Below are 144,179 nucleotides of genomic sequence, written 5' to 3' on the forward strand. Positions count from 1 at the left end.
TCTGCCGGCAGAGAACACAGGTTTTTTTGTTCAAAAATCGAATTTATCTTAGTAAATTTTCAACACATTGCCGATGGAGGGCACCGGTTGCCGGTCCACCGGCAGTGAGTACCCCCAATTTTCAGTTTTGGCTATCAGCGTAATCCCCTGCTGGTGGGCTGGTTGCCGGCCTGCCGGTAGGGACCTCCTCTTCTTCTTTTCTTTCCTTCTTTTCCTCAATATTGGGTTCCTCTGCCGATGGGCCGGCCTGCCGGCTTACCGGCAGAGGACACTCCTCCTTGCCTTGTCCTTCATTTCCTTCAATAGCTGGGGCCTCTGCCGTTGAGCCGGCTGCCGGCAGAGGATATTCTTCCTTCAATTTTTTCTTCTTTTTCTTCATGGTGGATCTCCCTACCGATGGGCCGGCTGCCGACAGGGACTTCTCCTCAGCTCAAAATTGTAAATTTCCTTCAAAAAAATTTCAGCTCGCTGCCGATGGAGGGCACTGACTGCCTGTCCACCGGCACAGGGTCACTGCTTCTCAATTTAAGCTTGTTTTCTTCCTTTTCTTAATCAACTCAAATCCCGACTTCTTCACTTATCAATTTTTCGAGTTTTCAGCTTTCAAACTGACGCCTTATGTCGGGATTTTGTGTAAGGTTAAGGGCCCCGCTTCGCAATCCAAATTTTTCCAAGAATGACATTTCCAAACCGTCTCAATTTCTAACTAAATGCATGCTATGTACAAATAGTGGTTGTTGTGGGACTCCACCAAACCATTTCTTGTTCAAGTTTGAGATTACTCATCCCCCAAGGATGGGGGGTCTTCCAAATCAATTTCACCTCGGGTCTCGATGGGTTGACACTCTTAAAAGTACTTCACTCGGTGCCCATTTACCTTGAAGCATTCACCTTTGCTATTCTTCAACTCAAATGATCCATATGGAAACACGGTCACTACTTCAAAGGGTCCCGACCACCGGGACCTCAACTTCCCGGGAAATAATTGAAACCGGGAGTTGAAGAGTAGTACCTTGTCTCCTACAACAATTTCCTTCCTTGTGATCTTCGAGTCATGCCATTGCTTGGTCCTCTTCTTATAAAGTTTAGCATTTTCATAGGCATCCATCCTCAACTCATCAAGTTTATTAAGTTGAAGGAACCACTTATTTCATGCGGCATCCAAGTCATAGTTTAGCTCCTTAAGAGCCCATCTTGCTTTATGCTCTAACTCAAGAGGTAAATGGCAAGACTTGCCATAGACCAAGCGGTAAGGAGTAGTGCCAATTGGGGTCTTGTAGGCGGTTCTTAGAGCCCATAACACGTCATTGAGCTTAGCACTCCAATCTTTCCTAGACTTGTTCACAACCCGCTCCAAAATATCCTTGATTTGTCGATTCGATACTTCCACTTGCCCGTTGGTTTTGGGGTGGTATGCAAGAGTTACTTTGTACCGGATGCCGTACTTTTTGAGTAGAGAGTAGATGGTGCGATTAATGAAATATGATCCACCATCACTTATGACGGCTCGAGGCACTCCAAAGCGGGGAAAAATGTAGTCTTTGAATAGCTTGGTCACTACTTTTGAATCATTGGTAGGGGCGGTTATTGCTTCAATCCATTTGCACATAATCCACCACAACCCATATGTATTGGTTGCCAAATGATGATGGAAATGGTCCTATGAAATCCACGCCCCATACATCGAAGAGCTCTACCTCCAAAATATTGTTCAAAGACATTTCATCTCTCCTTCCAATATTACCTCTTCTTTGGCATGAATTACAAGAGTGAACCATGGCATAGACATCTTTGAATAGGGAGGGCCAATAAAACCCACAATGAAAAACCCGAGCTTGGGTACTAGAGGTGGACAAATGCCCTCCACATGTAGTAGCATGACAAGCTTGAAGGATAGTTTGACCTTCTTCTTGAGTGACACATCTTCGATAAATCCCATCATTGCATCTTCTATATAGGGAAGGATCTTCCCATACATATATCCTAGACTCATATCTCAACTTCTTCCTAGCTTGGTTGTCAAGTTCTTCAGGGATAAAGTTAGAGCTCAAGTAGTTAGCTATATTCGCATACCAAGGGTCGGAGTGCGTGATAGCTAAGATAGAGTCATGGGGGAACCACTCATCAATGGGGATTCCATCATCATCATCATCATCATCCCCTCGGGATTCTGTAGTCAACCTTGACAAATGATTCGCAACAAGATTCTCGGATCCCGGTTTATCCTTGATTATGACATCGAACTCTTGTAACAACAAAACCCAACGAATCAACCTTGGTTTAGCATCTTTCTTGACCATGAGTTGCTTGATTGCGGTGTGATCTGTGTAGACAATGACTTTAAAACATAAGAGGTAAGGCCGGAACTTCTCGAAAGCGTACACCACCGCCAACATTTCTTTTTCCGTGGTGGTGTAGTTACATTGGGCATTGTCTAGGGTCTTTCTTATGTATGCTATCACGTGGAGCTTCTTGTCGTGTCGTTGGCCCAAGACCGCCCTTAAGGCGAAATCACTCGCATCACACATTAGTTCAAATGGGAGATCCCAATTAGGCGGTTGTACTATCGGAGCCGACACCAAGGCTTGCTTAAGCCTACAAAAACTTTCAAGACAAGCATGATCAAATACGAAGAGAGTGTCTTTAGCCAAAAGTGAGGTGAGGGGTTTAGCGATTTTCACAAAGTCTTTAATGAAACGTCGATAGAACCCCGCGTGGCCTAAGAAACTTCTCACACCCTTGATATTTGTGGGTGGGGGAAGTTTCTCAATCACCTCTACCTTTGCTTTATCCACTTGGATCCCCTCTTTAGAAATTACATGTCCTAGAACTACACCCTTTTGTACCATAAAATTGCACTTCTCCCAATTTAACTTCAAATTATATCGGATGCATGTTTGGAGAAAAGGGAGAGATTCTTTAAGCAATCCTCAAAGGAGGTACCATGGACACTAAAATCATCCATGAACACCTCCATAGACTTCTCTATGAACTCGGAAAAGATAGACATCATGGCCCGTTGAAATGTCCCGGGAGCATTGCATAAGCCAAACGACATTCTTCGATATGCGAAGACACCGTAAGGGAAAGTAAAAGTAGTTTTTGCTTGGTCATCCGGGTGAATGGGAATTTGAAAAAACCCGGAATAACCGTCAAGAAAGCAAAAATACTCATGGTTTGCAAGTCTCTCGAGCATTTGGTCAATAAATGGTAAGGGAAAGTGATCTTTGATTGAGGCGGAATTAAGCTTCCTATAGTCAATACACATTCTCCATCCCGTGACCGGTCGGGTGGAGATGAGTTCACCATCCTCATTCTCAACCACGGTAATACCGCCCTTTTTAGGGATGATTTGAACTGGGCTAACCTATTTGCTCCCGGAGATGGAGTACATAATTCCAGCCTCAAGCAACTTATCAACTTCCTTCCTTACCATCTCCTTCAATTTTTCATTTAACCTTCTCATAGATTGGGCGGAAGGTGTGTATCCATCCTCAAGTGTGATGCGGTGCATGCACACTCAGGGATCGATTCCCGTGAGGTCATCAAGGCTATACCCAATGCCTTTCTTATTTTCCTTAAGGACTTTCAAGAGTTTTTCTTTTTGGGAAGTCGTTAGGTCCGCATTGATGATCACGGGGAAAGAGTGTGCCTCATCGAGATAGGCATATTCAAGGGAAGGGGGCAAAAGTTTGAGATCTACCTTAGGAGGGCTCGGACCCTCAACTTCATCCAAGATGGGTGGTAGAGCTTCATAGTCTTCCTCCAAATGCTCCCCCGAGCACTTATCTTTAGCTTCTTCAATAACTTGGTCTAATGTATCCCTTATCCACCAAATTATTCAACTGTTTCTTCAGCTCCTCTAACTCCTTAGGACCCATACGGTACGAGGCCTTAGAGATTGGTCCCGTCTCTGGTTTCAACTCTACACTGAATTTTATCTCTCTCTTCGGTAGTAAACCCGGTATCTTATCTAGAAAAACATTTGGAAAATCCCCCACCACTGGTATCTCAGTTGCTGTCGGCTCCACCATACTAGTGTCTTTCACATGGCATAGAATCAAAGGGCACCCCTTCCTCAAGTATGACTTTAATGTCACTGCTGCAATCACTTTGACTTTGGGTTTGATAACAAGCCCACGATAAGACACACTAACTCCCTTAGGACCTCTCAAAGAAACCTTCTTTTGGTGACAGTCTATTCTAGCCTTATACTTACCCAACCAGTCCATCCCAACTATCATCTCAAAACAATCCATATAAAACTCCAACAAGTCAACTGGAAGATCAACTTGCCCAATAACCATGGACACCCCTCTATACAACTTCCCACAAGACACAGACTCACCCGACGGTATAAAAACCTCATCTTTTATAGACTCAAACTCTCTCAAACCCATAGACTTAGCATGACTCGATGATACAAATGAGTGTGATGCCCCCGAATCAAACAAAACAAAGGTAGAAACGTTGTTAACAAGAAAAGTACCGGTGATCTCGTGTGCATCATCCTCAGCATCTTGCTTGTCCATCATAAACAGCTTGCCACTATTCTTTTGTCCACCCCCTTGTACTGTGCTGGCTAATGTAGAAGGCTTGGCAGCTGACCCCTGATTGTTGTTAGCCGTCAGTTTCTGATAATAATTACCGCCATTGCGGTTGAACCCAAAGTTGTTACTCTGCCCTCCTTGATTGTTCCATGACCAAGCTTGTCGGTTGCTAGCATAACTCTGAGTCGGTCCTTGTGGAAAGCTCCTCTGAGACTGTCTCTTAAAGCCCCTCCCCACTGCACTAGTACACTCATGCCTCTTGCGACCCACACCGCCACAGTTGAAACATGTCATACCCCAGATTACGCTACCAATGTTCTTAAAAACCCGATCTGGATCGTAGAATCGTACGCTTCTACGATCCAAAAATAGATTAACGATCCAAATCGCTCATAGGATCGTTATGGGGTAGAATCGCAGTAGAATCGGTCAAAATCATCGAATCGTGTAGAATCGTACGATTCTATATTTTGCCTATGATAAATGCCTTTTCATGTAATGGGACAATAGGCCACATGTTCTTATAACTTTTTAAGGCATATTACACTCTTAGTTCCCTTTCTTTCATTAACTTATGTGGCCACTTAGTTATGTTAACTCGTTTGACTAATAAACTAAGAAAATGAAGTAAAAAAGACGTAAAAATAAGCTATATCCAACTTCCTAATTCTATTTCTTTTGTCAAATACCCATGAACCCTAACTCCCAATTTAACATTCAATAATCTGCTATCATTACTCATTACTTATGAACCCTAAATAAGCTTTGATGACTAGTGTTGAGTTAATATGTTGTTCGAGACTCTAATTGTCTCTGTCACTATTTTTTCAACAATAAGTTTTGATAACTAGTGTTGATATTAGTATGTTGTCTGAGACTATAATTGTGCCTTTCACTATTTTTTCCAACATTTTGATCCTTAGTTGTTGTAAACTAGCAATGGTGACATTAGCAGTTGAATTATCAATTCTTTTGTTCAAAAACACTATATGGGCTTTTATAGTTATATAATTAATACCCATTTATGTTATTTTATAGTTAATTTACATATTTGTGAGATCCTTTCCATCAATCATGCCTAAACTAGCGAGAATTGTAGGATCGTACGATTCTACGACCCGATCCCACGATCCGATCTCACGGGACCCGAATAATTCAAAGTAGAATCCCGATCCTGACAACATTGGCTGCTATTACCACAACCACGTCCATATGAAGAACCTCCACTAAAACCCGACCCAGAAGAATAGGCTCTTGCCTGATTGTTGTTGTTACCCCTCTTGTAACTAGATTGTAAAATGCCGTCACCCTCTGCCTTTCTCTTCTTAGAGCCCGTCTCTTTATTTTCCTTGGTCATCTTGACCAACCACTCAGCTCGTCCAATTCTCTCATAAGCCTCTTTCACTTCGGTAAGAGTCCCCGCCAGTAGCTTCTCCATGATCTGATAAGTCAACCCTTTCTCGAAATGAAGTGCTAAATTCTCCTGATTTAGCCCCATATAATGAGCATATATAGCATTTTTGTTGAACTTATTATAGTACTCGGTCACCATCATATCTCCGGTCATCTTAAAGGAATCAAACCCAGTACGGAGTTTGCTACGAACATGATCAGAAATGAATTCCTGCCTCATAGCCCTCTTGAACTCAGACCACGGGATTGTAGTCTTACCCTATCTCCTATAGATATCCAAAGCACTCTCTTTCACCTTGTCCCACCATTCCCCAGCTGAATCTCTTAGGTAGAATGCAGCTTGTTCCACCTTGAACTCTTCCGGATAGTGTACCACTCCCAAGATGTTCTCCATTTCCCGGTGACGGTTGTCGAGCAAAATCGGCGCACCTGTACCCATATAGGTAGTGGGGTTGAAGCGAGATACCGTAATGCTCATCTTGGAAAAGTCTGCCCCGGCGTCCTTATCGTTCCCCATCTTCTTGAGGGTTTCGGTAAGCACGTCCCGATGCTCAAGCATCTTGGCGATCTCGTCAACACTCATATCCTGAGCCCTAACGTACAACGCTGATCTCTTAGGCGGCATATCTTTGAGCTATAAATTGGAGATAAACGTAAGCATATAGCCTACGGCTCAAAGCAAATATGACCCGCAATGAACTTACTCAATTGAGTAACAACACACACTCGATCGAGTAGGAGTCACTAGATCGAGTAGGAGTCACTCGATCGAGTAAGCGAACTCGATCGAGTACCCTAACTCCTGATCCTGCCTAGAACTGTCACAAAACACACTCGATCGAGTCACATACGTACTCGTCGGTCGATTACCGGACACTTGATCGAGTACTCCCCGTACTCGATCGAGTAGCACAAACTAGTAGCTACTACCCAACGTATACATATACCCACTCGATTGAGCTCATCCCACTCGATCGAGTCCACCCTACTCTGTCGAGTTTCCCCCACTCAATCGAGCCATGCTGACGATGCTACACTACCCGCATGCTTTTAACCTTATAACTTTTCATAAAAACAAAAACATACTTATACATTACAACTCTTATTCGCATGTTACTAAGATAGCCATATTATAAAATCACTTTCATCATACAATATGCTTAACCATAGATCATATTATCATGCAACGATTATCCATCTTTTTCCACCAATTCATCCATCACACCACATATTCATTCAACGTATTCATATGAACAATAACAAACAATTAGCGATCCCATGACACCCCATAGCAGTGACCGGTTTAAAGTTGTAGGGCGAGTTCGCGACTTTAGAACGTCTCCCAAGCCTTTGCATTAGCTTCTAACAACTCCTAACACGGTTCATTTTAATTTGACTCTCTACATTCATTGGGTTCATTAGTTACAGGTTCCAAAATCGTCGCTCTGATACCACTTTGTAACACCCCCATACACCAAGGTGCCTTACCAAGACCACCTAATGCATGAGAATGCTACCATCTCGGTTACCCGAGGCATAATAATCAAAAGTGACCATCAATAAACATATTTCAAGTAAATAAATTTAAAGTGTGTACATCAAAACCAAAACTAAGAAATACGATACAGCTGTTCCAAACCAAAACCAGCTAAAATAAATAAAATGTTATGACACTACAACGGAAGACTGCTACTCAGACTCGTGGTGACTCCATCCCCAACTAATCCGCGCGCGTCCAAGCTATACCTGCCAAATAATTGCTCACCATCCCTGAATGGATCACCACAGTTTTCAAAACATTTAACGGGGTCAGTTACTGGCTTACTGCATAAACAATATAAGATAAAACAACAAACAGAAACACAATCACAGTCCTCCAACACCGTCACATCACCAATCATCTGATTACACACTAAAGTGTGTAGCTCTGCCAGAATATCCATCGCAACAGGTATTCTACACCGCCAGTGGGGGACCGCAGTTGTTCCCACCTAAGCCCCGCTCATCTCCATCGAGCGAATAACCCATGTTCCTTAATGTGCACATCCTCCTTGTGACGGGGACCACAAAGGGCGAATCAAGGGCGCGAAGCCACTCCCGCAAGTGACTCCACTCAGCCGAGGGTGCAACTCGCAAACCACAGACGATCAACAACAACCAATTACAAGATCCACAATACCAAAACCAATTACGATAGAATCACATGCCAATCAATCAACAACCATCTTATACAATTTACATAATAACTGAGTAAGGAAAACCCTACCTAGAATGAAATCACCGATAAACAATCACAAGCAGCGAATCAAAAGCGTTCCTCTACGAAATCACCTCCTATAATCACATAATCATACAATTACAATCTAACATCAACAATACTCCCAATAATCCCCAAATCGCCCAATTAGGGTTTAAACAAAACTACTGAATCGACATAAAAATGGTACAAGGACCTTACCCACAATACGACGATCTCAACGGTATAAAGAACTCTGAAATCCCACGACTCTAGCCCTTGGATTTGATAGAAAATGCGAGAAGAGAACTTACGTTGTTTTGTTTTCTTTTGTAAAAGGTTTAGAAAAAAGGTAAAAAGGTAAAAGAAACTGACGATTTCACTTTATATAACTTCCACGCGTTGCTATCAAACCCGGCAAAAAACACGTATAACCCGGCTTACTCGATCGAATAACTAAGGTACTCGATCGAGTACCGCCTACTCGATCGAGTTGCCCTCACTCGATCGAGTATCCATCAGCCAGAACACCGTCGAGAACGCAAAATTAACTTACTCGATAGAGTACCCATCAGCTCATAAATCCGTGGTATTACACCATGGGATTTCAATGTAATTTAATAAATTTATACAATTTAATTATACTATATAGTTTTAAGCAATAGCACTGTGTGATGGCCCTGACCAAGGGACTTTAATATAAATATTATACAGTTTTGGTTGAAATATAAATTTAGAGATTATCAAAATATGCTTATTTTCCTTAAAATATCCATGCCCCACTTATGTTATTAATTAGTATCATCATATAATTACACCAATTATTTAACATTCTGATGCGGGTATCAATGCCTTAGACGATGTCGTACTCGAATTGGGAGAGTCTAAGGGCATCAAGGATGTTTCGAATCCAAGCACCACAACTTTGACAAATAAAACGTGGTTAGGCACCAACAAGGGGCGGGAAATTTGCATGATCACGACTGAAGAACCCGAAGAACTTCCCTAGACTGAAACAAACCGCAAGGGAGGTGCAATAGACCATGGAGGCCGTGTACTAGGTTCATGGAACCACCTAGTTTTCCTACATTCTAGTTTTTATGCATTGTCTAGTTTTCTACCAAGTCTAGCCTAGTTCTTTGTAAAGTCTTACCTAATTTTTATTCCTAAGTCAAAACTAAAAACTGGGCACCTAGGAACTCACGTAAACAATAAAGACTAGACTTGGAGGCCAAGGAGAATTTGGCTATATAAGGGCCGGTTCTCTCATTTGTAAAGCATGAAGTTTTGAGAAAAAAATTCACTTGTGTGAAAAACTTGACTTGTTATTTCGTGTGGCTTACACGAGTAAGAGGTCTACCAAAGGCTAGATGAGTTTCGAACCTTGCCTCAAACAAAGGACACGATACCGAGTTTGAGGTGGATTACTTGACGCGTATCGAGTAATTCACCCATCGGTCGATCTATAGATCTAGATCGAGCAAATATCCTTTCCTTTCAGTTATTCTCGCTACAAGTACTCGGATTGATCGGGTTACACCTAATGAATTCGGATCCTTCGTTTATTTGTTAGCTCAAATTAAGACTTCCGCTTGTGATACACATCAATTGTGGTATCAGAGCTACGACTCTTGATTTCCACTAATCGAGATGGTCCGAGGGTCTTGATTTGTTATTCAAAAAAAAAAAAAAAAAGAGAAACCGTGACAAAAAAAAATTTACGATGGATTTTGATGATCCCAAATTCCTTCAAAACTTTAAAGAGGCATTACAAAACCTTTCAGAGTTTAGTCCACGTGGGCAATCACGTCAGGCTGAATGAAGTATAGAAGAATTCAAGGTGAGTGAGTTGCCTGAATTCGTGGGAGGCACGGACCCCGAAGATTACCTCGAATGGGAACGGAAGATCGAACATATGTTTGATTTCAAAGGTCTTGATGACGAGAAAAGCTGCAAGTACGCTATTCTAAAGCTTAGTTGAGGAGCCTCGTTGTGGTACGAAGGCCTGAAAGCAAGGCGTATCTGAGCTAGAAAGGAGAAAATAACCTCTTGGGAATCTCTCAAGAGAAAACTACGCAAGAGATATGTTCCAGCAACTTATAGGCTTACGACTTATCGTAAGATCGTCGATCTCAACCAAGGGAGGCTTAGTGTCTCTGAATACATCGACGAGTTTGAGAATCTCACTCTGATGTGAGAGTTGGAAGAGAGTGAAGAATTAAAGATGGCTCGATTTCTTCGTGGATTAAATCGTAACATAGCCAATTCGGTTGAATTACAATCCTACGCTGATTTCGATTCTTTGTAACTTGTGTCTAAAGGTTGAAGTTGAAAGGAAGGCTAAATTCACACAGACCTATGGTGAGAGTAGCCGAAATTGGAGGAACGATGGAGGATCAAGGGGAAGTCCGAGTAGTCGTGTTGTCGAGACTACTCCCAAGCCGGTTTCTACTCCTAATTCCACTCCCAAAATACCCATTCCTAAAGAAACAAGTCTATCCAAGGTGTTGTGCTTTAAGTGCCAAGGATTTGGTCATCTTCAGAATGCGTATCCAAATAAAAGAAACATCGTGCTAAGAGAAGCCATCGTCATTCGAGATGAGTTATTCAATGAGGAGGAACGGTTGGGTGATGTGTTCAACCTCGAAGGGAGAGAAGAGGAAGACGACGAGGATGTCGAGACTTACGCCGCTCCCAACTACGATTGTGCTTTGGTTCTTCGAGCATTACAAACTCAATCCACGCCAATTGAGGCGGAACAAAGAGACCAAATATTTTACACCAAGTGTCAAGTAAAGGACAAATAGTGTAGCCTAATCATCGACGGAGGCAATTGTACTAACGTGGCTTCAAAGAGAATGGTGGATAAGTTGGGGTTGGATACCACACCTCATCCCAAGCCCTATGCACTATATTGGCTTGATGACGGGAATAAGGTGAAGGTTACCAAGCAACTGAAAGTGGCTTTCACTATAGGAACTTATACCGATCAGGTCTTGTGTTATGTAGTGCCGATGGATGCATGTCATGTACTCTTGGGGCGTCCTTGGCAATTTGATCGCAATGTCATACACCGTGGTCAAAGTAATGAGTATGAATTGATCGACAAGGGTAAGAAGCTTGTTCTAAAACCAATGGAGCCTTGTGTTGTCCGATCTATGGGCACCACACAAGGGAAGGCCGCTAGCTTGACCATGTTTGATAGTGAACAAGAAGTTGGTGAGGTTATTAAGGAAGGTGGTTGTGTCTATTTGATGGTGGTAAAGGAGGTACCAAGTGTTGGGGTCGAAAATGCCTAACTAACCGCACTCTTGAGAGAATTCGAGGATGTTTTCCCCGAGGATTTACCACCGGGTTTGCCCCCTATTCGTGGGATCGAACATCAAATCGATCTCATTCCTGGAGCTTCATTACCAAACAAAGCGGCCTATCGATGCAACCCAATGGAGACAAAGGAGTTGCAAAGATAAATAGAGGAGCTAATGGACCGAGGTTTTGTTCGTGAAAGTCTAAGTCCATGTGCCGTCCCTACTTTCCTTGTCCTAAAGAAGGATGGGACTTGGTGGATGTGTATTGATAGTCGAGTCGTGAATAACATAACTATCAAGTCCCTATTCCAAGGCTTGACGACATGCTCGATGAGTTCCATGGTTCCGAGATCTTCTCCAAAATCGAATTGAGGAGTGGTTATCATCAAATAAGAATGCGGGAAGGATACGAATAGAAAATCGCGTTCAAGACTAAGCATGAGTTATATGAATGGACCGTCATGCCATTCGGGTTAACTAATGCTCCAAGTACTTTTATGCGGCTCATGAACGAGATACTTAAACCATTCTTGGGCAGGTTTGTGGTCGTCTATTTGGATGACATCTTGGTTTACAGTCGAAGTGAAGAGGAACATTTTAAACACCTTCGAGAGGTGTTCAACACAATCCACGGGCTGAAATTATATGTAAAAAAGGAGAAGTGTTCATTCTTAGTCGAAAGTGTCATCTTCCTCGGCTATGTGGTCTTTAAAGATGGAGTTTCGGTTGATCAAGCAAAGATTTAGGCAATCCAATCATGGCCTACTCCTAAATCCGTCACGGAAGCTCGGTCATTTCAAGGGCTTGCTTCGTTCTATCGAAGGTTTATTCGGGATTTCAGCACCATCACGAGTCCTATAACCGATTGCTTGAAAAAAGGAGCATTTGTGTGGACCAAGGCCGCTCAAAAGGCCTTTGAGACAATTATCCAAAAGCTTTGTGAGGCACCATTATTGGCACTCTTGGATTTTACACAATATTTTGAGGTAGAGTGTGATGCAAGCGGTGTTAGAATTGGAGCCGTATTACTGCAAGGAAAGCGGCCCATTGCTTATTTTTCTGAGAAGGTGAGTGGGGCTAGACTCAAGTATTGCATATACGATAAGGAGTTCTATGCCATCGTGAGAGCACTTTATCAGTGGAGCCGCTATCTTCGCCCGAATCACTTCATCTTATATTCGGACCATGAATCATTGAACTGTATTAATGGGCAGCAGAAGTTGATCCCAAGACACGACCCAGGAGACTATGGTGTTCATGCCACCTTCAACGTAGGTGACCTCTCTCCTTACATTGATGATAATGGGATTGCGGAATTAAGGACAATTCTTTTCAAAGAAGGAGGAGATGATGCGGATATCAATGCCTTAGACGATGTCGTACTCGAATTGGGAGAGTCTAAGGGCATCAAGGATGTTTCGAATCCAAGCACCAGAACTTTGACAAATAAAACGTGGTTAGGCACCAACAAGGGGCGGGAAATTTGCATGATCACGACTCAAGAACCCGAGGAACTTCCTTAGACCGAAACAAACCGCAAGGGAGGTGTAATGGACCGTGGAGGCCGTGTACTAGGTTCATGGAACCACCTAGTTTTTCTACATTCTAGTTTTTATGCATTGTCTAGTTTTCTACCAAGTCTAGCCTAGTTCTTTGTAAAGTCTTACCTAGTTTTTATTCCTAAGTCAAAGCTAAAAACTAGGCACCTAGGAAATCATGTAAACAATAAAGACTAGACTTGGAGGCCAAGGAGAATTTGGCTATATAAGGGCCGGTTCTCTCATTTGTAAAGCATGAAGTTTTGAGAAAAAAATTCACTTGTGTGAAAAACTTGACTTGTTATTTCGTGTGGCTTACACGAGTAAGAGGTTTACCAAAGGCTCGACGAGTTTCGAACCTTGCCCCAAACAAAGGATGTGATCCCGAGTTTGAGTTGGATTACTTGACGCGTATCGAGTAATTCACCCATTGGTCGATCTATAGGTCTAGATCGAGCAAATATCCTTTCCTTTAAGTTATTCTCCCTACAAGTACACGGATTGATCGGGTTGCACCTAGTGAATTCGGATCCTTTGTTTATTTGTTAGCTCAAATTAAGACTTCCGCTTGCGATATGCATCACATTCACAAATATAATATAATATAATATAAGTAGGTTATATTTTGGAAACTATTAAAAGGTAAATAAATCAAGCTAAATTTCCAAAAGTTATAATATTCTATAATTATTTCGATGTGATTTAATGCATATATGTAATATATTTATAAAAATGTAACCTCTTAAAATTGTATGGCTAAGGGCTTGCATGGAATGAGAGTAATTATTAAGGGAGTAATAGAGCTAAAATGAACTAAAAAATGGAGGAAGGGATGATGATTGGAGATAGAAATGAGAAATATAAGGTAATAGTCACTCCATTAAGGGAGTAATTATCTCCTACCTCTTCCCCCAAGTAATGCATTACCTCCATATGGAGGTAATAAACCTCTCTCACTTCCTCTTTCCACCCTCCACAACCACCACAAAGCATCAATCTCCTCTCATTTCTTCTTATTTTGGCTCCCATTATTTTCTTAATAATTACTTTCATTCCAAGCAAGGCCTAAATAGTAAAAGTAATTACGTTATAGTGAAAATAATTGTACTAATATTGGAAATAATAATATGTTAGCAATCACTCATTTAAATAGTCAACGTAACTATATTAGTAAGGGGAGTAGTGAAAATAATAGAAGTAACAACGAAAGTAGTGAAATTATCAATATTTATGCGGCAGTAGTGAAAGTAAAAATAACTACGGAGTAGTGAAAGTAATCGTAGCAATAACGAATATAATAAAAGTAACAATACTAACAACAAAAGAAAGCATATATGAACAATTAGCTAACTAATCGATTTAAGTAAAATATCAATAGCGGGAGTAGTGAATTTGTCTCATAATTTGTTTCATCATAATTTTAAGATATTCCATAGAAAAATATATTAAAGATAAATTTATAAGTTATACAACTTTAAAGTAGTTTTATTTAATTAAAAAAAAATTAATGGTAAATAGAGGTAGCCCGGGAGTAGTCGGGCACCAATACTAGTTCTCCCTAATTTCACTCACCCATTATCCTCTAATTTCATGATTTCATGTACTACATGGATATATTATTTTGATAAACATGTGTCATTATGTATTTCGTTGCTAAATTTTCTTTTTACAAATACGTATCCTGCATTACTAAATTATTTTTTCAATATTGCATAATAAATTTTACAAATAAATATACTATGTACTATTTTAAAAAAAAAAAAAGTGAAAAAAAAAACCTAATACAAACAACATACACAAACTACACCTACCACTACGAACAATGCGTTGATGACCACAATTGATTGGATTGTTGATGACAATAGGGAGAACCAATGAACAGTTGATTAAAGGGAAGTGATAGGGCGCCACCGGGTGGTACTGAAATTCGGCGCCACTCTAATTAAATAAAAAATAAATTTATTTTTTAATTTTTGCGCCAAAATAGTAAGAAAAGTAATTTCAATTGGAGTCATAAAGCTTAAACCCTAATCACTAATCAAAGAAACTTACACCACCAACAATCTGCATGTAACACCCCCTCATACCGAGGTACTTTACCAAGGACTACCCTAGCATGAAAGGCTGTTACCATCTCGGTTGCCCGAGGTTAGTATATATCAAAAGCGACAGTCCAAACACATTTATTAAAGTACGAGAGTTATAAAGATTACATTGTCTCAAAATCCAATATAAGTAATATCCAAAAACTAGCAACTACAAAATGAAAGCTAAACTTTTGACAGTGATAACTAATCCGGCGTGGTGACTCCCCCAAGCTCATCAAGTGCATCACCTGTCACAATCTGCTCACCATCCCCGAATGGATCACCACGGATTTTACAAAACACAATGGGGTCAGTTACTATATAATTAAAATAAGACAAGCGTATAAAGCAACCAGCTGATCATCCTCCATCCCCGGTCTCCCGATCTCACACAATAACTGACTACACACCGAAGTGTGTAACTCTGCCAGATTACCCATTGCAACAGGTAATTCTCGCCGCCGGTGGGGGGGGACCGCAGCCAATCCCCACCTAAATCCCGCTCATCAACGAGCGATAACCCTGTCCCTTAATGTGCACATCCTCTCCCGTGGCGGGTTTCACAGAGGGCAAACTAAGGTGTTAAGCCACTCCTGCAAGTGACTCCACCACAACCAACACAACACCATCATAACCACCACACCACCATCGCACCAACACTCCAACGATGATCAGCAGACAACAATAATACACAGTACAGTCAACAGATCTCAAATCAATTAAACAGAAACTGAGTAGGGAAACCCTACCTTTTCGCAATCTGCTACGCTGCAATCAATCATACAAATGCATAACAAATACCACATCGTCACCTACAACAATGATAATCCACAATCAACACACATATGATGACCAAACTCTAAACCTCCAAATCACAAATTAAGGCAAAACCCTAAAAGACCAGCTATTAGCAGATTACAACGAACTAGAGACTTACCAAATAAATTGAGATAAGAGACGGAAGTGTAGACTTCCGACCGATCAATTAGCCTTCAGAATGATTAGGGTGATTAGAGAGAGAAGTGAGCCTCGTTTAGTTTTGGTAAAAATGATTTAGAAACCGTAAAACATAATTTATAATAATCTCTAATTACCTTAACCAAATCACGGAATTAAACTCCTCAGACCGGATACTCGGTCGAGTATAGAGTATACTCGTCGAGTACCCTCTACTCGGTCGAGTATTCCACATACTCGGCCGAGTGTTCCTGGGCAGTAGCCAAACCAGGATACACGACACCCCTTACTCGACCGAGTAGGCCATACTCGACCGAGTAGGCCATACTCGACCGAGTACCAGCTTAGGAAAACCGTAGTATTACAATCTTCCTCCCTTAAAAAGAACTTCGTCCCCGAAGTTCCAACCCAACCTATAAATCCCCGAAGTTCCAACCCAACCTATAAAACATGGACACCTAACACTAACTCCACCAACCACGCTACTTCCACCATATGGCTCACGATATCATCTCAACTACAGCATAATCTCTTAATGTTAACTCCATATATAGTACTATCGGATACCCACAACATAAGTGTTACCAACTCTGTCTTACTTCCATAATGCTCATTAGCACCCTCAATTACCAAGACAATCCACCGGAAAAAATCAACCATCAAAGCAGAATGTTACATTCTACTACCCTTAAAACGAACTTCGTCCTCGAAGTTTACTCACACACATAAACATCATCTTACAATCCGTTAACACTATCGAAGTTTACTCACACTCCTAAACATCATACTACTACAAGCACTACCATTACCTGTAATAAAACCAACCACAACACGAATCCATCCTTTACTCTACACCAACACTCAAACTTCCAATTGTACTATAACATGTACAACCATCAAACTCTCTTTTCCCTTTCTACTCCTTTTAAGATAAATGTTACGTCCTCGTAACTCACTAATACTAGGTCCTTTACTATACCTCCCATAAACCTCATTACCACCGCATGTCAACGATCACCCACTATAACCTCAAGACCTACAACCATTCCTATATCCAGGGCTCTCTTTCTCTAACAGTTCTCGTGCCTCCAATTATTCTGTACTCACATAACATATATCATAAAATCCTCAGTATTACCATTACTCCATATCTTCCATATTACTGCAAAACGACATACTTCTATATACATATACACTCATCTCCACGATCTTAACTCATGATCCACGATTATTACACACACTCACATTAGCTTCTCAAGTTCATCATTTTATTACCACAAAACACACCCTTAACTTGACATGATGCTAGGTCCGAAAACTCCGTACTCATTGCCCCAATAAAAGGTGTTAAACCACCCGTAGTTTCAAGTTCAATACCACACATGTTCCACTCTTTCTTGCCACAACTATGTCCACTAATGCCTTATTTAACACAAGATCAAAAGTACTCCAACAATCTCTTGCAACTGTGTCCTATTAACAGAATATTACTTTACCATGACAACAACAGAACCATACCCAACTCTCTTTCATATCATACTCTATAAAAACCAATAGGACCATACCCATACCGACACTGGTAAGAAACATCGGGAAACAAAACAACGGTCTATATACCCCGATCGACACTAACATGAAATAGCAGTAAATAAACAACGATCTATGACAACACGAAAATACTCGTATCACAACACGAATTACCGTGCACAGTGCACAACAACCACATCGATAGTCATCGCAACTTTTACAATCTCATAACACCGACTCAGTACCACTTCCGACCAGAAGACTTCATTAAAACCGGTTTACTAGATCACAACGCAGCTGATGCGGTCGTTTCTACACCAAAAATAAATACCTAAAAACAACTAAGTAATAGCTAGTAGTAAGTAGGGTCGATCTCCACAGGGAGGCTATGTTGCTATCTATCTGTCTAATTCGGTGCATCGTCGGTGTCACGAAATGGGGGTTGAATTGATTTAACTAAACTAGAGATTAAAGCGAGGAAATGAATAAGAGAAATTAACAGCAAGAGAGAAGGGAGTATGCTAGGAGTCGGTCCACCGTGGCAGCTATTGGATCTTATACTATCGAGAATACTAAGGCGATTAGACTATTAATAAGAAGAGCTATGGTCGTCACCTTTCGGTCCTTAAACCGCCCTAGAGTGTAAACAGCTTAACTTTCGCCCTCACTGCAATACCCTATTGTAATTAAGCAAGCCTTCCCTTCCAATCTTTCGATCTAGGTCGGGGTTAACTAAATTTATTGGTCTCCTGCATGCATACATTCGACTGGATAACAATTAAATTGCCTAATACAATTCCTATCGCAAGGCTAATCTATTTAATACAGTTAAAGCATCGCTACCACGGCTTCCCTAATCCTAACATACTAGGGGGGATTAGCTACTCATGGAAATAAGGGAAACAAACTTAAAGGAAATAAGAATAATAAACATTAAAAGGAGAGAAAGGAAGAAAGAATTACTGAATTAAAGAGATCCGGAAAATGAACAAAAGTAACAGTAGAAAGAGTAGCAATGTATTCGAACCAGAGAGAAAAGGAGAGTATAGAGTGTCTGAGATCTCTTTACATCGACATAATGACTCCCTATTTATAAGAAAATAGGGCTTATTAAACCTAATGACAGAATTAAACCTAAAAAGCCCAGCCCGTCAGCTAAATCCACTCGATCGACTAACTAAGGCACTCGATCGAGTGGTATTCCTTAGCATTCCTCTCGATCGAGAACAATTCCTCTCGATCGAGGACTTCTTTCCCTTTAATCACTCGATCAAGAATAGGTAGCTCTCGATCGAGCAAATGGGCTCTCGATCAAATAGAGTTCTCGATCGAGCACTTCTCAGCGCGTAATTCCTGCTTCGCGCACTGAACTTCAAACGGCTGCCATTTCTTCGTTACTTGGTCAAACAGGGTGATTCCGGTGGCATTGGAAAGCTAAAAGGACAAACTTTCATCTCCAATTGGAATCACCTGAATATCTGTTGTAGAACTCGAGATATGGCTCTTACAAGCAGGAACTAGCAAATTGAAGCACTCTCTTGGCTCGCCTAACTTCCTTACTCCAATGCGCATCTCAAAATAGCTTCATTTCCGCTCTAAATTCACTCTTCCTCCAAATGCATGCTAAAAGGACGGTAAAAGGCTCGATTTCACTACCTTTGGGTTCATTCCTGCAAATAAGACAAAACAAACCAAAGTAGCATATTCGGGGCATTTCGTAGCATAAAACCACGATAAAAGCATAGAAATACGTGCATAAAATAGGCTAATAAGACTATATAAAATGCACGTATCAGCAGCATACTACACGGAATAACAGATAATAACCTTATGAATACTATCCATACTATGACTCTTGAGGCCGGAACCTCACACCATTACTTACAGATATCATACATACACATATAAGTATAACATATGACGCGGAGCACACATATAACGACTCATAACTATCACACCACACCATTACTCATGAGGTCAGGACCTCACACAAAGTTTTACACACCTCATGGACCCATAATCGAATCTAACTAGCCAATCCTGATCACGTAAGTTACCACTTGATAAAGGATACCTCTCGTTCGAACTTAACTCAGATGCCCTTCACGACATATCCTCTCACCCGCATAATTTTCAACACTCGGCGAACGTAACCATATCGTCAGTACCCAACTACTAGAAGACACCTCCTATATGCACATCTTATACTCCCTCCCGACCATACATACCAATCAGTCTCCACAAAATCATCCTCTTAGAACAACTAACTTCCCTATGTGACATCACCCTTGACCACTAGTGACAACACTACGGCACCACCATCCTTCATGTGACCACTCTCTTACTATCCTTGTTAATATAACAATTCATTTCCTCTCTTTGGTTGTCATCCCAATAACGAACACCAACTCCATCAACAAAATTTACCTCAACATTCTTTCCAATTCCATCCTTAATTATATCGTCACTTAACTCTCTATCAAAATCGTATATCGTGCAAACACTCAATCAGCTTCTTACTCCCTTAATACCTCAAAATTCACGGCTAACATGTCGTCTTGAACTTCGATATAACCATTGACTCACACCCTCTCAAGATGTTATCTTATATTTCCATGATCCCTTACTTTCGTGTCCCATAAAGTTGGTCAACGTTCTCCCAACTTACTTCCATCCAATGATACCAACTAATAATTCATCTCCTTTCTTCTTCTACCTAACTCTTTAGTAATCCGATTACCTTCTTGTTGTTCTACAACTCAAATTCCATTAATTCATATAAATATCTCCTCATTCTTCTTTATCACGGATCCCCTCTCCTCATACTACTCACTCATACTTGTCACCCTCAAATCCCCACAACTAACGGTTACCCATTAATTACTTGTATCTCCCTTTCCTATTCCTAGGAAACCCACAATTCACCGCATATCATTAATTGCCCAAAGAATTATACACTAGGTGAGCCTCTTGATAATCCAAACTCCCAAACTCAATCACTATCTACAAATCAACGTCGTGAGATAACTCCATCTAAGTTCATTATATACCCCTGTTCTCCATCCCTCTACAACAACCTTTCATTACATATATCCTTAAGTAACACAATCCTAATCGTCTCCCACCATAAATCCTTACATATCCCAATTTGTCACTATTCACATCCCTTAACTCAATCTTTCATATACACTCTTGTCTATATACACTTACTTTTATATTACTCAACACACAACTATATCACTTACCCTATCTCACAAAACATGCTCCTTGCCTCGATTAGCTCATCAATCTTCCCTTTCCTTTTTCTACTATCCCTCACAATCACATTAACACATGTCTTCCTTATCCAACACATGTCCCTCATAATCCGACATTCTCCATATCATAATATCCGGTAACTTACGTATATAAAAGAATGCGTTAAGACTCAAACATACATGTGCACATATCCCACGACTCAAAACAAATGTAATAACATAGCCACCGACTCAATATGACCGCCCAAAGAGATACTCGGTCGAGTACATGGAGTACTCGGTCGAGTACAGGATACTCGGTCGAGTAATGAGACTACTCGGCCGAGTTCACGACTCCAGAAGCTGAACAGACTTATCACAGAAAGATTACTCGGCCGAATATGAAGTACTCGGTCGAGTATGAAAGATACTCGGTCGAGTAGGGACTACTCGGTCGAGTATCGGCACAGTTCTCAGCACCGTCCAATTTTCGTAAAACAGTCATATCTCACTCGTTACTTGGTCATTTTGGGCGTGTGACCTATCGTTAGAATAAGAGGACAAGCTATCACCTCCAATTAGAATTACAGCAATATCATTTCTAGAACTTGACTTATGACAGTTTTAAGACAGCCCTACCATAATCGGTCTTCATACAAATCAAGTTTTCTAAATCAAAACAACTTGAACATGCATAAGGCAACAATAACAACTCAATACTTCTAAAAACCAGTACATAGTTGAACTTTTATCATACCCACATGAAAATTAAACACGACATTCATATATATAGACGCATGACCTTAATCACATGCTATTATCAACAACCAAACATTAACATCATCATGATCATATACGCATGTACCACTACCCTTTTGAAAGCCACATAATAAACACTTAACATGCCAACATATTCCATACTAAAATCCAAATTAGTAAATCTCGCCACGCTTTTCACATGTTTCCACACATCCCACCTTCTACCACATGATCCAACCATTCAAGTTCCACATACCACACACATACATCGGATAAATTCCCCCTGGTGACCGGTTTGAGATTGTGAGGACCATAGTGCGACTTCGAGACGTCTTCCAAGTCCTTGCGGTAGCTCCAAACAACTCTCCCCGGGTTCATTTTATTTAGACTCCCTAAATTTATTGGGTTCATTAGTTTTAGGTGCCGGAATCGTCGGCTTTGATACCACTTTGTAACACCTCCTCATACCAAGGTACCTTACCAAGGACTACTCTATCATGAAAGGCTGTTAGCATCTCGGTTGCCTGAGGTTAGTATATATCAAAAGTAACAGTCCAAACACATTTATTAAAGTACGAGAGTTATAAAGATTACATTGTCTCAAAATCCAACATAAGTAATATCCAAAAACTAGCAACTACAAAATGACAGATAAACTTTTGACAGTGATAACTAATCTGGAGTGGTGACTCCCCCATGACTGCCCCCAAGCTCATCAAGTGCATCACCTGTCACAATCTTCTCACCATTCTCGAATGGATCACCACAGATTTTACAAAACACAACGGGGTCAGTTACTGTATAATTAAAATAAGACAAGCGTATAAAGCAACCAGTTGATCATCCTCCATCCCCGGTCTCCCGATCTCACACAGTAACTGACTATACACCGAAGTGTGTAGTCATGCCAGATTACCCATCGCAACAGGTAATACTCGCCGCCAGTGGGGGGGACCGCAGCCAATCCCCACCTAAATCCCGCTCATCAACGAGCGATAACCCTGTCCCTTAATGTGCACATCCTCTCTCGTGGCAGGTTCCACGGAGGGCGAACTAGGGTGTGAAGCCACTCCCGCAAGTGACTCCACCGAACCACAATCAACACAACACCATCACAACCACCACACCACCACCGCACCAACACTCCAACGATGATCAGCAGACAACAATCATACACAGTACAATCAACAGATCTCAAATCAATTAAACAGAAACTGAGTAGGGAAACCTTACCTTTTCGCAATCTGCTATGCTGCAATCAATCATACAAATGCATAATATATACCACATCGTCACCTAGAACAACGATAATCCACAATCAACACACATATGATGACCAAACCCTAAACCCCCAAATCACAAATTAGGGCAAAATCCTAAAATACTAGCTATTAGCAGATTACAACGAACTAGAGACTTACCAAATAAATTGAGATAAGAGACGGAAGTGTAGACTTGTGACCGATCAATTAGCCTTGAGAATGATTAGGGTGATTAGAAAGAGAAGTGAGCGTCGTTTAGTTTTGGTAAAAATGATTTAGAAACCGTAAAAGCATAATTTATAATAATCTCTAATCACCTTAACCAAATCGCGGAATTAAACTCCTCAGACCGGATACTCGGTCGAGTATTCCACATACTCGGCCGAGTGTTCCTGAGCAGTAGCCAAACCAGGATACACGACACCCCTTACTCGACCGAGTAGGCCATACTCGGCTGAGTACCAGCTTAGGAAAACCGTAGTATTACACTGCAAATCTCAGATTTCAGATCAATTGATGTTTGGTATTGTGACTATAATTGTAGGGGATGAATTGTGAATTGTGGAATTATCCATAGTTTGAGTGAAGAAAATGTTTGGACTGACGCTTCCACCACTACGTCACATTAGTATGATATTGTCCGCTTTGGGCCAAGCCCGCACGGATTTGTTCTTGAGCTTCGATCCTTCCTAAAAGGCCTCATACTAATGGAGTGGTGGGTCTCTTATAAACTAAGTAAGACTCCTCTTCTTTTCCAATATCGGACTTGGGATGCTACCCCAACAATCCTCCCCTCAAACGATACTATCTGTCCATCTTGCACTTATGTTATCACCCAACAGGATCCGCCGGCCGATCATCATATTATCAGGAAGACTTTCGACACAAGGCACCAACAAATCTCCAATCGCGAGGTCACACGAGGGCGCTCATCCACATTGCGCAAAGGCAGTCCACTACCTTGGGTTCCACCACACACTGGACCCAGCCGAACCATCGGCTCTGATACCACTTGTTGAGACTGCCGCCTCCACCACTTCGTCACATTAGTATGATATTGTCTGCTTTGGGCCAAGCCCGCACATATTTTTTCTTGAGCTCCGATCCTTCCCAAAAGGCCGCATACTAATGGAGTGGTGGGTCTCTTATAAACTAAGTAAGACTCCTCTTGTTTTCCAATGTAGGACTTGGGATGCTACCCCAACAATCCTCCCCTCAAACGATACTATCTGTCCATCTTGCACCGCTGTTATCACCCAACAGGATCCGCCGGCCGATCATCGTATTATCAGGAAGACTTTCGACACAAGGCACCAACAAATCTCCAATCGCAAGGTCACACCGAGGGCGCTCATCCACATTGCGCAAATGCAGTCCACTACCTTGGGCTCCACCACACACTGGACCCAGCCGAACCATCGGCTCTGATACCACTTGTTGGGACTGCCGCCTCCCCTACTCCGTCACATTAGTATGATATTGTCCGCTTTGGGCCAAACCCGCACGGATTTGTTCATGGGCTCCTTCCCAAAAGGCTTCATACTAATTGAGTGGTGGGTCTCTTATAAACTAAGTAAGACTCCTCTTCTTTTCCAATGTGGGACTTGGAATGCTACCCCAACAGAAAATGTTGTCTACCGATGAAATGCAAGCGATGTTTGCATTGACGACGCCAAATTGTTAATTGAACAGTATCATGCATATAAAAGATATTTTTTCTAGACTCTACTTCATAGTTTGATAAGCATAAATAGCCAAATTGGTTTTGTACAAATTCTACAACCAAACTTGTTTGGCTTAATCGTCATCCTCATCAAATTGCAATGGTTTATCCAACACCATAGAGAATGATCTTGTCTTCTGGATTCTTATTTTCTTAGTTCACGAATTGAATTCATCATTTGTGATGTATAATTAGTTACGATTATGAATAATGTGTATAAGTGCATAATTACCTCAATGTCCATGAAAAGAATATACAAATTTAAATTTAAAATGGGAGGAGGAAAACTAAAATGGCTATCTATTTACCAAACCGCCCTGGGTGGTACCGAGTTTGGGTACCACCCGGTGGCACATCTCATTATTCTTGATTAAATCATGCCAAGTTTATTTACACTCAGTAGTGTCCCGATTGTATACGGTTTATGGAAGTCAGGCAAATATTATCATCGGCGATATTCCCAATGAATCTATTTAATTAGCAACAATGAATTCATGAATTAATTAACCAATTTATGTACAAATTATCATTTATAATTGAATAATTTTGTGTATTCTTGAAGGAGGTAAAGAGTTTTTGTTAATAATAGAGAGAATGTAGAGTTAATTAGGTTTTGATGTTTTTTTGGCGGCCGGTAGACAAATGGAAAGTTCGGTATAAAAAAGTACTATAATTAGTAAAAAATATACGTATATGCTAAATCCCGCACGCTTGTTTGCTAAATCCTACACATTTTACCCTAATTTTCCATATTTACCCTTTGGTTAAAAAACATAATGAAAAAGACTACTAAAGAATTAAAAAGACTCCTCTCTCTTAACCTAATCAAACAGTCAAACCGTTCATCATTCGACTATTATGGATCGTAATTCGCACATATAAAACGTAATTTCGTCGTGTTATCAATAATTTTATTAAGAACCCGTCTTTTAGTCGATTTAATTGATGTTTTTTTTTTTTTAATTTTATAAAAGGGTTTTTTAACAATTAGGGTTAGGATTAAGTTTGGTTGTTGAAGGGTGGTTGTGGGGACGTCGGGCTGAAGTAGGGTGGTTGGAGAAGGCGGCGTCGAGTGCTAGTGTATGCGTCGTTAAGAGGCGGTGGTTGTAGGTTGTAAGCGTCGGTTGTAAGTTCGCTTTGGGGAGGGGGTTGTCGAAGTTTTAGCTATATTGTACTCTAGTTTTGCAGCAACTCTTGTTTCAACAAGTGAAAACCATATGATTTAACTTTCATCAATTACATTAACCAAAATCAATGTTTAGTAAAACAAACAAGAACACTAATACAAACAACTTGATTACAAACAAGAACACTAAAGTATAAACACTCATTTTCGACATTCTCCCTAAATTTGGTGATTACATCTGCTGCAAATTTCTCGATCTTACAAATGGCGGTGCCGTCTGACTAATTTCGGTGCAAGAAACACTCTTACAAATGTGCCGTCTGACTCGATCTTACAAATAGAGCATGTTGTTGTTATACTTGCTCCACGGAGACGCAAGAGGATACGAATAATCCTGAGCAGAGTTTAAAAATCAGAAAACCCAAAAAAAAACTACGGCAACAGATTAATATAACACATAAAAAAAAAATATCATACCAGGTAAGATGGATCTTGCACAGCCATAGTGACATCTGATCCAAAAAACATCTACAGTCAAGGAAGAGAATCAGTCTGTGCGTACAGCTATACAAGTACCTATTGAAACTTGTATAGAAAATATGACAATGCATAAGCTTGTTGACCTTGCACAAAGTTAATCACCAATATGACAATGCATAAGCTTTTCTCTTACAACTTTGCACAAAACTCAAAACCTAACTGTATGAGCATAAGGCTTTGACCTCACGGTCAGATGGGAAAATGGAAATAGATTAATAGAATAATTTATGTCCTGATATGAAAAGCTTCGTTTATAATGTGTCTAGAAAACGCTTAATCAGTCGTGGATTAAGAAAATCGCGCTTGGGGATGGTCGGCTGCGAGGAGGGGGCTGTCGAATCGGGATGGACGGATGCGGGGAGGGGGCTGTCGGCGCGAGGACAGGGGTGTGAAAGGATGGTCGTCGCGTCGATGGAGGTGTGGTGGGATGGTCGACGGCGCAGGGACAGGCGGTGAGGGAGGAGGTGCCGGTGAAAATTATTTGGGGTTTTTTAATTTCTATTGTTTCTCTCTCTTGTTTCTCATTTGATGAGGGGGAGAAATGAGAGGGGTACTCTTGGAATAAGGCGGAATTAAGTGCGGGATTGAGTAAAATGATGTGCGGGATTTAGCACGTCCCAAAATATATTGCGAAAATAAACTGAGTTGTTTTATTCTAACTATTTAACACGTTTTAAGACTGAAAATCAAATTATTAATTATTAATTATAATTATAATAATAATAATAATTATTGGAGTAATTTAGACAAGGACACCATAAATAGAACACAAATATTGACGAGCGAGAAATAATAGGTACAATAATAACGGCCCATAGAGCTATTAGCAAAAGCCAGTCACGTATTTGGCAGTTAGGAAAAGAATAGGTAATCGTTCGTGTGCCAGTAAACCCTAAACCCTAATTTCTTTCTTCTTCTTCTTCTTCTTCTTCTTCATTTCTCAATTTTCCCTCTTTTTCTCCCGCCCCCAAACATGTCGTCCAAGCGAAGAGGTAACCGTTTCCTTCCTTATTTTTTGCGCTTTTTTTTGTTTCATTGTTCCTTTCGTATCTTATACTCCTAATTTGCCATCTGGTTCATTTAGCATTGACTGCTTTTATATCGACGTTAAAAACTAATGTTAATTGATAGTTGAACGAATTGCTAAAGGTTAGTTTTTTGAACAAATGATGGGGACGGAGGGAGTAGTTTGAATGTGGATTGGGACGGAAGGGGTAGTTGAATGTGAATTGATAGTTGGACGATTTGCGGAAAGAGAAGATTATTGCTTCTGATTTCAAGTTGAATGTGGAGTTGAACGATGGAGTTTTATGTGTCGCTGTTGCCATGACAGGACAACTTACAGAACGATTGTTTGGAGTAATTTATGTGCGATTTCAAGTTGAATGTTCAAAATTTGTATGCTTGGTTAACTTTTTTGGTTCATTGTTTCGATTTTTGAACAAATGATTGGGACGGTGGGAGTAGGTTGGATGTGAATTCATAGTTCGGCGAATTGCTCGAAGAAAAGATATTTGCTTTTGATTTCAAGTTGAACGTTCAAAATTTGTATGTTAGGTTTACTATTTTGGTTGATTGTGTATGATTTGTCATTTATGAAAAATAAAGTTTTAACAAGACAAATGTGGTGGGAACATTAAACATGCTAGGATTAGCAAAGAGGGTAGGTGCGATTGATATCGACATTAAAACCTAATGTTAATTGATAGGGCGTATGTTTGTTGTACCTTAAGCTTTAACAACAATAATTTTTCTGTAGGGGATGAATGCGATTCTGGGTCCGATTTGCCATCTGGTTCAGACTCAGGTTCTGATTCTGAAGGTGAGGACATTGACAAGGAATCACAGCGATTTGTATTGATGTTAAATGATACCCACTATGTTTGTTGTATCTTATGCTTTAACTACAGTAATTTCTTTTGCAGTGAATGAATTGGAATTGGGTTCTGGATCCGATGTGGCATCTGGCTCAGAGTTGGAGTCTGATTCTGATGGTGAGGACTTTTCAGTAGGAATTAGAGTGCTACCTACCAGTGTTCAGTGATATGGAGTCTGTTTAACGTATCTAATACTTTAACAACATTAATTTGTATGCAGGGAATGAATTGGGATCAGATTTGAGTTCCGATTCCGATTCTGATTCTGACATCGAGAAGGAATCAAAGGCTCTTGACAAAAAGCGAGCCAGGCAAGAAAAGGATGCTGATAAAGAGACATTGGAGCTCAATATCCAAGAATCAGATGAATTTATTTTGCCAACCAAAGAGGTACTTGAATATTTTTTTTGGATAATTTGTTTCTCTCAAGGCCCCGGAATCAGCCAGCCATGAATCCATGATCTTATGTTTTTTTTTTTTCCTCTTCTTCTCAGGAGCTTGAACAAGAGGCTCTTCAACCTCCTGATCTCTCAACCCTCCAAAGGAGGATAAAGGAAAGTATGTAACTCCTCTGGTGATTGGTGATTATTTATCTGCTACTCTTAAGGAAATACAACATTTCCCAGAGGATGCATTATGTTTCTACTCTTTTTCATTGGAGTTACATACAAGTAGCTTACTCTATGTCGTAAATTTTTAACACGTCATTGTTGTTGTTATTATCTTTAGTTGCTCGGGTGCTTTCAAATTTGAAGGCTTTGAAGAAAAAAGGGGCATCAAGGAAAGATTATGTTGATCAGCTTAAGTTGGACTTGTCCTCGTATTATGGTTACAATGAATTCCTTATTGAGCTGTTGGTGGAGGTGTGATGATGTGGTTATGCTTTAAAATGATGCTGATATCTCCACTTTTCTTCATACCAGTTATCATTAACTTGATATTGTACTATTGCAGATGTTCAAGGCTGCTGAACTACTACAACTCATCGAAGCATTTGAGAAGCCACGTCCGGTTTGTATCAGAACTAATACTTTAAAGGTTGCTTTTTTTTTTTTTTTTTACTCTTGTTCATCAAATACGAATTGCTTATTTTTTTACTCTTGTTCATTTCTGACTTATACCTTTATCTCTATATCACATTGTTATTGATAAAAATTTTCTTGAATGTAGACTCGTAGAAGGGATCTTGCCGGAGTTCTTTTGAACCGAGGTGTGAACTTGGATTCTGCACTGACATGGTCAAAGGTAAGCATTAGGTGGGCTTCATCTGCTATAGAAACCGCTGCTTCATTTTTAATTAGCATTGACCTTGCAATTCTCTTTTAGGTTGGATTAGTTGTTTACGACTCACAAGTTCCAATTGGTGCTACTCCTGAATACATGGCTGGTCACTACATGGTATTGTATTTATATGTTGCATTTGCAAGTGTTTTTGATATATTTTTTTTATTTTTATATTGCCTCATAAATTAAGGGTTTCATCTGATATGCTGCAGCTCCAGAGCGCAAGTTCTTTTTTGCCAGTAATGGCTCTGGCTCCTAAAGAGAAAGAGAACATCTTGGACATGGCGTAAGTAGTGCATATATCTACTGTTGACTTACTCTCATGTTTAGCTCTATTTGGCTCATTTCCATGAATTCCTCACAAACTTTTCAGAAGTTAATGTCATTTAAAAGAAAAATAAAGTGAGGTTACAGTAAACTTTTTATATGTGAGTCAAATTTTTTTCCTGACAAATTTATATGAGTAGATCTTTACATGTGCTTTATTATTCTGTCTTGCTTTTTTGCAGGGCTGCACCTGGTGGTAAAACCACTTATATTGCTGCTCTCATGAAGAATACAGGTAAATATTTTTTATCCCTTTCACTACTTTCTACCTCAACTATTTGTGCATGTATGTCTTGGATTTGATATCTCTTATTTTCCCTCTATCTTATGCTTATTAAAATTGTGATAGGCGACATTGTTATTCAGTCAATCAAACAAGGAGAAAAATAAGATTATTACTCCACTGGAAAAACATCCTAGCCTTAACCCCGCAATGGCTTGGGCATTTTGGGACTGGCCAACATGAATCATTCTTTGACACCATCAACTACGGGTTACATTTATAAAACTAAAAGAAAGATACTGAAAAGGGAAAAAAAGATATATGATAGATAGTCAGATCTAAAATCAAATGTTGAGTAGAAAAGAAAAAATTATGCCAAGTTAAAATGCTCATATAGAGGCCATGTTGAAAACTTAAGTTTTCACCAAGTCCGAGGCTTTGTAAACTTCTGGGACTTCCTTGCAAGCTGCACCCGTTGGCCCTTAACTCTTCTCTCAACCTACTCTACACAGGAAGCAGATTCCATTTTTAATTTTAATGCTTGGAAATGCTCAGTCTGTTTGAGCGGTTATCGTGTCACCCAGTTTAGTCTTAAAGCTGTCATCTTGAACACAGACGGTTCTGTTGTTAATAAATATAGTTGAAAGTTTCAGAAATCCAGGAAGGGGTTGTGTGCTTAGTTGTTTACTTTTCTATTGTACTACACTTTCAGTTCTTCGAATGAGGACCGGTTCTTTTATTTTTGTTTGTCTTGTCAAATTATGTTTATGAATACACACATGCTTTCGTGCCCTCCATTTTTGTGAGGCAAGAAGCATGCAAAGGGAATCTTAACGCATGTTTAATCTTTCTTCTCGTAAAAGATTTTCCTAACTGGTTTACTTGTATGTGTAGGGTTAATATTTGCAAATGAGATGAAAAAGCAAAGGCTTCCTTCTCTAACAGCTAACATTAGCCGCATGGGGGTGACAAATACAATAGTTATAAACTATGATGGCCGCGAGGTTGGGATATTACTTAATTTGTTTTAAATCATTATGCATGAAACTGTATATTTGGTTCTTAAGATGGATGAATATTGATACAATTATCTGGTTAATTGTATCTTCTAGCTTCCCAAGGTGCTGGGTATCAACTCACGTGATAGAGTTCTACTGGATGCCCCTTGCAGTGGAACAGGGGTAAGCAAACATTGTGATTGTGTTGCTAATAAGTCTGCATGTTAGATTTAAACTAATTCTTTGTGGTTGAGGGCCGAAAAATTGCATTGTTCCTATTCTCTTTGTTCCTGCGATCATACTTTTTCTGCTGTTGTATGATTCAGGTTATATCCAAAGATGAATCTGTAAAATCATCGAAAAGCCTTGAAGATTTACAGAAGATTGCCCACTTGCAGCAGGTATATCTTGGGTGGAATTTTTGAAATAATACATCTTTATCCTTATGTTTGTTCTTATTTGAGAGGTTTGTTTGGGCATGCTTGACCCCATGTATTCAGCCACATATCTGAAAAAATATTTGGGTACTTTAGTGTCTGATAAATTTGGTGACCTTGAAAACATGGAAGCAGGGCTCTTTTGTGTCACTGTATGTTAATATGTATGATGGTCACTTTTCCACAGCAACTTCTTCTTGCTGCTATTGATTTGGTGGATGCAAATTCAAAAACTGGAGGTTACATTGTGTATTCAACGTGTTCCATAACAGTCATGGAGGTTTGTCAAACTGAATACCTTTGTGCATTTCTTTTTCATTGTGCCAGCTTTTTTCACTTTTGATGTTTATTCTTGCAGAATGAAGCAGTCATTGATTATGCCTTGAAGAAGCGACATGTAAAATTAGTTCCGTGTGGAATCGAGTTTGGAGAGCAAGGGTAATGTTGAGTTCTGAGATTTAGACGCTGTGTGCATTTAGTTAGTTGACTAATGAATATCTGACTAAAGTAAATCTTCTTCACAGATTTGATAAATTTAGGCAGTACCGGTTCAATCCGTCTTTAAAACTGACAAGGCGGTTCTACCCTCATACTCACAACTTGGATGGCTTTTTTGTGGCAAAGGTAAACTTTCCTCTGCGTTTTCAGATTTTCTGGACGTTTAATTAATTGGGAAGTTCGAGTAATTTCACATAGCCAGCCACATGGGCCATGATGAGAAGACCAGACCGTCTTTATTGAAAGCGCGGAAAATTTCATTATATGCATCGTATTAGCTTTTGGTGGGGTGTAAGGAGAGGACGCTATTCATGCAAAGTAGTTTGGGTTATCTTTTTGGTAGTAGGCGTTCAGTGTGCTCAATTTTAGGTTTGTTGAAATTTGAAAACATGATTTTTGTGGTCTCATCAACATTTTTTTGGGCAGTTAAAAAAAATTAGCAATGGAAAGCGGTCTCCGAACACAGATGAACCCTCTGAAACAGTGGAGGAAGCTGTAAATCTCAATGACAAAGAAGCTGTCAATCTACAAGACGAAGTTGAGGTTGTTTTGAATGACAAAGAGAACACTGTTGGAGAGAAGAATAAAAAGCGCAAAAGAGATGGAGGGCCACAAGATGGTAACTCGATTGTTGGTGTTGATAATGCGGATACAAAGTCAAATGACCAAAAACCGCAAATAATCCCTGCAGACAAAAAGCAGTGGATAAAAAAGGCTAAATTATCCCGGGAAGAAATTTCACGAGCAAGGTGATTTTGTGTTCCTCGACATTATAACTGTGAAATTTAAGTTAACTAACTTGTTCTGATGAATGGCAATAGCGAAGTGGACTTGGAAATTTAAGTTAATTAACTTCATTGCCAAATGCCAATATATGTTTTTATTGTTTACTGACCGCCGCTTCAAATGGCTTCAGGGAAGAGAAGAGAGAAGCAATCAGGCGAATGAAGGCGGAGGGCGTGGTAAGCGAGAAGCCAGAGCGTAAGAAAAGCGATAAGACATGGAACAAAGTGAAAAGGGGAGGAAAGGCGAGGAAAGGGAAGAAGACTTGAAGAAAACGTGGTAAATGACGTTGAACACCGAAGTAATAGTTGAATTCCGTATCTTGGCACTTGAGGAGCTCCAGTTTTGTACCCTGTATTTTTGCTTGTTCTTAAATCATACCAAAATGTCTGACCTAAAACCGGTTGATTGTAAGATCAGATTACTTTGTTTGGAGAACACATGCATCATAGATAGACGTGGGAGTTTCTGCTCCAATTTTAAAGTTTATAGTATTTGGAGGAGACGTGCTCACACGCATTCTACATATATTTGCATCAGCTTCCCCAAAGAGCATCGACAGGATGGTAATTGGATTGTTCATGCCTAGCCCAAAGAGCATCGACAGGATGGTAATTGGATTGTTCATGCCTAGCTATGTCATCTTAGACCCTGTTCTTTTGGACTTAAAGTCCCTTAATTTAAGTTCACTTCAGATCCTATAAGTTCAGTTTAGTTCAGATCCTATAAGTTCAGTTCAGATCCAATTAGTTCAGTTCAGTTTAGTTCAGATAGTTAAGTTCAGTTCAGATGCTATAATTCAGTTCAGTTCAGATCCTATAAGTTCAGTTCAGATCATATAAGTTCAGATCCTATAAATTTAGTTCATAAAAGTAATATACGGAGTATTATTTTTAAAAAACCGATGCAAAAAACATTTGAAATTAATTATTCGATACATATATACATTATTATTTTTAAAACAAAATTATCACTCCTCTCATTATTTTTTATCTAATGAATCATAGTGTAATATATGAATAAACCAATATGTATAAAGCGGAAAAATGTTATTAGCTTACCTTGCGCTTTAAACTACATTTTCTTATCAATGTTCTCTCTTGGTTGCCGACTAATTTCTTGTAAAAAATTTATTTGATTTCAATAAAAAATTTCGTTTTTACATCAATAATAATAATAATAATTAAGTTAAATTAAATTAAATTAAGTTAATTTAAATTCGGATCCTATAAATTCGATTCGATTCGAGATCCTATAAGTTCGATTCGAGATCGAGATCCTTTTAAGTTGATTCGATTCGAGATCCTATAAGTTGATTCGATTCGACCCTATATGTTCGATTCGATTCGATTCGATTCCTATAAGTTCGATTCGATTCGAGATCGATCCATTTCAAATCAAAAGAACAGAGCCTTACTCCCGTAAGTTGGAATATTAATTGAACTTCATACCTGTATTTTCAGTGTCAAAAAGGGGTAAATTTTGACTCGTGAACTGATTAACCTGAACTGAAAATGGCCCATTATTTTATGTAGTAACCCGACTTAACCTGTTTGAGTTAAGTTAAAGATAAATCAATAATATTATAAATGTTGTGAAATAAAAATAAGAGGATAATAGAGAGAAAGTTAGAGAGAATATAGAGAGAGACATACATATAATATACTATAATATTTCATAACACTGTCCATTACTGAAGATTACATACATTCCTAGGAAAACCTCGTGGGAAAAACAATAGTGAAGGAAAAGAGTACACTAATTTTCAAACACGCATAACAAACTGCCTCGTTAAAACCTTTCCATGGAAAACACAACAAACTGCCTCGTTAAAACCTTTCCATGGAAAACACAGTGGGATAGAAGTATAGAACCATGGTTAAGGAAAAAGAGTACAACGTGTGTTACTCCCCTGATGATTAAATAACTTGATAAATCTTGAAATAATCCATGATTTGACATAACTCCTCGATCGTCGTTGAAGTAGTGCCCATTGTGATTAGTAAACTTGAATCTTCGATCAATAGAAATTCATGACAACTTCGATATCATATTTCTTTGAAAACTCACAGTCTAGATATAATGATTTCATAATAACTCTTGGATGTTCATTTCACGTAATACCTCCATAATTATAATGGAGTTTCTCCTCGATATATTGACATTACATTATGTCTAAAACAATTTGTCATCTCAATCAATCATGATGACATGACTAAACTATAGCGTAATAATGTGCTTTGAGTGTTTCCTCGTTAAAAACTTTGTTAGGAAAAACTCATTGGGACAAAAAACTTAGTCGAAGGGAAAAAGAGTATAACATTCATTCCTGAATTCATTGTCTTCAAGAGAATCAATCCGATCATTATTGAATAAATCATCCAATAACTTTAAGTGATTATCTTTGGTAAACATTTGTGTATGGATTGATATTTTTCATCGTAGATTTTCATTACATTATTCTAATCGTTATGGTAATGTTAAACCATAAACTAATTTCACATGGTTTAGCAAAAAGCTCATTCAAATCTAAATTCCAATATGCTCAAACTTCAAGTTGAGACAATAACTTTTCAAATAAACTCTATAGGAGTTTTGATGTTCCATTTTGGAACTAATCACGATATCTTTCAATTGTATTATAGAGGTTTATATATTTCATCACGAGTTTTCAATAACTCAATTGACCAACCATTATCAATTGATGATCATTTATAAGAGGTTCCTACAAGGAGTTATCCTCAAAAGAGTAGATCATAATATACTTCTCCTTTCCAACACTATCCATTCAAAATTATATTATGAAACATGTGCATGCATATAATATGAAACTAAGTTCTCTAAATAACATTATAACAAATATGCAATAATAATAATAATAATAATAATAATAATAATAATAATAATAATAATAATAATAATAATAATAATAATAATAATAATAATAATAATAATAATAATAATAATGTATAAATTAAAACTAAAATGCAATGATGAACTTAGGCAATTGGGAGAAATTAGCGCACCTCCTAGTAGTACAATCTATTTCTCTATATGCACATGATGATGACTCAAAATGCAAACTGTACAGTTTTCTTTTCCAATATTCATAATTTGGATTGACTTCGGGTCAATAACTAGACTTCTAATCCATGAGCTCATTTATAATCATTGATTATATGTCGAATATCAAAATGGACTTAAATTTATAAAGTCCATAAAATATCGCGCGAAAATGTATGTAGGTTCCATAAATATGTCGATATAATTTCATCATTATCTCTTGATAATATCAGTACTGTTTAATGATATCCGAATCTGAATATGTATGTGGTACCATTATATTCATTTAAGCCATCTAATATCTTTCAGATATCGTGTAACTTCAGGGACATTTCAAATATAACAATTATATGTCATATCAACTGCTTGAACTTGCTATTTCACATTCATTGGAACCGTCAATTCATCTTGACTTTTATTATAATACACTTCAAGTGTATATACTTGTATTAATCTGGTAAAATATATGGTTATATCAAATTCAAAAACCTCTACTCAATGAATTTAACGTATAACCTTCTCTGAACTTTTGGTTCAGTATGGGATCAATTTTGTTTTTACCAGCTTTAACTCACTTTTCTCCCCCTAAGGTGGTAAAAACTATAACCATTGTCTAGTCTAAATATTTATCATAACTACCTTAGATCTCAATTTCTCATATATCGATGAAAATTTATATGAGCATCTTTGTACAATAACAAAATATTTCTGGAAGAAATGTATAATGCAGTTGAATTTTTAATGTGCTGATTTACAATGCCAAATTTAAGAGATCGACGATATTATCTAAAAATCTGAATGTGATTTCTAATCATGGGAACTACTCAGAAAAATCATTATGTGACTACAAGTCACACAATATAGTGTCAATCCACACACGAATATTTAAGTTCTTTATCAAGTAGTTTTTAGATCTCCAACATCATATATACTCAATCGTATTGTAGTGTCTTGCTAATAAAATATATACACGAGAGAGTTTCAGCACTTATCTTTTCTTCAAGATAAAAAGGTTTTATCAAAACGGGTATAGTAAGAATCCGGATGACTTTAGTTTGTCACATCTGAATTATTTCATGTCAACTTTCTTAGTTTGCCAAAAAATACACGACAATCTTTAATAAGAATTGGATGTATCTCAATAATTTCACTTATCACATGCCATAATTTAGCTGACTATATTCATCATGCTAATCTTCTAGCAATACTTGTTTAATTAAATCTCAAATTAAAATTTTATTTCCAGCCAGATAAATGATGTGACATCTGACATAGGACACAATAAGTATCTCATATATATAAGCAAGACTCGTCAATATTCCAATAGGAAATATATTACTCTTTGAGTATTTTCATATGACCAACAATTATAATCGTCAACATATAAAATGATGACATACGCATAATTATCACAATGCACGTTTCAATATTGTATATAACATGATAATACATGTAAGTTGATCACAATTCAACTTACGAATCAATTATGCTCTTTAAGGATCAGAGATGATTCAACAACTTTCAAATTAGTTGTATTTTTCGACCATTTACTTCACAATATATTATATGTTGGTCACATTATCACTCATATTTCAAATGTGAAGTAATGTCCACTTTTGATGAGAAACCGGTGTTTTAAAAGAAACACATAACTCATGAATATATCCACATCCTCATACTTAAACACTGCTAGTGGTATACTTTCATACTTTTATTAGATGAGTAAAACAATGTCATATTATTCTCGGGGAATAATGGTCTATAATCAAATTTATTATGTAATGTGTCTATAATACTACATTACTTGTATGAAAGATAAAATAATTTCATCCTCAAAACATGATATCTCATTCGCTCTAGGGAATGATTTGAATCGGTTTGATATGATTCTGATTTTTTTTTTTTCAAAATTCTCGCATAATTTGCAGACATTCATGTATGAACATCGAGTTCATTCTTAATATTGATACTCAAAATAATAATCACTATATGAAATGTGAGAATTTATACACTGTAAACTTCAAGTCACAGTTTCAATATCTGCAAACATTATGAACACCAGGTCATAATTCAGTATATGTAAACACTATGAACTTTGGCCATAGTATGAATATCAAAATTTCAGCGCGTATATCATTTTTTCTTTTCTCATAACAAACTCTTGCATATACGAGTCTCATATTCTCACATGCCTTTTCATGAAATATTTTCATTTCTTTCAATGAACTAAGAGGGTGTTTGGTTGGACATATTGGAATGGAATGGAATGGATTTGATCCATTCCATTGTTTGGTTGGGGTGATTTGGAATGGAGTTAGATACCCAATGGATTCTAATTCCATCCCAACCCCTTGGAATCCCATACCCACCCTCCTCCCTTGGATTCAAACTCCATTCCCTCCTTCTATAATTTATGATGAACCAAACAAGATTAGACAAGTATGGATTTAGAACCCCATACCACCATACTATCAAACTCCATTCCATTCCATTCCAACTTGTTGAACCAAACGACCCCTAATTTTGCTCAATAAGGCCACACGATTAAGCTTAATTAAGGCTTTTTTTACTTGGCTTAATAAGACCACATCATTAGGCTCAATTAAGGCCTCAACATTAGGCTTATCATAATGTCGTATTCTCGATCTCTGCTACAGACAGATTCTTTATGAGATGTCACATTCACTTCAAGGAATGGATCAAATTTCATATCTCATTATACTGCTCAACTTCAGGTGAACAAGATTCAATTCGAAAATAAATTTGCCTTTCATAAAGACCGCTTTAAACTCAATAGCGGTTCATATGCTCATAGACGTGGACTTCTGACTACTATACAATATGAATATATTGTACTGATGAGACGATATTAAATTATTACACACCTTTCAAACTTTGAACTTCAGGGCAAAGTTATAATATAGACATATCTCTCATTTTTGTAAAATAATTTTTTTGGAACTTTAAGCCCAAAATTATATAAAATCCCTTTTCAAAAATTCTTGACCACGTAAATAAAACTTTAGATCCAATAATATGTACATCTTTTAAGATTGGTGTAACAATTATATACTCGTATAACAAGGCAGGCTATGTTTGGGTGTAGTTAAGGGGTCAAAAGGCAAATTTGGGTGTAATTAAACTCAAGAGTTTGCCAAAAAAAACCTAGAACAATTATGCGTATTAACCGTCTAATCATCATTAAATGCTACTTATAACAACAAAGACATGATAACAGCAACAATTCTGCAATCCTATTTAACAACTATCGTCTATTCATTGATTCCCCTAAATCCTAGCGAGAGGATTAGCTAAACATGATTGAAACAATGAAACTAACTGTAACGATTGCAATAACTAAATCAAGCATATTATAATGAGAGTTAAATAACAACAACATAATCTAATTAAAGAACAATGAGAGAAGAACAAGGATTAAGGGAGTAGAGATTAAGAGATGCAAGGAATAATACAAACTAGAATTAAACTCAAGAATAAAGGGGGAGAAATTACAGAGTTTAGATCCAGAGAATAGAGAGAGGGAACAATGTCGTACTAAAACTAAACTAATCTACTGAGGGATGCTCACCCTAACATAGTTTGGAAAATCGGTAGGCAAGACTCCATTAGTCTACCGGAAGAGAAGAAAGAAATTAAGGCCTTAGTCCACACAAAGCCCTATCATGGGAGTGCCCATTTTACTAGACCTATTTACCACTTGGCTCTACGAGGTGCGACACGTACCACTGTTGAACAGCGTGAGGGAGGTCAATACTCTCAAGCACGTCATTCCACCTCTAGTATTAATTCACCCTCTAGTCTAGAAATGATGGATATGATGCGAGACTTAAGCTTAAGTGTTAATCTAATTCGTGATGACCAAAGGCTTGCATTACATCCCATATATGATCATTTTGCTAGGCAAGGAGTAATCCAACCCGAGGGGCCACACCCTTCATTTTATACTTATCCTCCGGGTGGATTTCCTCCTCCTTCTTCCCCACCTAACAATGATGCAGGTACTTTTACTACATATGCTCCCGGTCCGGATTTTTGTGGTTCAGATTATGGAGTTGAGACATTACATGGAGGATATGGAGGATATGGAGGGTATGGTGGTTATGGTGGATATGGTGGTATTAGTAGCTATGGTGACGGTCTTGGTAGTGGCCAAAACATTGGTGAGTATGTCACTCCTCTTCAAGAAGATGATTCTAGTGGAAGTGGTTAACAAGGTGAAGCATCCGAAAGTGGAAGTGGTAAGATGAAGAAAGGAAGGAAGAGGTTCAACTTTTGGCCCTTTTCTAAGATGAATGATGAAGAAGTCCCCCGTATACATACTATCTTGGGGGGAGGCTAGCAAGTCTAGTAAGTTTTATTTGCTTTGCATTTTAGCTTATTTCTCGCAACCCATTAAATATGACCCCTTGTCCTTCTTGTTTTTGTGCTTTGAGACATTTTTTATGGTTTAGTTGGGTAATTTAATTGTTGGCACATTGAGGACAATGTGTGTTTCATCAAAACGCACAAGTATGGTCTTCATTTCATCTCTTTATAAGCATGCATTCATTTGTTACAACATTTTGGAGCCATTCACATGATTATATTTGCCTTTTTGACCCCTTCACAAACATTTATTCCTAGCTACAGTATAATTTGCCTACCTTGTTGAGCTAGTAGCTTTGTTTGGTTTTGTTTGGGTGCTCAATTGGGATTTGGTTTAAAGTTTGGAATATCATGTGAGCTTGGTCTTAATGCTCAAGAAAGAAATAAAAGAGAAAAAGAAAAAAAAGGGAAATGAAAAAAAAAGGAAATGAAAAAAGCATGAAAGAAAATGAAAAAAGAAGTATAATTCGAAAGGAAAAAAAGAAGAAGAGGTTGATGTGAGAAACTCTCATGCATTATTCACATATTTTGGAGAGTTTACTTATGATTTGTATTTTAATTTGGGAGAATTGGGATTGAGCATTCTTACATTTGGTTGTTGATAGTTTGACATTAGCTCCACAATCCATAAATCATTTGTTCCCTTTTCTTACCCATTACATATTACCTTCCTCCTACCCATTTGACTTCTTTATCATACCTGCATTTGATTATTTTTGCTTACTAGTTTTGATTGATTACCATATTAGAATGCGGGCACATTATTATAAGTCGAGGATAGTTGAGTGTTTATTCACAAAAAATGTCCTTTCACATACAAATGAGAGTGAGTGCACCGTGAGAGTCCATAAGTCAAAACATCATGCAAGAGCTTAAAGGTTCATTTCAAGTTTTTCATGCTACGCCGTCACGTAAATCTCATCAATGTTTTGCTTTATTCCTTTGCCCATGTTGTTTCGGGTTTTGAATCATTATGCTTAGCTTGTTTTAGGATATTGCAATTGATGGGATATGGTTTCTTGCTTGGGGACAAGCAAGAGGTTAGCTTGGGGGAGTTTGATAAGTCCATTTTATATACACTTGAACCCCATATTGTAGCTCCATTTTGTATGTCATTATGCACTAAACTTAGTGATTTTGAGCTAATATGGCTTCCTAGTTGTATTTTGCATGCTTCGCCATATTTTGTAGGTATATGAGCTTTTAGGAGCTTAATCCTACACATTTGCAAGTGAACTAGAAGCTTGGCTAACAAAGAAGTAACATGGACCAACTTGAAATGATGTTTGGACTTGCATGAACAAATGTTGTGGATTGAAAAAAGAAAATGAAAATCAGTCAAAGGAAGTCAACCCCAAATGCAAAGTCCACACAAAGCTCTTAGGATGCTCAAAATGGGATGCTTCTAAGGTGCTAAAAGGATCTTAAAACCGGAGATTAAAGGCACATTAACAACAAACTTTGAATTCCACAAGACTTTAATCATGCATTAATGGAGAAATAGCCGGATAACCAAGCCCCCGATCGGGGCTGGCAACCCCGATCAGGGTTGGCTGTTTGTGGAATGTTTACGTTTCACTTCACTCCCCTATATAAAGGGGAGGCACTTCAAGGCTTAGGGACATCTTTTCCTTACGTCTTTCATACACTATTTTAGCCTTAAGCAAAATTCTCTCATTAGCTTTCATTTGTAGTTTCAATACTGTTAAGCATTTGGTTATCAAACATTTGGTTATTTATATACTCAAGCATTTGGTTCTCAATTGTTCCTCCTTGCAAGTTCATTTCCAATTCGGCAATTCTAGTTCTAGTTTGCTTTTACGTTTCCATTATTAAGTATCATATAGTTTATCATTGGTTCTTTAGCTATTTTACATAGTTTTCATCTTAGTTTATGATTCACCATTTAGTTTATACCATTTCTATAATCATGTTTAGCATTTTATTCAACATAGTTTATAGTTTACATTTTAATATGAGTAGTTAAATTCCTTAGTCTAGGGGCTAGGGAAGCCATGCAAAATCAAATATGTAAAATGATAAATTAGGTTGATATAATATTGTCTAATTGTTTCTATCACATGTTTGCACCTCAACGTTTAATCTTTTGGTTATTGGCCGTAATCGTAGATTAAGTTTGTTAATTCATTCTATAAGTCGAGAGACACAGAATCAGATTAGACTAAGCATGTGTAATAGGACGACTTAGTCATAAACGAGAGTTTCTCTAGGACCCGGTCTATGGTTGACACTAATGTCGTAAGGTGGGTGTCTCTAAGCCTAAACAATTGACAATGTTGTTATTACCGAGTTTAACATAAACATATTTTTACCTTTGCATGTGTGACCCGACTCCCCTAGACTTCATTTTATCATATAGTTTACATCTTTATAATTTTTAAGCATCAAACCAACCAACGAACCAAACCAAAAGTAATCGACCTTGATAAGAATCTTTCAATAGCATTTCATAAACACAATTCCCGTCTCTTTGTGTTCGACCTCTATTACTACATTAATTTGTGTCTAGGGAAATTATCTTTGCATAGGTGTACGATAGCCTATCAGGTATTAATCCCCTAACACAATGGGGTATTTATACTAAGTACAAGTATTAGGGTAACTAAGGGCTTAAATAACGATTAAGTCCCTAAGAAGATGATTAGTGCTTTGCAAGTCCTAGAGAGAGCTGCCCGGATTATTGATTGAAGCAAACTCGTTCTGCCCAATGATCCGCTCGACATGAGGTTGAGACACTCGGATTTAGCCATGAGATGCCCGACATGAGCTCGGGACGCTCGGATTGAGGGATGAGACGCCCGGATCAATGCTTGGGACGCTCGGATCTTTGTTAAGCTCTTCTTCTTCTTCTTCTTCTTTGACTGCCTAAGGATCCGTGGGGATCGTGGGTAGGTCGTGGGGCTCTTTATCATTACCCATTTCTACTTCATTTATTCACTTAAGCCTTTAGAAATGATCTCCCTTTTGATGCTTGGTCATTAGATGTAATCCATTTAGCTCTACTTTGCTCCATAAGTGCAAGGCTAGCAATCCTCTTCTACCAATGACACAAAACCTCAAAGAATATGCAAAGTAGGGAACTAAAGATAAGAAATGACCCTAAATAGCACTAGAAAGCATCGGAACGAGGCTAGTTCGGGGACTAAATGTGCACAAATATGAGTCACATCAAATATCTCCAAACCAAACCTTTGCTCGTCCCGAGTAAAGAGGTGACTAAAACTATGACCCTTATTAATACTACTAGGCAATGTGAGACAATTGGGGGGTCTCACTCCGGCCCTTCAACTCACAACAAGACATCTATGAGGTAAGATGCCTTCTTGAAAGGCAAGGTGGGTCTTGCCAAAATGGCGATACATCCAAAAATTAAGCACACAACACAAGTGATAGATGCATCTACAAAAAGAATAGCCACTTTCCTCATCTAAGTGGCGGAAATCATCTAAAGAGGAAGCAATCTAAGGATACACATTCCTTTGTAGATATTATTTCTTCAATCTACTAAGTCCAAAAGGATACCAACAAATCACCTCCAAGTTGTGTCAAACTAGGGTACTTTTATCCTCAATCTCTAAATGCTTTTGTCAAGAGTAGGCTCCCTATGGTGTTAGAAACATTGTAGGATCGCAAAATTTTCCCTCTTGCCTAGACAAGAAGAAGGGTCGTCCCCTCTCCACCATGCAAAAAAGAAAAGATCATCAATGGATAAAAGGGATCAATTTGTTTGAGTTTCACAATGGTAGTTTGCTTTTGTTTTTCTTCCCCTTAATTTCTTGTGGTATTTGACTTTTTAGAACATTTCTTTTGCCACTTTTGATGTTTGACAATTTTGATACTTGGCAATTTCTTTTGCATTTTTTTTTTGAACATTTTAAAAGTAACCCCATTTTGTAGCAATGACACTTCTATTGAAACTTAGGAGTCTATTTTTGCTCCTCTTATCATTGATGCAATTTTGTGCAAGCTTTTTGATTTTAATTTTGGTACTTGAACTCAATTTGGATATTTTTGTGCCCATTCCCTTTTGTATTGGCAAAACATGATGATAGTAGTGAAAGAACGATTACATGACATCAAGGGTCACCTTGGAACAAACGGTAGCCAAGGAGTCATCACACCACAATGTACTCTTAACTAGGCCTTAGTCTATGGGTCAAAAGATACTAGTATGACACATCTTAGGGTGTCTTGAGGGTATTCTAGCAAATAAAGTCTCAAGGAGAAATATTATCTACAAAGGACTATATACACTTGCCAAGCTTCCCAACTAGACATTTTCACTAAATTTTTCCTAAAATGCAACTACATGCCATGATTCAACTAGCATATATAAAACTCTAATGAAAATGGTACTATCACTAGTATGCCTTATAATCTAAATGCAACTCCTAGAATCACATTGGTTTGTACCGCATCAAACAAAAAGAAGCCACATAGTCATTAACATTGAGAGGAAAAAGAATATTTGAAAAGATCATACCATGCGGTTTTCATATTCCTCATGCCTCGGATGTGGCGTAGTTGGTCCAATGTAATAAGAATGAACACAAACAAACAAATATATACATTTCTACACTACAAAAGGAAGAACATGTTTTTGGATTTTTAATTTTTTTTATCATTTTTAAAATTTTTGAGTTAGTAAAGTGTTAGAATTCCCCATCCCCACACTTAGAATGGACATTGTCCCCAATGGACAAAACAATAAGGAATTGTGCAAATGCAATGAAATGAATGTTGCATGATTCTACACTAAATGCAAGCTATATGTGAGATATGTACATGTTATAAATATATACAAGTGATGCAAGCTAATCTGTACTACATGATGCATGCTTTCTATTGTTCAGAGAGCTAATTTGAATTAACTCGCATTCCTTATGATTGAACTTCCCCAAACCGGACAAAACACTATTGCTAGTGCAAAAAGAGACGAAAGTTCATTCACAAGGCATGAAATGCAATGCATGAATGAATATTGTCATTTTGGATTCTTGTAGTGGGAGCAAAATGATAAACACCTCATCAATGTGACCGAGGTGAGATTTCTTTGAGTGGTGCTAGGACTCCAAACTCAAAACTACTAAGAGCCCAAAATGACTCTAAAAGTGGTGTAAGTTACATAATATACAAGTCATGAAAACATGAGATAAAAAAATAAAGCAAAAAGAGGGGTAGGAGACTCACAATGGAATAGGTTGGTACTAGCATAAGTGATTAACCCCGCATTGTAGTGCCCTCTTTCATGATTTGTCAACCATCAATTATCACTTATCGTGACATCATCATCATCATCATCATCATCATCTACCTCCATGGAACCGGAGGTTTCACCATCATCATCTTCTTCACTTGAACTTTGATCTTCTTCCTCATCATCTTGGCAAGACCCGCTACCTTCCCCGCTGTCATCATCAACTTCCTTCTCTCTCCTTGTATCCCTTTCTTCATCCTGAGAAGCCTTGGGAAATAACACTTTCATATCCACTCAATCCGGCAAAGAACTCGAAGGATCAATGAGTCCTTGCCTAGCAAGATGGTAAAGGGGTGGATATTGGGAATAATAAGCATTCACCCGGTCATTGTGAGCTTCTTTATGCATGTGTTGCATTAGTTGGGTCAAGTAGTCATTGCCCGCCGTAGCACCATTAACTTTGAACTCTTGGTAGGCAAATGGATAAGATGGTGTAACAATGGAGGAGGAGGAGGGTCCATATCTTGTTTGTTGTTGTTGTTTGATGATGGTCTCGACTTGCTCGAAAACGGGGATGAGGTAGTTGGTCTGGCGGGCGGAGATGCGACAAATCTTACTCGGTAAGACAATGGACTTGGCATTCTTGATGAGCCACTCATAGTTACGGTACAAGTTATCGTGCTTGACTCATTGGAACTTTTGAATCATGTTGGTCATGTCAAGAAGGTGGCTTCCTTTAACCGATTTATAGATGTTATCTTTGCTGAAATCCGGGTTAAAATGTCCTGCCAACCTTGTTACCAAGCCTCCATTAACAATAAAGGCCGCATCTTCCTTCCCCTTCTCAATTTATAACCATCTTTTTATCAATAGTTGAAGAACATTATAATCGCTCTTGGGTTTCCCACCAACATTCAAGAAAGATTCAAGGTAAATAAAGTCTAATTCCGTCAAGTGATTGGCTTCTTTCCTACTAATCAAAGTGTTTGCCACGAACTTGTGCCAACACCTTATACCCGGATGATGAATGTAAAAGGCATGACACTCCTTGAAAGTAGTTAACTTACGACCGGAGATAGCTAGTCAAATTGGTTAGGCATCAAAATCAAATGGTTTCATTTTGAACCGGTCATGGTATGCAAGTCCAAATATTTCACCAAATTCAACTTTGAGCATCGTTCTAGTCTTGTTCTTGAGACGGAACTCTACATAATCTCGAGTCTCAATCTTATATTCCCTCAAGGAGCTAATGAACTCCAAAGTCAAGGAGGGGCATGTCAATTCATTCATTTCAAAGAGGGTTTCTAACCCCATGGACTCAAAAAACGACTTTGTTTTTTCAAGGACACCCAATTTCCTCAAAGCATCTTGACGTATGAACTTTGTAGCAAGAATATTTTTCTTGGCAAGGGATTCCAATGCATTCCTATGCTTATCGGATAAGAAAGTTACCTCCGGATAGTTCTTCAATTGTTCCACTTCTGGGATAGGATTAATAGCTTCCTCAATAGCATTGATGGTTGAAGTAGTAGCTTGCTCCTCTTGTACTAAGACCATTGCTTTGGATGATAGAGCTTGTTGTCTTTTAGACAATGTTGGTGTTTTTGTTGCCTTGAATCCTCCCTTGCTCCTTGCCATTGATTTCCTTCTTGCATCGACACACCAAGTAAATGCTTGAATGCTTCTTTTTTCAAGTTTCAATTGCATGCCCAATCAATTTGAGGGTTTTTCGAATTTTCACCAACCCTAGAGAAATTGATTGAATTTTTTGAAGAAATTGATGTTTGAATGGTCTTATGTTGATGAAGTAGTGATTTGTTTTTGTTTTGAGCAAGTTTGGACTTGATTTGGGTGAATTTGGATGAGAGTTTGTTGTTTTTGGATGAGGGTTTGAAGGTTGAAGTGAGAGAAATAATGGTGTGTGTTTGAATGAAGTGAAATGAAATGAATAAGAGGGGTTTTGGTCCGTGTTTGGTTATATAACAGGTCAAGACGGGCAGCTCGGGGTGGATTCTGGTGGATTTTTGAGCAGTGGGAAATCAGTCTTCTGGAGAGCTTCGAAGACGGGCGTCTCAGCTACATGCTGGGAGGATTTTCAGATGGGTTGCTCAACTTGAGCTGGAGATGTGCATATTTGTACTCCAGTGTAGATTTGACTATAAAGGTCCCCTCCAATACCCACGACTTGAGCTGAGGATGGGCGTCCTGAGCTTTGGCTCGCTCGTCCTAAAGTCGGCTTGGGTAGATTCTGTCATTAGAGCAGATTCTTATTTTCCAGCCTTTTATCAGTTCCCACGATTTCAGATCTGCTCCCGGGTCTTCACCCCTTGTCAATTCTTCTTCTTTTTCTTCTTCAATTCTCCTTGGGTAGCATTACAAAGGCTTGGTTAGCCTAGGCTTGTGCTTCCCCACACTTGATCATCAAACACTACACAATTGAAGCACATTCAAATTCCTCCCTCACTTGCTCTCATGTTACACAAATCCGTCAAGCAAAGCATGTAAAATTCAATGCAAAAATGAGTAATGTACAAGTTAAATGAAATGCAAGTTAAGAGGTTAGAATATTTACAAATGGTGGTTTAGGGAGGACTCCACCAAACGCTCCTTCTTGTGAGAGGTGTCAAGGAGGCAAAGCCAAGGTGTTGTTGATGTTGCTCAACACCTTGTAGATGTAGTCAAAGGCTTCTTCATTCTCATGGTAAAGGTCTTGCATAGACCCATGCATATTGTTATCTTCATTGGGGTAGTCCGAGTCAAAGTGTTGACAAGGATCCATCAAGCCTTGGTCTAGAGTCATAGCATTTCCAATGTAAGGATTAACCAATCCTTCAAATTCATCGTCCCATAGACCATAAACTTCATTTGATTTCTCCCCTATGTAGGGTGGATCATGAGTTGACGAGAGCAACTCTCCTTCCTTGTTATCATGAACAATGAGGCCTTCATCAAAACTTGTTGTGGGTGAGCTTTTCAAGCTCTCATTCTTGATGTGAAATATTTCATGCTCTCCGAATAGAGCCGTTTCAACATCATCAATATCTTTCTTCCAATTGGGCGGTGTATCTTTGCCCTTCTGTTTGAGATTTTCATCTTTTCCTTGTTCTTTGAATGGAGATTCCATCTTCTTCTTGTCACCCTTCTGAGTATAGTGATCAACCATGAAACATGGCACAAACAAATTGGGAGCTCTCATAGTCTTATCAGGGTTGAAGGTGATTGTTTCATCACCTACTTCAAGTGTGAGCTCTCCATGTTTCATATCGATCACCGCTTCGGCGGTGTGTAGGAAAGGTCTTCCTAGAATGATTGGAATGTTAGAATCCTCCTCCATATCAACAATGACAAACTCCACCGGGATGAAGAATTTTCCAACTCTTACGGGTACATCTTCCCATATTCCTAGTGGTTTCTTTGTTGAACGATCCACCATTTGTAAGGTCATGTTGGCGCACTTGAGCTCTCCTACTCCTAGTCTTTCACATACCGAGTATGACATGACACTCACACTTTCACCTAGATCTTATAGTGCCTTGTTGATTGTCGTATCTCCAATGGTACATGGAATGGAGAAACGTCCTGGATCTTTGAGCTTTGGAGGGGAATTCTCTTGTAGAATTGCGCTACTCACCTTAGTAAAGGCAATGGTTTCCAATTTTCGGATGGACTTCTTCTTAGTAAGGATCTTCATGTACTTTTCATAGGCCGGAACATGATAGATTAGCTCCGTGAATGGTATAGAAACTTCTAGGTTCTTCACAATCTCCAAGAATTTTCCAAGTTTCTCATCAAACGTAGGCTTAGCTTGGCGACTTGGGAGTAGAAGTCTAATCACAATAGGCTCTTTCTCAATTTCCTTAGCATTCTCTTCACTTCTCTTTCGCGATGAGTCATTAGTTGTTACCTCTACCACCTTAGGATTTCTCCTTAGTGGCTCAATCACATTACTTTGCTTGTCATTATCCTCAACAATTCCTTCTTCAATTTGCATCTTTGGTCCCTAATATCTAGTGTTGCTCCTCAAGTGGATAGCATTGATGGTCTCATGTCTTGTGGGAGGATTACCTTGAGGAGATAATTATCCCTTTTGTCTTTGGGAGCTAGAAGAGGCCAGTTGAGACAATTGAGTCTCCAACATTTTGGTGTGAGCAAGGATATTGTTGATGGTAGTTTCTTTGGCTTGGCTATCCCTTTCCATTTGAATAAAGAAATCTTGTTGGCTCTTTTGTATTTGGAGAACCGCTTTTTGAACATCAAAAGCTTGGTCATTGGGTTGATTGTAGTATGGTCTTTGTGTAGGATTTCTCATTGGAGGTGGTGTGTATGTGGGTTGAGGGTTTTGGACATTTTGGCTCATGTATGAGATATTTGGTATTCTCATTATAGTAGTTGGAATAAGGGGTGCCATTCTTGTATGCTTGGAAAGCATTCACTTGTTCATTTATTCCCCTACATTCGTTTTGATCATGTCCCAAGGTTCCACAACTTTCACATACTCCATTTGGGATTGAGGATGATGCCATCATAGCATTGACATGTTGTTTGGGTGATTTGGAAGCTTCATCAAGCTTAGACATGGCCTTCTCAAACTTCAAGTTAATAGTGTCCTGTGAGCACTTAGTTGAGCACCCAATTACGTGATGGAATCTACCTCATGCTTTCCTCCTCTAGTGGCCATCTCTTCGATTTTGGCCCATGTTTGGTTGTCATCAACTTCGGTAAACCTCCCATTGGAGCCCATATTAAGCACATTTCGCGATTCTTCATATAAGCCATTCCAAAATTGTTGAACAAGGAATAACTCACTAAGTCTATGGTGTGGACAAGAGCGACAAGTATCCTTAAATATATCCCATGCTTCATATAATGATTCCTCATCCCTTTGTTTGAACCCGGTGATTTGGGCTCTCAACATGTTAATCTTCTCCGGAGGACAGAATTTCTTGTAGAAAGCAAGTGCTAAATTCTTCCATGAATCAATACCAAGGGTAGCCTTGTCTAGGCTCTTTAACCATTGCTTTACGGCACCGATCAAGGAAAAAGGAAACAACACCCATATAATTTGATCTTGGGTTACTCCGGTTAGAGAGATAGCATCACAATAGTCACAAAAAGTCTCCATATGTAGATGAGGATCTTTACTAGGCATCCCTCCAAATTGGCTTCTCTCGACTAGTTGTATGAATGCGGATTTGGCAATGAAATTACCGGTTAAGTGAGGTGGTGTTGGAGTACCATTTGGTAGGTTCTCCTCGGTAGGTACGGAATGAAATGAAAATTTAGGCATTATGGGTTGATTTTGTGGTTGGTTTTGAGTTGGGTTCTCCTCTCCTTTTCTTGCAAAATGGTTGGTAAACACAACACTATTCGATTAGATAACACTGATGTCTACAAGTTCTCCAATACCCAAACTTGTCGAAGCCCCTCTAGAGGTTCTTCTAAGATTGGTCAAAATTCTGTCAATTTCGGGATCAATAGGCAAAGGTGTACCTTGTGATCTCCTAGACATACAAAAAGCAAACAACTAGAAAATAATTAAAACTACCTTGAGGAGTTTGACTTCCTCAAGGTTAAGAAAGACATAACTAAAAACAACGAAAGACAACAATTCAATTGAACACCGTCCCTGGCAACAACGCCATTTTTGGTGCAGTTCGAAACTTTGTCGTCTAAGTCAACCAACCAAAAAAATATTTATAACTAAACAAACTACTCTTAGTAGTGCGGTAAATAAAGGTCGTATTCCAGAGGACGGGTATTGAATTAAGTTATCGGTTATAGAAAGCTATGTCTTAGGGTGTCACAAATTGTTGAGATATGAGGTATCAAGCTACACTACTATAACAATGAAATGTCAATAAATGAAAGCAAAACAAGCAAATAAAGTGGGGATTTGTAAATAATAGATTAAGACACTAGGGTGTCATGGGTTCATAGGGGATTCATGGTGGTGATCATACAAACATGTTTTCATAGTTGCAAGCAATTATTGTTGTAGAGGAACCGAGTTAGTTTATGTCTTACGGTTCATTGGAATATTTGGGTCTCAGAACCGAGTCGTCTAGACTGTACAACACCTACAAGTCGACTTACTTTCTTCCTATTCACTTCTATGCATGGTCTAACAAGAGCCGAGTTAGTTTATGTTTTACAAGTTTCGTCGAATATATAAGAGATGGGTAAAAAATGCAAGGTTTCATAGTCTAGCATTTCATCAAGTATAATATATTCATAGGTTAACACTAATAGATTAAGTATGGATCTACCCCCATGTTATAGTTCCCTAATCTCCCATTAACCCTAGCTAGGTGACTACTCACTCATGACTATGGTAAACATGCTAATGAAGGTGTCAATCATATTAACAAAGTTAAACACGTTAAATGAGTAAATAAATAAGCAAGGGTAAAAAGGATTATACCAGATTGAGGATGATCCAATTAATAAGCAAAGAATAGTAGAAGAACACGTGATGAATGATGAAGAGTTGTCAAGTCTTCAATAAACCTAAATAATCTTCAAATTATCCAAACTAAAACTAAGAACACTTGAAGGATTAAAGAGGAATTAAGATTTGATTAATATTGGATCAAGAGATTACAACTTGATAAACTTGATTAATGCTAAATTCTAACTAGGTAAACTTGGTTATTAATCCCCTAACACAATGAGGTATTTATACTAAGTACAAGTATTAGGGCAACTAAGGGCTTAAATGACGATTAAGTCCCTAAGAAGATGATTAGTGCTTTGCAAGTCCTAGAGAGAGCTGCCCGGATTATGGATTGAAGCAAACTCGTTCTGCCTAATGATCCACTCGACCTGAGGTTGAGACGCTCGGATTTAGCCATGAGACGCCCGATATGAGCTCGGGACGCTCATATTGAGGGCTAAGACGCCCGAATCAATGCTTGGGACGCTTGGATCTTTGTTCAGCTCTTCTTCTTCTTCTTCTTCTTCTTCTTCTTCTTCTTCTTCTTCTTCTTCTTCTTCTTCTTCTTCTTCTTCTTCTTCTTCTTCTTCTTCTTCTTCTTCTTCTTTGACTGCCCAAGGATCCGTGGGGATTGTGGGTAGGTCGTGGGGCTCTTCATCATTGACCATTTCTACTTTATTTATTCACATAGGCCTTTAGTAATGGTATTCCCTTTGATGCTTGGTCATTAGATGCAATCCATTTAGCTCTACTTTGCTCCATAAGTGCAAGGTTAACAATCTTCTCCTACCAAGGACACAAAGCCTCAAAGAATATGCAAAGTAGAGAACTAAAGATAATAAATAACCCTAAATAGCACTAGAAAGCATAGGAACTAGGCTAGTTCAGGGACTAAATGTGCACAAATATGAGTCACATCAATACTATCTTACTAGAAAACACTCCCTTATTTATACTCATTTACACGCCTATCATAGGATATTCCCGGCTCACTTTACATTTTATTATTTATTCCCGTCTATCAATCTAATCTCATAATTATAATAAATATAATTTATTAACTTATTTGACCTTTTCACGTTTGACTAACCATTGACCAAGCCTTAAAATACGGGGTATTACATGTGTATCAGGACATGATGCAAAGAGTGCAATCGCAGCAACCTGACAAGTCCATGACGAGTTACTCTGATCTGAACTTTGCAGGTAAATTTCATATCACTACTAATTTTCTACATGATACACTTGCATGTGAGCATGCTTAGATCATAGACTCTGATGCAAGTGATCATATGAGTGCTAATAAAGATCTGTTTGTTGAAATGAAACCTCTTTCTAAACCTATTTTAGTTGGACTGCATGATGGGACAACGAAGGTAGTTGTTTTCTCTTAATTAGTTATGTTATCCCCTAAGTTTTTCTTACATAATGTGTGGTTTATAAATGGTTTTAAGCATAACCTACTCTCTGTTGGACAACTATTAAGCACATCCAAATTACTCATTCATTTTTTGTGAATGGATTCATGATATAGGAACCCGCTTCTAATCATTCAGTTGCAGTGTGTCTTAGAGTTGGAGGTCTTTACAAGCTTAATACTCTGTTGTTGACAAGTGAAGTCTTAAATAATAGTCTTGTAGTGGATGTCTGTAACTGTAACACCCCCATACTCCAAGTGCCTTCCTAGGACCACTTAAGGCATGGAAGTGCTACCATCTCGGTTACCCGAGGCATGATAATCATAAGACAATAACGAAACAACATTTAATAGTATAACTTTAGTGAAAAGTACAAACCAAGCCAAATCCCAAAATAAGGGTACAAGTTCTCAAACCAACTGTCTAATCAACTAAATGTAAAGTTTATTAAACGACTAAGCTACAGCGAAGACTTCTATCATCCGACAAAGGCAATCCCAAAGAATCCCATGTGACTCAACTCAAACTCGCTCACCATCGCTCACCATCCCGAATGGATCACCGCAGTTTTACAAACAACAACACGGGGTCGATTAATCACACAATCTATATATATATCAACAATACGATAAATGTATATCTCACACCGTCACACACACAATCACATCGGTCCCCATCAATCTCAATCACCGATCGTCCACCGGACCACCGCCAGCTGGGGGACCGCAGCCGTACCCACCAAATCCCCGCTCCTCATAATGAGCGATAACCCTGTCCATTAATGTGCACACATCCTTCCGTGGCGGGTTCCACGAAGGGCGAAACTAGGGCGTGAAGCCACTCCCGCAAGTGACTCCACACTCCCGAGAACGCGTCTCGAGAACCGAAGACAAACAATCACAATCACAACCGTCACAATACAATTACTATATTATTCAATCAATCACAACACATCAACATCACATTATGGGACTAATACCGAGTAGGAAATCCTACCGGAAAGCACAACTATCGACGGTCTCAACAAACCGTATCAAAAAGCCTCTTCTACAAAACCTCCTCCTATCATACAAACACATAAACACTACCAAATCACAATCTACACAAAACCCCTAAATCCCCATATTAGGGTTTAAACAACTTAAAGGAAATACTATAAAAACGGTACATAGGTCTTACCCTCGACGCAAGGATCTCAACGGTATAACGAACGATTAAATCCGACCTTTCAAATTCCGGGATTTGCTAACAATGTGATTAAAGTGAAGAACGTACTTTGCTTTCTCTCTTGACAGTAATTTAGGTTTTGAAAAGTGTTTAGAATAATGACGGAAAAGATTATATACCTTAATCGCATAATTAACAAAACCACAGAAACAACTCCCCGTAAACCGGCTACTCGATCGAGTAGCTAAGGTACTCGATCGAGTGCCCCCTTACTCGATCGAGTACCCCCGTTACTCGATCGATTACCCAACAGGTCAGAAACTATTTTAAAACGCAACTCACCCTTACTCGACAGAGTAAGGCCTACTCGATACAGTACCCAAAGACTCATAAATACGGAGTATTATAGTCTTCCCTCCTTAAAAAGAACTTCGTCCCCGAAGTTCAACCCATACCTAAAAACAACCATACTAACTCGACCAAGACACAACAACATACTAAGAACTCAAGAACTCGACCAAACATAAAACATAAACTCTTAACACCCACTCCACCAACTATGTTTACTTCCACAACATGACTCACGATATCGTATCTACCACATCATAAACTCTCCTGACACTAACTCCATACACTACCAACTACCATCCTCTAACGCTGCTAGCTCCATAATATATCATCCACTACCAAATCCAAAATCAAGACACTCATAGACATCAAACGGAATGTTACATTCTACCACCCTTAAAAGGAACTTCGTCCTCGAAGTTTACTCACACTCATAACCTCATCATTCAACTGTCAACACTAGTGAAATATTCTCACACTCCTAAACATCACACTACTACAAGCACGGCCATGGCCTTTTAACAACATCAACCACAAAATATACAACTTCATTCTTTATGCTACACCAACACTCTCTTGTGAATATACTACCATATGCACAACCATCAAAATCTCTTTATCGCATCCTACTCCTCTTAAGATAAATGTTACGTCCTCGTAACTCACTAATACTATATCCTTAGTTATATCTTCTCATTATTCTCATCACCCTCACATGTCATAGATAACCACCTATACTCTAAGCACTCGCCATGCATATATCCAAGGCTCTCTTACTTAAACAATTCTCATACTTCAATTCACTCGTCACACCCCTAACCTGTACCTCAAAATCTTTAGCTTAACCCAAAACTTCAACTTTTCCACATTACCGCAATACGACATACCTCTCTATATAAACTATATAAAACTCCCATCGTCCAAAGCATAACTCACGATCCACACTTGTTACGTACACTGACACTAGCTCCTCAAGTTCTTTTCTTTCATTACCACAAAACTCATACATAACTTAACATGACACCAAATCCCAATACCATGCACTCACTATCTCAACAAAAGATTATGAACTACCTGCCGCTTTCAGATCATTACAACACATGTTCCACGAATCACTTGCCATGACTATGACTACCGATGCCTCATCTTAAAACAAGATCAAAATTACAGAATAACTTCTCACAACTATGTCCCATCAATGTAATGTCACTATACCATGACAACAACGAAAAACATATACAACTCTCTTTCATATCATACTCTACCCTCATTCCAAAACCTAATCGTAAGAAACATCAATAAACAAAACAATCGTCTATCTGTACAAATCAAAACTCACATGAAGCCGATCGTACAAAACAACAATTTATGTGTAATCGGTATGTACTTTCAAACTCAATCATAAACATCCCGCCTACTCCACCACAACCGGTGACGGCATCGCAACACCGCCACCAACAACCATAACGCAGTGCGAAAATACCCGCATCACAACACTAAATACCGTGCCCGGATCACCACCCGAGGCACCACAACCACATCGATAGTCATCACAACTTACACTATCCCATAAGCACTGACTCAACATAACTTCTCAGACAAGAAAAACTTACTCAAATCCACTTTACTAAATCACAAAGAAACATATTATATGAATTAAACAGATAATAACCTCATGAACATCATCCCCTTACCACATCACGGAATAACATATATCATGAATACATACAAGTATAACCAGTCATGCCAGATCAATCAAATGATTACTTTTTGAATATCATTCAATTAAATTACCGTGTCCAACATATATCACAGAATATTCAGATAACAACTTTATAACTATCACACCATACCACTTCCCGTGAGGTCAGAACCTCTCATAAACATTTATACACATCATAGACCCGTAGTCACATCCACCTAGTCAGTCCTGATAACGTAAGTTACCACTCGATAAAGGTTACCTGTCGCCCGAGCTTAACTCATATGCCCCTCATAACATATTCCCCCATTCGCATAACTATCACCTCATGCCAAGTACAACCATACCATTACTATTCAACTATTAGCACCCACCTCATCTGACCACATCTTATGCTTCCTTACAACCATACATATCAATTCGGCCTCTACAAAATCAACCTCATTAGAATTGCTACCTTTCTAGTATACCATCACCCTTAACCACTAGTCACAAACCATAACACTACCACTGTCCGGGCATCAAACCCCTTACACTCATCTCTAAACATCACGATTTCTTTCCTATCTGTGGTTAACATCCCAAATAACGAACATCAAATCCATCAACAACATTACCTCAACATTCTTCCCAATACTATCCTTAATTGTATATAGTCACCCGACTCACCACCAAAATCTCATATCATGCAGATATTCTACCAACTTCTTACTCCCTTAATTCCTCGAAACTCATGATTACTCATGTTGTCCTGAAACTTCTGTATAACCATTAATTTACTTACTCTTGATAGTATCATACATCTCGACGATTCCTTACTTTTATGTCACATAACTCCGGTCAACATTTTCTTAGTTTTACTCCCCTCATTCTTTTCTATTACACTTGACAAAATCAATTAACTATTCAACTCCTTATCACTTCTACCTAACTCTTTAGTGTTCCGGTTACTTTCCCATTGCTCCAAGACTCACATCTCATTATTTTATATCGATATCATCTCACTCTTTCTTACCATGGATCTTCTCTTATAATGCTATCACTCACACTTGCCATTAATCTATCCATAAAATCAACGTTTAATGTTCAACAATTGCATCTCCCTTTTTACATCTCTAGAAATCAAAATTCCTTTCATACCGCTAATTGTCCAAGGAAATTCCGCAATAGTTTCACCTCTTAATATACCAAATCTCCCAAACTCACTCACTGTCTACAAATCCACCTCGCGACATGTCTCCACAAAGTTCACTATATACTACTCTTCTCAACCCCTTTAAAACAAACTTTCACTATGTATATTCTTAACCCACACGACTCCTAACCATCTCCCTCCATAATTCTTTACACATCTCAAGTTGCCACTATCCACATCCTCACTCTCAATCCTTTCATTCTCACGTTCCTTAGACTCACATCATCCCTTGCCCATATTCACTTACTTTTACGTTACTCAATACACAATCATATCACTCATCTCATCTCATCTCAGAAAACATGCTCTATGTCTCAATTAAGCCATAACGATCTTCCTTTTCTTTTTCCACTATCTATCGCAACCACATATAACTCATGTCCTCCCACCGAATTCATACTCACCACACAAAGCCACTCACTACACCACAAGATTGGGTAACTTACGCGTCAAGACCAACATACATGTAAAACAATGCATAAAGAAGCAAAATAACACCTTTGAATTAAACATGATATGCAACAAAGTCTAAAGATAAGCATATGACCCAAAATAGGGGTCACTAGATCGAGTACGGGCCACTCGAACGAGTAAGGGACTTACTCGATCGAGTAGGTGGAGATCAGAAGCACGTAAAACAAATCACCAGGGCTACTCGATCGAGTAACTAACGTACTCGATCGAGTGCCGCCTACTCGATCGAGTACCAAGGCTACTCGATCGAGTACCTACGCATTTCTCATCACTGTCCAGTTTTCGTAAAACAGCCATAATTCACTCATTTCTTGGTCGTTTTGGGCGTGTGACCTATCGTTAGAATCGTAAAAGAACAAGCTATCACCTCCAATTGGAATAACATTAAAATCATTTATACATATCAAGTTATAAAAGTTTAAAGACAACCTCTTTATAATCGAAAAACATAACTACTTAATTTTACCTCCAAACAACTTAAACGACAACATGGTAAACAAAAACAACCCAATACTCATAAAACCAGTAGTCCCAATCACATGTTACTATTTTCGAAAGCAAAGCAACAACATTCATCATGCAAATAATTTATTTAACTTGCCAATCATGACTTACGCACATGCTTTTATTCTATCACTTTTCGTAAACAAAACATACTCATACATTACAAATCTATTTCCATGTTACTAATACAACAATATTACAAATACACTTCGTCACCTAAACATATTCATAATCACAAAATTCATATCCTCGTGCAATTGCCACTCCATCTTTTCCAATCAATTCATCCATTTCCACCACATTCTTCATACAACATATACATATGAACAATAGTAGACATGTATAAGAAATCATTATATAAAATTACATAAACAAAATTATATATAATCATATCACATATGAACTACTTCCTTTTTCCACCACATTACTCATCATTCTCATACACTTTTCTAACAATTCCAACCAACATTGTAAACCAACTATCATGCAACATGCTTTCAATCAACAACATACGAAATCACATCATCACCATCTTTTCTACACATTCCCCATTATCCACATACGTACACCCACTGATTCATATCACACATCACTATATAGATACACAATTCATAAGATAAACACATAGCGATCCCGACTCATATCCCATGGTGACCGGTTCAAAATTGTAGGGCGAGTTCGCGACTTTAGGACGTCTCCCAAGTCTTTGCATTAGCTCCTACAACTTCTACCCCGGGTTCATTTTAATTGACTCCCTATGTTCATTGGATTCATTGGTTACAGGTTTCAGGATCGTCGCTCTGATACCATTTTGTAACACCCCCATACTCCAAGTGCCTTCCTAGGACCACTTAAGGCATGAAAGTGCTACCATCTCGGTTACCCGAGGCATGATAATCATAAGACAATAACGAAACAACATTTAATAGTATAACTTTAGTGAAAAGTACAAACCAAGCCAAATCCCAAAATACGGGTACAAGTTCTCAAACCAACTGTCTAATCAACTAAATGTAAAGTTTATTAAACGACTAAGCTACAATGGAAGACTTCTATCATCCGACGGTGGCAATCCCAAAGAATCCCATGTGACTCAACTCAAACCTCGCTTCAATTATCGCTCACTATCCCCGAATGGATCACCGCAGTTTTACAAACAACAACACGGGGTCGACTAATCACACAATCTATATATATATATATCAACAATACGATAAATGATATCTCACATCGTCACACACACAATCACATCATCCCATCAATCTCAATCACCGACCGTCCACCGGACCCACCCCGCCGGGGGGGACCGCATCCGTACCCACCAAATCCCCGCTCCTCATAATGAGCGATAACCCTGTCCATTAATGTGCACATCCCCTTCCGTGACGGATTCCACGAAGGGCGAAACTAGGGCGTGAAGCCACTCCCGCAAGTGACTCCACTCAGCCGAGAACGCGTCTCGAGAACCAGAGACAAACAATCACAATCACAACCGTCACAATACAATTACTATATTATTAAATCAATCACAACACATCAACATCACATTATGGGACTAATACTGAGTAGGAAATCCTACCTGAAAAGCACAACTATCAGACGGTCTCAACAGCTGTATCAAAAAGCCTCTTCTACAAAACCTCCTCCTATCATACAAACACATAAACACTGCCAAATCACAATCTACACAAAACCCCCAAATCCCCATATTAGGGTTTAAACAACTTAAAAGAAATACTATAAAAACGGTACATAGGTCTTACCCTCGACGCAAGGATCTCAACGGTATAACGAACGATGAAATCCGACCTTCCAAACTTCGGGATTTGCTAACAATGCGATTAAAGTGAAGAACGTACTTTGCTTTCTCTCTTGACAGTAATTTAGGTTTTGAAAAGTGTTTAGAACAATGACGAAAAAGATTATATACGTTAAACGCATAATTAACAAAACCCGAGAAATAACTCCCCGTAAACCGGCTACTCGATCGAGTAGCTAAGGTACTCGATCGAGTGCCCCCTTACTTGATCGAGTACCCCCGTTACTCGATCGAGTACCTAACAGTTCAGAAACTATTTTAAAACGCAACTCACCCTTACTCGACAGAGTAAGGCCTACTCGATAGAGTACCCAAAGACTCATAAATACGGAGTATTACAGTAACACTATTGTAACAGACACTGTCAATAATAATGTTCAGGAAAGTGTATCTAGCTGTAGCAAGAGTTGTAATGTATATGAGACACTGGATTTGTTCCATGCTAGGCTAGGACACACATCTTTAGATGCAGCACATAGATGGCGTTGATTGTAAAAGTTTGCAAGATTGTTACTGTGACACTTGTACTATGGCTAAAATCCATAGACAACATTTTGTTATAAGTAATTCCAGAGCTAAGAATGCTTTTGATCTCATTCATATTGACTTGTGGGGACCTTACAAAGTTCATACTTTGTCTGGTGCATCTTATTTTTTAACTGTTGTAGATGATCATACTAGAGTGACTGGAACTTTTTAATGAAGATTAAAACTCAAGTTGCTTCTATCTTGACCACTATTTTGCTCAAGTTGAGAATCGGTTTCAAAGGTCTGTTAGAATAGTAATAAGTGACAATGGGACTGAGATATTCCAGCAAGAGAGTGGTCATCTGTTTGACAGTAAAGGGATCATACACCAAAGAAGTGTGCTAGGAGTACCACAACAACATGGAAGGGTAGAGAGGAAACATAGGCACCTGGTAGAGACAGCCATGGCTATGCTTCTGTATGCAAATCTACCTAAGAAATTCCGAGGAGAAAGTCTGTTAACAGCAACCTATGTTATCAACAAATTGCCTAGTACAACAGGGGGGGGGGACTCCACATGAAGTATTGTTAGGGAAAATTCCTAGTTATGATGAATTAAGGATACTGGGTTGTCTTTGCTATGCTCCAAAACATAGGCCAGTTAAAGATAAATTTGAGGCCAAGGGAAGAAGATGAGTTTTCATAGGTGGTATGGTCAGAAAGGCATATAAACTTTATGATTTAGAAAATCCTAAAGTATTTGTTAGCAGAGATGTTCTATTCCATGAAGATATTTTTCCTTTCTCAACAAATAAGACAAAAAAAAAAATGTTTCCTCCAAATAATATGTTACACCTTGATACAGATTTTGAGTTTATTACAAACAACAATAATAGTAATAATAGCCCTCATAATAATCCAAATACTTCTACAAATAATGACACTAATAGTTCACAAAATCAAGACCTTGAAACTCATGTTATTCCAGCAACTTCATGTGATAGAAATGTTGATGTTGCTTAGAATAGGACTCAAAATATTGGGATTTTAGCTAGGAGATCCACCAGACCAAGGCAAATCCTACCAAGACTTAAGGACTTTGTGTGTGCTACTTTATCTCAGGGTAATCTTGATACTGTTACTGATGCTGAATCCACTTCAGAAGCAGAAGCTTTCTCTGTTTTCAATATGGACAGTTATCCAGCTGATTATATACATTCACTCAACAATGTGCTATCTACTATTGAGCCAACAACTTATAACCAAGCCAAAACAGATCCAAACTGAATAAAGGCTATGAACAAAGAGTTGCAGGCTTTAGAAGACAATAAGACTTGGAATTTAACATCTCTTCCTCTTGGTTTTAGACCTATAAGGTCAAAATGGGTTTATAAAATTTAAGTTCAATCCAGATGGTTCTTTAGAAAGATACAAAGCAAGGTTGGTTGCCAAGGGATATAATCAGGTGGAGGGAAAGGACTATAAGCATACCTTTTCACCTGTAGCTAAGTTTAGCATAATGAGGTTACTACTTATAGTTGCAGTAGCAAGGGCATGGCCTATCCACCAGTTAAATATTAATAATGCCTTCCTCCATGGATTTTTGGAGAAAGAGGTATATATGTCTCCACCAGAATGGTACACCAAGGCTCAACCACATCAAGTTTGCAAATTAAAACGCTCTTTATATGGGTTGAAGCAGGCCTCACGCCAATGGAATCTGGAGTTGACAAAAATGCTGAAATCTGAAGGCTTTGTGCAGTCAAAGAATGATTATTCTTTATTTGTGCAAGATACCAAGAAGGGGTTAATCATGGTACTAGTATATCTAGATGATGTCTTTATAACTGGGGACAATGCACATGTGATTCAGCAGCTTAAGGATGCTTTACATAAGGCATTCACTATTAAGGATCTAGGACCAATTAAATATTTTCTGGGTTTGGAGGTCTTGAGGAGTGATGAAGGGATTATTTTGAATCAAAGAAAATATGTGCTAGATATACTTAAAGCTACAGAAGTGAAAGATATTAATCCTACTTCTTATCCATTACCTAGCGGCTTAAGGCTGTCCACAGAAGAAGGGAACCTGGTAAAGGATCCAAAAATTTATAGAAGGCTAGTGGGGAGGTTACTATACCTCAAATTGACCAGGCCTGATTTGTCTTATGCAATACAACACCTAAGTCAATCTGTTACTGTTCCCAGGATGCCACACCTATAAGTTGCATTGCATGTTGTGAGGTACTTAAAGGTACATCTGATGGGGCTCTATTTTACTCTGCATCTTCACCACTGTCATTGAGAGCTTATTGTGATGATGACTGGGGTGCTTTCCAGTACATTGTAAGTCTTTGACAGGCCATTGTGTATTCTTGGAAGATTCCCTCATTTCATGGAAGAAAAAAAATAACAAAAAACAGTTTCCAAATCAACTGCAGAATCTGAGTGTAGAGCTATGTCGTATACAGATAGTGACTTGGTCTGGATTTCAAACCTCCTTGCTGATTTCAAAGTCACAGTACCTTTACCAATACAACTTAATTGTGACAATAAGGCAGCCCAACACATAGCTGCAAATCCAGTCTTCCACGAAAGAACAAAACACCTAAATATTGATTGCCATTTTGTTAGAGAAAAAGTCCAAGAAGGTTTGTTGTCTACAACATATGTTAAATCTAGCATGCAGTTGACAGATTTGATGACAAAGCCCTTAGGCCAACAACAACACTTCTTTTTGGCATCGAAGTTGGGATTGCTATTTGACTTGAAACATAACAAATTCAACTTGAAGGGAGGCTGTGAAACTAGTACAATAGAACCTGGTTAGTCTATGAGTTTGTTAGATGGTTATAAATTTGTTATAGATATTTTGTTGACCCTTCTGCCTAGCTTTTCCCCCTCTAGAGGCATTAGGCAGGGTGATCCACTTTCTCCCTACCTCTTCATCCTTTGTATGGAAGCTCTCTCCACCCTCATCCACCAGTCGTGCACTGATCTGGATTGGACCCTTTTCCCCCTTGGCAAAGGGGGAGCTTCTTTCTCTCATCTCCTTTTTGCGGATGACATCTTACTTTTTGGGCGTGCTTCTGAGAATAATTTGTGCGCTCTCCAAGACACCCTCTTAAGTTTCTGTTCCTCTTCGGGACAAAAAATTAACTGTACTAAAAGCAAACTCATCTTTTCCAAACATACCTCTGTGGATGCTATTAATATGTTTGAGACTTCCCTTGGAATCAAAACCACTTCTAACCTTGGTAAGTACCTCGGTTTTCCCCTTAAAGGAACCAAACCCAAGAAATCTGACCTTAGGTTCATCCTCGACACCATTCACTCAAAGTTAGCCAACTGGAAGACCCGCTTCCTTTCCAAAGCTGGTAGACTCTGCCTTATAAAGTCCACCTTAAATGTCATCCCCTCTCACATCATGCAATGCATTCGCCTCCCTGCCCTCACCCTTAAGGACATTGACAAATGTGTTCGTACCTTCCTTTGGTCGGGCACGTCCTCTAGAAAACTTCACCTCTCTAACTGGGACCTTGTTACCAAACCCTTGATTCTTGGAGGCCTTGGGATCAAAGCTGCCCGTCCCCTTAATGATGCTTTCTCCGCCAAACTTACTTGGAAAATTCTTGTTGATAAGACTTCCCTTGCTTCCTTTGCCTTGCGTAACAAATACGCATGCCCCCGCCAATCCTCCTTCCGAACCGGTTCCCATATTTGGAAAAATGTGGGTATCGGAGCTCCTATTCTCCAAAACCATCTCATGTGGTCCATTGGAGACGGGACCTCCATTTCTCTTTGGGATGATAGGTGGTCCACTCTTGGTCCCTTAAGGAGCGTCATCCATGGTCCTCTCAATGCGAATTCTCATGATGTTAGACTTAGTTCCATCATTTCCAATGGGTCGTGGTGTTTTGATAACCTTGATTTTGTCATTCCCTGTGACATCATGAGTACCATCTTAACAATCCCCCTCCCCTCCCCTGGTCGTTGTGACATCCTTACTACATCTCTTGCCCCCAAGAATAAATTTTCTGTTGGTTCCGCCTACTCCTCCCTTTGTAGCCTTTCCCCTGTGCCCGCCCTCCTTCACGCCCGACTTAGGGTGGCTGTGGGACCTCCCCATCCTTCCCAAGATCAAGTTCTTCCTTTAGCTTGTTTGGTGGGATAAACTCCCACAAAATCTCAATCTTTTCAAACGCTCCATAGCGTTATCTCCTTCATGCTCCCTTTGCTCTAGCCCGTCTCTCGAAGAATCTACCCTTCATCTTCTCCGTGATTGTGGTTTTGCCTCGTCCGTGTGGGCTCAGTTTGATGTCCCTCCCTCTTTCTTTTCCTTGGAACTTCAGCCCTGGATTCACTCTAATTGCTTGTCCTCTAATTTCTCTTGGCCCACTACTTTCACCTTCCTCTTATGGCGTCTTTGGACCAAGAGGTGTGACTCTATTTTCTCGTCCCCCTCGCCCATCACTAGCCTGGCTTCGTGGATCGGCCTCGCCTTGTCCGCCGCCTGGTCGCGCAAATTGTGCCCCTCCGACCCCGGTGTGCGCCCCCTCCCTCCCTCTTGCTACCCGTGTAGCTGGGCTCTCCCTCCGCATAGTTGGCTCAAAGTCAACGTGGATGCGGCCTTTTCCCCCTCCTCCTCCTTTGCTGCCATTGGGTGTATTGTCAGGGACGATATTGGATCTTGGGTTAAGGGGTGGTCGTCTAGATTGTTTGCCCCTAACCCCCTGGTTTGTGAGATTCTCGCCATTCGGGAGGGTCTCCGGTTTGGTGCTCATTCTTTGGATAAGTGTATTATTGCCTCGGATTGTCTTGTTGCGGTCAATAACATTTTGAGTAGTGCCCCACCTTGTGGCCCGTATTCTAACATTATACTTGAGTGTAGGGATCTTTTGGAAAGCTCTCACCATTTGAAGCTTATGTTTGAGAAGAGGTCGGCTAATGAAGTTGCGGATGCTCTTGCCAAGTTCTCTTTAAGTGATATCACTTCTTGTAATGGTTGTTTTACTTGGGACTTTGCCCCCCCCCCTTTGTTAGTAACTTGTGTACTTTGGACTTTATTTCGGCTATTGAGCCGCTTCCCCCTGACCCGCCCCCTTGATGTATTTCTCTTGAACTTGATTTCCTTTTAATATTATGTTCTTCCGTTCCAAAAAAAAAAATAAGTTAATGATAATAAAATCTCATCTTTATTTAGCTTTCTCTCGCTAACAATTTACCTTTGTCTTTTTTCTTAAGCTTTCTTACCTCAACTTTAATGGCTTTCACGTCCTTTCTAATGAAGTACATATATCACATTTCACAATGTATTCAATATTTTTTCTGCTCAATGATTAGACTTCGTGATTAAATCACGATGAACCTGTGTTTACGATTATATGTCCCTAATTTCTATTTACTCATCGGCTGGGGTTTCGTGTTGATAACGTGTTGTAAAACAAAGAGCGAGATAAATTATAGAGTGAAGACAGAGAGAAAATAAGGGAGACCGAATTGATCTTATATTCCATTATATATAGGGGTATTTATATACACATACAATATAATTGGAGTTTTCATAAAACTACAGATTCTAAAATCTTCTAAAAAATAAACATCCATGTAATATTATACAATATATATTTCGTAACAATTGTTAAGTAATTCATGCAGATCACAAGCTAGTATTCAGCCTTATTAAGACGGAATTTGGGGATCAACACCAAGTCATTAGCCATGGACAAAACAAGCCCAAACTTCTCCTTCATCACTAAACCTTCTGGGGACTTACCATCAGTCATCTTCCAATCAAAGCTATGCACCAACTGAGATAACATCAGCTTCACATTAAGCAAACCAAGAAGAGTTCCAGGGCACCTCCTTCGACCAAACCCAAATGGCGCAAGCCGGAAATCTTGCCCGCTAATCATGTCTATATCATTCTCAATAAACCTCTCAGGGTAGAACTCCTCACAATTATCAGACCATATACTAGGGTCTCTGCCAATTGCCCATAAATTCAAATATATTTGTGAACCTTTAGGAATATGATAACCATCAAATGAAATATCTTGCATGGCTTCATGTGGAGCGAATATTACAGGATATAACCTAAATATTTCCTTGATTACCAAGTCTAAGTACCGAAATTTAGGTATATCTTTTTCATCAACGATTCGATGCATACCCACAACGCTTTCGATCTCGTCTTGTAGTTTTTTCAATTTTTGTGGGTGTTTTAAGAGAGTTGCTAATGCCCATTTTACAATGTTTGTAGCACTATCAATTGCTGGCACAACTAAATCGACTAAAATGGCTTTAATATTGTCCCTTTCGATTGCATATGACGGTCCATTACTAGGGCTGTTATTGTTTTTCATTATTGATAACATCACGTCTACTAAATCTTTGTGAGTCCGTTGATCCCTTTTACCTTCATCTTCGTGGTTGCTGATAATTTTCTCCAACACATCGTCAACCATTGCCATAAGCTTTTTGATACGTCGTCTCAAACCCTGTATCCAACGGCGTAGTGAGAATTATTAGAGAGTGGTGTCAATTTAATTTAATTGTTACGGGGTATTTTTTTATGGGGTTTTGAAGCCATAAATTTAAAATATGCAAATTTATAACGTAAAACGTCTATTGTCTAACAATTGATGAGATCTTAAGACCTAGTTGATGGAAGAGTGACTATGTCACTACTTCTAGGATTTTACTTTTGATTAAAATATTTCGCACAATTAATATAAAGGTGAAATAAATGACTAAACAAAAAAAAGTATAAAATACTCAGATACTGGATGATAGATTCTAGTGGAAGTACATTAACCTCAAACTATCATAGCTTCACACGAACATACTTCGTAACCAAATAACTAGACTAAATTGATACGTATTCCGTATATTAAAGCATTGTCAAATATTAAACGAGTAAGAAACAATTGATGAAATTTTGACATACGTACCATACGAAATACTATAATTGTTCATTTTGACTCCGCATGTAAGAAATATGGACATAATACAATATTATATATGGATAAATTATTAATTCGGTAGTAATTATATTTATGCGCTATTAGTTAAGGTTAGCTCAAAATAAGGTGATCCACTACGGTATATATTATATGAGCTTATTATTTATAAACATCTTAAAAGGTATGGGTGAGCCTATTATCTAAGTGTAGATACCTATTAGGTTTGCTAATGCATGATGGGGACATTAGACTAAGGAGACTATATATAAGTCACCTGGGTTATGGTCCTGATAGCACACAATAACCTAAGCTCCCTGCATCCCATCAGTAGAGAGATCCCTATGGTATGTGTGTGTCTACTAGAAGACCTAATCCCAAAGACCGTCTCTTCAGACGGTTTATCCCAACCTTTCGTCATGTAATCAGGTACGCTTCTGCTTTACCGTTTACCGAGTAATTTAGTATGAAGTTATGGTCTCTATTCGGATTAAATCTAACACCGCACTATCGTTTACTTTTTTTTATTAGCTAACATACTTAATTTTGAAAATTCCACTCGTATTAATCATGCAACCCATATGTCGATATATACAAACAATGAGAGTTAGATTAAGAGGTAAGTAAAGGAAATACTCCCTTCGTACCACACTAAAGTTAACGTAGGAAAAATGGAGTATTTAAAAAAATGTGGAAAAAGTATGGGTAAAGAGGGAAAAAATAGGTGAGGTAAGTAATTGTGGGTTGATAGGTGGGGGTATGTAATGACATTTTGTGTAAATATCAAATGAGTATAGGTATAACTTGGTCATGTTGTGGGCCAAATAAAGAATGTTACCTTTGGTGTGGTACGTATGTTTATAGTAAATGTTACCTTTGGTGTGATACGGAGGGAGTATTGTATAAATATTTTCTAATAGTAAGAGCTCTCTCGCTTCAACTGCGAGGAAGAAGGTTCGATTCTTATCTGCGACATAGTGGCCTAGAGGTGGCAATCAGGTCAGTCGGGTCGGGTTTGGGTCAGGTCATGTCGGGTCGGGTCATATCGGGTTCGGGTCATATCGGGTCAGCATACCCTTTCGGGTCGAGTCGGGTCGGGTTCGGGTCGTTGTCGAGTCGGGTCATTTCGGGTCAAATGATGTGTCGGGTCGGGTCGGGTCATTATCGGGTCCGGTAACTTAATCGCATTACTATAATTTTTTACCATTAAATTTAGTTTTTAACCTATTATTTGGTTTAATTAATTCATTACTAAGTCAAATATATCAATCTAAACACAAAATCACTTTCATTTTGATCAAAATTAAGCTTAATAATTGTCGGGTCATCAATTTAATCGGGTCAGTATCGGGTCGGGTCAATATCGGGTCGGGTCTGGGTCGGGTTCGGGTCACTGATAATCGGGTCGTGTCGGGTTACAGGTCGTCATCGGGTCGGGTCAGGTCAGGTCGGTTTTGGGTCACAATATTTTCGGGGTCGGGTCGGGTCGGGTTTGCTCGGGTTCGGGTCGGGTCACTCGGGTCGGGTCAGACTTGCCAGCTCTAATAGTGGGTTCATTTGAAAAAAAAAAAAAAAACCACATGTCGTTATATAGACCTTAAGTTTTAGAAGGAAACAAACCTGAACGTCGAATGGAGCAAGAAATGTAAGATAGTCAGAAATATTGAGAGTTCCTGAAAGTCTCAAAGCCTCAAGGATAACAGACCTAAGTGCAAAGTCTTCTTTAGGACTTCCATACAACATTCTATATATCAACTCCTCTAAAACACCACCCACACTCGCTCCAACTTCGATAGCCTGATTAGCTTCCGAAGCATTCTTAAGCGAACACACTAGTTTCGCAATCTCCTCCTTCCTCAGCCATGCAAATGATCTTACTTTAGATGCACTCAAAAGCTCCATCACACACAATTTTCTCACGTTTTGCCAATACGGGCTATACGGGGTGAATATGATCCCCTTGGAGCCGTATGAAAGGTCATGTGAGACGTCGGACATAGGTCTCTTTGCACAAAGAATATCATGGTTTCTAAGAAGGCGTTCCGCCATATCGGGTGATGATACCACGATAACAGGCACGGAACCGAGCTGAAGGTGCATAATTGGACCATATTTCTTAGCTAGGGTTTGGAAACTACGATGTGGTAAGCTCCCTACCAAGTGGAGATGACCGATGATGGGTAGTTTTGGTGGGCTAGGAGGTAAATACGAACTATTTATATCTTGTTTCTTCGTTAAAGTTGTTGGTGGGTCGAGTATTTTCCTTAGTAACTTCCATGAAGTTAATAATACTACGCTAAGAAACAATATTATAATTTGAATGCCTTGAGAAGTCATTGTTTCTGTTACTTATGAGTTATGATCATAAATTGTTGGGAAAAAAAATATGAGTTCCTTATTTATAGGTAAGGAAACAATGTGAACTGCGTTTTTGTCATATATAGCTAACAATATTTCACATGTTCAAGTGATAGATGCCCTAAATACTTTTGCAGTGATTGATTAATAGGGTGGTGTTATGTATGTTTTAATTTGTTTGATACTATGAATCTTTATAATATTCAATGACTTGAAACAATTTTTTCAACTTTGATTTTATTAGTCTACCAATGTTGATTAACTTGATTTCAATGAGTACGTAAGCATATACAAATATACTACCTCATCATTTCTTTATCTATTTCATTTTAGAGTATCTTGGTCAATTGTTTACTTTTCTATTTTAGAAATGTTTTTGATGAGCAATTTGATCTTTCACACTCAATTTGATCCACTTGTCATCTAATAATTGATCTCCTCCTCAAAACTAAAGGTATTTTTTAACCAAAACTAAAGGTATTTTTTAACCAAAACTAAAGGTAAAAAATCACCAGAACGGAGGGAGTATATAAAAACCGAGCCTGTGATGTTAATCAAACAATTTTAATCAAATTTTGTTGGTGAAAGGTTCTGTTAAAATCAACGATGCGTCTGAGCCGTACCCAAATGAAGGAAAAAGAGTCCACAACGCAGGTTTAAGAGAGTTCCACTTTAAAATCAATTGGCAATAGAGGGAGTAGCCCTTTGCCTTATAAAGTGGTAGTTCTTATTTTTTTATCAATGTGGTACAACACTCATATGTGGAACTATTCGCGTTTCTTCACCCTCACATGTGTGCCCACTTTAAATCAGACCGGAGCCATCAACGGATGAAATTTTTCTCCAACTGCAAACAAGCTCGGGATCGGGCCTCGTCCAAATGGTGGCACACAATGGCTTTGAGATCAACTCGGGACGGACAAATTCAACTGAGCATCTTTGCTCGTCCAGCTGCAAACTTGGCCCATGAATCCCAAGTCACATAACCATGTGATCTGATACCATGTTAAAATCAACAATGGGTTTGGGTCACACTCAATCGAACGGGAAATAGTCCACAACGCAGGTCCAAGAGGGTTTCACTCTAAAACCAATTGGTAATAGAGGGAGTAACCCCTGACCTTATAAAGTGGTAGTACTTCTCCTCTTTTATCAATGTGAGACAACACTCACATGTGGGACTATTCGCATTTCTTCACAGGTTCTGTAACGATTTTTAACATGTTTGAATTACGAAATATTCAAAATATCATCAATGGTAAATACTAAACTTAAACAAAAGATAGATTAGCAAACCTTCTTGAATGCAGACATATACATATTATTAAGTTACTAACTCCTTTAATTGGAATCATTTTAATTAACTTCAACGAATGAGTTATCGCGATGTAAATAGTAGACAAAGTAAAACATTTTTTTTTTTTGGTAAAGCATGTAATAGTTGACAAAGTAAAACATTGTTGAAATAAAACTTGACATTGTTGAATTTGTGTTTGATGCATTTATGATTTGGATAATACAACGTGAAAATGAAGTCTTTGATTTTTGTATAATGACGTTTGGACAAAAAGATTTCATAAAATATAAGTACCTCAAATAAACAATGTGAATAATGTTAAAAATACGGGGAAGCGGTGATTGACCCCCATAACTTTGTGCAATTGTGAAATTAATCCCCACAACTTTCAATTTGAGTAATTTGGCCCTATAACTTACATAATAAGTGAAATTAAACCCCTTTATCAAAATCTCACGAGAAATTCAATTTATCATATCAAAAAGGGTTTTTTTTGTCAGAAACTACCTTTTATTTAGGGTCATTTGTGAACAACTACCTTTCATTTTATTTTTGGCTTTCAGCTACCTTTCATTTCTTCATTTTGCGAAAGACTACCAAAAGGAAAAAAGTCAACTTCCCGACATTGACTTGCTCTTTTCTCCCTTTTTCAGACATATTACCCATATTTCTGCCTTTGTTCACCCAACAAAATCCGAAAAAGCCCCTCTCTATGCCCAACACCTTATAAAAATTTGTTCAAAGCAATAACAACGCATCAACCATCTCAATCTCCATCTCCATCTCCGTCGTCACCTTTACTACCACTTTCACCTTCACCCTTACATTTCAACAACCTTATAGACTACTCATGATTCATCAACCTTCTATCCATCTAAGTCATATTAAAGTACCTTCTTTCTCTCTTCATGATAAGATGTTGGGTATACGAAAACTAATAAGATAGTAGCACACAAGTGATCCTAAGACTGAATCCATGATTATTTTCGAATAGTTAACACTAGAGTTAATTTTGCCAACAAGGCCATAATAAATCATTATTGTTGAAGAATTATTTACCATGTTAAGATTAATATCAATGATGATTTTGTTTCGGTGATTAGGACTTTGATTCTGGTAAGAGATAGACAAATTGATGTGATTAATGTTGGGTTTAATCAATCTTTATCATCGATTATTGGGGTTATGAAGTAAAGAGTTAGATTCAACATGAAATGGTAAGTCAACGCCGGAAAGTCGACTTCTTTTCGCCGGAAGTGGATTTTTGGTAGTCTTTCGCAAAATGAAGCAATGAAAGGTAGTTGAAAGCCAAAAAAAATGAAAGGTAGTTGTTCACAAATGACCCTAAATAAAAGGTAGTTTCTGACAAAAAACCCTATCAAAAAAGTAAAAATGGTTATGTTTTTATGAAAATACAAAAAAAAAAAAAATACCATAAATTAGATAGAAAAAATTAAAAATACTTTACAAAAATCAAATAATTTATTATTTTTATATAAAGCACATATTTTTCAACTTGTTTTTGCAATTTTTGTAAAAAAAATTCAATTGCAAAATATTTTTTCAATTTTTTTTACATACGTATGTAATTCGGTATGATTTTTTGAAAAAAAAAACAACTAGCAATTTTTTGTGAATTTTTTTTGAAATGTTGAAAAATAAAGTATTTTGAATATTGGTTTGCCCTTTTATTATATTGTTTATATTTTTTGTCATGAAAATCTTTTATTCCGACTTTTGATTTTAACACAACTACCTAACAAAATATTTTGCAATTGAAATTTTTTTACAAAAATTGTAAAAAAAAGTTGAAAAATATGTACTTTATATAAAAATAATAATTGTTTGATTATCGTAAAGTATTTTTAATTTTTTTATCTAATTTATGATTTTTTTAATTTATTTTTTGTAAACTTTTATTTTGTATTTTTCATAAAAACATAACCATTTTTACTTTTATTGATATGATAAATTGAATTTATCGTGAGATTTTGATAAAGAGGTTTAATTTCACTTATTAGGTAAGTTATGAGGCCAAATTATTCTAATTGAAAATTATAAGGGTTAATTTCACAATTGCACAAAGTTATGGGGGTCAATCACCACTTCCCGGGTTAAAAATATATAGCCGTGTTTTAGCTTTCCTGTTTGGCTGTCTATTGAGCTAACTGATCTTTTGTTCGATGAAGATAAATACCTCAATTGTTTCACCACAATGAGACCCACTAGCAACCAACACAGATTACTCAGGGCAATAATAATGGTTTAGGTTCTTACAATATTTTTCCACTGTGCCACAAAGCACACATGATTATATATTTAAGTTTTTATTTCTCTTTTAACGTTAAAAGTTCCATAGTTTATTTGTGGGTTTTTTATTTTTCTTCTTTTTCATGATATGAAACTGGTTCGTTATTTTAGAAATAAGTTTTATATAAGGAATTCTTTATTTTCTAATTCAATATTTAAGGAGATATATCGGCGTGGTGTGTCCACAGGTATGAAATTTCTTATATGTTACCTGTTTGGGTTTAAAACAATCAAGTTAATGTTGTCTAAACTTGTGTTGGGTTAACGACGCTCCTTTCGAATATTAGGTGAGATGATCCTCTGCTGCCTCGAGTTTTTCTTACACATGGAACACACAGGGCCTTGGGGTGTCTCGAGGGGGCCCTCTCCGATGCCTAAGTCAGTACGGTATCCTCAGATGTACAGCCAGGACCTTTGCGTGAAGCTTGGTTCCCGGTCTCTCTCATAGATGTTTTAGGTAGTGTTACTTCTAGAGAGAGAATGAAGTTAAAACTACAATTAATACACATACACATTGTTTAAATATAAAATTTATCCATAAAAAACTAAATATATAAGATAAAATATATGATGATAACCTGACCTGGTAGTGACCCGCTAATGACCTGACCCGACTTGCCACCTGCTAATGACCCTCGACCTGAAGATAACCCGACATGCATGAACTGTAATCGACCCAAACCTTTCACTAACCCGACACAACACGAATCAGATACGACCCGATCCGCTTTAACCCCACCCGTAACCGACCCACCTCTAAGTAAAAAATATCAAATCATGGGAAAGAAGTGATCGAAGTTTGAATGCTATAATTTAATAAGAATATTCTTTTCGTAGTCAGACCATATATTCCTACAAATCTTAAATATCTTATTTTTGTTTTCTACACAACTTTTGAAAATCCAAAGATTATGCAATACCCTCAATTATTCAAGTGTCAAAACACGACAGTCCAAGAAAATGGAGCGTGTTACCATTACGAAGTAACCCTTGACATTGAAACCAAATCAATTAACAATTCATCAACTGATAAATAAATTAACTTTAATGAAATTTTACATAAGTTCGATCCAAACTGAAGTCAAACGAACTACAACAAAAGTCTATAAGGAATGCAACTGAATTAATGAATGTCAAAACTACAAGTTCATCACTAGCCAAGCTGCACTCGCCCGTCTTCCAGAAGTAACCAATAATTCATCATAGCATCCAAATTAAGCCCTTGTCAAAACTGCTCACATGTAATTAAATGTTAATTTCGTCTTATTTACATCATTATTAAGTTAGTTCATTATCGGGTCATTCATCTGGTAGAGTCAATATTGGGACATGGGTCGGGTGGGTTCGGGTTGGAAAAAAAGTTGCCGCTATCGGTTATCAGTTCAGGTCAGGTCGGTTTCGGTTCACTCAATTTTCAGGTTCTATCGGGTCAATTTTCGGGCGGATCGAGTCGGGTTAGCTTTTGCTCCTACTAGATTATAATAATAAAACTAGGAAAAGAATGTTTTTTATGATAAAACAAATAGTTACTCCATAATTTATGCTAAAATTGTTCTTGAAAGGATTCAATAACCCTCTAATTAAACTCTTTAATTATTTATCTAATTAACTCATTAAATTAGATGTTGATCTAGTGCATGCATAACATAATATAAATAGAAAAGTAAGAACAAAATTCCTTACATATGAAGAAATCGGTTTTTAGGGCACAAGTGAGGACTCCTTCTCACTTGTTCTTGAGCTATAAATTAAAGGATGATCCCTCCTGCCACCCCCTGTACCAGTACCATCCCCCTTGATGCCTTTAGCTATCCTGTTAGCTGGGCCCTTCCGCCGCTTGGTTGGCTTAAAGCCAATATGGACGCGGCTCTCTCTCCCTCTTCTTGTTTAGCCAGTTCGGGGTGTGTCATTAGAGATTGTCATGGGTCTTGGGTCCTTGGTTGGTCTACCCGGTTCCCTGGTACTTGCCCTTTCCTTTGTGAGGTCCGTGCCATCCGAGATGGGATTTTACGTGCTAGTGTCCTTGGGGACAATGTTCTGGTTGCCTCTGATTGTCTTGATGCCGTTAGCGCTATCCTCCGACCTATTGATCCGTGTGGCCCCTTTGCTAATATTATTCTTGAGTGTAGGGCCCTCTTGCAGGACTCTCCCCATTTGAAGCTGGTGTTTGAGAAGAGAACGACCAACCGAGTGGCGGATGCTCTTGCTCACTACTCCGTCCATGACGTTAGCCCCGCACAAGGCTGTTTTGAGTGGGCATTTGCCCCTCCTTTTGTTGTGGATCTTTGTACTACAGACTTTGTTTTGGCCTGCGCGCCTCTCTCCCCCGACCCGCCCCCTTGATGTAATCTAACTCTCTTATTTATTTATCTATGTTCTTTCCTTCCAAAAAAAAAAAATTAAAGGATGATCCTCCTAAATCCCAATAGTAGAGATTCTCCTCTTGATGGCACCAAGACAACCCCTTAAATCTAATTATATATTAACTAGATATATTAATTAGAAACCTTAATCTTAATATTATTTCTTATTACTACTCTAGTAATCTTAAATGAATATAAGATTTTAGAACAATATTTATTCTAAAACTAATTTTAGAGAGAATAAGAGAAAGTGAGAGAAGTGAATAATGTGTGAATGGATAATTAGAATAAGAACAATTCTTATTCTAGTAAAAGGGGGACCGGTGGGAAAGAGGGTGGCCAAGTGGTGCGGTATAAAACTCGTCGTCAAAAGCTACCTAACCAAAACAATATTTATAACTTCACAAACTACTCTTAGCAAAGAGGCAAGTAAAGGTTGGATCCCAAGGGACGGGTATTGATGTAGGATTTTCAATTACAAATGGTTGTGTCTAAGGGTGTCACAATTTGGGTTGAGATAGGAGATCAACTAAACTAATCAACAATATAAAAGTAAAGTAATGAAAACAAACAAGATGATTAAAGTGAGATGTAAACAATTGATTAAAAGCACGAGGGTGTCATGGGTTCATAGGGAATTCATGGGAGTTGATCATACAAACATGTTCTCTACTAGATGCTAGCACTTATTGTTGTGATGGGATCGAGTTGGTGTATAAGCTTACAATCCCCAAGAAGGTTTGGGTCCCGGAGCCGAATCGATTAGATTGTACACCACCTACAAGTCGACTTAGTCCTTCCTATTCAACTATATGCATGGTCTAATGAGACTCGATTTGGTGTATAAGCTTACAAGTCTCATTGAAAAGATAGGTGATGGGCAAAAAATGCAAGGATTCATAGGCTCGCATTTCATCAAACATAACATGTGCATAAGTTGAAATCACAACAAGCAAGCAAATTAATTATGAAAACATATTATATTAAGCATGAATCAATCCCCATGTTGGTTTCCCCTAATTCCCCATTAACCCTAGCTAAGGAAACTACTCACTCATTATCAAGTTTAACATGCTAACAAGGTTCTCAATCATACTAGCAAAGCAAAACATGATGGATAAATGAAAGTGATTGACAATAATTAAATAAGGTTAAGAGAGAATTATACCTATGAAGATGATTCCAAATAATAAAGCAAAGAATAATAGAAGTACTTGATGATTGATGGAAGGTTGTCAATCCTCCAAATAAACCCAAATAATCTTCTAATTACCCAAAATAAATGAAGAACATTAGAGAAATTAAGGAAAGATTAAGTATTGAGATTTGTATTAAGACTTGATTAAGAGTTGATTACAACTTAATTAAGAGAGTATTAAGGAATCATAAGACTTGATTAGGAATTCCCTTTTTAATCTAGGTAGTACAATTGGGTATTTATACTAAAGATTAGTTACATAGATTAGGGTTACTAAGGGCTTAAATGACTATTAAGACCCTTAAGAGAAGTTGAGGAAATGCTTCTCTCGGAGGAACTGAGCATATCCGTCTTGCTAGTCCCACGTCAATATGCTCGTCCCGCGCGTCTTGAGTTGCTGCACGGTTGGTTCTGACTTGTGATCCGAGCGGATCACAGATGAGACGCCCGTCTTGCACTGCTTTGGGACGCTCGTCCTGGGCACAAGACGCTTGGGTTGTGCTGCTCAGAGACGCCCGGATTGGTGGCAATCCGCTCGGATCCTGGGACAGACAGCTTCTCTTCTTTTTACTCCTCGACAATCCGCAAGGATCATGTTGGGGATGCAAGGATCCTTTCATCATTGCCCATTTCAATTTATTATCTACATAGGCCTTCTAGTAATGTCTTCTCTTTGATGCCTGGTTATTAGATGCCATCAATTTAGCTCCATTTTGCCATGTAAATGCAAGGTTAGCACTCCTTTCCTACCAAGGGGACAAAACCTCAAAGAATATGCAAAATAGGAAACTAAAGATAAGAAATGACCCAAATAAGTGCTATAAAGCATAGGAACGAGGTTAATTCGGGGACTAAATATGCTCAATTATGAGTCACATCAAACATGCCCAAACCAAACCTTTGCTCATCCCTAGTAAAGAGGTGACTAAAACTAGGACCTTTATTCAAACTAACCTACTAATATAGCCGATGTGAGACAATTAGCGGGTCTCACTCCACCCCTTCAACTCACAACAAGACAACCATGAGGTAGGATGCCTTCTTGCAAGGCAAGGTGGGGCTTGCCAAAATGGCGATACATCCAAGCATTAAAGCACACAAAACAAGTAATGGATGCATCTACAAAAATTAATAGCACTTTCCTCATCTAAGTGGCGAAAATTATCTACAAGGGAAGCAATCTAAGGGTACACACTCCTTCATAGATATGGTTTCTTCAAACTACTAAGCCTAGAAGGATACCAATAAATCACCTCCAAGTTGTGTCAAGCTAGGGTACCTTTGTCCTCAATTGTTAAATGCTTTCATCAAGAGTAGACTTCCTATGGTGTTAGAAACACTGGAGGATCGCGGAATTCTCCTCCTTGCCTAGACAAGAAGAAGGGTCGTCCCCTCTCTACCATGCATAAAAGTGGATTCAATGGAAAAGGGATCGATAGATTTTGAGTTTTATGTGGGAGTTTGCTTTTATTGTTGTTATTCCCCCAAATTTCTTGTGGCATTTGACATTTGAGAACACTTTCTTTTTGCCATTTCGTTTGATGTTTGGCATTTCAATACTTGACAACTTTGAACCTTTTGCATTTTCTTTTGAACATTTTCAAAGCTACCCCATTTGTAGTGAGGGTGCTTATATTTGAAGCATAGTAGTTTTCATTTTTGTTACTCCTCTTTTCTTTTGATGCAAATTGCAAACTTTTACTTTTCTTTTCATTACTTGAACTCAAATTTGGATTATTTTTGTGCCCATTCCCTTTTTGATGACAAAATGTGGTAGAATATGGAAGATGGTTGCATGGTTTCAAGGGTCACCTTGGAATAAATGGTAGCCAAGGAGTTATCACACCATAAGGTACCCTTGACTAGGCCTTAATCCATGGGTCAAAGGATACTAGCATGACACATCCTAGGGCGTTTTACAAGTATTCTAATGAGCAAAGTCTTAAGAAGAAAAAATATCTACAAGGGCCTTATATACACTTGTCAAGCTTCCCAAATAGATGTTTTCACAATTTTTTTTTTCTAAATGCAACTATATGCCATGATGCAACTAATATTTATACAACCTAACGCATATGCTTCTACCAACTAGTATGTCATATAATCTAAATGCAATCCTATAATCACATTGTTTATACCGCATCAATCAAAATAAAGCCACATAATCATTAACATAAAGAGGAAAAAAGAGATTGGAAAGATCATACCATGCGGTCTTCAATATCCTCATCTCTCGGATGTGGCATAGTCGATCAATGTGAAAAAGGACAAACAAACAAGCAAACAAGTATATACAATATATACAATTCTACACTAAAGAGGAATGAACATGTTTTTGGGTTTTTCAATTTTTCAAATTTTTATGGTTTTTATGATTATGAAATAAAAAGACATGTTTTTGTATTTTTCAAATTTTTTTTAATTTTTTTAATTTTTGTTTTAAAAGTCATGTTAGAATTTCCCATCCCCACACTAGTATGGGCATTGTCCTCAATGGCCAATACGATAGGAAATTATGCAAGCTAATATGAGAATGCATGGTTTCTATACTAAATGCAAACTTCATGTCATATACACAAGTGATGCAAACTACACTACACTATATGATGCATGAATTTTTGTTTGGTTGGAGAGCATAATTTAGATTAACTCCCAATGCTTGTGCTTGAACTTTCCCAAACCAAATGAGACACTATTGCTAATGTCAAAAATGGGAAAGTTCGTGCACAAGAATGCAATGCATGAAACTAAATTTGTCATTTTGGATTTTTCATGGTGGGAACAATAAAAGACACCTCAATGGGACCGAGGTGGGAGTCCTTTGAGTGTTGCTAGGACTTAAACAATTGATCAAGATAAAAATATTTGAAAACAAGAGAAATGAACAAAGCTAAAGGAGGTGTAGGAAACTCACAATGGATTTAGGCATCCTCCAAAAAGCTTGTTAATTCCTCAATTGTCGCTCATAGCGATATCACTTCCATCGCCATCATCATCATCTACTTCCTCACTAGTATCATCATCATCTACCTCCATGTACCCGGAGGCTTCACCATCATCTACCTCTATGGACCCAGAGGCTTTACAATCATCACTTGAACTTTGAACCTCTTCTTCCTCTTCTTCTTCTTTATCACTCTCAACAACAATCTCCTCACCACCCATGTTAGGAGCATTAGGAAAGAATACTTTCCTATCCGCCTAACTAGGCAAAGGACATGATGGGTCAAGGAGTCCTTGCCTAGCTAGGTGTAGGAGGGGACGATATTGAGCTCTATAGGCATTGACTCGGTCTTCATAGGCTTGCTTATGCACGTGTTGCATTAATTGAGTCAAGTAATCATCACCTACCTCAACATCTTCGGGTCGGAATTCTTGGGAGGTAAACGGGTAGGGTGGAGTCACAATATAGGAGGAGGGCTCGACAATGGTTTCCCTATGTTGTTGCATTATCAACTCGGCTTCATCGGAGAGTGGAAGAAGATAGTTTGGGCTTCGGACATTGAGTCGGCAAATCTTGTTTGGTAGAATGAAGGACTTCGCATCTTTGGTGAGCCACTCAAATTTGTTGTCAAGGTTGTCATTCTTGACCCAATGGAATTTGTTAATCATAGTGGCTAGATCAATAAGGTAGCCTCCCCTAACCGGCTTGTAAGTCTCATCTTTGTTGAAATTCCGGTTGAAGTGCTTGGCCAACCATGTTACCAATCCCCCATTTACTATAAAGGCCGCTCCTTCCTTACCATGGTCAATTGTAAGCCACCTTTCGAGTAAGAGTTGAAGTACATTGTATTTCTTGGTCAACTTCTTGTCGACATTTATGGTTGACTCAAGGTACATGAAATCGAGTTCGGTGAAATGGTTAGTCCCCTTCCTAGCAATTAGAGTATTTCCCACAACCTTATGCCATACCCTTATACCCGAATGGTGGACATAAAGGGCACGATATTCATGGAAGGATTCAAATTTTCTTCCGGTGATCCCTTTCCATAAAGGGGCGGGGTTATATTTTGAAGGCTTCTTCACATAAGGAGAATGGTCCTCAAGACCAAACACCTTGCAAAACTCATTAAAAGACATCTTTCTATCCACATTTTCAAGGTGGAATTCAATATTATTTTGAGTCTCTACCTTAGTGATTTTCAATGAACTTATAAATTCCATGGTGAGGGAGGGGTAAGTCAATTCTTGCATATCAAATAATGTAAGCAACCCCATAGACTCGAAGAAGTTCTTGGTCCTCTCAAGAACACCCAATTTGGTTAAAGCATCTTGGCAAATAAACTTGGTGGGCAAAATTGTTTTCTTAGCAAGAGATATAAAGCTTTCCTATGAGAATCAGATGTGAAAGTTACCTCCGGATATTCTTGTAATTGCTCAATAACCGGAATAGGAGTAGTAGCTTCCACCATAGGAGTAAGAGTTTCTCGAATTTCCACTTTTGCTTGTTATACCACCAAAGCTTTTGAAGCTTGAAGAGCTTGTTGCCTCTTTGAAAGATTTGATTTTGGGGGTGCCTTGTTTCCACCTTTTGTCCATGCCATTGTTCTTCTCCTTGTTAACAATGTCTCAACAACCAATAATTTGCTTGAATTCTTCTAGTATCCTCAAGCTTCAATGAATCCCAAATCGATTTAGGATTTTCGAAATTTGCTTATAACCCTAGAAAATCGATTCAATTTTTGATGATTTTGATGTTTGAATGACTTTTTGTTGATAAAGGAGTAATTTGATTGTGTTTTGAGGAAGTTTGGGTTTGATTTGGGTGAATTTGGTTGAGGAAATTGAGTTTTATGGATGAAGGGATTGAGGGTTTTGAGAGTGTGTTTTTGTTTTGAAAGAATGAAATGAAATGGGGAAGAAGGTTTAAAATCCCGTGTTTTAGCATCTCAGCAGCAGGAGACGAACGGATTAGGCATGAGACGCTCGGATTGTAGGTCAGTCAGCAATGAAACCCTAAACCCGTGTTGAGACGAGCGTCTTCTAGAGGAGACGAGCGTCTTTCTCTGGAGACGAACGGATTTTTCTGGAGACGCTCAGATTCATAGTCAGAGTGAAATCCCAAATTTTGAAGTAGCCAGGACGCTCAGATTTTCAATGAGATGAGCGTCTTCTTGACTGAGACGAGCGTCTTCTCCATGGGATGCTCGGATCCATAGTCAGTACCAAATTTTCCTTTTCAGCTCTGTCAAGACGAGCGTCTTACTGTCAGGACGCTCAGATTATTCCTCCACCTCACGGGTTCAGTTCCACCCGTGGGGATCTTCATATCCCAAGTCATTTCTTATTTATTCCTTTGGTCTTCATTGTGGGTGCACTACGAAGACTTGGATAGCCTAGGCAATTGCTATCCCCACACTTAGTCCAAACACTACACATCAAGAAACATTAAAGTACCTCCCTCACTTCCTCTCATAATGATAATCTTGATCAAAACATAAAAATGTAAATCCAAAATTGACAAAGAATGCAATACAAGAAGTAAAATGCAAGTTAAGGGGTTAGAATATTTACAAATGGTGGTTTAGGGAGGACTCCATCAAACTCTCATTCATGGATGAGATGTCAAGGGGGCATAGCCAAGGTGTTGTTGATGTTGCTCAACACCTTGTAGAAGTAGTCGAAGGCTTGTTCATTGTTATTATAAAGATTTTCAATAGACCTTTGCACATTGTTATCTTCATCGTGGTGACTTGAGTTAAAATGATCACCAAAGTCTTGGTCTAGGGTCATAGCATTACCAATATAAGGATTGAATAACCCTTGAAATTCATCATCCCATAGACCACAAACTTCATCTACTTGCTCCCCAATAATGTTATCATGAGTTGACAAGAGAAACTCCTCTTTATTATTGTCATGGCCAATGAGGCATTCTTCTTTACTTGTCATGAGTGGTGGTGAGCTATTCAAGCTCTCATTCTTGTTGAAACTTTCTTGCTCTCCGGATGGAGCATATTGAAGATTATCCACTTTATTCTTCCATATGGGTGGTGATTCTTTACCCATAGCTTGATCTTTGCATTGAGATGCCAACTTCTTCCTATCACTTTCTCGTCTATAATGATCAACCTTGAAACATGGCTCATGTAGTCGGGGAGCTCTCATTGTCTTGTCAAGATTAAAAGTGATTATCTCATCCCCAACTTCAAGTGTGAGCTCTCCATGTTTCACATCAATTACCGCTCCCGCGGTGTGCAAGAAAGGTCTTCCTAAAATGATAGGAATGTTGGAATCCTCCTCCATATATACAATGACAAAGTCTACCGGGATGAAGAACTTGCCAATTCTTACCGGCACATCCTCCCATACCCCTAAAGGTATCTTTGTTGATCGATCCGCCATTTGAAGTGTGATATTAGTGCACTTGAGCTCTCCCATTCCTAGCCTCTTGCATACCGAGTATGGCATGACACTTACACTTGCTCCAAGGTCACATAGAGCCTTGTTGATTATAGTGTCGCCAATGGTGCAAGGAATAGAGAAGCTTCCCGGATCTTTGAGCTTTGGAGGTGAACTTCCTTGAAGAATAGCACTACTCACTTTAGTGAATGCTATAGTCTCTAGCTTCCGGATGAATTTCTTCTTGGTAAGAATATCCTCCATGTACTTTGCATAGGCCAGAACATGATTGATCAATTCCGTGAATGAGATTGAGACTTCTAAGTTCTACACAATTTCCATGAACTTTCCAAGTTGTTCATCAAACTTAGGTTTAGCTTGACGACTTGGAAATGGAAGTCTAATCACAATAGGCTCTTTTTCTTTAGCCTTCTCTTCATTCTTCTTCTTTGAAACTTCTTGAATGGTGGGTTCTTCTTCCTTAGAGTTCTCCACAACTCTTTCCTTGTTACTAGCATCCACAATATCTTCCTCAATTTTCTTCTTTGGCCCTTCATACCTTGTACCACTCCTCAAACGGATGGCATTAACCGACTCATGTCTTGGGGGATTACTTTGAGGTGGTAATTGCTCCTTTTTTCTTTGAGGGCTAGAAGATGCTAATTGAGTCATTTGGGTTTCCAACATTTTGGTGTGGGCTAGTATGTTGTTGATGGTGATGTCTTTTGCTTGGCTATCTTTTTGCATTTGGGTGAAAAATTCTTGTTGATTCTTTTGCATTTGGAGGACCGCTTTTTGAACATCAAAACTTTGGTCATTGGATTGATTGTAAGAGGGCTGATTTTGATAACCTTGGCTTTGGTTGTAAAAGGGTCTTTGAGCTTGATTTCTCATTGGAGGTGGGGTGTATGTTGGTTGAGGGTTTTGAACATTTTGGCTCTTGTATGAAAGGTTGGGATGTAATTTGGTATTCTCATTGTAATAGTTGGAATAAGGGGTGCCACTTTTGTATGCTTGGAAAGCATTCACTTGCTCACTTGTTCCCCTACATTCACTTTGGTCATGTCCCAAAGTTCCACAACTCTCACATACTCCACTTAGAATTGAGGATGATGCCACCATAGCATTAACATGTTGTTTGGGTGATTTGGAGGCCTCTTCAAATTTAGTCATGGTCTTCTCAAACTTCAAATTGATGGTGTCAATGTGAGCACTTAGTTGAGCACCCAATTGTGTAATGGAATCCACCTCATGCTTTCCTCCTCTAGTAGCCTTCCGAGGCCTACTATATTGCGAGTTATGGACCGCCATTTCCTCAATTTTGTTCCATGTTTGATTGTCATCAACTTCGGTGAACATACCATTGGATCCCATATTGAGAATGTTTCGGGAGTCTTCATAGAGACCGTTCCAAAATTGTTGCACAAGGAACCACTCGCTAAGTCCATGATGTGGACAAGAACGATAAGTGTCCTTAAATCTCTCCCTTGCCTCGTATAATGATTCCTCATCCCTTTGTTTGAACCCGGTGATTTGCGCTCTCAACATGTTAGTCTTTTTCGGAGGATAGAATTTCTTGTAGAAAGCAAGTGCCAACTTCTTCCATGAATCAATACCAAGGGTAGCCTTGTCTAGGCTTTTCAACCATTGTTTCGCGGTACCAATCAAAGAAAAAGGAAATAAGACCCATCGGATTTGGTCTTGAGTAACCCGGTTTGATAAATCACATCACAATAGTCACAAAAAGTCTCCATATGAGAATGAGGGTCTTCACTAGGCATCCCTCCAAGTTGACTTCTCTCAACTAATTGTATGAATGCGAATTTGGCAATGAAATTACCGGTTAAATGTTGTGGTGTAGGAGTACCATTTGGTAGGTTCTCCTCGGTTGGTACGGAATGTTATGAAAATTTAGGCATTGTGGGTTGATTTTGTGGTGGGTTTTGTATTGGGTTGTCCTCTCCTTCTCTTGCAAAAGGGTTGGTAAACTCAATGTTATTTGGCTGAATGTCCACAATTTCTCCAATACCTCTTAAAGTACCTCTAGCAAGTCTTCTATTGTTGGTCAAGGTTCTTTCAATTTCAAGATCAATGGGTAACAAGTTACCTTGTGATCTCCTAGACATGCAAAATATCAAACAACTCGAAAACAATTAGAACAACCTTGAGGAGATTGACTTCCCCAAGGTAAAGAAAGACACAACTAAAAACAATGAATGAAAATCAAATCAAGTTAACACCGTCCCCGGCAACGGCGCCATTTTTGGTGCGGTATAAAACTCGTCGTCAAAAGCTACCTAACCAAAACAATATTTATAACTTCACAAACTACTCTTAGCAAAGAGGCAAGTAAAGGTCGGATCCCAAGGGACGGGTATTGATGTAGGATTTTCAATTGCAAATGGTTGTGTCTAAGGGTGTCACAATTTGGGTTAAGATAAGACATCAACTAAACTAATCAACAATATAAAAGTAAAGTAATGAAAACGAACAAGATGATTAAAGTGAGATGTAAAAAATTGATTAAAATCACTAAGGTGTCATTGGTTCATAGGGGATTCATGGGAGTTGATCATACAAACACGTTCTCTACTAGATCCAAGCACTTATTGTTGTGATGGGATCGAGTTGGTGTATAAGCTTACAATCCCTAAGAAGGTTTGGGTCCCGGAGCCGAATCGATTAGATTGTACAACACCTACAAGTCGACTTAGTCCTTCCTATTCAACTATATGCATGGTCTAATGAGACTCGAGTTGATGTATAATCTTACAAGTCTCATTGAAAAGATAGGTGATGGGTAAAAAATGCAAGGAGTCATAGGCTCGCATTTCATCAAACATAACATGTGCATAAGTTGAAATCACAAAAAGCAAGCAAATTAATTATGAAAAAATATTAGATTAAGCATGAATCAATCCACATGTTGGTTTCCCCTAATTCCCCATTAACCCTAGCTAAGGAAACTACTCACTCATTATCAAGTTTTTTTTTTTTGGAAGAAATCAACTTCTCATTAAAATAAGAAAGAGTTTCTTACAAAGCATGTCCACTGAACAACTTACAGAAAGCTAGGAAACCAAAGAAGCAACTATCTCATCTAGCAGACTATCATTTACATTAGAAAATAATCTAACTGACACATAATACTTAATTTGATTGACTAGTCAAGCAACAACCCTAGATGAGCCGTTAAACAGTGTCTATTTCTTTCTTGCCGAGCAAGTAAAACCACAAGCAAATTACAACAAATAAGCGTGCCCATTTCTTCCTCCAACCACGCCCTTTGTATTTAGCCAGACGAAGAAGTTCTTGTCTAAGGCACAAAGGTCTTCTAGTGATGCCAAGCCACAATAAAATTTTACAGAGGACGAATTAGAAAAAGGACAGATGAAGTAGAGATGAGTTATGCTTTCCAAAGCTGCATAACACAAGTTGCACCTGTTTACCATAATCAATCCTCTTTTCATCAAGTTATCCACAGTGGGAAGACCATTTTGAACAGCCATTCTCACAATTACAGAATGTCGAGGCATCACAACACTATTGGTCGGACTATTTCGTTTTCGGTTACTTGTCGTTAAGAGTTACCTAGACCAAAACAATATTTATAACTTCACAAACTACTCTACTTTTAGTAAAGAGGTAAGTAAAGGTCGGATCCCAAGGGACGGGTATTGATGTAGGATTTTCGATTGCAAATGGTTGTGCCTAAGGGTGTCACAATTTGGGTTGAGGTAGGAGATCAACTAAACTAAATAACAATGCAAATAAAGTAATGAAAGCAAGCAAGATGATTAAAATGATATGTAAACAATTGATTAAAAGCACTAGGGTGTCATGGGTTCATAGGGGATTCATGGGATTTGATCATACAAACATATTATCTACCAGATGCAAGCAATTATTATTGTGATGGGATCGAGTTAGTGTATATCTTACAATCCCTAAGAAGGTTTGGGTCCCGGAGCCGAATCGATTAGATTGTACAACACCTACAAGTCGACTTAATCTTCCCTATCCAACTATATGCATGGTCTAATGAGACTCGAGTTGGTTTTTGTCTTACAAGTCTCATTGAAAAGGTAAGTGATGGGTAAAAAATACAAGGATTCATAGACTCGCATTTCATCAAACATAACATGTGCATAAGTTGGAATCACAACAAGCAAGCAAATTAATTATGAAAGCATATTAGATTAAGCATGAATTGATCCCCATGTTGGTTTCCCCTAATTCCCCATTAACCCTAGTTAAGGTAACTACTCACTCATTATCAAGTTTAATATGCTAACAAGGTTGTCAATCATACTAACAAGGCAAAACATGATGAATAAATGAAGATGATTAACAATAATTAAAAAGGATTAAGAGAGAATTATACCTATAAAGATGATTCCAATTAACAAAGCAAAGAATAATAGAAGTACTTGATGATTGATGGAAGGTTGTCAATCCTCCAAATAAAACCCAAATAATCTTCTAATTACCCAAAATAAATGATGAACAATAGAGAAATTAAGGAAAGATTAAGGAATGAGATTTGTATTAATGCTAAATTAATATTTGATTACAAGATTAAGAGAGTATTAAGACTTGATTAAGATAAGATTAAGATGACATGATAATCTAGGTAGTACAATGGGGTATTTATACTAGAGATTAGGTACAAAGATTAGGGTTACTAAGGGCTTAAATGACTATTAAGACCCTTAAGAAAAGTTGAGGAAGTACTCCTCTCCAAGGAGATGCTCATCTCCATTTTGGTAGTCTCCAAAGAATATGCTCGTCCCGAGCGTCTAGGCAGCAGGGACGGTTGGTTCTGCATGGGGATCCGAGTGGATTGTGGGAGGGACGCTCGGATCATTTGGCCTCAAGACGAGCGTCTTGGCATTGGGACGCTCGGATTGTAGCAGGGCAACGCTCGTCCTGGGCAGGGGGACGCTCGGATTCCTTCACAGTCACTTCTATTCTTTTCTTCCCTCAACAATCCTCGGGGATCTTGTTGGGGATGCAAGGATCCTTTCATCATTGCCCAATCTACTTTATTATCTATATAGGCCTTCTAGTATTGTCTTCCTTTTGATGATTGGTCATTGAATTCGATCAATTTAGCTCCATTTTGCCATGAAAATGCAAGGTTTGCACTCTTTTCCTACCAAGGGATTAAAACCTCAAAGAATATGCAAAACGAGAAATTAAAGATAGTAAATGACCCAATTATGCACTAAAAAGCATAGGAACGAGGCTAATTTGGGGACTAAATATGCTCAAATATGAGTCACATCAACTATCCATGAGAGGTTTGGCCCATCGCAGAGTTGGATGCTTACCATGAAAAACAGAATAAACTTGATGCATTGCTAGCTTTACCTGACTTGGTTCAATTTTGCAACCAGTCCTGTGTAGCAGCAATGGAGCCTGCCTGATTAATAAAATCATCTCTAGTGGCCAACAGAGCTTTCCAAACTGTTGTAGAGCTGCAACCTGGCTTCACACTCCAACAGTCAGCTCTTTGGAAGTAGTAATGTGTGCACCAGTGCACCCAGATTGACTGGGTATCTTGGCTTAATCTCCAAAACATCTTGAGCAGCAAAGATTTGTTCCAGCTAAGTATCTCACGAATGCCAAACCCACCCTGAGCTCTGGACCTGCAAACATTTTGCTAGGAAAAGAATACCATTCTCCTAGTGTTACTCTGGTAATTCCAAAGAAACCCCCTGCATAGCTTATCAATTTCCAGCATGACCCCTTTAGGCAGAAGGAAGCTTGCACACCAGAAGCTCTCAATGCCAAAAATGACTGAATTAAGAAGCTGCACTTTCCCAGCATATGACAAAAAAGTATTTGCCCAATGTTTTATTTTACTTGTAATCTTCTGCAACAAGGAATGATACATATCCCTTGTTAACCTAGAGGAGTGAAGTGGAACCCCTAGGTATCTAAAGGGGAAAGCTCCCTCTAAATAACTAGTCTCATTAAGGATCATATTCTTTACCTCCTGGTGCACACCACCAAAATATATGTTGGTTTTAGATGGGTTAGGTTGAAGCCCAGAGTACTCAGCAAACAAAGCCAAAGAATTTTCTACTGCTTTGACAGAAGGATAATATCCTCTTGTAAAAACCAGTAGATCGTCAGCAAATATAAGATAGGATAACCCAATCCTACAACATTTTGGGTGGTAACTAAAATGTGGTTGCTCAGGTCGCCTTCTCAGAATTCGGGATAGAACTTCCATGCAGAGAACAAAGAGTAAAGGGGAGAGCGGATCCCCTTGCCTCAATCCTCTCTGACCCTCAAAATAACCCACAGAAGTACCATTGATGTTTAGGGAGAATCTGGGTGAGGTAACACAGGTAATAATCCAGTTGCAGAATTTGTGAGGTAAACCAAATAAAGGGAGAATGGTCTTGAGGAAATCCCAGTTGACAGAATCGAAAGCCTTTCTAATTCACTTTTATGACAAAATGAGGAGAGGAATCCTTTCTCCCATACCCAGCAACTAGTTTATGGGCCAGCATAATATTATCCACAATAGATCTCTCATGAGTAAAGGCAGCTTGCTCTAATCCTACTAAGATAGGCATGACCTTCTTCAGTCTCTTAGTAATGATTTTACTAATGGTTTTGTATATTGTAGAGCAGCATGAGATATGTCTATAGTCCTGAACCGAGCTAGGGTTGTCACCTTTAGGAATGAGAGAAATAATAGTGGAGTTTACTTCCTTTAACAGCTGCCCAGTCCTAAAGAAGTCATGTACAACTTTCACAAACTCACCTTTAATAGCACTTCAAGCTTTTCTAAAGAAGCCAGATGAGTAACCATCTGGCCCAGGGCTTTTGTTCACATCAATTGAGAACAGAGCATCATGGATTTCATCCTTAGTGACATCAAAAACTAGCATGGCTCCTTGAGCCTCCTCCAAACAAGTCCCAGACAGAATAATACCCTCCTCAAATCTCTTGACCCTAGATGATTTCCCTAATAGCCGCTTATAGTACTCAAGGAAAGCATCAGAAATGCCCTCAAATGATTGGAACTCCTGATCATTTAAATCACGGACCCTGCTAATATGACATCTACTTCTCCTGGCTGCCATCTGAGCAAAGAAATAAGTAGTATTAGCATCCAACATTTTAACATCATGGATTTTGGCCCTCTGATATACCATACTCAATTCAACAGTTTTGAGCTTACAATACTCCTGAGAGAGCATTTTCTCTTGATTTAGCAACACAGCATTCAATGGTGTCTGTTGAAGAAGGAGCTGGCATCTCTGTAGATCTAGTTTAGTATCTTTAACTCTACCACTGATATTAGAGAAGCCCCCCTGATGCAGAGATTTGAGCTTAGGTTTTATGAGTTTCAAATGACTCACAAGCCTGTACATAGAGCAACCTCTAATATCCTCCTTCCAAAATGGAGATTTTGGAGAGAGGAAGCTGATGCGTGTCCTAAATATGATGTTTTACACCCTATTTCACACGCATTTCAGAGCTCAATTATGTAGTTTATGCTACTATTTTCCCTATTTCCGTCTACTTTCGTGTTTTTGTGTAATATTGCAGAAATGTGAAGAATCCAGCGGAAAATGAGCCGAATCCGTCCCCGAGTACGTGGCATATTATTTGACATGAAGTTGTGACTCGAGAAGCGAACTTGGTGAGCGTATCAAGGCCTGAAAGATAAATTTGCGAGAGTTCCTGAAGCGGATTACCAGCTACAGTGGTCTATAGACTGACCTACGTGGTCTATAGACTGTCAGAATGCTGAACAGAAGTCTGCGGGAAAGAGGAGCAGTCGATCGACTGATGCCTTTGGTCGATCGACCATAGCACGATTATCAGAAGCTTCTGTACAGCGCATCTTAGTCGATCGACCTGTCCTAGTGGTCGATCGACCGCTATTTTAATCTGACGCAAATTAAAAGGACAAGAAGTTAGAAGCCCCAATTGTAATTAGGTTTTAGGAATAAAAATCACGCTATATTCCTATATAACGTGAACCCTATGTTTTAGAATAGGCATCGGGTTAATTTAGGGATCGAATATTTAGGGTTCAATTTGGGAGTTTAGCATTAGAGTTCGTAATCATTCAACACAATTTATTTTCGTTAATAAAGTTCGTGTTTTCAGATTCTTCTTCCTGCTTTCATTCGGTAATTTGCGTTCCTTGATTTCAGTTTGCTTTTATTCATAGATTAGGATTGCATAGATAGTTTCCCAAAAGCCTTATTTTGTTTAGGCATTTTATTTGCCTAGTTTATTTAATCATGCATTCAACTTCGTCAATTGTTAATTTCGTTATTGTTATGAATTCTGTCATGAGTAGCTAAACCTTCGTGCTAAGATGTAGGGGACCTGTAGCGTAGGCGGCGTAGAATTCGTAATCCTGAATCGCGTCATGGTAGATCGACTGCCATACTTGGTCGATCGACCGGCTCACGTGAGATCATCTCCGTTTTAATTGATTAAATTGCTTAATTTGACGAATCGAGTGCACGCGACTAGTTGAATACTTAGTAAATGACCGACCCATTAGATCGAAAGATGGGGGAGGGAAATAGACTACTTAATTAAGACGACTAAATTAATAAGATCGAGAGATAAATTAATTTAGGCTTTTAAGAATCACTTTTCAGGACGAGAGTCAGTACTAGTGATATTAGGGATCCGTAGCTAGGTCGAAAGATGCTACCTGTTAAGAATGGACCGAAAGGACTTCTTGTTTTCCCGTCTTACGTGATCATTTCGGACTTACCTAGGATACTGCCGCCGAAACTACAGTGAACCGACCATCTTAGCATCCTTTTAATATTTGATTTCTTTAATTACTCATTTACTTGCTTTAGTTTAGTTTTAAATTTTGTTACCTTTAGTTATAGAACTATTCAAATCAAACCCCCTCACAACCGTTACTTTAGACTAAAATTAGACAACTATTAATTGCATCGCCTCTCCGTGGTTCGACCCTGACTGCCCCTAGCTATAGTATTAGTTTGGATTTATAAATTTATCTTTGATACTCCACGACGGTATCAAATTTTGGCGCCGTTGCCGGCGATGCAATTGTTTAAATTTTTAGTTGTTTTTATTTTAGTCTTTATCTTAGTTTAAGAGACATCTGTTCCTTAAACTCTTCTCATATTCTACTTGTAGTTTCCTCTTATGCGCAGGTCACAGGGTGGTGAATTAAGACCATTAGATCCTGAGATCGAAAGGACTTTGCGTGAGCTGAGACGATCATCTAGAGTATTGCCGACAGAGGAAGAGCTGAGTACTCTGTCCAGTTATTACGAGAACGAGCTATTTGAGGAGGATCCACCTTCGTGTCCTATTTCTACTTCTTCAGCTGAGACCGTTACATCTCCAGATATGGCTGAAGAAGCAAGTATAGCCAGTCACTCCGAGCCAAAAGCTGAGAATCTCTACAAGGGATTCGCATTGCCAGCTGGGACGGATAGTGAGGGAAATAATCTGTATACTTCCCTTAAACTAGAAGGATTATAACGAATTTAACAATGATGATCAATGGTCATAAACAAAATACATAAACAAAGTAAAAAGGATTCAGAATTAACCTTCGATCCTAGCAAAATTGGCCTAAGAACAATATCAAAATTGATATTCGCCTATTAGTTGCACCCAAGACGATATGAGATATGCCCCTTGATTATGCTAGAAATCGATCTAAAACTTTCTGTAAAATTTAGTTGTTTTTTGTGTTTTTCTGATGAGAGAGAGAGGCTGGGTCAAGAAAAAGAATTAGGGTAGAAATAATTCTCTCCCTTTCTTTTTATACAGACCGAAATTTGGAGTCAATTAGGAAAAGAAAAATCCTTCCTAATTTTCGGCCAAACTGACCGAAATAAGGAGTATATTCTCCTTATTTTTGGTCTTTCCAAAAATATATAATATGTGTTGAATTGTCATCTAGTGAGGATCAAACCCAAGACCTCTTGGTTTGTGTACCCTCACTATTACCACTATGACACATTCATCTTGTTGATATTAAATATAACTGATTATATTTAATTACGAATTAACAGATTATTTCGTCCAAACTAACATTATATACATTTAATTAAATATAACTTATTATATTTAATTTACGAATTGACAGTTAATTCGTCTCAACTAATATTATTTAATTTTCATTAAATAATTATCTCATCAACACATTGACTAACTTTTTAGTCATATTGGGCATCAATGTGATTATATTTCTATAACCACATTTCTCAAACACATCCTATAGGTGTGACCTTTAGGGACCAGTTGATCACCGCCATCTGTATGATAATAACGTCAAACTTTCTAGCAAGCCAACCGTTATTAGGTAAACGTTAATCAACTGATTAAATATACGAAGTATACCCTTGTGAACCTGTAAGAGATTTACAAATGTTATCACACTAATTTGTGGAGGACACAAGCTCCAACAAACTCCCACTTGTCCTCACAAGTGTATGTGCGATAACCGATTCTCATATCCTATAAAATTTCTCCCACTCAATGTAAAACAATTTGCAAATCCGAATTCACAAAGGTCGTATTTTACAAGCGATCAATATCAAGAGTGGTTTCCCCGACTAGAGAGTAACTTAACTGATAAACGAATCAACATTCGAGCATGGCCATGCATTTCAGTTATAACTCCTCGAGTGGCCCTGAGAAATAACTATACCTGATAAGGGTTGGATATTTTCCTCAACTCGAATCCTGCAGATGTAACCACAAAGATGAAATGACCCGAAAAAATCTACTTAGCCTCCAGATTCACGGCAGACCGTGAGAAAGAAACCAAAGTCACCAAAATCGCTTAATCTCAAGAGACAATCGATAGTCAAAAGAATCGACTCTAAGAACACAATGGATGTCCTATCCACGACCTGGCACCGAATGTTATTAAACATTTAGGACTCCATTACGTTGTCACAAAAAGTTGTCCTACGAGGTATCATCATAATCTCGTATCTCGTGATCGATCACCAACCGTTTGACTTATGACTCGTTGAACCCACCATCACTCGATCGCACAATATAATAGCCGGAGTTATCAGCTCACATTGGCGATTACGGACCAAAACAAATATAATGTAATTCATTCACTTTGTATGGCGTTCAATGTTGTCGGTACAATCCACATGAAAAACAAAATATTATATATAAAACGATGAAGTTATAAATAGTATATGAAAAAGATAATGTATCAAATCCATAATCAAGTACTACAACTCTGGAACATGTTTAATTCCCATGGAATTAACATGCCCTACATGCTTATCATAATTCAACGGTTTGGTGAGAGGATCCGCGATGTTATCATCCGTCGCAATCTTGTCAATCACTATCTCTTCTTGCTCCACGTAATCACGGATCAGGTGAGCTTTCCGAAGTACATGTCTAGATTTGTTGCTAGACTTTGGCTCCTTAGCCTGGAAGATGGCACCTCTATTGTCACAATAGATGGTGATCGGGTCATTCGAACTAGGAACTACCGAAAGCCCTTGTAAGAATTGACGCATCCATATCGCTTACTTTGCGCCTCCGAAGCGGCATAGTACTCGATTCGATAGTAGAATCTGCTACAACATTCTGTTTGGAACTCTTCCAGCTGACCGCAGCACCATTAAGAGTGAAGACGAACCCGGACCGAGATTTTGAATCATCTCGATCCGTTTGGAAGCTAGCATCTGCAGAATCGGTTGCGCATAGCTTAGTATCGCCTCCATAAGTCAATACCCATTCCTTAGTCCTCCGTAGGTACTTGAGGATATTTTTGACTGCTATCCAGTGTGTTTCACCTGGAGTCTTTTGGTACCGACTCGTCATACTCAATGCATATGCCACGTCTGGACGTGTGCATATCATGGCATACATGATCGATCCTATTGCAGATGCATAAGGAACACGACTCATGCGCTCAATCCCTTCAGGCGTTGTGGGTGACTGAGACTTGCTCAACTGCATCCCAGTCGTCATTGGAAGGTTCCCCTTCTTGGAGTTGGTCATGCTGAACTTCTCAAGAACCTTATCCAAATAAGACTCTTGACTAAGTGATAACGTCCGTCGTGATCTATCTCGGTAGATACGGATTCCCAAAATGCGCTGTGCCTCACCCAGATCTTTCATCTGGAAATGGTTCTTCAACCATTCTTTAACCGAAGATAGGAGAGGAATGTCATTCCCAATCAGGAGTATGTCATCGACATACAATATCAAGAATACAATCTTGCTCCCACTCGACTTGATATATAAGCATGGTTCTTCGACCGATCGAGTGAAACCATGCTCTTTTATCACTTGGTCGAAACGATGATTCCAACTCCGAGAAGCTTGCTTAAGTCCATAAATGGAACGCTTAAGCTTGCATACTTTCTTAGGATGCTCAGGATCTATGAAACCTTCGGGTTGCACCATGTACAACTCTTCCTCTAAATAACCGTTTAAGAAGGCGGTTTTCACATCCATTTGCCAAATTTCATAATCATGAAATGCGGCAATCGCTAAGATTATCCGAATGGAACGTAGCATGACTACAGGTGCAAAAATCTCATCATAATGCAATCCGTGCACTTGAGTGAAACCTTTTGCCACAAGTCGTGCCTTATAGATATCTGGTTGCGCGTCTACAGAACGCTTTATTTTGTAAAGCCATTTGCACTGTAGAGGTTTTACCTTATTAGGTAAATCAACTAGATCCCATACGTTATTCTCATACATGGAGTCCATCTCGGATTGCATGGCTTCAAGCCATAGCTTTGAGTCGGAACAGGCCATAGCACCTTTATAGGTTGCGGGTTCATTACTTTCTAGAAGTAAAACGTCATTCTCCTCGACCATACCAATGTATCTGTCCGGAGGATGAGAGTCTCTACCCGACCTCCTAGGTTCCTCAGGAATATTAACCGTATCATTAGTTGGAGGTACAGCTTCCTCCATCTGTTCCTCGGTTGTTGGTTCTGGAATCTCCGACAGCTCGAAGGTTCTATTACTCGTCTTGTTCTCGAGAAATTCTTTCTCTAAGAATGTCGCACTAGCCGCAACAAAAACTCGATGTTCGGTAGGCGAATAGAAGTAATGACCAAATGTTCCTTTTGGATAACCTATAAAGTATGTCTTGACCGATCGCGGGCCGAGCTTATCCTCGTGTCTCCACTTGACATAAGCCTCGCAGCCCCAAACCTGAATAAAGGACAAGTTAGGGACCGTTCCCTTCCACATTTCATATGGAGTCTTGTCGACAGCTTTAGACGGACTTCGGTTAAGTATAAGAGCGGCTGACAAAAGAGCATGACCCCATAATGAATCAGGCACTACCGTGTGACTCATCATGGATCGAACCATATCAAGTAAGGTTCGATTTCTCCGTTTGGACACACCATTCAATTGAGGTGTTCCAGGTGGAGTTAACTGCAAAACGATTCCACAGTCTTTCAGGTGTTGATCAAACTCATTTGAAAGATATTCGCCACCCCAATCTGAACGGAGTGCTTTAATCTTTCTACCCAGTTGGTTCTGTACCCTATTCTGGTATTCCTTGAATTTCTCAAAGGACTCACTTTTATGCTTCATTAAGTAGACGTATCCGTATCTACTCAAATCGTCCGTGAAAGTGATAAAATATCTATAGCCATCTCTAGCGGTAATTGACATAGGTCCACATACGTCCGTATGTATGAGTCCTAATAGGTCACTAGCGCGCATTCCAACACCTTTGAAGGAAATTTGAGTCATCTTGCCAATGAGACATGATTCACACGTGCCATATGTAGAAAAATCGAATGCGGGAATAATCCCATTATCGACGAGTTTCTTCACGCGTTTTTCATTTATGTCCCATTCAACAATGCCATAGATAGGTTTGATCTTTGTCACCAACCTTTACTTTCTTATTATTCATGTGTAATACTTCCGTGGTTTGATCTAAGATATAAATTCCATTCATGGAAACTGCTTTGCCAAAAATCATTTCATTAAAAGAGAAAATACAACTATTATCCTTTATTGAAAATGTAAAACCGTCTTTAGCAAGTACGGAAACAGAAATAATGTTCTTAGATAAACTGGGTACATAGTAACAGTTATTTAAAGATAACTCAAAACCACTAGGGAGTTGGATTACATATGTTCCCTTCGAGGCAAAGAAGAACTCGTGCTCCATTCCCGACTCGCAAGTCCACATCACCTTTTTCGAGAGGTATGATGTTCTTTAGGCCCCGCAAATGATTACACAGATGAGAACCACAACCAAGATCTAGTACCCAAGTTCAAACTTGCATGGTTAATCTCAATCATATGAATATAAGATGACATACCAACGAGCACGACGCGGCCTCGCTTTGATGTCCTCACGGTAGACGGGACAGTTCCTCCTCCAATGTCCAGTCTTGTGACAATGGTGGCACTCTATGTCACAGCCCTTGCTCTTTGTCTTGCCCTGTGAGCCACTAGTCTCACCAGGCGCACTCTTACCGTTTCCTGGCTTCTTGAACTTTGGCTTACCTACAGCTAGGTCGCCATGAGCCTTGCCCTTACCTTTACCCTTGTTGTGAATCGTGAGAACATCCTGCTTCATGCTCCCACTCAATTTCATATCCTTCTCGGTCTGTACGAGAAGGGAGTGTAGCTCATGAGGACTCTTTTTCAAGTCATTCATGTAATAGTTCGCCCTGAAAAGGGCAAAACCATCGTGAAGAGAATGAAGCATTCGGTCAATGACAATGCTCTCACTGATTTTACAATTCAGTGCCTCCAGCTTCTCGACATTCTCAATCATGTGAAGAATGTGTGGGCTAACCGGTTGGCTCTTCTGGAGTTTCGCATCAAAGAAGCGACAGGTATGCTCATATGTAACGATCCTCGGTGCCTTTGAGAACTCGTTAGTGAGCGTGGTGAAAATCTTGTTTGCACCTTGGGCAATGAAGCGTCTCTGCAAATTGGTTTCCATTGCAAAGATGAGTACGTTCTTTATCGCACCCGCTTCCATAACGAAATCACTATAAGCGAGTGACTCGTTGGTTCCTGCATTTGGGCCTGGGTTGACCGGTATTGGCTCAGTTAAATACCTGAGCTTACCGTCAGCAATGACAGCATTCCGTAGTGCCGCCTCCCAGTCCGCAAATTTGGACCCATCATTCTTCAGTCGCGTGGACTGATTCATTTGGTCCATGAATATTTTTAGCCAGGACGAACGATCTAGTGTGGCACTAGGCATTGGGATTGCGTTATTTCCAGCCATTTGTTGTAACACTATTATCGAAAATAATCGTGTTCTACACTGCGAAAGAAGAATAAAAATAATACGCATGTGCATCGTTTTGATTTTAAGTCTAATGAACTAATGTCATAACGCGAAGACTCAAAACATTTATACAATTGACCTCCCTCAAGAATTAGATAAATGATCCCAAGACTCAATTCTCTGTAAATTGATAAGCTAACCTTTTAGCTAATTCTACCGTTAGAATTCTTGGTCGATAAATTTCTGTAAATTCTATCTTTAGTCCATCATAATCACGAGAAACTCTTCGGACTATGATGTTGAGGTAAACTAAGTCAACACAACTACTTACCCAACGTAGAAGGGGTCATATTAGGCCTACCGACGAAGAAGGGATTCATAGATGTTTGCCCTTATAAAGACTAATCTCAATTTCCGTTTTAGAGGAAGATCCCATCAACTTTATTTTAATTCATTTTAAGTGAACTAAAATCTAGCATGCGAGAATGATTAAACTAAGGTGATGGCTTAAAGACTGTGACATCTGCATGTCCATGAAAACTAACATACAACCTATATGAGTCAATTTTCATGCATAAACTAACATGTGAATGAAAAGCAATAAGAATGAAAACGTAAAAACAAACAGTAAAAGTCCTAGTGTGGCTTATCCTATCAAAATGAACAATAAATACAAGTTTGGAATCCATCCTTGGACCCGAGAAGCTTGTCTTGATGATCTATCTTGATCCATGTAGTGGGAGTGACCTTCAATCTTCATCTTTAGTCTTCTTTGAAATTACAATAAATAAAATTACATAATTGACCTATTTATTACATTCTAATTTCAAAACCCAAAACTAAAATAAAGGAGATTCGAGATCTCATAATTACATAAAAATCATGTTTCCTTCATTACGAAAACATAATTTGACTAAGTCCACACTAAGTATTACAAATTACAACCGATTGCAAAAATAAATACGTAAATAAAATTCATTCATTCGATTCATTCAACAAAATTTAAAAGCATCAACTAAAATAAATTAAACATACATAACACAATTCCTTAATTATGTTGATTAATTTATCCAAACCACCTATTTAAATTAAATTAAGTGACAATTCCGCAATTAATCACATTAATTTCATTCTTAATCCATATTAAACTTGTAATATGAATTCTATCCGTCAAAATTTTAAACTGCTTTAAAATAACTCGGTATCTTTAAATTGTGAACCGATTCACAATAACTAATTGGCCAAAATAAAAAAAAACAAAAACAAAAACCAATTATAATTTGGTCTCGGCTGAAAAATAAACAATTTTTTTTTTTTTTTTTATAATTTCAGCTCCACACGGCTGAAAAAAAAAAACAGCCCCCCTTTTTTTTTTATTCGGCAATTAGGAAAAACAAAAAGAAAAAAAACTTTCCATATTTTTTTCTTTCGGCAATAAGGCAAAAAAAACAAGAAAAAAAACTTTCCTTTTTTTTTTTTTTTTTTTTTCTCGGCTTACCAAAAAACAAAAACAATTTTTTTTTTTCTACGGCAAACTCTAAAAAAAAACGTCCACCCTCCTTTTTTTTTCTTTCTTTTGCGGCAATATGCCCTAAACAAGATTTGATGACAAAATTGTTTACATTTGCTATTAGAACATGATTAGCATATGAAATAATAAACATGATTAATTTATATGCCAAAAACTATATAGCAAAAACATTCTTTTTATCATAAACATGACGATTCCATTTAATTTTAACTTAATCTGCATTAAATCAAAAACTACCAATTCTTCATATGATAATTTTAACTGATTATAAACTATAATATGAAAAATAAAATGGAAAAATATCATCAAACTAAAAGAAAAAAAAACGGCACAAAAAAAACAAATTCGGCACAAAAAAAATTTTGCCGAACCAAAAAAATTTCGAAACCCTAAAATTTTTCCGAAAATCCTCATTGTTCACATACAAATTTATGAAAATCATCAAGATTAAAAACCGTGGCCTAGTGCTCTGATACCACTTGAGGGAAATAATCTGTATACTTCCCTTAAACTAGAAGGATTATAACGAATTTAACAATGATGATCAATGGTCATAAACAAAATACATAAACAAAGTATGAAGGATTCAGAATTAACCTTCGGTCCTAGCAAAATTGGCCTAAGAACAATATCAAAATTGATATTCGCCTATAAGTTGCACCCAAGACGATATGAGATATGCCCCTTGATTATGCTAGAAATCGATCTAAAACTTTCCGTAAAATTTAGTTGTTTTTTGTGTTTTTCTGATGAGAGAGAGAGGCTAGGTCAAGAAAAAGAATTAGGGTAGAAATAATTCTCTCCCTTTCTTTTTATACAGACCGAAATTTGGAGTCAATTAGGAAAAGAAAAATCCTTCCTAATTTTCGGCCAAACTGACCGAAATAAGGAGTATATTCTCCTTATTTTTGGTCTTTCCAAAAATATATAATATGTGTTGAATTGTCATCTAGTGAGGATCGAACCCAAGACCTCTTGGTTTGTGTACCCTCACTATTACCACTATGACACATTCATCTTGTTGATATTAAATATAACTGATTATATTTAATTACGAATTAACAGATTAATTCGTCCAAACTAACATTATATACATTTAATTAAATATAACTTATTATATTTAATTTACGAATTGACAGTTAATTCGTCTCAACTAATATTATTTAATTTTCATTAAATAATTATCTCATCAACACATTGACTAACTTTTTAGTCATATTGGGCATCAATGTGATTATATTTCTATAACCACATTTCTCAAACACATCCTATAGGTGTGACCTTTAGGGACCAGTTGATCACCGCCATCTGTATGATAATAACGTCAAACTTTCTAGCAAGCCAACCGTTATTAGGTAAACGTTAATCAACTGATTAAATATACGAAGTATACCCTTGTGAACCTGTAAGAGATTTACAAATGTTATCACACTAATTTGTGGAGGACACAATCTCCAACAGATAGAAAATTCGAACCAAAACCGTCCTACATTAACTTGGTTGAGAGAAACCAATTTGGGGGAGCTGCAAATGAAGATGCAGCTAAACATATGGAGACATTCATTAACTACTGTTGTTCCATACCCCCACCAGCAGGTGTGACCCCGGACCAGGTAAAAGAGACGATGTTCATATTTTCGCTTCGTGATGCTGCTAGGGAGTGGTACCGAGATCTGGATCGAGTTGCCAATGGGATTACTGATTGGAATTCGCTGGCCCTAGCATTTTATAAGAAATATTTCTCTGCATCGCAGACCAATGCGATTAGAGCTCAGATCACAAGCTTTAAACAGGGTCCCGATAAAGATTTTCATGAGGCATGGGTCCGTTTCAAGAGACTGGTGCGAACTATTCCGCACCATGGGTTTGAGAAATGGTTTCTGTGCAACCAATCCTATAATGGTCTTTATGATGATCAGAGAGCTATCCTAGATGCTGCAGCTAATGGGAGATTTCAAGAGAATAGCGGTGAGACAAAGGGGTGGAAAATCATAGATGACCTGGCCACCCATAAAGCTGAGCATGGGAATTCTAGAGGAAATCAGAGAAGATCAGCTGAATCTCCTGCTGTAGCTGCTAGAGGCCCTTACTGCGAGATTCGACAAGATAGATTTTGGGGGATCCTAAAAAGGAGGGATATATAAAGTTAATGCAGTTTCAGACGGTCCCTTTACATGCAAAAGATGTGGAGGAGAGGGACATGTTTCGGAGTTTTGTACTAGTTCGAATGAAACATGTGCTGCCTTTCAACATTATAGGCAGACTGGTACTTATCCTAATCCCTCTAATGTCCACCCCAATTTGACGTGGACTAACCAGAATGTCCTTAATCCGGGTCCACAGCAGCAGCAGAATTATGAGCCCCCTCATAAGCAGCAGCAATATCAAAAGCCTCCCTATGTGCCTCAGCAGCAGCAATTTCAAGGCTCTGATATTTCTGAGTTGAAGAACATGGTTCAGAATCTGTCGGGTTTGCTGCAAAAGGAGTCTCTAGCTAGAGAGACTTCTACAAAAATGTTGGAGAGCCAAATTGCCCAATTGGCAAGCAAAAGTGCCACTAGAGCTCCGGGGCATTTACCGTCGCAGCCGGATAAAAAAGAGACTCTAAATGCGATCACTTTGAGGAGTGGGTCTACCCTTGATGGGCCCGCTATGGTCGAAGATGCTACTGAAAAAGATGAGGCGAAACCAAGCAAGAAAAAGGCTGGAATGAACAGTAGCAAGAAAAAGACGATCGAAAAGTACATCATCGGCGATCGACACACACACTGGTCGATCGACCGACTCAAGCGCAATGATGTGGTTTCGGTCCGAGGAAGCGATCGATCGACCGCCTACATGGTCGATCGATCAAGATACTGCCGATGTCGAACCTTTTCGTCACCAATGCCGATAACTTGAGGGACTACTTATTTCGGGGTAAGACGACTCCGAAATTATCGAGGCAAGATCCAAATGCTGATGGGTCAGTTCCGGTTCCAAAGTATGACCCTACAACGGTCAACGGTTCATTCCTGAGACGGACTGAAGAAGGTTCGAGCTACAACAAGGACAAAGTAGTGGATTTTCAGCCTAAATCCACCGATGCCAGTATGAGAGACCTAGAGGAGAGGGCTAAGTTGCTTCTTACACCCCTTATCCAGAGAAATTGGTGCCGACAAAGGAACAGTGTCGTTTAACAAGTTTGAAAATGTTATTCGTAGTTTAAATGTGCAAGTTCCTTTCTTAGAATTAGTTAATCAAGTGCCCGCCTATATGAAATTTATGAAGCAAATTGTTGTCTAAAAAGAAGTCACTTGATACTTGTGCAACTGTCGCACTAATCGAGGAGTCATGTTCCTATTTGACTCATACTGCTCCACATAAGTTAGCTGACCCTGGTAGCTTTTTTGTTCCTTGTAATATTGGTACCTTTTCAATTGAGAATGCATTATGTGATCTAGGAGCTAGTATTAGTGTCATGCCTTTGAGTCTTGCTAAGAAATTGAGATTGACTAAGTTTGCGATCACAAGCATGACAGTACAGATGGCTGATCGTTCTGCGGTCCAGCCTATAGGAGTCTTAAAGGACATTCCTGTGCAAATAGGAAAGTTCTTTTTCCCAGTTGACTTCGTCGTGCTAGATATACCCGAGGATGCTCACATTCCTATCATTTTGGGTAGACCATTTCTGCACACTGCTGGTGCAGTTATAGATGTTGGCTCAGGGACATTGACCTTTAAGGTAGGAAAACAGTCCATTGTTTTTGCCCAGACCTATAAGAAGAAGGATGCTATGTACCCAGTAACTTGCAATGTAGCTAAATCTTATGTTTTGTTGCCTGACATGCCTGCCCCTATGCCCAATTCTGCTATAACACCTCCGCCCCAGATTGGGAGCGAATTGGAGGAAGATCTTTCTGTTTTGACTGTTGCAGAAAATGGTTTGGGGAAGGAAGAGCCATTCATTGCTCCAGCTGTGAAGGAGCCAATCGTTCAAAGAGGCGGTCTAGGGTGTCTGAGCTATGCAACTGATGAGGAGCATGATGAGGAACCAGTCAAGGTGACGGAGTCCGATTTGAATTTTAATGAGCCAGACGAGGTCATTGATTGGGAAGATGATAGAGATGTTGATCTGTTGAGTTATGCGGATATTGGAATTGATAGGAGTGTAGCTGAGAGGATGAGCACTGTAGAGGCTACTTCTTGTGGCCAGAAGCCGAGCAAGTGGGCCATTCCGTGGCCATTCTTGATCAACTATTAGTTGATTAAGACTTAAAAAAACAAAAAAAAACATTTTATTGCTTTCGTTAGACTTTTTATTGCTTTGGTGTGCGCGAGACTTCGCTTTAATAAGTTTGCTTAGGATTTAAAGACTTTAGACTATTACTTTGGGTTTTGCGCAATTTTAAGCGCGTTATTATGTGTATTTGCAGGTTCATAGACCATATTAGCTCAATTTATTGAGCTAATTCGAAGAAATCAGAAACTTACAGCAGGTATATCAGTCGATCGACTGGTTTATGCGGTCGATCGACTTGTTAGAAATCTATATCTCATTATACTCAACATATTCTTATATGTTCAATTTAATTTAGTCATAAAATTAATTAGATCTTATGCATGCAAACATAAGTAAAATATGGAGAAGAAAATCAATTTCTCACCATCTAAATTTCGGTCATTTGTGGGCACCAACAAGATCTCCTTCTTGTTAGTTCTTGAGCTTTCCAATAATGGATGAACATTCATGACTTCAAAATAGAGGCCCTCCAATAAGTAGCACCCAAGACTATCCCAAAATCCCACAAACTAATATGTACTAGATATTTATAATGTGGTTTACCTTAAAATCGGTTACTAATACACATATACTACTACTAGTATTATTAGTGATTGATTTGTACAAATTAGATTCATAAAAATGAATATTATGAAGAACAAGAGAGAGAAGGTAGTGATTTTCATAAAAATATGAGAGAATGAATTATTGAGAGAAAAATCTCTCAATAGTTGTTCACAAAACCGGTGGGGTGGGGAGGATTTTAGGCCATTTTTCTTTTTCCTTTTTGTCTTCACAAGACAAATTGTGTAAGCCTTTTTTCATAGTCATGTCACTATCAAGTGTCATAGACAAATGAATAAGACAAATGGAAAAAGACAAAACTTCTAAACATTGCCCACCAATTTCGGTTTTGATGTGTAATATGGAGTCCATTTTATTTTTGTCAATTATACAATTGTATGTCATGTGACATGTGACATGTCTTATGTCATGTTTTAATTTAAAATGCATATTTAACAAATTAAATATCATTTACAAATTAAATAAATCACATTTAACAAATTGACTAGTAATTCAAAATTACTTTCACATAAAATGGTCATTTAATTACTAGTTAGTATAATTCACAACATCTTGTAATTATAACTAACTTATCATTCTCATCTCGCGTGTTTCGCAAACACCGATTAATTTTAGTAATATAACTTCTTAGATTACTAAATAAAATCTTATTTAATCACATTATAATAAGATGTCATTTTCTCTCTTATGATAATAATTTGTTCAATTTTAAGGAATTAATTAATCTGTATCGGCATACAATTAATTAAGCTTTTCAATTAAGGGAATCGTCCTTTAGGTGTGACCTCAAGGGATCAATTGATCACCACCGTCATTTCGACGTAATGTCAAACTCTAGCCAGCCAATCATTACCGATATGTGTGGACCAGTTGACTATATATGTAATGTATCATCCCTTTCGTATTCTTGATATGAGATTTAAATATGTGATCAATATGATCGACAATTGTGATCGCATTATTGTCGGGGACACTTACTCCAACAATCTCCCACTTGTCCTCGACAAGTGTGCGTCACAAATTCTCTTGTCCTATTACTATCTCCCACTCAATGCAAGGTGTCTTTCGGGTCGTACTTGCAAGTGATCATATCGAGAGTGGTTTCCTCGATCTGGAGAATAACTGATTGACCGGAGTTATCTACCATAGATAACATCCGAGCGTGGCCACGCATTTCCAGTTCATTACTCCTCGAGTGGCCCTGAGATATTGTTTTAACCCTGACAAGGGGGTGGACAATTCCTATCGCACTTATTCCCTTCGACTAGCCACAACCATCATAACCCAAAATATGCCCATTTGACCCCATTTACGAAGGCCGTAGTAACATAAATCAAAGCTAATCTGAAACTATGCCATCTTAGGCGAACAGTCTTTAGTCAAAAGAATCAACTCATTAGAATACTATAGTAACTCTCGCCATGACCAGGCTATATAAATTTGCCAGAACTCTATAAGCGGTCACTGCCCGACAAAGTGTTCCTAACAGTCTGCCTATGTGATCGACTAGTCATCTCTCATGACTGTATGGCACTGAACTTGCCATCAATCGCATCACAATCTAATCACTTCGAGACGTCACCTCATACAAGTGACTATGGGCGAATACTATGTTAATCTGGGTTCACTTTAACGGGGCTCAATATTGTCTCTACAACCCGTTTGGATGTAACAAAGTACAAGAAAAGAGTTTTTAAAGTAAAAACTCGAACGACAAATGCGATTATCACATATGAATAGTCAATGCCTGATTACTATTTCATATTCTATAATCTAATTTTCATCTTATATGTAGTTGTTCATCTCAATGCAATTGAAATGACATATGACATGACTTATCATGTTAAGCCTATGAGAAGGCTTTGGTTAGTAGGTTTTATCAACTTCTTGTACCTTACTCAACCTTACTACATACTCGCTTTCCTTTGTAATGTATACATTTGCATTACAAAACTTTTTGAGTACGTGTCGAGATCCAATCAAGATATAGGCCCTCTAGCCTTAGAATAGCTCCCACTGTTTTCACAGTGTGCGGGACTCATCCTTCTTGCACATCTCATGATTGCAAGTGTACTCAATTTCCGTTGTAAATATTTCTCATTGTTCTTTATTGCCTAGAACGATTCTAGAAAATCTATTTCTTAGATAACATAGCCACAATGGTATCTTAACCTTCCTAATGTTTTTGATTATGGTTTTGTCAGAAACCATGCGCAATCTCAATTGTCAATTGTCATTTGTGTAACACCCTTACACAAAATTGCTTCAAAAACACTTTGCATTACATCTTTAATGCATCTGCAAGCACTTAAGGGTAATCTTTATGCCTTACTTGGTAACTATTACTTAAATTCGATTTGAAACAATTCATCATACTCAAAGTATATGAAGTGTTATACATCATTTCCTATTTAATTGATTCGGCAGCGGAAGCAAATGGAATCAATCAAATATGTTCAATTCGATTGAACTAGTCATAAATCTTATCAACATAAGACTCATCATTTGAAGCTAATATCATGTGGATTTATCTCCATAAATCCGGATATTAAAGATGTATTATATTTCTCCAAGTCTTAAATCATTCCCAATGATCAATATGTCATCCACATATTAGACTAATTAAAATTACCGTAACTCCCACTAAACTTCATGTATAAACACAACTTCTCGACTTATCGAGAAAAGTTTTATAACATGATCAAAACATTGATTCCAAATCATTGATGTCCAACTTAAGACAATCTCTTAAGTTGCACATTATCTTAGGATTGTAAGAATCTATAAAACTCAAGACATGTATTGAATACATTCCTTCTAATTTAAGAAGTGGGTTTTATATTCACTTGCTATATGTATATCATCATAATGAAACACAATCCCTAAGAAGATCCAAATAGACTTAAGCATTTCAACTAGTGCAAAACCCTTTGCTACAAATCAAGCTTTGAAATCTCTCTTTATTAGTGCAAAACCCTTTGTCACTAATCAAGCCTTTAATTTCGGATTTTCATGGCTATAAGCCTTGTATTGAGTTGTGACTTAAATACTCTCATGTAAGTCATATATTCATTACTTTCCAGAAGTAACTTGAATCAAATAATTTCTTTGTAAGTTGTAAGCTCTTTACTTTAAGCTCTTTACTTTCTTAAAAGTACTTTCTTAAAAGTAACACTAATTTATCATCTTCAACAAGTGATGGCTTTAACCTCCTAGGTTTTGAAGAAACAACGTCTTACACAAAATGTCTCATGTAGCCAAGAAAGACCAGTTTCTTGTGACATAACATTCTTTGTGGCTGCTCTTGAATAATTTCTCCCACTCTCTCTTCTAGAAATAAACTTGTATTCTAGAAAGACGGCTTCACGAGCCACAAACTTGTTGTACTTGTGATAATAGGAAGGGAAAAATGAGCATTTGTTTCTTGTGAAAACTTACAAGCATGGTACCCTACCATTTCATATCTCATATGATTCGTTTTAGATTTAGTGGAAAAATAATTTAGACAAAATGATATAATCCCCAAAATTAGATCAAGTAACTCAAGGTAACTTGATTAAAGTCCAAAACCTATCGAATAGCATTTGAATTCTTTATCCAACCACACATTATCCCATAATGCGTGCTAAGAGAGATTTACATGTGATACTATATCACATTTCCTTTGGCTTATATTAAAGTCTTTACTTAGATAATCCCATCACGACTAAATCGTGATTCCTGGAATTCTTTGAACTTCTTCAAAGATTTCTCAATTTACCTTATTAAGTGAACACATTAGTGTCAACTTAAATCGTTGGTAAAAGAAAATGATCAACCTATTCTGGATCAATGATTTTCAACCTCGATCTCCTTTTCAACCAAAAGGCACGAGACATCTTGCTTTGAATACAAGATACGCATATACCATAAGATCTAATGGTTTCAAGAGTACTTGATAACTCTTTGCGTTCATCATTCCAGAATCTAAGGTTTAATCTTGGGTTATCAATTTGAGTCTTGCATCATCTACATGATATATCATTCTAGTTTGGTTTAGAATATAATCACCTTGATAATGGGCTAGCCATACATCAAATCATGGTGTATAGGGTCACAAAAGTGAAACCTCTTTTGTATCTTAACAAGTTTATATTCTTATTTAGAGTTTATGTACATAATAGTCACAATTAAGTACAACTCTAAACTCAAAAACTAGATTGAGTTCACAATGACTCTATCTCTCAACATCATTGGTGCTAGTCGTCATATTCTAATCATTCTATGTATCAAATACAATGATGAAAACCTCCACTTGTTTCTAATATTGACGAAGTAGTACTAGCAAAATTTATGTTAATCAAATAAACATATAAAGAAGAAGGTCCTATTAGATGTCCCACAACTAACTTGTTGATTCTTCAATAATTTGGGGTAGTTTCATTTCTAGCATCCAACAATTAAGACAATGGAAACATTATCGGTCGGGATTGAGAGGTTTAGTATTGTTATTCTCAATAACGTTACCTTTAACATTACCTTGTATCAATTCCATTCTAATTTTACTTCTTTAAACCTTATCCTTTTCTTAACGGTTTAAGAGAATGCTCCCACTCATTTCAACGAGTCTTTGCTTTGAGAAGCAAAATTGAATTTCATGAAGACTACTCTTCATTCGTTCGTTTAGTCTTAAAACTTTCATTGAAGTGGTTGCGGTATTTTGGTCAATTTTGATTTCCAACAAATCTAGTTACCAAAATGATTTAATGTTTCAAAGTACTTAACTCAATTAAGCATATGAGAAACAATTTTAAGTAGATATGTTAGTCAAGAATAAAAAACCCTTTTGATTACTAATAACTTTTATCTATACTCTTCACAAGAGATCCTTACGATGGATAATTTGAGGTTTTTAGAAGAAAATTTAAATTTTGTCTTTAGTTACGATGTTTTAATGGAGATTTGAACTAAAATCGAAATGACGCCGTATATAAATTGAGGTAAAGAAATAGAACAATATGATAACGAAATAGTGGAAAACTTAACATTTATCGTTTTATTAATACTTGTAAATAACAAGTAAAGCATTTACATAGTGACCTCTACCCAACTATGATAAATGATTCCAAGATCCAAATTCATATTAACTTGGGGCACGGTGTGCAAATACCCTCATTAATATAACTCGGTGGATTAACTCTTTAATCGATTCTACTTTTAGAACTCTTGGTCGATAAAATTACATTAATATTTATCTCTAGCCCGAAACACATCCGGAAATCGTCGTGAATACTTTCGTTGAGTTCAACCCAAATTTTGAATAAATGTGTCCATGATCCAAACTCATATCAACTTAGGGCACGGTGTGCCGAAATACCCTTCATTAACATAAATTCGGTGGATAGACATTTATCACCCACTTCCCCTACGTAACAAGGTTTGTACCCCGGTGTGGCCGAGTGCATTCCCTCACGAAATAGGTTTTCATGGTTTCTACTTTTTGGTAAGGCTAAGTCTCAATTGTTTATTTTTAGCGAGAGGTCATGTCTATTTATTATCTATCACGTTTTAAGTGAACTAAAGCGGTGAACTACGATAATTGTAATTGACACGATCGATAAACTCGATTAAAAGGATAATGCATGTTTTAGTTATGGCGATTTAGCGATGCATGCAACATATAAATAAAATGCAAAGCATAAAAATAAATCCTAGTATGGCCTTCCTAAAAATAGTAAATCTAATAAACTATTACAAATTCGGAAACCAACTTCACTGGTCCCTTGAACTTCGGTTTTGGCACGCATCTCGAGGTAACACCGTCTTTAATGGATCGCCTTCTTAAGTGGCACCGTCTACAAGGATCTCCGGAATAAATAAATTACATAACAAATTACATAATTTCCTATTATACATTTGTAATTAAAATAAAATAAATCTATTAAATTACAAAACGGTGATACGAGATCACAATAAATTACAACCAAATCGATATTCCCATACATTTCGGGTAATATCAATTAAAAACTAAGGCCATACTAAGTAAAATTACATAATTTAAAAATTACATAAAATAAAATTATGACAATCATAAATAAAATGCAGCATTATAATATGTATGAACATGCCCAATTTTATGCTAAATCGCCTTTAAGGAGCCAATATCGTATATTAAACGGTTTTTACGGATTTGCGTGATTCAACCTTTAAAATCACAATAAATTACATAAAATCACATTTATGTATTAGTTAATTACCCTAACCATCTTAGGACTCAAAATTAGTCTCCACTAACATATTGACTATAATTAACTTTATATTTCTTAATATTGTTCATAAAAGGACTTAAAATTTCAATATAATGCCATAAACTTCAAATAAATCATAAAAATTTCTAATAAATTCAAAATTTGAAATTTTAAACTCATGAAAATTCTGTAAAAATACCATGACACTCATAATGTTCAAAAACTTAGGTTAAAAATTTCGAAATTTATCGAGAAAAACAATGTTGCGGTTTATCGGATTTATCAATTATTACCATAAAAATATGAGAAAATATTTTAATTTACTTTTCACTTTTAGATCTGAAATAGGTGATAAAATGCAACATGTGACGTTTTTCCTTAGTCATGAAGTATGTATTAGCAATTTTTACTAATTAAAGTCACTATTTATGTTATTTTTCATCAAAAATCATAAATCATGCATAAAGACTTCATTATAGCCAATTATTTTACACACATCTTGTAAAATTGCATGTGACAACATACTAAATTTCTATGACCAGATTCGAAATATCACTCATATTAACCTATTTTTCCATTTAAATTCGATTTTATCATGAAAAATCCATATTTCGAGCATAAGAACTCATAAAATTATGGCAATTTACAGGTCATCAAAATATAATATATATGAAAACATATACAAAAACCACTGGAACAATCAAAGTTTAGCTAATTTTAGTCCAAAAATGACATTTTTATCATAAAATCACATTTTAATGCCATTATTATACAAAATGAACAATAAAAATCCATAAATTAACCAAAATATCCTAAATACATTTTAGGATCAGAAACTTTAACATGCATAATAAATTTCGTGATATATCATAATAAACACAAATTTATAAGTTTTATATGTTAATCGTATAACTCGGAAAAACAATAACCGATTTGCATGCAAACAACCTAAGGCTCTGATACCACTTGTTAGAAATCTATATCTCATTATACTCAAAATATTCTTATATGTTCAATTTAATTTAGTCATAAAATTAATTAGATATTATGCATGCAAACATAAGTAAAATATAGAGAAGAAAATCAATTTCTCACCATCTAAATTTCGGTCATTTGTGGGCACCAACAAGATCTCCTTCTTGTTAGTTCTTGAGCTTTCCAATAATGGATGAACATTCATGACTTCAAAATAGAAGCCCTCCAATAAGTAGCACCCAAGACTATCCCAAAATCCCACAAACTAATATGTACTAGATATTTGTAATGTGGTTTACCTTAAAATTGGTTACTAATACACATATACTACTACTAGTATTATTAGTGATTGATTTGTACAAATTAGATTCATAAAAATGAATTTTATGAAGAACAAGAGAGAGAAGGTAGTGATTTTCATAAAAATATGAGAGAATGAATTATTGAGAGAAAAATCTTTCAATAGTTGTTCACAAAACCGGTGGGGTGGGGAGGATTTTAGGCCATTTTTCTTTTTCCTTTTTGTCTTCACAAGACAAATTGTGTAAGCCTTTTTTCATAGTCATGTCACTATCAAGTGTCATAGACAAATGAATAAGACAAATGGAAAAAGACAAAACTTCTAAACATTGCCCACCAATTTCGGTTTTGATGTGTAATATGGAGTCCATTTTATTTTTGTCAATTGTACAATTGTATGTCATGTGACATGTGACATGTCTTATGTCATGTTTTAATTTAAAATGCATATTTAACAAATTAAATATCATTTACAAATTAAATAAATCACATTTAACAAATTGACTAGTAATTCAAAATTACTTTCACATAAAATGGTCATTTAATTACTAGTTAGTATAATTCACAACATCTTGTAATTATAACTAACTTATCATTCTCATCTCGCGTGTTTCGCAAACACCGATTAATTTTAGTAATATAACTTCTTAGATTACTAAATAAAATCTTATTTAATCACATTATAATAAGATGTCATTTTCTCTCTTATGATAATAATTTGTTCAATTTTAAGGAATTAATTAATCTGTATTGGCATACATCTAATTAACCTTTTCAATTAAGGGAATCGTCCTTTAGGTGTGACCTCAAGGGATCAACTGATCACCACCGTCGCACGACGACAAAGAATGTCAAACTCTAGTCAACCAATCATTACCGATATGTGTGGACCAGTTGACTATATATGTAATGTATCATCCCTTTCGTATTCTTGATATGAGATTTAAATATGTGATCAATATGATCGACAATTGTGATCGCATTATTGTCGGGGACACTTACTCCAACAATCTCCCACTTGTCCTCGACAAGTGTGCGTCACCAATTCTCTTGTCCTATTACTATCTCCCACTCAATGCAAGGTGTCTTTCGGGTCGTACTTGCAAGTGATCATATCGAGAGTGGTTTCCTCGATCTGGAGAATAACTGATTGACCGGAGTTATCTACCATATATAACATCCGAGCGTGGCCACGCATTTCCAGTTCATTACTCCTCGAGTGGCCCTAAGATATTGTTTTAACCCTGACAAGGGGGTGGACAATTCCTATCGCACTTATTCCCTTCGACTAGCCACAACCATCATAACCCAAAATATGCCCATTTGACCCCATTTACGAAGGTCGTAGTAACATAAATCAAAGCTAATCTGAAACTGTGCCATCTTAGGCGAACAGTGTTTAGTCAAAAGAATCGACTCATTAGAATACTATAGTAGCTCTCGCCACGACCCGGCTATATAAATTTGCCAGAACTCTATAAGCGGTCATTGCCCGACAAAGTGTTCCTAACAGTCTGCCTATGTGAGATAGGAAGCTAATGCGTGTCCTAAATAGAGCAACCTCTAATATCCTCCTTCCAAAATAGAGATTTTGGAGAGAGGAAGCTGATGCGTGTCCTAAATATGATGTTTTACACCCTATTTCACACGCATTTCAGAGCTCAAATATGTAGTTTATGCTACTATTTTCCCTATTTCCGTCTACTTTCGTGTTTTTGTGTAATATTGCAGAAATGTGAAGAATCCAGCGGAAAATGAGCCGAATCCGTCCCCGAGTACTTGGCATATTATTTGACATGAAGTAGTGACTCGAGAAGCGAACTTGGTGCGCATATCAAGGCCTGAAAGATAAATTTGCGAGAGTTCCTGAAGCGGATTACCAGCTACAGTGGTCTATAGACTGACCTACGTGGTCTATAGACTGTCAGAATGCTGAACAGAAGTCTGCGGGAAAGAGGAGCAGTCGATCGACTGATGCCTTTGGTCGATCGACCATAGCACGATTATCAGAAGCTTCTGTACAGCGCATCTTAGTCGATCGACCTGTCCTAGAGGTCAATCGACCGCTATTTTAATCTGACGCAAATTAAAAGGACGAGAAGTTAGAAGCCCAATTGTAATTAGGTTTTAGGAATAAAAATCACGCTATATTCCTATATAACGTGAACCCTATGTTTCAGAATAGGCATCGGGTTATTTTAGGGATCGAATATTTAGGGTTCAATTTGTGAGTTTAGCATTAGAGTTCGTAATCATTCAACACAATTTATTTTCGTTAATAAAGTTCGTGTTTTCAGATTCTTCTTCCTGCTTTCATTCGGTAATTTGCGTTCCTTGATTTCAGTTTGCTTTTATTCATAGATTAGGATTGCATAGATAGTTTCCCAAAAGCCTTATTTTGTTTATGCATTTTATTTGACTAGTTTATTTAATCATGCATTCAACTTCGTCAATTGTTAATTTCGTTATTGTTATGAATTCTGTCATGAGTAGCTAAACCCTTCGTGCTAAGATGTAGGGGACCTGTAGCGTAGGCGGCGTATAATTCGTAATCCTGAATCGCGTCATGGTCGATCGACTGCCATACTTGGTCGATCGACCGGCTCACGTGAGATCAGCTCCATTTTAATTGATTAAATTGCTTAATTTGACGAATCGAGTGCACGCGACTAGTTGAATACTTAGTAAATGACCGACCCATTAGATCGAAAGATGGGGGAAGGAAATAGACTACTTAATTAAGACGACTAAATTAATAAGATCGAGAGATAAATTAATTTAGGCTTTTAAGAATCACTTTTCAGGACGAGAGTCAGTACTAGTGATATTAGGGATCCGTAGCTAGGCCGAAAGATGCTACCTGTTAAGAATGGACCGAAAGGACTTCTTGTTTTCCCGTCTTACATGATCATTTCAGACTTACCTAGGATACTGCCGCCGAAACTACAGTGAACCGACCATCTTAGCATCCTTTTAATATTTGATTTCTTTAATTACTCATTTACTTGCTTTAGTTTAGTTTTAAATTTTGTTACCTTTAGTTATAGAACTATTCAAATCAAACCCCCTCACAACCGTTACTTTAGACTAAAATTAGACAACTATTAATTGCATCGCCTCTCCGTGGTTCGACCTTGACTGCCACTAGCTATAGTAGTAGTTTGGATTTATAAATTTATCTTTGATACTCCACGACGGTATCAAATTTTGGCGCCGTTGCCGGGGATGCAATTGTTTAAATTTTTAGTTGTTTTTATTTTAGTCTTTATCTTAGTTTAAGGGACATCTGTTCCTTAAACTCTTCTCATATTCTACATGTAGTTTCCTCTTATGCGCAGGTCACATGGTGGTGAATTAAGACCATTAGATCCTGAGATCGAAAGGACTTTGCGTGAGCTGAGACGATCATCTAGAGTATTGCCGACAGAGGAAGAGCTGAGTACTCTGTCCAGTTATTACGAGAACGAGCTATTTGAGGAGGATCCACCTTCGTGTCCTATTTCTACTTCTTCAGTTGAGATCTTTACATCTTCAGATATGGCTGAAGAAGCCAGTATAGCCAGTCACTCCGAGCCAAAAGCTGAGAATCTCTACAAGGGATTCGCATTGCCAGCTGGGACGAATAGAAAATTCGAACCAAAACCGTCCTACATTAACTTGGTTGAGAGAAACCAATTTGGGGGAGCTGCAAATGAAGATGCAGCTAAACATATGGAGACATTCATTGACTACTGTTGTTCCATACCCCCACCAGCAGGTGTGACCCCGGACCAGGTAAAAGAGACGATGTTTATATTTTCGCTTCGTGATGCTTCTAGGGAGTGGTACCGAGATCTGGATCGAGCTGCCAATGAGATTACTGATCGGAATTCGCTGGCCCTAGCATTTTATAAGAAATATTTCTCTGCATCGAAGACCAATGCGATTAGAGCTCAGATCACAAGTTTTAAACAGGGTCCTGATGAAGATTTTCATGAGGCATGGCTCATTTCAAGAGACTGGTGCGAACTATTCCGCACCATGGGTTTGAGAAATGGTTTATGTGCAACCAATTCTATAATGGTCTTTATGATGATCAGAGAGTTATCCTAGATGCTGCAGCTAATGGGAGATTTCAAGAGAATAGCGGTGAGACAAAGGGGTGGAAAATCATAGATGACCTGGCCACCCATAAAGCTGAGCATGGGAATTCTAGAGGAAATCAGAGAAGATCAGCTGAATCTCCTGCTGTAGCTGCAATATAGGCCCTTACTGCGAGATTCGACAAGATAGATTTTGGGGGATCCCAAAAAGGAGGGATATATAAAGTTAATGCAGTTTCAGACGGTCCCTTTACGTGTAAAAGATGTGGAGGAGAGGGACATGTTTCGGAGTTTTGTACTAGTTCGAATGAAACATGTGCTGCCTTTCAACATTATAGGCAGACTGGTACTTATCCTGATCCCTCTAATGTCTACCCCAATTTGAGGTGGACTAACCAGAATGTCCTTAATCCGGGTCCACAGCAGCAGCAGCAATATCAAAAGCCTCCCTATGTGCCTCAACAGCAGCAATTTCAGGGCTCTGATATTTCTGAGTTGAAGAACATGGTTCAGAATCTGTCGGGTTTGCTGCAAAAGGAGTCTCTAGCTATAGAGACTTCTACAAAAATGTTGGAGAGCCAAATTGCCCAATTGGCAAGCAAAAGTGCCACTAGAGCTCCGGGGCATTTACCGTCGCAGCCGGATCAAAAAGAGACTCTAAATGCGATCACTTTGAGGAGTGGGTCTACCCTTGATGGGCCCGCTATGGTCGAAGATGCTACTGAAAAAGATGAGGCGGAACCAAGCAAGAAAAAGGCTGGAATGAACAGTAGCAAGAAAAAGACGATCAGCAGGTACATCAGTCAATCGACTGACACACCTGGTCGATCGACCAGCTCGCGCAACAGTGTTGTTTCTGGTCCTGAGGAAGCCAGTCGATCGACTGGCCTACATGGTCGATCGACTAAAGATACTGCTGATGTCGAACCTTTTCGTCCTCCAATGCCAGATAACTTGAGGGACTACTTATTTCGGGGTAAGACGACTCCGAAATTATCGAGGCAAGATCCAAATGCTGATGGGTCAGTTCCGGTTCCAAAGTATGACCCTACAACGGTCAACGGTTCATTCCTGAGAAGGACTGAAGAAGGTTCGAGCTACAACAAGGACAAAGTAGTGGATTTTCAGCCTAAATCCACTGATGCCGGTATGAGAGACCTAGAGGAGAGGGCTAAGTTGCTTCTTACAGCCCCTTATCCAGAGAGATTGGTGCCGACAAAGGAACAGGTATCGTTTAACAAGTTTGAAAATGTTATTCGTAGTTTAAATGTGCAAGTTCCTTTCTTAGAATTAGTTAATCAAGTGCCTGCCTATATGAAATTTATGAAGCAGTTGTTGTCTAAAAAGAAGTCACTTGATACTGTGCAATCTGTCGCACTAACTGAGGAGTCATGTTCCTATTTGACTCATACTGCTCCACATAAGTTAGCTGACCCTGGTAGCTTTTCTGTTCCTTGTAATATTGGTACCTTTTCAATTGAGAAGGCATTATGTGATCTAGGAGCTAGTATTAGTGTCATGCCTTTGAGTCTTGCTAAGAAATTGAGATTGACTAAGTTTGCGATCACAAGCATGACAGTACAGATGGCTGATCGTTCTGCGGTCCAGCCTATAGGAGTCTTAGAGGACATTCCTGTGCAAATAGGAAAGTTCTTTTTCCCAGTTGACTTCGTCGTGCTAGATATACCCGAGGATGCTCACATTCCTATCATTTTGGGTAGACCATTTCTGCACACTGTTGGTGCAGTTATAGATGTTGGCTCAGGGACATTGACCTTTAAGGTAGGAAAACAGTCCATTGTTTTTGCCCAGACCTATAAGAAGAAGGATGCTATGTACCCAGTAACTTGCAATGTAGCTAAATCTTATGTTTTGTTGCCTGACATGCCTGCCCCTATGCCCAATTCTGCTATAACACCTCCGCCCCAGATTGGGAGCGAATTGGAGGAAGATCCTTCTGTTTTGACTGTTGCAGGAAATGGTTTGGGGAAGGAAGAGCCGTTCATTGCTCCAGCTGTGAAGGAGCCAATCGTTCAAAGAGACGGTCTAGGGTGTCTAAGCTATGCAACTGATGAGGAGCCTGATGAGGAACCAGTCAAGGTGACGGAGTCCGATTTGAATTTTAATGAGCCAGACGAGGTCATTGATTAGGAAGATAATAGAGATGTTGATCCGTTGAGTTCTACGGATATTGGAATTGATAGGAGTGCAGCTGAGAGGATGAGCACTGTAGAGGCTACTTCTTGTGGCCAGAAGCCGAGCAAGTGGGCCATTCCGTGGCCATTCTTGATCAACTATTAGTTGATTAAGACTTAAAAAAACAAAAAAAACATTTTATTGCTTTCGTTAGACTTTTTATTGCTTTGGTGTGCGCGAGACTTCGCTTTAATAAGTTTGCTTAGGATTTAAAGACTTTAGACTATTACTTTGGGTTTTGCGCAATTTTAGGTGCGTTATTATGTGTATTTGCAGGTTCATAGACCATATTAGCTCAATTTATTGAGCTAATTCGAAGAAATCAGAAACTTACAGCAGGTATCTCAGTCGATCGACTGGTTTGTGCGGTCGATCGACTGTGCCGCGACTCCAGGGGTTTCTGTTCCTGTCACCTTGGTCGATCGACTGGCTTGTATGGTCGATCAACCGCCTTCGCTGCTGTACCTGTTCACGACCATTTCCCTGCTGTGTTTGGTCGATTTGCGGAGTTGAGGGAGTCTTTTCTCCACTTTATTCTCCGATTCATTTCTGTTTTCTTCTGTTTTCTTATTTTGCACATAATTTTGCGCTTCGTAAATTGCTTTCTCGGAATTACGCGCGATACTTTTGTTTCTTTTCAGGTACCTATAGTAGCACTGCTGGCTACTGAAACCTCCTAGCTCACGCTGGTTTGGGGAGGTTTCCTTTTGCTGCGCTTAAAGTCTTGTGAGTTTCTGAGTCACTTTTATGTCTTATTTAGTTAATTTATCGCAAAATCCCATTTCCCTTTTGTTTCTTTTACATGATTTTGCACAATGGGGACATTGTGTGATTTGGTTTGGGGAAGGGTTTTGCGCATTGCATTCACATGTTTTATTGCATTTCTGTTTCACGTTTATTGCACTTCAGTTTGCATTTGTTATTTCATTTCTCTTATATATACAGAAAATTCAAAAAAATTGAAAAATGTCAAAAATTCAAAAAATTGCACGTTTACTTTTGCATATAGGTCGAGTCGGAACGGTAGTATTTCAATGATGACATTGCATTTGCATCTGTTTATGCCTAAGCCGTGCTAAATTGACATGTTGTTAGTAGAATCACATATGCATAGTCTACGAGTTTTCGTTAAATTATCTTGCTGAACTTGAGGCTTGACTTAGATTTATGGCAAACTACTTAATTTTCTGAGGTTTAGAGCTTATAACTGGTGTCATTCATGACCAGTTTATCTAGGATTGTGAGTAGTTACTCCTTATGAGACATGTTATATCAATATGCATAAATATGAACTTAATCTGCTTAATACCTGTATGCATTCGGTCTGTGGTTTGTTGACACATGTGGTAGAGGTCCCCTTTTCTCATTTTACCCATAAACCTCACCTAGCCAAATTGCCCTTTTGTCCCATGAGCTACATACTATATTTAGCCTACCTTATCTGAGCTAGTATTGGTAGTTGTGGGAATGTATTTATTGCATTTTGGTTATATTGCTCTTTATGAGAAGGTTGGTGGAATGTTGGAAAGGAGGAAAGAAAGAAAGAAAAAACATAATTGAAAAAAAAAGAGGAAAAATGAAAAGCAAGTTCGATCTATGGTCGGTCGACTGGACTCATTGGTCGATCGACTGAAGCCCGAGAAAAGAAAGAAAAAATCACATGGTTGAAGTTTTGAGTAGATGGTGATTTTATTCCCATGTTTTATTATTATCATTTGGGGAATTACAGTTATTATTGGAGATTGTGAGATTTGTGCTAATCATTAGCACCGACTTTATCGTTTAATCTTGAGTAAGAAGTTGGAATGAATTGTTAATTTGGTTCCCTTAGTTACTAGCTTGGCTTTTAACTCTGTTTTTACCAAATTTATCTTAGCCCCTTCTTACCCATTACCTCACATATCCATATTTACCTCGGCATGTGTCATGGTCATTTGTTTGGTTGGAATGCATATGTACGGTTGTAGAGATTATTTTCATATTAGATTGCAGGCATGTTCTTATAGGTCGTAGTTAGGTGAGTGTCATTACAAAATTACTTCTTTCTATCTTTTACATATATTCACCTGTGCTTATGTGTGATATGAGTGACCCGTGAGAGTCCATAATGATAAGTCTCTATAGTTGACGGTTCAGCAGTTTTTGACGACTACATAACTCGTTTGCATGATTCATATTGCTAATTGATTGTTAGTTGTTGCATTAAACTGGTTTCGGCTTTATAGTTGCATTTCGCTCTGAGATTGGACTCGTTCCATTAGGTCTTAGGATCGAGTCTAGTTCTTGCTTGGGGACAAGCAAGGGTTTGGTTTGGGGAAGTTTGATGCGTGTCCTAAATATGATGTTTTACATCCTATTTCACACGCATTTCAGAGCTCAATTATGTCGTTTATGCTACTATTTTCCCTATTTCCGTCTACTTTCGTGTTTTTGTGTAATATTGCAGAAATGTGAAGAATCCAGCGGAAAATGAGCCGAATCCGTCCCCGAGTACTTGGCATATTATTTGACATGAAGTAGTGACTCGAGAAGCGAACTTGGTGCGCGTTTATCAAGGCCTGAAAGATAAATTTGCGAGAGTTCCTGAAGCGGATTACCAGCTACAGTGGTCTATAGACTGACCTACGTGGTCTATAGACTGTCAGAATGCTGAACAGAAGTCTGCGGGAAAGAGGAGCAGTCGATCGACTGATGCCTTTGGTCGATCGACCATAGCACGATTATCAGAAGCTTCTGTACAGCGCATCTTAGTCGATCGACCTGTCCTAGTGGTCGATCGACCGCTATTTTAATCTGACGCAAATTAAAAGGACGAGAAGTTAGAAGCCCAATTGTAATTAGGTTTTAGGAATAAAAATCACGCTATATTCCTATATAACGTGAACCCTATGTTTCAGAATAGGCATCGGGTTATTTTAGGGATCGAATATTTAGGGTTCAATTTGGGAGTTTAGCATTAGAGTTCGTAATCATTCAACACAATTTATTTTCGTTAATAAAGTTCGTGTTTTCAGATTCTTCTTCCTGCTTTCATTCGGTAATTTGCGTTCCCTGATTTCGGTTTGTTTTTATTCATAGATTAGGATTGCATAGATAGTTTCCCAAAAGCCTTATTTTGTTTATGCATTTTATTTGCCTAGTTTATTTAATCATGCATTCAACTTCGTCAATTGTTAATTTCGTTATTGTTATGAATTCTGTCATGAGTAGCTAAACCCTTCGTGCTAAGATGTAGGGGACCTGTAGCGTAGGCGGCGTAGAATTCGTAATCCTGAATCGCGTCATGGTCGATCGACTGCCATACTTGGTCGATCGACCGACTCACGTGAGATCAGCTCCGTTTTAATTGATTAAATTGCTTAATTTGACACGAAAATCCCTTAAAAATTAAAAAAATTTATTAAATTCAAAAATTTCACGTTTACTTTTGCATATAGGTTGAGTGGGAACGGTAGTTTTCAATGAGGAAATTGCACTACACTTTGTCTATTTACCTAAGCCTTGCATAATTAGCATCTTTTAACATAGTCTTTTGCATAACCTGTGAGTTTTTGTTCTAATTTAGCTGAACAAATAGACTTGACCTGGAATTTTGGCAACCTACTTATAATTTCTAAGTTTTAGAGCCTTAAAACTGGTGTCATTTGTGACCGGTTTCATGTAGGACTGTGAGTAGTATACTCCTTGCATAACATGTTCATTAATTTCCACGTATATGAAATTCAATTGTTTTTTGCCTACATACATTCAGGTTAGTGGTTGGTGTCACATGCAGGGAGGTGCTTACATTTCCCCTTTCTTCCATTTTTACCCATTTAACTCCACATTTAGCCAAATTTGCCTGTTGACCCTTAACTACATCCAAATTTAGCCTGCCTTTCAAGCTAGTTTAGTGTATGCTTATGCAGTATTTTGTATATTGATCCGAGTTTGGCTCATTTTGTATTGATTTGGAGTTGGTAATTTATGAAGGAGAAGGAGGATGAAATGAGAAAAAAAAAAGTTGAAAAAAAAGAAAAAAAAATAATTCGAAAAAACAGAAAAATGAAAAAAAAAACGAAAAGAAAAGAAAAAGAAGAAAAAAGAAAGAGAGAAAAGTGAAAAAAAGAGTTTGGTTAATTTCGGTTTTGCTCCTATGTTTTATTTCGATCTTATGAGGAGTATGTTTTTGGTTGAGTGAGCTGATATGCCGATTGAGGGCATTGTGCTTAATTTTGATGGATTAGAAATGGATATGTTCCATTTGGTTCTGTTCAGGTACTAGCTTGGCCACCCATACCCTCACAACCCCATAATTGTTTTGCCTTTTCTTACCCGTTGCCTCACTTTTCCATACTTTTGTAAGCCCTCGGCTGTGACGGAACCTTATATGGTTGGAATGTATGTGTACGGTAGCTAGAATTGTCTATCATATTAGATTGCATGCATGTTTATGTAAGTCGTAGTTTAGGTGCGCGACTATCTTTCTTTCTCTCTTATATATATATGCTTACCCTTTGCTTTGTTGAGAGAAGACTGACCCGTGAGAGTCCAATTTTGAAGGTCTTGTAAGGTCGACGGTTCAGCTACTTTTACGAACACCTCTATAACTCGTTTGCATTGACAATATTGCTATAGTGTTGATTTCATTGCATTAAAATGGTTTAGGTGGACGATTTGTAGCTAGCTCTGAGTTTTCTATTCTGTTCCATTAGTTAGTTGCATTTAGTTTGCTTGGGGACAAGCAAAGGTTTGGTTTGGGGAAGTTTGAAGCGTACATTTTATATAGACTTTTTGTACCGTATTCGCACGCATTTCTATGCATAATTAGTAGTGTTTAGCTACAAATGTCCCCCGAATAATCTACTTTGGTTTGTCTTGTATTAATTGCAGGTATGAACCAGAGAGGAGCGTAATCAAGCTTAATACATTTTCCTATGCATGCATTTAGGAGATGAGTTGAGTCGGAGCTTGGAGACTACTATTTTGAGATGCGCAAAGAAGTAAGATAGCTAGGCGAGCAGAGGAAGAACTTCATATGACTAGTGCCTAACTTGAAGAGCTATATCTCGTGTTATACAACTCATATTCAGGTGATTCTAATTGTAGATGAAAGCTCACCCTCTTAGCTTTCCAACGCCTCCGAAAACGCCTGATTTTCCCAAGTAACGAAGAAATGGCGGCCATTTGAAATTCAGTGCGCAAAGCAGGAAGTACGCGCTGTATTCGATCGAACACAAACCTTTCGATCGACCAACTACTCTACTTGATCGACCATATTACTCCTCGATCGACCTTTCGACCATATTACCTCTCGATCGACCTCTTTACTATTCGATCGAGAGCCTACTAACTCGGACGCAGCTTTATTTTAATCGAGACTTTAGTTTACCTTATTTTAGCTTATCTTATAACAATATCTCTACTTGTAGATACCTCATTTCTGCACCTCCCGCCAAACACCCGGTGATGATTGGGCCGCATGTTTGGTACGCGGAACGATTTATGACAGTTCGTAAGTTTATTGTCAAGTGATAGCTCAAATACTTGTGTCTACCCCTTGGTCGTCAAATACGCCCCTATACGGTCGTTTTGACAGTAATTAGAGTTCATTTGAAGTCCGGGTCAAAAAACCGTTTCATTTTCTAATAAACCATTTTAAAATGCCGAGTCGGAATGTCCTGGAATATTCCGGATATTTTTATTCCATAAATTAATTTTATATCTTTTGGCAAAATATATCCCGAAAATCTTATTTTAGGGAATAAGGAAGTTGAGATCTACCGCAATTCCATAAAAGAAACGCGGAAATATTTCTTCCGCAGGAGGAAACCTCTGGGGAAAGGACGCAGCACCTGTTGCGCCTCTTCCCCAGCTCTTTTCTGCGTATTTTCAGATTTTTTTAGAGATTTGTTTCCAAAGTTTGAGTCATTTCATAATTCCTCCGTGTGATTAGTATAAATACGGACCTTCGTTCCACATATTTCTCACGCGAGTGTCTCCCCTTCTCTTCTCCCTTTGCATTCTAAGACCGTGCTCTAAGATTATTAACGTCTACGTGCTTGATCAATCGACCACGTAAGCTCGGATCCTTCTGAGTACCAGTCACGTTGCATGACCGACCAATTTGACCAACTACACCTCAATTAATCAATCAATTTAATCTAAATCCTCTTACGAGGGCACTTTCATCATACATTCAAGTCGAGCAATCACTAAAACGTTAACTTAGTTAATCTCGTTTCGTCAAATATGTAAGTCTGAGGGTGTAAATCCCATCTTTTATTATTGTATTTTATTTTTTTACTAATTAATGTAAGATTTACGTAAAAAATATGCTTAAAACCGATTTCTAAAACCCTTTTGTTAAACTGTTTTTACGGATTAACGAGGGCGACGCCGAGAAGAAACGCAAGAATCGCCGCGCTCTTCCGTAGGGCTCGCATTCTCTCTTTTCTTCTTCTTCCTCGCCTCTCTGTTAATCCGTCCTCTTTTCTTTTTCTTATTTTCTTCTCTTTTATTCGTATATAATAATTTTAATACGTATTCTTAATAATTATCGCCTTTAATTCCGATTTAAATCCCTTATAATCGATATTTGCGGGTTTTCGTCACTAAATCACACCCGGATTTTTAGAGACTCGATTCGTTCATATCAAGTTTCTGAAGTTCGCATTTGTACATATTTCTACCGTTTATTTCCAGTTTGTCTAATTCGTTTCCGTTTCTATAAATAATCCTAATTAAATTGTAATTAATTTGTAATTAGTTTTAATCCGTATTAATTGGTTCTAACGCGTTTTAATTCGTTTTTATCGCTTTCATGACAATTTCATATGTTAATAATACGCTAAATCACTTTCGTCCGAGTCAAATATCAATAATCAACCATTAAATCCACCCACGAACATTAACAATTCGCAGTTCTGACTTCACAGCCAGAACTCACCTCAATAATCGATTTATTTATTTGTTTTAACATGTAATTAATTCTAAACCCTACTTCGACATTAATGAGTGCTAATTACATGTTCACCGACATAGTTTAATCTTCACATGTTAGGATTAATCTGTGGATGTTGCATTGCATGCATATAATCGACAGCATATCGAGTACGAACGATTTCCCTAATCATTAGTAGAGGCCGCTATCGAGGCGGGCGGGATTAGGTGTTCATTAAAAGGACTTCCTAATACGTACCCTCACCCCTTACTCCAGATCTCTGTGAACATCCGTGTTCATTGGCATCCACGAGAGTCATTTTAGATATAGAATGCTAAGGGTAACGAGTTCTTAGTGTTCATGTCAGTACTTTGTGTCTTGACATGGCACGAGGTATTCGAACGGTTCCAATTTCCCATAAAAATTGGTGGCGACTCCACAAATGTAAACGCTTAGTCCAAAGCGCCCCCGTGGGCCCATGTCCACAGTTTGGCGACTCTGTTGGGGAGTAATACACTTACGTGTTGCCAAGGGTGAAACTTGAAAAAGGTTAGGGAATAGTTTATATGAGATAGTTGTCGGGTTTCATTACTCGACCTTCCCAGGTCGTTTTATTCGGCCTTCCTAGGCCCAACCCAACCCATTCGACCAATCGTCCCGTCTGGACGGTCCAAATTCTTATCTGGGCCTAAGGATAGATAGCGATTGACGTCAACCATACCGTGATGCTTACTCATGTTTATATCAAGGGCTTTCACTACTCGAGGAAATGGACTAGGAACCGACCTTACTCATGTTTGGCACGGACCTCTCCACAGACCAGGGTTTGATTGCTCGGTATGGCAACCCACCCTTTTAAAGCCAAAACCTTTCTAATCGCACTCAGCATACCGTTATAATGCCTATATGAATGCTTGTATCATATGTGATCACCATTTTTTAAACAAAACCATGACGAATTTTGTAAAATCAAGAACCTTTTTAAAATGTAAACACTTTCAAAATGGCTGAAATTAGCGCAAAAATGAGTCGAATCTCTGTCCAAATCTCCAGTCAAAATCCGGGCCTCAAAACCCATTTCAAAATCTCACCTTGAGTCAACACTCCTACAACTACACTACATTTGTCTAGGACAAACATTTCAAACCTTTGTCACCTTCAAACCCCACTTAACACAGTGGCACACTCCGACTTCACAAGTCGAGTCTTTTCTTGGAGTAAGTGTGCTAGAATGGTCGATCGTGTTTTGATTCGTCGTTAATCTCTTATCCAGTTTCCAAGATACTTGGAACTAGTACCATAAGACAGAGTGGTCAGCCGCGAAATGGTAATGAAAAAATCCTAGCTGCGCTCGCTCGTCTCCAAACAAGCCAAGACCAAGCATATGATCGCCTCAACGCTATTGAAGGCCGAATTTTTGCTGTAGAAACTAGACTCCCTCCTGCAGAAAACGATATTCCTAGCGAAGTTGTGCATGATAACCTTCCACCCTTTGTTGGACAACAAGAAACCAACCCTCCAATAGGTCCTACTGAAGCTGAAAAGCGACTCCAATACTTGGAGGAGCAACTAATGTACCTCAAGGGAGATGACATCTACAGGGACAATATGTGGGAAATATCGGTATATTTCATCAAGAAAATTTCGGATTATAACGAAATTATAATTATGAAATTACGAGTCATAAACGAAATTGCATAAACAAAAGTATAGAGATTAGATTTAACCTTTGGTCCTAGCAATTTGGCCTAAGAACAAATATCGAGATCGATATTCTCCTAATCGTTGCACCCAAAATGCATTGAGAAATGCCTCTCCTTTTGCTAGAATGAGATCCCTAATTTCTAATGATTTTAGGGTTTTTTTGTGATGTGAGAATTAGGTCAAAACAAGTGAGTAAAATGATCCACCCTTCTCTCCTCTTTAAACCGTGTAAAAAGGAGGAATAAGGGAAGATTTTTTTCTCTCTTTTTTTCCTCCTTTGACCGAGTAACCCTCAAAACAAATAAGGAGAAAAATCTTCTTATTTTTAGGTAGTTATCAAATTGTATATAATGTGTATCATATTAATTGTCAATTATGTCGACATGTATTAATAAGTCCACACACAACAGTTTGTAATCGATTTATTAATACCGGTCTGTCTACACTTATTATGACAATTTCGTATAATATATACATTAACTATAAATATCGCATATTTATAATTTGCTAATTAAATATAACCGTTTATGTTTAATTACAAATTAACATCTTAATTCGTTTAAACTAACATTATATACATTAATTAAATATAACAGTTTATATTCAATTTACGAATTAACAATTAATCCATCTCAGCTGATATTATTTAATTGTATTAAATAATCGTCTCATCATCACATTGACTAACTTTTTAGTCAAATACATGGACTAACCTTTTAGTCATATAAGGCATCAATGTGATTACATTTTCATATAATCACATCTCTCAAACACATCCTTTAGGTGTGACTTTTAGGGACCAGTTGATCACCGCCATCAGTATGATAATAACGTCAAACTTCTAGCAAGCCAACCGTTATTAATAAACGTTAATCAACTGATAAAATACTAAGTATACCCTGTGAACCTATAAGAGATTTATACACGTTATCACACTGACTGTGGAGGACACAAGCTCCAACAAACTCCCACTTGTCCTCACAAGTGTATGTGCGATAACCGATTCTCATATCCTAAAATTTCTCCCACTCAATGTAAAGCAATTTGCAAAATCCGTATTCACAAAGGTCGTATTTTACAAGTGATCAATATCAAGAGTGGTTTTCCCGACTAGAGAGTAACTTAACTGATAAACGAATCATCATTCGAGCATGGCCATGCATTTCAGTTACAACTCCTCGAGTGGTCCTGAGAAATGACTAAACCTGATAAAGGTTGGATATTTTCTTCAACTCGAATCCTACAGATATAAGCACAATATGAAATGACCCAGTAAAAATCTGCTTAGCCTCCTATTACGGTCGACCATGAGAAAGAAACCAAAGTCACCCAAAAACTGCCTTAATCTCAAGAGACAGTCGATAGTCAAAAGAATCGACTCTTAGGAACACAATGGACGTCTAATCCACGACCTGGCACCGAATGTTTTTGAACATTTAGGACTCCATTACGTTGTCACAATGTCCTACGAGGTATCGTTATAACTCGCATCTGTGATCGATCAGCCAACCGTTTGACTTATGGCTTGTTGAACCCACCATCAATCAACTTCACAATATAATAGCCAGAGTTATCAGCTCATATAGGCGATTACGGACCAAAATAAATATAATGTAATTCAGTTCACTTTGTGGCGTTCAATGTTGTCGTACAATCCACATGAAAAACAAAATATGAAATAAAACGATGAAGTTATAAATAGCATATGAAAAAGAAAATGTATCGAATCCATAGGCAACTAGTACAACTCAGGAACACGTTTAATTCCCATGGAAATAACGTGCCCTTCATGCTTATCATATTTCAATGGTTTAGTGAGAGGATCCACGATGTTGTCATCCGAAGCAATCTTGTCAATCACTATCTCCTCTTGCTCCACGTAATCACGGATCAGGTGAGCCTTCCGATGTACATGTCTAGACGTGTTGCTAGACTTAGGCTCCTTGGCCTGGAAGATGGCACCTCTATTGTCACAATAGATGGTGATCGGGTCATTCGAACTAGGAACTATGGTTAGTCCTTGTAAGAATTGACGCATCCATATAGCTTCCTTTCTTACTTCCGAAGCGGCATAGTACTCGGATTCAATAGTAGAATCTGCTACAACTTCCTGTTTGGAACTTTTCCACCGACCGCAACACCATTAAGAGTAAAACGAATCCAGATCGAGATTTTGAATCATCTCGATCCGTTTGGAAGATAGCATCTGCGTAACCGATTGCACATAGCTTAGTATCTCCTCCATAAGTCAATGCCCAATCCTTAGTCCTCCGTAGGTACTTAAGGATGTTTTTAACAGCGATCCAGTGTGTTTCACCGGGATTGTTTTGGTACCGACTCATCATACTCAATGCATATACCACGTCTGGACGTGTGCATATCATGGCATACATGATTGATCCTATGGCTGATGCATAAGGAACGCGACTCATACGTTCAACCCCTTCAGGTGTCGTGGGTGACTGAGACTTGCTCAAATGCATCCCAGTAGTCATTGGAAGGTTCCCCTTCTTGGAGTTGGTCATGCTGAACCTTTCAAGAATCTTATCTAAATAAGACTCCTGACTCAGTGATAACATCCGTCGTGATCTATCTCGATAGATACGGATTCCCAATATGCGTTGTGCCTCACCCAGATCTTTCATCTGGAAATGGTTCTTCAACCATCCTTTTACCGAAGATAAGAGAGGAATGTCATTCCCAATCAAGAGTATGTCATCGACATACAATATCAAGAAAACAATCTTGCTCCCACTAGACTTGATATATAAGCATGGTTCCTCGACCGATCGAGTGAAACCATACTCTTTTATCACCTGGTCGAAACGATGATTCCAACTCCGAGAAGCTTGCTTAAGTCCATAAATGGAACGTTTAAGCTTGCACACTTTCTTAGGATTTTCAGGATCTATGAAACCTTCGGGTTGTACCATGTACAATTCCTCCTCCAAATAACCGTTTAAGAAGGCGGTTTTCACATCCATCTGCCAAATTTCATAGTCATGAAAAGCGGCAATCGCTAAGATTATCCGAATGGAACGTAGCATAACTACGGGTGCAAAAATTTCATCATAATGCAATCCGTGTAGTTGAGTGAAACCTTTTGCCACTAGTCGTGCCTTATAGGTATCTGGTTGCCCGTCTACAGAATGCTTTATTTTGTAAAGCCATTTGCACTGAAGAGGTCGTACCTTGTTAGGTAAATCAACAAGATCTCATACGTCATTCTCATACTTGGAGTCCATCTCGGATTGCATGGCTTCAAGCCATAGCTTAGAGTCGGAACAGGTCATGGCACCTTTATAGGTAGCGGGTTCATTACTCTCTAGGAGCAAAACGTCATTTTCCTCGACCATACCAATGTATATGTCTGGAGGATTAGAGACTCTACCCGACCTCCTAGGTTCCTGAGGAATATTAACCGTATCATTAGTTGAAGGAACAACTTCCTCCATCTGTTCCTCGGTTGTTGGTTCTTGAATCTCCGACAGCTCGAAGGTTCTATTACTTGACTTGTTCTCGAGAAATTCTTTTCTAAGAACTTTGCACTAGCCGCAACAAAAACTCGATGTTCGGTAGGCGAATAGAAGTAATGACCAAACATTCCTTTTGGATAACCAATAAAGTATGTCTTGACCGATCGCGGGCCGAGCTTATCCTCGTGTCTCCACTTGACATAAACCTCGCAGCCCCAAACCCGAATAAAGGACAAGTTAGAGACCGTTCCCTTCCATATTTCATACGGAGTCTTGTCGACAGCTTTAGACGGACTTCGGTTAAGTATAAGAGCAGCTGACAAAAGAGCAAAACCCCATAATGAATCAGGTACTACCGTGTGACTCATCATGGATCGAACTATATCAAGTAGTGTTCGATTTCTCCGTTCGGACACACCATTTAATTGAGGTGTTCCAGGTGGAGTTAACTGTAAAACTGTTCCACAGTCATTAAGGTGTTGATCAAACTCATTTGAAAGATATTCAACCTTTCTTCCCAGTTGGATTTCAACCTTATTCTGGTATTCTTTGAATTTTTCAAAAGACTCACGGTTATGCTTCATTAAGTAGACATATCCGTGTCTACTCAAATCATCCGTGAAAGTGATAAAATATCTATAGCCGTCTCTTGCGGTGATTGACATAGGTCCACATACATCAGTATGTATGTGTAGATACCCAGTATCTGCTGAGACTCCAACAAACACCCGATGATTATCGGACTACAACATGTTTTGGGATCGCAGCGTTTGATCGACAGTTTGTGTACAACTTTACGTCGGAAAACTTAAAACGATTTCGAAAACAAAACATTTCAAAACATTTCAAAAATACCTGGAGTGTTTAATGCATGACGACGGGGTCACGATGACACTAACTAGAGTCAAAACCGACACCGAGCCAAAAACCGACTCGAAAATTCAAAATCCCGACTCCAACAACGAGTCAAACCGAGTCAACCACAAAAACAAAATATCTCAAGCCTTCTATACTAAGTTTTCCCGGATTCATGAATGGTCAAGTACCAAACATGTGACTACAAAACCTAGGATAGAACAAATCATGATTGCGTTTGTTGTGATAGTGACAACACAACTCGAAGTGCCGCGACGTGGCTCGCGCCTCTTTGAGCAGCCCAGGTGGCCACGTCGCTTAAAACTCACACAACCACTCATTCTCCTATAAATACCCCTCAAATGCCACCCATTTGAGACTTACGCGAGTGTCCGCCCCTCTTTTCTCCCTTAAAATTCTCGACTCGACTTCTTAAGTCACAATCCGACGCGTATTTACGACCTACCGATCGTAAATACGAGCCTTACACATTGTTTGGTACCGTCATCGTGCATTAAATCACTTGTCCGACCACTTTGACCACTACACCATCACTAAACTTTTAAAACACTCTTTTACTTACCAAAACGGTTTTAAACCGAGTTTTTTCCGATCAAACGAGTTATTACACTTACATCGGTCACTCGCCATAACCAAACATGTAAGTATGAGGGTGTAAAAATCCTCTTTTATTATGTTTTCATTTGTTTCATGACTTTAACATGCTAAAACATGCATAACATGAACCAAAACATGGAATAAACGAGCCAAAACTGATTTTTGGTCTGAGGCAGAAGCCCCTTAGGTCGCCAACTGGCTCGCGCCTAAATGGGGTACTCAGATAAGAGATCAACCGTGTTTGTTCTCGTCATTTCCCTTAACCCATTTTTCATATTTGTAATCTGTTTTTACCATTTCAAGTATTTTCGAAACCCTTTTGTTTCATTTCACATGTTTTAACCATAAAGCATTTTTCACCCTTGGTTCTTCATACCATGACGGTTAAATCCGTATTTCGGTGATAATATTTGGTTAACGACATTTAGAAGGTATTTTAAAGCCTTTTATTTCATTTCTTTACATTTTCAAACAAACATATTAGTCACCAACACGAAATCATCCTTGGTTCTACATACCATATCGGATTTTAACCCGGGTACGATGATGAGTACCGACTAATTACATTCAAAATGGACTTAAAACAATTAGTCCATAATCATTTTCAAAACTATTCATGTCAAGCTTGTCAAAACCGAGCCCGACACCGAATATTATCAAATAATGATGATTATTCGAGTCTAGTTCTTCAAATCTACAAATGCGGTCTAAACGACCCTTTCAAAATCAAATCGGGTTTAAATACCCACTTTTAACACACTTCATAACGTTTTCTAAACAGTCAGAACACGGCATACAGCCGTTGGCTAACCCGCGCCTCAAGCAGGCCTTTTCTTTCTCATTTTCAAAACCAGAAGGAGGCCCCTTACACCGCCGGCTGGCTCGCGCCTCTTATAGCCGTCTGGTACAGGGCCTGTTCCCTTCCAGCATTAGTCTATGACGATCCCGACTCCGGTTAACCCGGATATAGGACGGATCAGATGACTATTCAACCCACATTTGCAAAATGCCTTACTAAGACAAATGGATCATGTTATGCACCCTAAACCTAATACGGTAAATGGATGTTTAATTTCCGTCTTGCATGCAAATCAATCATTAATCCAACTCGACATCTTATACTTGATACTTGGATTAAATCAACCGACTTAGAAAGCTCTCACATGTTAGGTTTAAAATCATTGGATGCGCATTCATGCATTTAAACAGTTTTATCAACTTTTGCATTCAACCAACCAAGATCGATCAGTAGAGGCCGCTAAACGCGGGCGGGATTGGGTGTCTGATTAAAGGGATTCCCAATACGTACCTTCACCTCTTACTCAGAAACTTTCGATAGTGGACGACCTTATAAAGGGCGTACGAGAGTCATTCTAGAGATAGGATGCTAAAGAGGGACGATTTCCTTATCTTTAGTACCTATGTCAAAACGCTGCTTTGTGCTTCGATTTGACCGAGGTATAAAGTGGAATTCGAACGGGTTCCAGGCATCCCACAAATGCTTGGTGGCGACTCCGAACATCTCTAATCGTTTCGAGACCCTTACCGAGACGAAACCGACCGATCTAAAAACGATCCGGTCGAAAGCACCTTTACGCCGCCGAGCGTGGCTTTCAAAAAGACCGCTGCACGTCCGCAGATCGAACCGGACCTGCAGGTGGGCCATGTCCACAGATTGGCGACTCCGCTGGGGAAAACTAGGGCACTTACGTCTTTGTGATCCCTAGATGGTGAGACTCGAACGAGGTCTTGGTTGGAATGCATTAATTAATATTACGGTCACGGTCGGGTTCCTTGTCCGGGCCCACAACCTAACCCTTTTCGACCAATTGGCTCGTTTCGTCGGCGTGAGTTTTCTCATCCCCGCGTTTCGAATCCCGATTGAGTCCAGCATACCATTGACGTTACACATTTTTGTTTCGTCAAAGAGATTTCATCACTTTCGAGCACGAGGCTAGGGCACCCTCCTTACACATTTTGTTTGGATTGGTATCCCTCTCGAAAATCGGGGTTTGATTGCTTGGTGTGTAACCCACCCTTTTAAGCCAAAATCCGTGTCAGCATGATGCATAATATAATGAAACTGTGAGTGCTTATGTGCTACTTGATCATAAGTCCATCCGTGTCATTTTGCAAACTTTCAAAAACACCTTTTGCGCCGACCGATGCACGCCTTTCTAGGCCGTCGTAATGACGATTTTCAAACTCGGTTTTGTATAACCATTTCAACACGCCTTTCTAGGCCGTCGTAATGACGATTTTCAAACTCGGTTTTGTATAACCATTTCAACACGCCTTTCTAGGCCGTCGTAATGACGATTTTTAAACTCGGTTTTGTATAACCATTTCAACACGCCTTTCTAGGCCGTCGTAATGACGATTTTCAAACTCGGTTTTGTATAACCATTTCAACACGTCTTTCTAGGCCGTCGTAATGACGATTTTTAAACCCGGTTTTGTATAACCATTTCAAATCACCTTTTTACGCCGTTATAATCGCCGCGTCTAGACACGGATTTTAACCCGTTTCGCGCCGACAATGGCTCTTTTAAAACCCGAGAAAAGCACACGCCCTTTTTCTCGAGACACTTTCGGGATCCCGAGGACCATGCACCGTCCCCGAGACCTCTTCAAACATTTCAAACTCGATTTTTAGAGCATGCAATTTTGAATTTCAAAACCGTCTTGGGAAACAATACACTGTTTTCTGAGCCGACTCAAACTCAAACCGTCTTTTGCAAATAAACTTAAGACAACCCTTTTCAACTGATCGACTTGCGACAAATGAATCTTTTGAAAATGAATCTTTTGAAAATTTCTATTTTCGAAAACTTCAGTCCACCATTCTAATTCCGCCTCGTGTCTATCGAGTCAAAGCAAACATACTTATGGGTCTTTACTTATGAGTCGTCTCACCACGAGACCCATCCAATGGCGTCACGTCGTCATGTTGGACCCGTGTCAAAGGTTCGGTCAAACACCGTCACGTCATAAATCGAGTCAGCACCGAGGGACCACACACGGTCACCCCGTCTTGTTGAGTCGATCTTGGTCTCGTCCTCTGTGTCGTCTCCGTTCAGTCTTGGAACCGTGTCGGATTGAGTTGTAATGTGAGCCGTTTTTCTGCCTCAGAGCCATGGCCCCGTCTTCAGCTTCGTCCAACAACAACGATGATAACAACAGGGATGTCACGACTGATCAGCTAGCCAGCCTACTTACCGCTCTTAAGGTCACCCTGGATCGCGTCGAGACCCGTATCGACGCCCTGGAGCACAAGGAAATTGGGGAACATAATACCCCACCTCTGACTGAGACTGAAAAGAGGCTGAAACTTCTGGAAGAACAGCTCCTAGCCCGGGGTAACAACATCCACCTTGAAAATAACCGAAGGTTCGAACCCGTCGGGGACCAGTTACCCGACAACTTCACCCTAACTGATGTGCCTAAGTTCAAGGGAGTGGAGGACCCACTCAAACACATCCGTGCTTTCAAAGACTACATGGCCATTAAGGGGGTCAAATAGGAACTTTTTACCAGGATCTTCCCATCCTCTTTGGAGCCAATTCCTCGCCAATTGTACTACTCCTTGGACCCGAAAAAGCTTACCACCTGGGATGAAATCGCAGTTGAGTTTGCCAAACAGTATGCCGACAATGTCGAGATCCAGGCCAACACCCGTACTATCGAGGTGTTAACCCAAAACGACAAGGAGGGGTTCACTGAGTTCCTAACCCGTTGGAGGAGGGTGAGTACTCAGTTGGTTAGTAAGCCGAGTGAATCAACTCTGGTGGAAAAATTTGTCAACAACCTCCGCCCCGGTTTATGCCAACCCGCCGAGGTATCAAAATATCAAAACTTTTCAAGATCCGCAGATTAAAGGGACACGTATTGAGGACGACCTCCGAAAGGGTGTCTTAGCAAAGACCACAGGCAGGGGTTATCAAGGATCCACCTCAACCGGATCTCGCCCTTACGGTCAGACAAACAAGATTGATGAGGTCAACCTCGTCGAACCATCTGCTAAGAAAATTGAACGCCCCCAGAGAGTGTTCACCAACATAGGGTCAACTTATGCAAGTGCCTTGAAAAGGCTCATGGACCAAGGGAAGCTACAACCGATCGGGCCCATCCCGGACCCGGCCGACGCCAAGAAATCCCGATTTTGGAACCCCAACGCCTACCGCCAGTATCATCGAGGGAAAGGGCATGATACCGAAAATTGCTTCAAACTCAAGCACCTCATTCAAGACATGATTGAGAAGGGAGATTTGCCTATACCCCCACCAACTAATCCAAACAACAAGACGAATCCTCTGGGAATTCACGCCATCTCTGACAATGAGCCGACCCTAGACTGCTCTCATCTCATCTTGCCAATTGACGATGAGGTGAATGTTCTGGAAAAGGACGCTTCAGATGGAGTGTTCGTATTCAATGCTGCCTCTATGCTCACTATGTTTCAGCAAGTTGAGGAGGCCATCGCCAGCCTTTCTAAGAGAATCACCCGACTCGACGACGCCTACCGTCGACTCATCTTCAATCCCCCGGCACCACGTCTGAGGGAGAATTCCCCAAGCGTTCAAAACTACCCACCCCAGGATTGATTGCTCCCGCGACCATTCTGGCATAGGCCCCACGAAAATCACCTTCAAAATAACCACCTTCACGAGAATTACCCTCAAAATAACTACCCTCAAAATAATTACCCCCACAAACATCGCCCTCACAAAAATATTCCCCACAAGAACTACCCACCGAGGAATACCCCTCCGAGGTATCCTCGAGACCCTGAAATTAACGGCATATGGAGGGATGATGTTGAGGATGTCTATGTCATGCCAGGAAAGGAGAAGCGGACGAAGGAAATCGGACATCTCACCCGGTCCGGACGTCCTTATCAGAATCCGAGCAACCCAACGGTCGTTCCAAAAACGAATGACCAAATCGTCCCGGAAGCAGACACTCAACCAAAGGCTCCCGAGAACTCAATCCTGAAAGAGCTCCAAAAAGCAAAGGCCGAGATCTCAATTTGGCAACTGATCGCAACGTCTTTTGAGCATCGACAGGCCTTGGGAAAATTAACCGTGCCCTCCACTTCTTCCCCAGAAGAAATAGTGGCACACATGACAAGAGACGCCCCTGATCTAAGCAACCTGGTCGTCTTCTCCGACGAGGATATCCCCCTGTTCGGAGCCAACCATAACCTGGCCCTGTACATCACTGTGCAATGCCTCCAAAAGAACATACCAATGGTTCTCGTGGATGACGGTTCCGCCGTGAATGTCATTCCTCTCAAAACTGCCCACAGGCTGGGTATTAAGGAATCTGATTTAATCCCAACGAATCAAGGAGTACGCGCCTACGACGGCACTCGTCGCAAGGTCGCTGGGCTTATCACCCTAGCCGTCGCAACCGGGCCACTAGAAAGACAAACCTGTTTCCAAGTGGTCGACATCGACGCATCCTTCAACATGCTCCTGGGACGTCCCTGGATTCACGCCGTCAAGGCGGTCACCTCAACGCTCCACCAAAAGATCAGGGTCCCCTTCAATGGGAAAACAATCACGATCCCCGCTTCCCCAATCAAAGCACCCATGAGAAGAGGGGTAGCCTCCCAAGCCATTGAGGAGGACGACAATGAAATGTGGGGTTTCCAAGCCGTAAACGTCATAACTGATGAATCGGCGACCTCTGATTGTGACCCGTTCGCCAACCTCACGATCAACCGTACCATGATGCGCCAGGGTTATTTCCCGGGTTTGTCGCTCAATCCGCTAAAGGACCCATTGCCTCTCTTGAAACAGGCTAAGGTCCCCAACATTCGCTTTGGGCTGGGATACGAACCTACTGACAAAGACTTCCAGGAGATGAACCTCCTAATCCGAAAACGCAAGAAGCATGGAGTCATCCTCTGTCCCTACCAACTGACTCTCAACGGATACTTTGTCCCCGAGGGAGAGTCTGAACTCTACCACGGCTTTCCGGAGCCTATCTATGACACTGTGCCGAAGGCTAGATACCCGGGAGTGGAAGTTTTCCAGGACTGCTACTTTATTCCCGACAACATCGAAGCTGCATCAACCGAGTCCAAACCGTCACCATGCCTCGACGGACAAGCTGTCACACTACTCTTTGGGGAAGATAACATCAAACGCCTCGACTATGAGGACATCACCAACATCGCCCTGAAAGACAATCAGTTTGATCCAACCGCCTTGATCTCCGATACTGACCCGGAGAAAGCCACCCAAGGCTGGAGGAAAACCATCAAGTGGACCGATCGCCAAGGCCGCATTCTCAAGATCGCAACTGAAGAAGGCCCAATGTTCAGGGAGGAAAGTGCTGAAGGATCCGAGTCTGAGTCTGAGTCCGAGTCGGAGTCAGAGTCTGTTATAGCTCCTAACACTCCAGATGTCCCAGTCAAGGTCCCCTTCCCACTGTTTTATCACAAAGTCGTGGCTGATTCAGAGGCTGAGTCTACTAAGGTCACCCCACTCCAATGAAAGGTGACAACCTGGAGCCTGTTCCAGGGGCCACTTCCTCTGTCGTGTCGCCTCGATCGACCACGAGATGTCTGTCCTTTCCGAGCTTTTCGCTCGTGTCAACTTAATGAACGCTAAGTTTGCTTATGACTCGTCTCATTTTAACTGCAATGCAATTCTGAATGATTATGAGGAATTTGACTTGAGTGACTACCCACCTCACTTAGCCAAAGAACTTGACAAACAGGAGACCAAAACCCCCATCATTGAGGAAACCGAGCCTATTAACGTAGGAACCCACAATACACCTCAAGAACTTAGGATAGGGACAACCCTGGACCCCTCGGAAAGACAACAGTTCATTGACCTCCTCCACGAATACAAGGACGTGTTCGCCTGGACTTACAGAGACATGCCTGGGATTGACAGAGAAATTGCAGAGCACCGGATACCCATCAAACCCGGGCTAAACCCGTGGAAACATGAAGCTACGCCGGATGCGTCCGGAGTGGGCCTTAAAAATCAAAGAAGAGGTGGACAAACAGTTCAAGGTCGGGTTCATCAAAGCATCCAATACTCCGACTGGGTGGCCAACATTGTGCCGGTACAAAGAAAGACGGCGACCGGGTTTGCGTCGACTTCAGGATCTCGAACAAGGCAAGTCCAAAAGACGACTTCCCTTTGCCGCATGTTGACATTCTGGTAGACAACACTGCCGAACATGCTCTCCTATCATTCATGGACGGGTATGCCGGGTACAACCAGATTAAAATGGCTGAGGAAGACATGCACAAGACTGCGTTCACTACACAGTGGGGTACATATTGCTACACGGTCATGCCTTTCGGCCTCATCAACGCCGGAGCAACCTATCAAAGAACCACTACCACTCTCTTACATGATATGATGCACAAGGAGGTAGAGGTATATGTCGATGACATGATCGTCAAATCAAAAGAACGGGACGGTCACATCAATGCCCTCCGGAAATTCTTCGCTCGTCTGCGGAAATATAACATGAGAATAAATCCTCAGAAGTGTGCATTCGGGGTCACCTCCGGAAAACTCTTGGGACATGTCGTCAGCAAAAGAGGCATTGAGATTGATCCAACCAAAATCAAAGCCCTTCAATAAATGCCTCGGCCTAAGAACGAGAAGGAGATTCGGAGATTTCTCGGTCAGGTCCAGTACATCAGCCGGTTCATCGCCAAGCTCACTATGATTTGTGAACCGATATTCAAGAAGCTTCACGCCTCCGATCACACCGATTGGGACGACGACGATCGTCGAAGGCGTTCGACAGGATAAAGGAAATCCTATCCAAACCTCCCGTCCTCATGCCACCTCAACCGGGATTCCTCTATCTCTCACTGATCATTCATCGACACAAACCCATGGGAGCAATGCTAGCACAAACAGTTGGCAACGAGGAGCGAGCCATCTACTACATCAGCAAAAATTTCATTGAGTACGAGACAAGGTATACCCAGCTGGAAAAGACATGCCTTGCCCTAGTATGGTCAACAAAGAAGCTGCGGCATTACATGCTCAGCTACTCGGTCCACATCTACTCCAAGATGGAGCCGGTTAAATACATCTTCGAAAAACCCGTACTAAACGGAAGGCTGTCTAGGTGGACACTCATGTCATCTCGAATTCGATCTCAATTTTGTACCTCTCAAGGTTATCAAGGGAAGAGCAGTCGCCGACTTCCTAGCAGAAAATCCCGTCAGCGAGGATCCAACGACCGACACATGGTCACTTCCTGACGAAGACATCCTTTGTGCCGACTCTGACGCATGGGACCTATACTTTGATGGTGCATCTAATCTGAGAGGCTTCGGGGTAGGAATCCTTCTAATATCACCAGAAGGAGAACACATTCCGATCTCAGTCAAGCTAGACTTCGCCGTCACCAAAAATGCCGCTGAATATGAAGCATGTCTCATCGGCCTACAAGCAGCCATCACACTTGGCATCAAGAGATTGAGGGTCCATGGCGATTCCTCACTCATCATCAATCAGGTATCCGGATCATGGAAAATCCGATCTGACAACTTAGCTCCCTACCGAGCAAAGATCAGTCAAGAGGCCGAATTCTTCGACCAAGTCGACTACTTCCACTTGCCGCGAGAGGAAAATCAATTTGCTGATGCCCTGGCAAAACTTGCCGCGCTCGTCAACATACCTGACGACAGGACATCGATGCCCCTATGTGTCGAGAGAAGGAGCGAGCCAGCTCACATTTGTGCCATTATCGACGACGAGGAAAGCCATGATGAACCTTGGTACCAAGCCATCCTCAATTACAAAACCAAAAACGAATTCCCTCCCAACTCTGATCAAAGAGGACAAAGAGCCATCCGTTTACTTGCATCACAATTCGTGATAAACCAAAATCAACTCTACAAAAGAACACCCCAAGGAATTCTCCTCCTTTGCATTGACCATCACAAAGCCAAGAAAGTCATGGGAGAGGTTCACGACGGAGAATGTGGCCCTCACATGAGTGCAATGATGCTTACACGGAAAATCATGCGGCTAGGTTACTACTGGACAACCATGGAAGCCGATTGCCGTAACTACGTCAAACATTGCCACAATTGCCAAATCTTCGCCAATATACAACATATACCACCATCCCTTTTATACACCATGACATCACCCTGGCCATTCTCAACCTGGGGCTTCGACATCATCGGGAAAGTCAACCCGATAGGCACCAAGGGGCATTGCTTCGTCCTCGTCGCCATCGACTACTTCACCAAATGGGTGGAAGCACAGTCATATGCAGTCTTGACCGCCAAACAAGTGGCCAAGTTCATTCAAAATAACATCATCTGCCGATATGGGGCACCTCATGAAATCATCAGCGATCAAGGCTCTCACTTCCGGGCGGAAACTCAGGCTTTGCTGGACAAATACAAGATCAAACGACATCGATCATCCCCCTACCGTCCCCAAACTAACGGAGCGGTGGAGGCAGCGAACAAAACTCTTGTCACCATTATCAAGAAAATGCAAGACAGCTACCGCGATTGGCCGAACAAACTCCCATTCGCACTCTGGGGATACCGAACCTCCATTCGAACACCGACAGGCACCACAGCCTTCTACCTAGCATACGGTATGGAGGCGGTTCAACCGGTGGAGTTAGAGGTCCCTTCTCTACGCATCCTACTGGAGAGTCAAGTCCCTGAGGCGGAATGGACCCGTCGAAGGTACGAACAGCTCACTCTTCTAGACGAACGGCGACTCAACACCTTGCACAACGTCCAGCTATACCAACGACGTATACAACGGGCATTCAACAAGAAGGTCAAACCCAGAAACATCCGGGAGGGCGACTTGGTCCTCAAGTCAGTCCAAGCACCATTACCCGTCGATCCGAGGGGAAAATTCAAACCCAACTGGGCCGGGCCATACCTGGTCAAGAAGATACTTTCGGGGGGCGCAGTGAGACTGAGTGACCTAGATGGGGAGGACTTTACAAACCCGACCAACCTAGACCAACTCAAGAAATACTACCCTTGAACTCTATCAACCAACAACCTAGCCTAGTTTTGCAACTAGCACCAACCTCAACCCTTTTCAAGTCAAGTTCCTCAATATGTTCTGATTTGAAATTGCATGTTTTATCGAGTCTAAGCTGCGGCACCTTGCCCTTTTCGAATGTCCTTTGATCCATCAAAGGCAACGTCCATTTGCACTACAAAAACAAACCCCTGAACTACGAGCATGGTTTGATTTCACCTCTTCAGGTGAATACGTAGGCAGTCCCTCTTATGCTTGAGGGATACAACCACAAAACCCAATTCAAATTCACAAAACATTTCGAACTACGATCATGGTTTGATTTCACCTCTCCAGGTGGATATGTAGGCAGTCCTTTCTTACACAAGAAGGATACAACCATCCCCACAATCAAAAAACATCCCCATCAAAAAAGAGAAAGGGAAAACCATTCCCTTTCCCACAAAAATACAAAAATGAGCCTTTCTCCCTTCCCACAAAATACCACTTTCCCAAGTGCAAACGTTTAGGACGGTTCAAATCGAATGGCCTTTACCAAATGGATGGAAGAAACAAGCGTTCGCAATTTTCGACACGATCAATCCTCTTATTTAATTAATAATGGGAAGGATTACAATTTCAACAACAAATAAAGCTCGACGAGTCTACAACTTGTCAAAGCTAAGGTGTCCACTAACACACCTCACATAGTAAAACTAGCACAAAACACACAATAACTAGCTAGTACAACATAATACAAACTCACAACAATAATACAACATAATAATAAAGTGGGTAATGGAGGTCTTCATTCTTCCATTCTACCCTTGTCTTTTCCCTCGGGGCACATCTTCCCCTTGTTCTTCTTGTTGGCCCGCCTAGCATGGACTTCCTCCTCGGAACGGATCCTAAACGGATCTAAGACGGTGACGGCCTCCGGTCTAGCATAAGACCCCATGTTTGACCCAAGACGAGCCAATGCACGGCCCACCATACTCTTGGGGCCGGAACTCCTCCTCTTCGGTGGTCTCATCACATCGGGAGTAGCTCCATCAACATACTCCTCAAAGAAGGCACGGTTGGCCTTGCCAACCTCTCGGTACTTCAAGTCGACAACCTCGTCCTTACGGAATTTGGATCTCTCTTCCAAGGACGGAGCACGTGACCACTTGACATAAGCGGGAGTCACCCATGTCGTGGCAACGGGGTTTGGCACCTCCCAAAGCGGCCGAGCGGCCCACCACCTTTCGAAGAATTCCACAAGCTCGGAGTTCCGGAAAACATTCTCTTGGACAAGAGTATCTTGAGCGGGCACCTTTTTTTGACGCCCCATTTGTCTCATGAGCCTTTCGGGATAAATGAAGGAAACAACCTTCAAACCCACCACCATCAAAGAACGAGGACTAGCACCCGAAGCGGGCAACCCCGTGAAGGACCTCAAGTGCCATCACGGCACCACCCAACGGATATGAGGACCACCCTCCTCCG

The 144,179-nt window shown here is 39.0% G+C and overlaps 4 protein-coding genes and 2 non-coding genes across 6 annotated transcripts; 4 read left to right on the plus strand and 2 right to left on the minus strand.

Annotated features, from left to right (window-relative positions):
- The first annotated feature begins 27,039 nt into the window (after positions 1 to 27,039).
- Positions 27,040 to 33,215, plus strand: LOC141657515 (26S rRNA (cytosine-C(5))-methyltransferase NOP2B-like). Its single transcript, XM_074464780.1, has 19 exons — positions 27,040 to 27,254; positions 28,022 to 28,084; positions 28,188 to 28,256; positions 28,360 to 28,529; positions 28,634 to 28,697; positions 28,869 to 29,002; positions 29,094 to 29,177; positions 29,310 to 29,384; positions 29,466 to 29,537; positions 29,636 to 29,709; positions 29,933 to 29,985; positions 30,868 to 30,977; positions 31,086 to 31,154; positions 31,298 to 31,372; positions 31,596 to 31,688; positions 31,767 to 31,846; positions 31,933 to 32,032; positions 32,333 to 32,655; positions 32,823 to 33,215. Exons 1-19 carry the CDS (start codon positions 27,236 to 27,238, stop codon positions 32,956 to 32,958), a joined length of 1,863 nt encoding a protein of 620 aa, XP_074320881.1. The 5' UTR covers positions 27,040 to 27,235; the 3' UTR covers positions 32,959 to 33,215.
- Positions 33,216 to 50,163: 16,948 nt separating this feature from the next.
- On the plus strand, positions 50,164 to 50,271 carry LOC141658247 (small nucleolar RNA R71). The gene has a single exon (XR_012549143.1). It is a non-coding gene; the product is annotated as a small nucleolar RNA R71 (small nucleolar RNA).
- A 16,131-nt stretch (positions 50,272 to 66,402) lies between these two features.
- LOC141656150 (cytochrome P450 CYP736A12-like) lies at positions 66,403 to 70,308 on the minus strand. Its single transcript, XM_074463027.1, has 2 exons — positions 69,467 to 70,308; positions 66,403 to 67,384 (listed from the first exon to the last, which is right to left on the minus strand). Exons 1-2 carry the CDS (start codon positions 70,181 to 70,183, stop codon positions 66,551 to 66,553), a joined length of 1,551 nt encoding a protein of 516 aa, XP_074319128.1. The 5' UTR covers positions 70,184 to 70,308; the 3' UTR covers positions 66,403 to 66,550.
- Positions 70,309 to 75,566: 5,258 nt separating this feature from the next.
- LOC141655518 (uncharacterized) lies at positions 75,567 to 76,154 on the plus strand. Its single transcript, XM_074462595.1, has one exon. It carries the CDS (start codon positions 75,567 to 75,569, stop codon positions 76,152 to 76,154), a length of 588 nt encoding a protein of 195 aa, XP_074318696.1.
- A 9,001-nt stretch (positions 76,155 to 85,155) lies between these two features.
- On the plus strand, positions 85,156 to 85,262 carry LOC141658325 (small nucleolar RNA R71). Its single transcript, XR_012549217.1, has one exon. It is a non-coding gene; the product is annotated as a small nucleolar RNA R71 (small nucleolar RNA).
- A 3,835-nt stretch (positions 85,263 to 89,097) lies between these two features.
- LOC141655519 (uncharacterized) lies at positions 89,098 to 91,108 on the minus strand. The gene is made up of 5 exons (XM_074462596.1): positions 90,579 to 91,108; positions 90,213 to 90,461; positions 89,713 to 90,055; positions 89,492 to 89,592; positions 89,098 to 89,365 (listed from the first exon to the last, which is right to left on the minus strand). Exons 1-5 carry the CDS (start codon positions 91,106 to 91,108, stop codon positions 89,098 to 89,100), a joined length of 1,491 nt encoding a protein of 496 aa, XP_074318697.1.
- Between the last annotated feature and the right edge of the window lie 53,071 nt (positions 91,109 to 144,179).

The sequence above is a fragment of the Silene latifolia genome, chromosome 5 (assembly GCF_048544455.1).
Source record: "Silene latifolia isolate original U9 population chromosome 5, ASM4854445v1, whole genome shotgun sequence".
In the NCBI taxonomy this organism is placed as follows: domain Eukaryota; kingdom Viridiplantae; phylum Streptophyta; class Magnoliopsida; order Caryophyllales; family Caryophyllaceae; genus Silene; species Silene latifolia.

Bases quoted from the DNA above. Each gene is read 5' to 3' on its own strand.
- LOC141656150 (XM_074463027.1), bottom strand. From the start codon at position 70,183: ATGACTTCTCAAGGCATTCAAATTATAATATTGTTTCTTAGCGTAGTA. The intron at 67,385-69,466 runs GTTTGTTTCCTT...CGTTGGATACAG, and splicing joins TTGCTCCATTCGACGTTCAG to GGTTTGAGACGACGTATCAA.
- LOC141655519 (XM_074462596.1), bottom strand. From the start codon at position 91,108: ATGTACAGGCTTGTGAGTCATTTGAAACTCATAAAACCTAAGCTCAAA. The intron at 90,056-90,212 runs GTATGGGAGAAA...TACCTCACCCAG, and splicing joins GCCCATAAACTAGTTGCTGG to ATTCTCCCTAAACATCAATG. The intron at 89,366-89,491 runs GTGTGCAAGCTT...AAATGTTTGCAG, and splicing joins TTTGGCATTGAGAGCTTCTG to GTCCAGAGCTCAGGGTGGGT.
- LOC141657515 (XM_074464780.1), top strand. The intron at 28,257-28,359 runs GTGAGGACTTTT...ATTTGTATGCAG, and splicing joins GTTGGAGTCTGATTCTGATG to GGAATGAATTGGGATCAGAT. The intron at 29,385-29,465 runs GTAAGCATTAGG...ATTCTCTTTTAG, and splicing joins CTGCACTGACATGGTCAAAG to GTTGGATTAGTTGTTTACGA.
- LOC141655518 (XM_074462595.1), top strand. From the start codon at position 75,567: ATGATCCCTCCTGCCACCCCCTGTACCAGTACCATCCCCCTTGATGCC.